Raw genomic sequence first — 144,179 nt, forward strand, 5'->3', positions numbered from 1 at the left:
TAGGGATGTTAGACTGGTAAAGGATAGTTTCTGGGGTGCAATTATGCCATTAAAAAGGCCAAGAGACATGTTGGATACATATGATTTGATGTTTTCTAGTGTGGGCAACCTTTTTTGAAACTCATTCTTGCTCCTTTATTCAAACCATTCCCACCAAGTGGAAGAACTGTCTTCTACAGTTAAAAAGACAAAAAAAAGATTTGTGATGTTAGTCCATTTGTACACATTTAGACTAAACACAATGATTTAATATTTCACTGTTTAATCCACATAAGAAATGTATACAGGCCAAAAAACTGGACTTTAGTTAAAAAAAAAAAAAAAAAAGTCTGAGTGATGTAATACAGCAGCATTCAGTGATCCTTCGTCACTTACAGGGCCTAGTAAACAATAATATACCCCATCCCCTCCCACAAGATGTTAACATTGGTTGGTTGGCTGGTCTTGAAAAGCATTTCGCTGCTCAATAAGCGAAAATAAATGACATCTTGATAGCATCCAGGTCATACGTCACCAGTGGCAGAGCTGAAAGAGCTTTCTTTATTAAAAAAGAACAAAAAAAAAAAAAAAAAAAAATGAAAAACCAGCAAAAACAGGGTAAAGAAAACCAAAACAGTCGTCTTTCTGTCTTCATTCACAAAGTGGCAATTTGTAACAAAGTTCTTCATTAAAATACACAAAACACAAATAAAATTAAAGGATGGACTCTTCATGCCTTCCAATGAAATACAGCTACAGTTGGCAAGTGGGCCTCTTCCCGCACGATGAATACCATTCCCGTTTCTTTCACAAGATGGAAACGCTTGTAAATTAGGAATGGTAAATGATGAAATTATCAGCCGATTACATTGTGCCCCTGTTAGATGTACTTAAGGGAACATCGAGAAGGAAAACATCAGCTAGTGAGGGTGCTATAAAGGAACATGGCTGAACAGGTACGAGACCGACTCTCCATTGTGTGTCCGGCGAATTGCTTCAGCCAAGATCATAGAGATGTCTATGACCTGTTGAGAAGGTGGTAAACAAGGAGAATAGTCAGGTATACAGATATTTCATAGTACTGAACAACACAGATGAGAAAAAAAAACAAGGTCTGGACCACAAATTACTGCAATATAAAGCAAACAATTTTTTGCACTTGTTTACTTCTGTTTCTGCACTAAGACCAGCTCATGTGAATCAGCAGCTCATGTACCTTCAAACAAAAAAATGCTGCATGACAGTTAAAAAAATTAACAAAAAGCCATGTGACAAATGAATGTGACTTCACTGGCCTATTTGCAGCAAAGACCCATTCAAGTGAATGGATCAGAGCTGCAATACAATATAAGGCACTGTGCTTGGTATTCTGTGAGGAGGCTACTACGCTGACCGGAGCACCACTGCTTATCGGTGGGGGTGCTGGGAGTCAGACCACCACTAATCTTATATTGATGACCTATTCTAAAGAGAATTTTGTGGTACAATAGCCAACGGTATATAAGAACACACTGAGCCACAAAGAGAGACATGCACTATGAAATAAAAAAGCACCAATGTTATTAACAGCATCAACCCTATTAAACCAGGCAAACTGCCTTTTACAGTTGATCATGCTGATTAAAACGTTACCTGGATGGCAAAAATCATTGCATAAGGAATTAAATGCCGTTTTCTCTGGAACAGCACAATGGATTCTCACCATCTAGCTATAATTTGAATTGGAAGGATTCAACCCTAACAAACAGTATGTCTGGTTTAATAGTGTTGATCCTGCTGATAAGTCGTTTTAATATTGGGTTCCCTTTGATATAAGTAGTGGGAGGTAAGGTGACAGCTATGTTTCGATTCAGAAACATGCAAATGGTTACCAATGACTTTATATTGAGGCTGCTGACCTGAATAGTGCAGACTATTAGTATTCTGCCCATTAGGGGGCAACAAAAACCTGCTGAAAAGTGGTATTTACTCTTTATAAAAACCTGCTCCACCACCTAGTTAAAAAGGTAAATAGTAAAGGGCATCTGTCAGTAGGTTTGACCATGTTAAACTGCTGGACTCACAGTTCAGACAGAAACCCGTCTGTGGGTATAATATTATGACAGGTGGTATATATAATTATCAGCAGTCACAGACTACCACCCCTAAAACATGGCCTTTATTATAGATTAAAATAAAAAAAAAATAACCCTAGTGATAACAAAGGAAAAAAAAAAAAAAAAGATTTAAAATGAGTCAATCCTCTGCACATGGGGACACTGATAGGCAGATGCGGCCAAATATCCTATCCTATGGGCTCTGACCCTCAAACTGGCCACGACTCTATAATGCCCTGCCTAAGAACGGAATGGCTGCCCCGATAGGGGCGATCCTGTATCAAGAACCTCCTGAGCGCCCTAGGATGGTCCTGAATGGGGGAAAAGCTAACAGCTAGTATATGCTAACTGAAAAATATCACTACCACGATCAGTAGCTCAATATACAAAAAAATTAAAATAAAAATAAAGAAAATAATGGCGGCACTGGAAAAACACAAGGAGGGTGCTAAGTCCAGGGATGTAGCAGCTTACCCCGTCTGATAGAGATGAAAAACGGACAGCACTCCAAGTAAAAGATAGTGGTGTTTATTCACCCATGTGGATGGCAACGTTTCAGCTCATACAAGAGCCTTTTTCAACTATGTATGGGTGAAACGCGTCGGGATGATAACATGATAAAACAGCATGTTTTTGCTATAATATCAACTTTACAGCTATCTATAATCAGGATCAGTATATATATATATATATATATATATATATATATATATATATATATATATATATACATACACACACACACACACACAGTACAGACCAAAAGTTTGGACACACCTTCTAATTCAAAGAATTTTCTTTATTTCCATGACTATGAAAATTGTAGATTCACACTGAAGGCATCAAAACTATGAATTAACACATGTGGAATTATATACATAACAAACAAGTGTGAAACAACTGAAAATATGTCATATTCTAGGTTCTTCAAAGTAGCCACCTTTTGCTTTGATTACTGCTTTGCACACTCTTGGCATTCTCTTGATGAGCTTCAAGAGGTAGTCCCCTGAAATGGTTTTCACTTCACAGGTGTGCCCTGTCAGGTTTAATAAGTGGGATTTCTTGCCTTATAAATGGGGTTGGGACCATCAGTTGCGTTGAGGAGAAGTCAGGTAGATACACAGCTGATAGTCCTACTGAATAGACTGTTAGAATTTGTATTATGGCAAGAAAAAAGCAGCTAAGTAAAGAAAAACGAGTGGCCATCATTACTTTAAGAAATTAAGGTCAGTCAGTCAGCCGAAAAATTGGGAAAACTTTGCAAGTAAGGGCTATTTGACCATGAAGGAGAGTGATGGGGTGCTGCGCCAGATGACCTGGCCTCCACAGTCACCGGACCTGAACCCAATCGAGATGGTTTGGGGTGAGCTGGACCGCAGAGTGAAGGCAAAAGGGCCAACAAGTGCTAAGCATCTCTGGGAACTCCTTCAAGACTGTTGGAAGACCATTTCAGGTGACTACCTCTTGAAGCTCATCAAGAGAATGCCAAGACTGTGCAAAGCAGTAATCAAAGCAAAAGGTGGCTACTTTGAAGAACCTAGAATATGACATATTTTCAGTTGTTTCACACTTGTTTGTTATGTATATAATTCCACATGTGTTAATTCATAGTTTTGATGCCTTCATAGTCATGAAAATAAAGAAAACTCTTTGAACGAGAAGGTGTGTCCAAACTTTTGGTCTGTACTGTGTGTGTGTGTGTGTATATATATATATATATATATATATATATATAAATAATGCTGAAACATTGCCTGGAATAAACGGGTCATCACGACATTTGGAGTGCTGCCTATTCTTTGGATATACTAAATTGGAGGAAAGGTTGTCCATCTTTTCAGAGGACTTGCACCCTGACTACTCTTTTTTTCACTGTGCTGCTGTTGCTTTTTTGAGATAGATAGAGAGATAGATAGATAGAGATATATATACTATCTCTATCTCAAAAAAGGGATTACTAGGTGGTCACCATCCCTCTTCCTTAGCTTTTGAGGCCTAGATTGTTGTCTATTCGTTGTGATGTGTATTTGATGTTTTCCCTTCCCCTTAACCTGTGACAATTCCCCATGCAACAGAATTCTGGATAATCTATTCTTATATTGCACCATTCCTTTACAATTCCAACTAATGAATTTCCACCAATCTGCAATAAATGTCCAACCAAGGAAAAAAGTATGGGGTTAATAGGATGGCTTTTTTATAATGACATTTTACTGCTAGATATAAATACCTGAATTTTTGGACAATGTCTCATTTTTTCCTCTTGAGGTATAGTATTAGTCACCACCACAGCTTCAAAACACGCATTATTAATCCGAGAAATAGCAGGGCCAGAAAATATACCATGAGTTAAGATTGCATACACTTTGGTGGCTCCAGCAGATAAAAGTCTACAAGATAAGCAAGACAGTAAATTCTCACATTACTACAAACGCTCTGTGTAAAAGCATAATATTAACAAAAATAATCTTTTGTTTGTAGTGTGGATAGTTTTAATCCCAGAGACAAAGCAATCTCAGTGAAAGTATAAATAATAATTTTAAGCACAGTATGTATGCTGCAATGTAATATTAACAGGGGTGATCAGATATATATTTTTGAATTCCCCAAAACTAATCATTAAAGAGGTTCTCTGGGATTTTGATATTTATGGCCTCTCTCCATGAAAGGTTATTAAGATCAGATCAGCGGGGGTCCGAGTCTAGGCCCCCCTGCCATTCAGCTGTCTGAAGAGGCCGTACAGTTCTGTGACGATGCCATACATCGGTGACGCTGGCTAGGCACAGCTCAGCCACATACATATGGTCTGTTTTTCACTTGAATCTGTGGCTATATTAGCCAGGCTTTTGCCATTAGTATACTGTACATACACTTGAGGTTTTTGTATATATTTTTTTACCCTACACCTTTCCTTATGAACTGTTCTAGTATCTCCCCCCATTCCTCCCCCCGTTTCATTAGCTTGTCCCAGCTTACCATCTGCATTATCGTCACCTCCTATAATGCAAGTACCCTAATCCCCAATTCTAGTTTAAACACTATTCACTTCAATGGGCCTGCTCCTTCCTATTCAAGCAAAGTCCTACGTGCGCTGCTTTCTCTTCAAACAGCTGATTGGCGGGGTTGTCCGCAGTCTGCCCTTCGCTAATCTAATATTTATGATCTATCCTGAAGATGGCTCATCAATAAAAAAAAGTGGACAATCAATATTTTGTTGCACAAACTTGCACAAGATTTATGTAACTCTCAAAAAGACATACACTTCAAAATGGTATCAATAAAAACTAGATCATCCCACAAAAAAAATAAAAATTTTTTTTTATAAAAAGCCACCACCCATCTCAGTAGACAACTATAAAAATCATGGGGGCAGAATATGGTGATGTAGAATTTTTAAATTTTTATTTTTTCAAAGTTCATTTATATTTTCAGCATTCAACATCTAAAACCTAAACATTTAGTTTCTTTGTAATCATACTGACCCAAAGAATGAAGGGAACAGGTCAGTTTTGCCGAATTGGGAACGCTGCAAGGACAAAACCTGTAAAACTATGGCGGAATTGTGTTTTTTCCCCCCTCGCTTCCCACTACATTGTATGCCATATTATTTGGCATTAGAAATTACAACTTGTCCCGCAAAAAACAAGCCCTGATATGTCTATGTGAACGGAAAAAAAAAAAAAAAATTGTTATGGCTCCAGGAAGACTGGGAAGAAAAATGAAAAAGAAAAAACAAAAAACCTCTGGTATCCCAAGGCCCCCTTCACACTGTCGGGTATATAAAGCAAATTATATATATTTAAAGGATCAAAAAAAAAATAATTAAAAAAATAGTTCAAACCATATTGACCCGTGAGATGGACATAAACATCTTAAAAAGATTTCAATCAAAAACCTGATTATTTTGTGCAATCAGTAAAACAGGGTACAAGCGTCTATGCAAAAATATAAATGGTTTATTATACAATAGTTTAAAATACAATCAATTAATAAACGTAAATGTCAATATACAATGATATGCAGTACCCAGAATTCACCACTATATGGTGCCAACAAAACACTACTCAACCAACACAAGAATATTATGCAATACGGCTTTAAAATTGTGAGAGATATACAATCAATGGATTAGGCGAAAAACTCAATCAAAAAAATTACAGATACGAGCCCTTGCTCTGCCCAAAATAATGATGACCAATTTCAGATAATGGTAGTATTGCAACAAAACTTATAAATTATTGGCTTGATATCAAACAAGGGAATATAAAGATTCCCAACAGAGAGTTTCTCCAATATTATCCCCTTTATTCAGTTATATGCATCGTAACTGAAATCAGAGAAAATACTGATGTAGCAACTAACGTTACATGTCCGCAAATGAGCGGGTATCTGGCTAAGTATCAAGCCAATTAATTTAGATCAATACTACATAAAAAAATATAAATTACCCAAGGGTCAAGTGATGTGCAGAGTCCTGGGGCAGTCAGCTCTAAAGAGTTTTTCCCGATAATCCAAATGTTTCTCCAGATATCTCCCTTTCTTTGTTTTTTTTCTTCTTTCTGTCTTTTTTTTCTTCTTTTTAGCATCTGGTTTCTTAACCCAAAACTTATCAGATGAACACACCCTCCTAGTTTGGAACTTTCCAATCATTGTTGGATGGGTGTGTGCATTGATAAGGAGCGTGACGTCATAATACTACCCAGAATGCACTTTTGCTACTGATGTAGTATTAACTGCTCATATCTAGGTGGCACTGTTTTATAAGCAATAAGCATCATACCATTAAGGGTTAACGCATACATGCCTGATATTTTCAATACTACACACCTCTGACATCTGGAGGCCTTGTCTTAGAGCCGAGTGACAAGCTTTGATACATGAATGTATACTTTGAGGAACATCTAAACAATTCTCACACTGTGGAATTCATGTTCAGATAAGAAATACAATGAGGCCTCTAAATCTGCAGGTGTGGTGTATCTTCTAACTGTCTAAATGTATAATATAGTTACAATAACACTAGCTTTATGAACGGCACAGTGATCTTCCCATGGACTTACTTCGGCATATATGAAATTTCATACAAAACAGCGAATATAAATCAACATTGCTCTTAAAGGCAATGAATACCCATTATAACTAAAATAAGTAGATATAACTGTTTACACTTCTGAAAAAGCACAACACAGGCGTCGCGGGTGAGGGCCGGATGCGTTCAGGGTGCATTGTGGGAAACGCCCGCGAGTAGGCACGCAATTGCAGTCAGTTTTGTCTGCGATTGCGTTCCGATGTTCAGTTTTTTCTGCGCAAGTGAAATGCGTTTTGCACGCGCGTGAGAAAACTGAATGTGGCAGCCAGACTTCTTCACTGAAGTTCGGGTTTGGTGTTGGGTAGATTTTATTACTTTCCATTATAACATGGTTATAAATGGAAAATAATCGCTGTGGCGAAACCAACCTCGCCACTAGGTTTTGGAGAGGCCTGTTTATCAGCCTCTTGCCTCAGGATTATGGCCCATACTAACTTTAAAGGAGCAGACAGACCGGCCGCACAGCTTAAATCTGTCTTTGCAATTATATTTTGTTATGTGAGGGTACCCAGATAGCTAATTGTATTGTATTTGTGTATTCTGAGTGCCATTCACCTAATGATATGCACTAAGAATATGTTAAATGTCTGTGTTTGCTGTGGGGGTGTGACATTGTGTGTTTGGGTGGTGATTTCTGTCCGGTTGTCCCCACATGTGTATTGGCGATTTCCCTTTGTCTTGAGAGATAATTGGATTGCTCCTCGGGTGTCTCCAGGGCAGAGGGGAGGAAACCATGATGCATTGTGGGGATGTGTTGTGTCTGTGTATCCTGAGTTGCTGCATATCTGTCCTGTGTCGCAGTCTTCCTTCTGGTCCATTAGGGGCGTGTCCACCAGATGGGGACCTGCATAAATACGGGCGGGTAGCCCTCAATAAAGTGGTTCCTGTTTTATACCTTCATGAAGTCTTGGCTCATGTTTGGGGGGGATGGAATAACTACACTCTTGGGGATTGCTATATCACAATACTCCCCTGAGTATAAGCTCTTGTAAGAGCTTGCTCCTGGTTCCTGTCTCTGGATTTAGGAGAGGTTCACCCACTGGAGCCTTGTCGTAGGTCCAGGGTGGGTAGGAGACGGCGAGACCTCCACCAAGCTTCGGCGGTTCGTGGGGTCTGCAGTGCTGACGGTGTCAAGTGGAGTGCTTGGAGTCCTCTGGAAGCACTAGGAGCAACTATCGACGGAGGTACCCGGTCGGGATGCTAGGCGTTCCGTTACAATCGCATTCTTTAATACAGAATGCAAAGTGAAATGTCACTTGTGGGTTAAAAAAAACATTACTCACCTCATCCACTTGATCGCGCAGCCAGGATCCTCTTCTTTGTTCTTCTTGAAAGACCTACAAAAGGACCTTTGCTAACATCGGTGACGTCAGCGCAAGTTATGCTGAATGAAGAAGGACCTTCTATCTTCATTCAGCAGGACCTGTGCTGACGTCACCGCTCTCACGTCAGTGAAGGTCCTTTTGCAGGTCCTTCAAGAAGAACAAAGAAGAGGATCCCGGCTGCGCGATCAAGTGGATGAGATGAGTAATGTTTTTATTATTTTTTTAACCCACAAGTGACATTTCACTTTGCATTCTGTATTAAAGAAGGCTATTATTTTCCATTATAACTATGTTATAATGGAAAATAATACAGTAAATGGGAACCCGGATCGCTCATCCATCGTCTCCTTAGCAACCATGGGTGAAAATCCCCATTCATTTCTATGGGGCCTGCGTTGCGTGAAAAACGCTGAATATAGAACAGACTGCGATTTTCACTCAACGCACAAGTGATGAGTGAAAAACATCGCTCATGTACACAGCCCCGTTGAAATGAATGTGTCAGGATTCAGTGCGGGTGCAATGCGTTCACCTTACGCATTGCACCAGTGCGGAAAACTGGAAAGGGGCCTAAACGTTAAACACTGGTGTTCTGCATAGCAGAAATTAAATTACAATGTTTGTTGATGCAGTAACTGCGTCAGAACTGCATCCTAACTGAGCTGTTTGCAGCATTGTAAGTAGGCATTGAGGCTGGAGCTGCACAGCAACATTTGTTCCATACTAATATACTATGCCACTCACTTATCTGCCGCATGACAGATGGTTCCACAGGTGTCTGCCATGTCATCAACAAGAATTGCCACTTTATCTTTAACATCACCCACAAGAACCATGCGGTCAACTTCATTGGCTTTTTTCCTTTCCTTGTGAATTAAAGCAAAGTCAACATTCAGTCGGTCAGCAATTGATGTAACTCTAGATGGAAAAGGGAAAAAAAAAAAAAAATTGAATACAGTAACAGATTACCCACAAGTGAATTCGAGCACAGAAGAGACAAATGTGTAATTTTTACAATTTTAAGATATACCACACCAAATCAGACATATACACAGTACCACAATTCATTACAAGTATATCCTTTATTAATCTTTACAAATAACATTAAAATATCAATAGTGACAGTAATCATGTAATACTAGAACTACACAAGACGTGTAACACTTATAATCACAATTAGGGATGAGCGATTAGACTTTGGATGAAACATCCGAAGTCGATTAGCATAAAACTTCGTTCTAATACTGTACGGAGCAGGAGCTTCGCAAAGTCGCAATAACTTCATAAATTAATTTCTACTGTAATAAACCATTTCCCGAACTCTGGTTCGGTTCCAAGTGGCACCTTGCAATAACTTTGGCTCATTGGAGCCAATACATTCTAATACTGTACGGCACTCCTGCACCGTACAGTATTAGAACAAAGTTTTATGCGAATCAACTTCGGATGTTTCATCCGAAGTTGATTCGCTCATCCCTAACAATGTATAGGTTCCCTTCATCAGTAGCATGGCGTAGGCCAAAATCCCACACCTCAAGTAATATGGCTATATTAACGTACAGAATAAAGTGCCTAGTGCAGAAAACATGAAAGCAAAAACACATAAGGGAATATAGTGTAAATATCTTAATCCAGACCAGTGTAGTTCAGGCCCCGACACGTGTTTTAATGTTATTTCTAAAGATTAATATACTTGCAATGAATTGTGGTACTGTGTATGTGTCTTATTTGGTGTGGCAGATTTATTCGGATATACAGTTTGGACTCTTATGGAGCCATTTAGATTTTTTTTCCCGCTTCCCACTACATCTTATGCAATATTAAATGGTGGCATTAGAAAGTACAACTTGCCTTGCAAAAAACAAACAAAAAACACACTGAAAACATACAAACTCCATACAAATGTTGCCCTTGGTCAGATGCAAAATAACAGTACTAAGCCAATATGATATTTGTCTTATTATTGAAAAAATTCTTTATCTCACCTCTTGGCACCACCAGCATCTGGTGACACTATGGTACAGGTTTTCCATTCAGCGATGTTTTCACGAATCCATTTCAAGACAGCGGGTTCAGCATATAAATTATCCACAGGAATATCAAAGAAACCCTGTGACAGATAAGTATTTAATGAACACCTTCTGAGCAGGGCCAAAGTCTATTTTTAATGGAATTCTCCTGGAAAAACCCTTTTCGCCCCATAAGACGCACTTCCCCTCCAAAGTGAGTAATGAGAACTGCGCTTCCATTATGGAAGCGCTCATTAGTACCGGATGACCAAGTAGCGGTGAAGGCTCTGTACTCACCACTTCCTGGTCCTCGGCTGTGCGCGCCGGTTCACAGCACAGCCGAATGAGGAGATGGATGAAGAGCGTGGGCGGTGCGGGGGCACCCGGAGCAGGAGATGTAAGTGATTTTTTTTTTTTTTTTTGTCACCTGAGGCACTGGGCGCTGATATGAGACTGGGGTTAGCCAAAAGAGGCATGTGGGCTAATATGAGACTGATCAAATCAGCCCCCCGTGCCTCATTTGAGACTCGGGGTCTGATCTGAGGTCTAATTGGGGTCTTATTTAGATTGGGGCTCATATCTGAGGTCTGATTGGGGGTCATTCACTTTTGGGTGTGATCTGAGGACTTATTGTGGTCTAATTAACATTGGGGATCTGATTGGAGCTGTGATATGATTGCTGGTCCAACATTAGGTCTAATGAAAAATATGTTTTTCTTATTTTCCTCCTCTAAAAACTAGGGGCGTCTTATGGGCTGGTACGTCTTCTAGTGCGAAAAATACGGTACATTTCTCATTACACAAACAATATTAGATTTCTACCATTAGAGGGAATTTTTCACCACATACCTCCATACGGATTCAAGTGGAGTGTCAGATGTGCCCAGGCTGGCTAAGATAGGGAGCACCAAGCAAGATTGGGGAAACAATGTTCAAGTCAAGAGGCCTGCAAATATCTGACACTGCGCTTGGATTACAATGAAGGTATGCGGCAATAGATTCCCTTTAGGGATCATGCACACAAATGTATTTTGTTTCAGTGTCCGTTCTGTTTTTTGCGGCCTGTATGCGGAACCATTTACTTAAATGGGGACACAAAAAATAAAAAATAACTCTGCATTCCATTTCCAAATGTCTGCTCTGCTAAAAAACAATACGTCCTTTTCTTGGCCGTTTTGCGAACAAGCACAGTCAATGTTTTAATAGATGCAAAAAAAAACATCCGTGTGGCATCAGTTTTTTTTGCAGATCAGTGTTTTGCGAACAGCACGAGCCCTTAAAAGGGGTTATCCAGTATCTACAACAGAACCCCCAGTGGAATTATACTTACCCCCCCTCCCGGTCGCCGCTGCTACTTCTCCCTGTACACGGATGAAAACATTTGATGTCTTTGGAAGCAGCCAATGGCAGGCGGGGGCGAGCCTCCCTAGCACCGCAGGTGACGCTGGTGAGGCTCATCCTCGCCTGCCATTGACTGTTCTCCCCTAAAACCGGATGTTTTCATCAGTGTACAGGGACAAGCAACAGCGATTGTGGGGGGGGATGGGGGGGGGACCAGGAGCGGCGTAAGTAGATAGTGGATAACCCTTTTAAAGAGGTTTTTGAAGACCCCCAAAAAATGTATGTACAGTAAGGGCCTTTTCACATGATGCCTTTTGCTGCGACTTTAAAATATTTCTACTTAGCATGCTTTCTGGACAGATGATGCCGGGAGGCACGGCAGCTGTCCATTCGCATTTTAGCTCCACTCAATAAAATAGAGGGCGAACACTTTTTCCCGATAATAGGACTATGTAAATGTGCTGCCAATCCCCCGATGAATAAGAAAAATGCTCGTTCATTGAGTTAAATCCTGTTTCATGCAGCACATTAAAACATTCTTTCTGGAAAAACAACAAATCTGTAAGGGGACAAAAGATGGCCGTAGCGATCGCTTATTCCCATACAGAAGAGGCGATTGCTGCATGTAAATGCAGCTCTTTCCTCCACTGAGAAGGAACAGCCCCTTACCAATAATTGCCCCGCTTGGTTGGCTAACCACTTGATTACTGTAGGATATATATATACGCACTCCAAGCGTAAGGTGAAAAAATATAGTGGATCTTTTTATTCCCCTCTGCAACGTCTCAACCGCTCAATGCGGTCTTTATCAAGCATAAAACATGGTGTCATACACGGGTATATATACCCAGAATACATAGCAACATATCAAGTGATAATCATTCAATTAATGAAATATAAAAACATAAAAGCCAGTATACAAATATTCACATTATGGAGATCTTGTTTGTAACATATCCATAGTGGTTTACATAGTGTGTTCCATTGTGCAAATCAATAATATCCATAATAATCACATAACTATACCCTACAATGTGTAAATAGAGCTCATTATGGCAGTGTAACACCACCTGTGTATAAGTGTCAATAGTAATCATGATTAAGAAGATTAAAAACTCACTCGGCGGTGACGGGATTATGGCGCCTAAGTCCGCGTCCTCAGAATCCGAAACCCAGCAACGCCGCCCAAACAGACGAAGCCAAGCGACGTCACACAGGTCACGCGACCCGTCGCTTGGCTTCGTCTGTTATTATATAGGTTTTTTTCCTTTTGAAAGAGACTCTCCAGACCTAACACACACATCTGCACTTTAAAGAAGCTATTTAAAAACGACACACTGTAATTAATGTTCAATATTACAGACTTCAAAACAGTATGGCTACAAAGACTAAAACGTGTTGGTCACTTCGCAAAACCATAACCCTGGGGGTTAGGGCTAGCCTAGTAAGCTCCTGCATGCCTTTCCTGAAAACTCTGGTTCAGTGTCCTGCCCAATGGATCCAGTCTGGAAACGGACACTGGAGGCCAAGGAAGATAGTAGGGGCCCCATTATTTACCCCTGTGACCAGTGCCCCGCACACAATCTGTTCCTCAGAATCTGCTGCACGTTATCTATGCATGAACTGTCTGCTTTCAACATAGGTACAAGGAGGAAGTAGTCAACCGCTTTAAATGGCAAAATAGGTAACATACCTGAATCTGGGAGGCGTGAAGGTCCATAGTAATGATATGGTCAGCTCCAGCCACAGACAGCATATTAGCAACAAGCTTAGCAGAAATTGGAGCCCGTGACTGAGGAAAGAAAAAAACAACAACACACAATCAAAGGGTGGGGGAAACATGAGCCAGCCATGAATTACAATCTTGGTATTAAAGGGATTGTCAGCCCCAAAACAACAAAATGTATGCAACGACCGGGAAAGTGCAAATGAAAGAAAAAACAACACTCAGTCTATCACACTAGCATCACTAGATTTCGGCAGCAATCTGTATGCAAACGGTTACCATTTGTAGACTGATCCGGATGCGGATCCGTCTCACAAATGTATATCAATGCCAAATCACAAAAATCAGTCTCAGGTTGTCATCCGGAAAAACAGATCCGGTATTTATCTTTTTCACATTTTTAAAAGGTCTGAGCATGCACAGACCGAAAAACCGGATCCGTTTTTTCAAGAACACTTAATGCATTTCAATAAAAACATTTCGGCAAGTGTTCTGGAATTTTGGACTGAGAAAATACCGCAGCATGCTGCGGTATTTTCTCAGTCCAAAAACCATACAGTGACTAAACTGAAGACATCCTGATGCATACTGAACGGATTGCGCTCCATTCAGAATGCATTAGGATAAAACTGATCAGCTCTTTTCCGGTATTGAGCCCCTAGGACGGAACTCGATGCCGGAAAAGAAAAAACGCTAGCGAGTGTGAAAGTACCCTTAGGCTACTTTCACACCTGCGTTCGGGTGTCCGCTTGTGAGCTCCGTTTGAAGGGGCTCACAAGCGGCCCCGAACGCATCTGTACTGCCCTAATGCATTCTGAGTGGACGCGGATCCGCTCAGAATGCATCAGTCTGGCAGCGTTCAGCCTCCGCCCCACTCAGCAAGCGGACACCTGAACGCTGCTTGCAGCGTTCGGGTGTCCGCCTGGCCGTGCGGAGGCAAGCGGATCCCTCCAGACTTACAATGTAAGTCAATGGGGACGGATCCATTTGAAGATGACACTATATGGCTCAATCTTCAAACGGATCAGTCCCCCATTGACTTTCAATGTAAAGTCTGGACGGATCCGTCTGAACTACTTTCACACTTAGAATTTTTTTTTAAACTATAATGCAGACGGATCCGTTCTGAACGGATCCAAACGTCTGCATTATAGGAGCGGATCCGTCTGAGCAGACATCAGACGGACCCGCTCTGAACGGTATTGTGAAAGTAGCCTTATTTAATACAACTCTAGTCCAGTGCAGAGGCTCCCGTTCCTTCTGGTCTCTAGAGGACTGGAAGTGCAACACCCTACCCAAGGTCACATGCAACTGTACAGACATTCACTGGCCTTGGTGTTCCCCAGCGGTATACAGAGTCCAGTGGATGGCAGCAGTGGTGCATGTGACCATGGATGGGACATCCCAGCTGTGGCCCGCAAGCAACCAGAAGCACGAATGGGAGCATCGTTCTTAAAGGGGTTGTCTCATCATGGACAATGGGGGCATATCGCTAGGATATGCCCCCATTGTCTTATAGGTGTGGGTCCCCCGCTGGGACCCACACCTATATCAAGAACGGAGCCCCGCAAGTGAAGGAGGGCGCACTGCGCATGCGGCCTCCATTCACTTTATATAGGGCCGGCGAAAATAGCTGGCTCGGCTTTTTCCATCGGCCCCATAGAAATGAATGGGAGCGGGGCCGATGGAATCAGGCTTGGTGGTGGCCAGACCGGAGTCCTCTAGCCACCACCTTGCAGGGCTCCGTTCTCTATATAGGTGGGGGTCCCAGCGGTGGGACCCGCACCTATAAGACAATAGGGGCATATCCTAGCAATATGCCCCCATTGTCCATGATGAGACAACCCCTTTAAGTGCATTATTTCCTTTCAGTTAAACATTTTCCCTACCATCACTAAAATTTGTTTTGGGTTGGACAACCCCTTTAGACTACTCCTAAAGGTGCGAGAATACAGTGAATGAAGACTCATGAATTTACAGTCACACATTGGCCCAGACAGTCACAGACTACACCAAAATTGGGCAAATTTTTGGAGCAATTTGGTGCATCCAGTTCTTAAGAAATCCTCTACACTTTGCTTCACAGGGGACATGGCTTACCAGAAAAAGGGGCATGGTCTAAAAAGTGCCATTTGACACCTAAAATTTTGCTACAATTCTGGTCTAAAATTCTGTCTCAAATTAAAATGCCTATTATGCTGCCCGATGTTTGGCCAGTGCAAGCGCTGATGGATAATAAAACATTCATCGCTGTTTGCACAGGCCATGCAAGCGTAATGGGGAGGAACTATCACTACCAGTCGTTCCTCCCCCGTTGTTTTCTATCAGTTATTGGCATTACTTCCCTGATTACATAGGGAGATGTGCTGCTGATAATCGGGCATCCATCATCCCGATGAAAGATGCCAATAGGCCAACAAACACGTTTTTGCTCGTTCATCAGCTGCTCGATTATATTGGCCAATTATCGGAAACAAGCAAGCAGTCAGATGAACACTTGTTCCCAATAATTGGAATTATCCAGTCTAATAGGGCCCTAAGTAAACTAATAGTTGGTATTGAGTTAGGTGCAGGGCTAGACCCCGATTTATCATCCAGCCCGAGCCACTGATAAATCTGATGCAGATCTGGACAGTCTCACTTTACTCCGTCTATAGGATTAGTAAATCTGGGCCATTGACTGTCTAAATTAGGCGCACATTGGTGCACTTTTCAAACTTTTAGCATTTATCTGATGGTGTAACAGTGTCGGAGATTATCCAATGAATAAGCAAAACGCTTGTTCATCGGGTAATAGATCATTCATGCGGACACAAAAGTCGTCGTGTGCCAGCAGCAGATCGTGCTGTGTAAACACGTTCTGCTGCTGGCAAACTACGAGTCAGTATGGGGACGAGCAATGACATTAAGGGATCCCTCCTCCCCATATTGTGGAGGAGATTGCTGCATGTAAATACAGCGGCTTCCCCCACTGACGAGCAGGCGCTTGTCGGGAAGGAAAGCTTCATTCCCGACAATCATCTGCTGTATCATCCTGTGTAAAGGGATATTCCCATCACAGACAATGGGGGCATATCGCTAGGATATTCCCCCATTGTCTGATAGTTGCAGGTCCCAGACCTGAAACCTACAAGGAGAACGGAGTGGGGAGAGCTGTGGCTGGGGGACCCTGGGGTCCGTCCGCCACCAAGCGCTGCTCCCATTCATTTCTATGGGGCAGACGGAAACAGCCGAGCCATCGCTTGCCGATTTTCAGTGGCCCCATTGAAATGAATGGAAAGCGGCTGCGCATGCACAGTGCACCCTCCATTCATTTCCCCGCTCAGTTCTCATTGTAGGTGCAGGTCCCAGAGGTGGGACCCGCAGCTATCAGACAATGGGGGCATATCCTAGCGATATGCCCCATTGTATCTGATGGTAAAACTCCTTTAAAAACTACAGGGTTAGTGATTTCTTAGTTGTGTTAAAACATAACTTTTACTATAGAATTTAAGAATTGAGGATATTGTGTCAGTATAACCAATATTGTGTAGTGATATTTGGCTGTACCCACACTTTGGCTCGATCCTTCCAGGACCTGAGTTCTGAACCCAAGTTCTTTAATCCTTGTGTCACTTACTATTGATCAAAATGCCGTAAATGCCTTTTCTCCTGTTAAGGTCTATATCACTAGACCTATCAGCGATTGGTTGCTAGGGACGCGCCCGGCCTCTTGGCAACTAATTCCAGCTGACCGCCCTGTGAATACAGGACGAAAGGACGCGCTCATGTCATCCAGTTTGAGCTGTGTCCCACGTGATCACTGCCAAGCGGGACCAGAGCGCATGCGCGGCCGGGATGACGCGCGAGATCGAGTACCTAGCCTTTGCGCATGCGCACAAGCCCCAGCCACGTCATACGCATCGGACTGATGATGTGGCACGCCGGACAGGTGAGAGCTGTACCTGGCACTTAAATACTGGCGGGAAACAGAGTGCGATCTACTGCCCGTGGCTTATCTAAGGATGCCCGAATTAAGGTGGAGCATTATCTAGTACTCCATACAATAGTCCACTTACGATCAGCTGGTGGTATTACATTTGCCATCACCGGATCGTTAGAAGTTTTTAGAGTCCTATACATCTCCCCTGATGTTATTTTGCTGAAACGTGCATGTAGAGAGCGGGACTAGAATAGGGCCATTCAGGGCCAGGTTCCGGACGGGGTCGCCCTTCTAAGGACGAGTGCCCTGTGGTTAGGCTGCTACCCCCCAATAGTATCAGGGCAAGCCGCAGACCACTTTATAGGGCCAACCAGGGCCTAAGCTGCACCCCGCCGTCCCTATAGCAGGTGAACGTCTACTTAGGAGTCCATTATCGTGGCATCATTTGGACGCGTTCTGCACCCTGGACGCAGACGACAGAGCGGTAGGAGTGCGGGTTCTTTATGGGTGCTGCCGAGTACCCTCTTTAATAGATCATCGGGTGCCGCCGTGCACAATTACCTGTCATACCGTCGCTCTGATTATAAATTTGTTTGTATGTATATATGTATTTTGGGACTATTTTTCTTAAATTTTATAGTAAAAGTAATGTTTTAACACAACTAAGAAATCACTAACCCTGTAGTTTTTGATATTTGATACAGTGATCTTTACCTTTAGGACCTAGTCCACAAACCCGTCTAAAACTCCTTTAACCCACAATCATTGACTGCCATGGTTTTCAAGGATGAACTAACCCAAAGGCTACAGTGCACACATATCCTTACCTTATCTTTCTTATCTTGCCGTGCATATGGAAAGCAAGGTATAACAGCAGTGACACGACAGGCGGACGCTATCTTGCATGCGTTTATCATTATCAGAAGTTCCATTAAATTGTCATTTATCTCCCCGCATCCACTCTGAACGATATAAACATCTTCTCCTCGTACGCTTTCTCCAATCTCAACACTGGAAATTAGGTAGATTACAGTATTAGTTGAACTGCTAGCGGCTCTTCCAGGTCTTGGTCTCACTTCAACAAAATGGCATTCATCATGGAGAAGTACAGTAAAAAGTACAGCATTGGGCTAACACAGTGCTTCTCAATTATTTTCTGTCATGCCCCCCCCCCCCCCTAGGAAGAAGAAAACATTTCGCACCCCCCGCGCGACTGTAAATAGTATCATTTGTCTATAAAATTGTTATAAGTACACCTCTGCATAACACTGTATCCTTATTAACGTATAAGAGAATAAAAAAGAAAGAAATGTGGATCGGACACACACTTATGGGGGGATCTGTGGATGACGGACACTTATGGGGGGGATCTGTGGATGACGGACACTTATGGGGGGGGGGATCTGTGGATGACGGACACTTATGAAGGGGGGGCGATCTGTGAATGACGGACACTTATGGGGGGGGGATCTGTGGATGACGGACACTTATGGGGGGGTCTGTGGATGACGGACACTTATGGGGGGGTCTGTGGATGACGGACACTTATGGGGGGGGGATCTGTAGATGACGGACACTTATGGGGGGGATCTGTGGATGACGGACACTTATGGGGGGGGGATCTGTGGATGACGGACACTTATGGGGGGGGGATCTGTGGATGACGGACACTTATGGGGGGGGGGGGGATCTGTGGCTGGCACTGTTACAGGGGGATCTGTGGCTGGCACTGTTATATATGTGCCATCCACAGACCCCCCACCCCATAACAGTGCCATCCACAGTGCCCCCCCCAGCCCATAACAGTGCCATCCATAGACCCCCACCCCTTAACTGTGCCATCCACAGATTCCGTGTGCCCGCCGCCGTTTAAAGTTATTAAACATGCCCCCCTCACTCCTAATAGTACCGTATATCCGAATTTCTTCTGTATAATGCCGGCAGGCGCGTCCCTCAGTGACGTCACTTGTCTGCACCGCCTGCTTCATTCATAAAGCAGGCGGCCCAGGCACGTGACATCACTGAGGGACGCGCTGGCCGCCCGGCCTGCCTGCCGGCATTATACAGAAGAAATTCACACACCCCAAAGGCCGGCCCTGAACGAGCCCCCTTTACGGAGCCCCACTATTTGGGAAGCACTGGGCTGACATTAGATCATTTGTCATTTTTGGATTTCTCTAATGATAGTCCAGAACAGTCAGTCTACAGTGTATATAGTATTTGTTTGGTCTGTTGACCACAATTTGCATGAGTGATGAGAATAGTGTATAATAATATCCAATAGACACCTCACTTATGGTCACAAGTTTAATACAATGTATAGATTTCTATAGACTCAGTTTCAGAGATAGATTAGTGATGCCTAGATACAGCTTGGCATGAAGCCTATGAACGGGCACATGTGCACTGGATCCTGATGGCAGACGGGGCTGCCTGCTGGCACACTAGCAGCTAATGAACGCCAGGCTTACCACGCTCCTTTACACGATCGCAATGGAATTAGACATCCACAGTGATCTTCTTACAACATATGCCCCCATGGATCCTCACCCCATTTATACAGTAAGCACATAAATTACATTTATTCATTTCTTCAGCATATGTAATTATGCAGAGAGCTATATGCGATTTACATATTAATTATAGAGGGTCATGTGTTTTCTTAGGCTGGTATATACACTTGTATTTGCACACCTCACTTATTGCTTGAAAAAGACCATGTAAGGTCGAAACGTCGCATTATTTGGTGAATGATCTACACACAGTTTTTTCTGAAGACTTGAGTGCTGCGGTTTATAATGGAGAAAGCTAATACAAGGTACTTACTAATGTATTGTTATTGTCCATATTGCTTCCTTTGCTGGCTAGACTGATTTTTTTTTTATCACATTATACACTGCTTGTTTCCATGGTTACCCTGCATTCCAGCAGCGGTGGTTAGGATTTCAGACCATAGGAAAAAGCGTGAGCCTCGCTGGTGGCCGGGATCATTGCAGCCCACATCGGCTGATGCTTTTTCCTATAGTGCGTAAGCATGGATGCTGGGTGGTTGTAGCCATGGAAACGAGCGGTGTATAATGGAATGGAAAAATGAATCCAGCCAATAAAGGAGGCAATATGGGCCATCACATTACATTAGTAACTGCCTTGTGTTAACTTACTCTAAAAACATGCCGATTCAGTATGGCTAACATTTATCTAAAAATTGAAGGTTGTAGGTCAGCCCAAGTAAGTGCCATTTCACTGGCTCATACTCCTAATATTAAAGAGGTTGGTCCATCTCACACACTGGTACCATATCGCTAGGATATGCCACCAACGTCTCACCACTGGGACTCGCACCCATCTCTAGAAAAGAGCCTGCAAAGTGAAGGCGAGAGGACTGTGCATTTGCGACTGGCCTCCATTCATTTCTATGGGACTGCCAAAAATAGCAGCGTGCTGGCTCAGCCATTTCAGTCAGCCTCATACAATAGAGAGTGGTGGCAACGCTGGTAATGCACTCTTCCCATTTATTTTTTAAACCCAAGTGACATTACTTTTTGTAATCACGTTTTTTTTCTGTACATGATTATTGGGTCTGCCATCTTGTTTGAGCGGCTGTTAACATTTAGAGATATTCTTTATAGCAGCCATGTGGAGCAAAGAACAATGGTCAGCACACTACTCTGACTTCTATGGGCAAATTTTATTTTCATTCTGTGTGTCCATCCCCTATTGGGAATGTAGGATCCTGTTGTTATCCAAATATAGATGTTACCGTTTAAGGGCTCATGCACACGACCGTATTGGCTTAGTGCCTGTATTGCGGACCGTAAACTGACAGACCGCCAAGATCAGAGAGAAAATAGGACTTCACCTATTTTTTGGAGGTGCGGAGGCACAGATTGGAAGCACACACCAAATTTACACTGTTCTACAAGCTGTACACCGAGTACTTTACATTGTATCAGTGTCATATCTTCAATGTTGTCCTATTAAAAGATATCATAAAATATTTACTAAAATGTGAGATACTGTACGTGTTCTGTCTGCTAGAGATGAACGTATTTTGGTTTAAAAAAATACAATTCAATCCAGGAACAATAGTAAATGACCTTGTGAAGATGGAGGAAACAGGTACAAAAACCATCTATTGTATTTTTTGGACTACAAGACAAAACGTGTGGGCGTCTTCTAGTCCGCAGTGCCAGACCTCAGGATGCTCACGCAGCGTGTGATCCCCACAGCCCTCTCTATGTCGAAGATCCGTGAGCACTCCAAGTAACTGCAGTTTGAGGAACTTTAATGATGTCACCAGTGGGTGGAGCTGCATCAAGAAGAGTAGACATGCAAGCGTTTATTAGAGGCGTGAGTGTATGCAGCAAAGCTGCCAAAGATAAAACCTGGACTACAGGCGAGGCCGTCACACAGTCGTGAGAGTGTGGCCTTATATTAGTATTTTTTTTCCAGAAGAGAGGGTCAAGTAGAATGCCCAAATACTTAAAAGGGGTTGTCTCACTTCAGGAAATGGCATTTATGATTTTTGCTGGCTTGATTAATTTTTCCATCACAATATGCACTGCTCATTTCCAGGGGTTAAGACCCCCTGCAATTCAGCAATGGTGGCTTGCACACTATAGGAAAGAGTGCTTGCCTATGAGGTCCTGGCCAACAGAGAGGCTGACGACTTTTCCTATAATGTGCAAGCACAGCCATCACTGCTGGATTCTAGGGTCACCGTAACCCCTAGAAATAGGAAGTGTATAATGTGATGGAAAAATACATTAAAGGGGTTGTCTCACTTCAGCAAATAGCATTTATTATGTAGGGAGGGAAATTAGTACAAGGCACTTACTAATGTATTATTATTCATGTTGCTGCCTTTGATGGTTGGATTCATTTTTCCACCACATAATACACCGCTCATTTCCATGGTTACGGCCACCCTGCACTCCTGCAGCAGTGGCCGTGCTTGCACACTATAGGAAAAAGTGTTGGCCTCTCTGGTGGTGATGGAAAAATGAATCCAGCCAGCAAAGGCAGCAACAGGGATAATAACAATACACTATCAACTGGCTTGCATTAACTTTCGCTACATGATAAAAGCCATTTGCCGAAGTGAGACAACCCCTTTAAGGAAGTAGATGGCCATTTAAAAATAAGTTATCTGTTGGATTTGTTCAAGGAAAGATGGTGGGACATTAATACCAAGAGCCTATGACTTATAATTGATATGAAAGTTGGAGACATGCTCAAAGGAATGGAAATCTACATTAGGGTACTTTCACACTTGCGTTGTTTGATTCCGGCAGGCAGTTCCATTGCCTGAACTGACTGCCTGATCAGGCAGACTGTATGCAAACGCATGTAATTTTTTCTGACTGATCAGGCATTTTTCAGACTGAAAAATGCATTGCAATGCCGGATCCGTTTTTCCGGTGTCATCAGGCAAAACGGATCCGGTATTTATTTTTTTCTCATTTTTAAAAGGTCTGCGCATGTGCAGACCGGAAGGACAGATCCGGCATTTTGAATGCTGGATCCGGCGCCAATACATTCCTATGGAAAAAAATGCTGGATCCGGCGTTCAGGCAAGTCTTCAGTTTTTTTCGCCGGAGATAAAACCGTAGCATGCTACGGTTTTCTCTTTTGCCTGATCAGTTCAGTCATTTTGACTGAAGACATCCTGATGCAAACTGAACAGATTACTCTCCATTTAGAATGCATGGGGATATGCCTGATTAGTTATTTTCTGGTATAGAGCCCCTGTGACGGAACTCTATGCCGAAAAAGAAAAACGCTAGTGTGAAAGTAGCCTTAGGGATGGAGGTCTTTGGGTTTGTTATGATTAAAATAAGTCGCCTGCAAACACTGTGGTTGGGAGTGAAGTTCTCCGCCTTGTAGCAATGGACACTTGGGTCTCGTCTTAATTTCAGAATAAGAGCTTTCATAATTAAGATGAATAGGTTTGAGGAATGCAGGCCCTTGCCTGGTACCAATGTCAATCTCAAATGCTTCAGACAAGGTGCTGCTCACTTGTATTCTTGCGGAAGGAGACATACAAAGTAAAGATCGCATGAACAAATAAAAGGTGGAATCCCCATTTTTTTCTAGTACTATCTTCACCCGCACAAAGAAATAAGGCCTGAGCACGAGTCGGCCTTTGAGCCAGATTCTCTCAAGCCCAGTGAAACAGCGTGTTCTCAGCCCGGGAAGAGCACCAGTTTCTTGTTTGACATAAGCCTGGTCCGCTGACGGGATTATATAGGGTAAGAAACCAACCCGCGGTAGCTTATAACTAGGCCGAAACATGGACGTGGGGATTCGTGATCGAGATACAAGAGAGTATAAGATTAAATTATATATTTAATCGCCTTAAGGGCTCAGTAGTAATAACACTATACACACACACAAACAGTGGTCTGAGGTTACAAATACAGATGGCGTGGTACAAACAGGGTTAAGCAGAACAAAAGTCAGTTTACCAGGTAAAGGAGTTCTTTGGGTTGTGATTAGTTCTTAGCTGTGGTCACATTGGAAGGAGTGATGTCAGCTGGTTGCAGGTCCCTCTAAACAAGGGATGCTCAACTTGCGGCCCTCCAGCTGTTGCAAAACTAGAACTCCCAGCATGCCTGGACACCTTACAGCTATCAGACTACAGCAGGGCATGGTGGAGTTGTAGTTTTACAACAGCTGGAGGGCCGCAGGTTGAGCATCACTGCTCTAAACACATGGCATGATGTGACCTCCCTTCAGAGAAAGACATGCCCGCTTGCTGGCACAAGCCTTTTAACCTGTAGCCGGCCCCTCCCCGATGTCTGATGATGTGCATTGAACTGGGGAATGGCCTAGACCCCCTGCAGGAAAGTTTTTCCTGTTCCATTAGGCTACTTTCCCACTTGCGTTCGGGGTTTCGCTTGTGAGTTCCGTTTGAAGGCTCTCACAAGCGGCCCCGAACGGATCCGTACTGCCCCAATGCCTTCTGAGTGGATGCGGATCCGCTCAGAATGCATCGGTTTGGCACCGTTTGGCCTCCGTTCCGCTCAGCAGGCGGACACCCGAACGCAGCTTGCAGCGTTTTCGTGTCCGCCTGGCCGTGCGGAGCCAAACGGATCCGTCCAGACTTACAATGCAAGTCAATGGGGACGGATCAGTTTGACGTTGACACAATATGGTGCAATTTCAAACGGATCCGTCCCCCATTGACTTTCAATGTAAAGTCAGGAGTCCCTATTAATATACCATCGGATCGGAGTTTTCTCCAATCCGATGGTATATTTTAACTTGAAGCGTCCCCATCACCATGGGAACGCCTCTATGTTAGAATATACCATCGGATTTGAGTTAGATCGTGAAACTCAGATCCGACAGTATATTCTAACACAGAGGCGTTCCCATGGTGATGGGGACGCTTCAAGTTAGAATATACTAAAAGAACTGTGTACATGACTGCCCCCTGCTGCCTGGCAGGTGCTGGGAGCCCCCCCCCCCTCCCTGTTTTTAACTCATTGGTGGCCAGTGTCGCCTCACCTCTTCCCCCCCCCCCCCCCCAGTTAAAAATCACGTTCTGAATCCCCCATCATTGGTGGCCAGTGCGGCCTCACATTTCCCCCCCACCCCAGTTAAAACCACGTTCCGAATCCCCCATCATTGGTGGCCAGTGCGGCCTCCCCTCCCCCCCCCCCCCCTAATTAAAATCACGTTCCCCCACCATTGGTGGCAGTGGAGAGTTTTGATTGTTGCTGCAGCTGTCCGGGTGGCTGGTCTCAGACGATCATGGAGGTGAACATGCTGGATGTGGAGGTCCTGGGCAGGTGTGGTTACACGTGGTCTGCGGTTGTCAGGCCGGTTGGATGTACTGAAATTTTTTTGGGAGACTGCTTATGGTAGAGAAATGAACAGGCAACAGCTCTGGTAGACATTCCTGCAGTCAACATGCCAATTGCACGCTCCCTCAAACGTTGCAACATCTGTGGCATTGTGCTGTGTGATCAAACTGCACATTTCAGAGTGGACTTTTATTGTGGGCAGTCTAAGGCACACCTATGCAATATTCATGCTGTCTAATCAGCACCTTAATATGCCACATCTGTGAGGTGGGATGGATTATCTCAGCAAAGGAGAAGTGCTCACTAACACAGATTAAGGACTCGTTCACACGAACGTGTGAAGCCCCTGCCCGTGCTGTGGACTGCAAATTGCGGTCCGCATTGCACGGGTACCGTCCGTGGGGCAGCCGCATGGGGATTGTGGACCCATTCACTTAAATAGGTCGGCAATCCCTCCGTTCCGCCAAAACAGAGCATGTTCTATATTTTTGCGGTGCGCAGGCACGGAACGGAACCCCAGGAAGCACTCCATAATGCTTTCGTAGCGTTCCGTTCTATGCTTCCGTTCCGCATCTCCAGATTTGGAGACCCATTGAAATGAACGGGTTCGCGTCAGTGATGCGGAATGGCCACGGAACGGTGCTCCTGTATTGCGGATATGCAAATACGGACCACAATACGGCAACGGGCAGCACACGTTTGTGTGAATGAGCCCTTAGACAGAATTGTGAACAATATTTGAGTGTAATGGGTCTTTTGTGCATGTAGAAAATGTTTCAGATCTTTGAGTTCAGCTCATGCAAAATGGGAGCAAAACCGAAAGTGTTGCATTTATATTTTTTGGTCAGTGTACAATGGGACATATGACATAACTCATAAAATCACAGAACAATGTATGATACAAGGTTGGCCATCAACTTCATTAAAACGCAATGTGATAAGTGTAAACTTATGACCTCAACTGTATTATGCTCATTCTATTCATATCTACGCCTTATAGAATACTGAATTCAGTATATATCAATAAGTGCTGCCACCTGTAGGCCTGTATTGGAATATACTAGTAATTGGCCTGTAAGCCTAGTACAGGACATCTTCCTCGACCTCAGCAAGGGAGGTTACTCCATGTGCATTCTGTTTCCACATGTCCGTTCTGCAAAAAAATATAGAACATGTCCTATTATTGTCCACACTATGGACAAGGATAGGACTGTTCTATTAGGGGCCAGCTATTCCGTTCCGCAAAATATGGAATGCACACTGATATCATCTGTATTTTTTGTGGACGTTTTTGGCAGACCGCAAAATACATACGGTTATGTGCATGAGCCCTAAGTAAGTGGTGCTGGATCCGTTTGTTTTTTTTGTTAGCAAAAAAAAAATAAAAAAAAATAAATGGATCCAGCACCCATTGACTTAGGGCTCATGCACCTCGTGTAACCTATAATGCTGTGCGCTCCCGTGCACACGATTTATGCCGCTCCGGGACATATGGCCCGCATGTCTCGGAGGGCTTCCTGCGTGTGCATGAGCCCCAAGTCAATGGGTGCTGGATCCATTTTTTTGCTAACAAAACATATCCGGCACCACTGACTCACATTGATTTTAAGGCTGGATCCGGTTTGTTCCGTTTCACAGACCGGACACAAAACCGCAGCTTGCAGCAGTCTTGTGTCCGGTCAAAAAAAACTCAACAAAACGGATCGCATCCTGATCAGTTTTATCCCTATTGACAATGAACGGGGACAAAACTGATCCAATCTGGCCCTGTTCTGAAATCCTCTGCCGGATCTCAAAACCGGAATGCCACAACGCAAGTGTGAAACAGGCCTTATGCCTGGGCGTCTGCTGTGTACGGCGGAAGTCCAGAAGAGGTTAATGTAATTTTCTGGAAGAAAATGCACCATGAAGACAGGTACGCTGTTGCAACCGTCATACATTTTGGTGCATTTTTTGGCGCACTAAAAATGCAGAACAGAAACAACATGTGGCAGCAACAACAGCACAATAGAGCTAAAAAAAAATAAAAAATTTACCTCCTCCCGACCGCCTAACGCAGGGATGCGTCCTGCGGGCGGTCGGTTTGTTCCTCCTAGATGCATATACGCGTCATCTCGCGAGACGCAAGATTTCCTGTTAACGCGCGCACACAGGATCGGAAGGTAAACTAGCTGATCTACAGCCTGCCAGCGGCGATCATTCGCTAGCAGGCTGTAGATCCGATTTTTTTAACCCCTGAAAGGTATATCAGATGAGGTTTTGTTAACAGCGTCTGATATACCTGCTACCTGGTCCTCTGGTGGTCCCTTTTGCTTGGATCGACCACCAGAGGACACAGGCAGCTCTGTAAGTAGCACCAATAACCACACTACACCCCCCCGTCACTTATTAACCCCTGATCACCCTATATAGACTCCCTGATCACCCCCCTGTCATTGATCACCCCCCTGTATGGCTCCATTCAGACGTCCGTATGTGCTTTGCGGATCCGCTGATCCACAAAACAGACACCGCAGATCCGCAAAACACGGACACCGGCAATGTGCTTTCCGCATTTTGCAGATACGCACTTTGCGGACAAGAATAGGACATGTTCTATAGGCTCTACAAAAAACGCAGTGTTCGCCTGATCAGGCCTGATCTTGTGCGCACACTTGCGTTCAGTCCGCCCCACCGCAGTGACAGAATTTTTTTTTTTCTGATCACTGCAAAAACACCGTAAAATCGGTGCGGCGCTATAAAGATCACTTTTAAGGGGCATGGAGAGTTCATAAAATATATATTTTTTTTGGCACAAGTTAGCGGAAATAGATTTTTTTTTTCCTTACAAAGTGTCATATTCCACTAACTTGTGCCAAAAAATAAAATCTCACATGAACTCACCATACCCTTCACGGAATCCAAATGCGTACATTTTTTTAGACATTTATATTCCAGACTTCTTCTCACGCTTTAGGGCCCCTAAAATGCCAGGGCAGTATAAATACCCCACATGTGACCCCATTTTGGAAAGAAGACACCCCCAGGTATTTCATGAGGGGCATGGCGAGTTCATGTAAAATTTTATTTTTTGTCACAAGTTAGTGGAATATGAGAATTTGTAAAAGAGAAAGAAAAAAAAAAGAAAAAAAGAAAAATATATATATAATTTTCCGCTAACTTGTGCCAAAAAAAAAAATATTCTAGGAACTCGCCATGCCCCTCACGGAATACCTTGGGGTGTCTTTCCAAAATGGGGTCACTTGTGCGGTATTTATACTGCCCTGGTATTTTAGGGTTCCCTAAAGCGTGAGAAGTAGTTTGGAATCCAAATGCGTAAAAAATGCCCTGTGAAATCCTAAAAGTACTCATTGGAATTTGGGCCCCTTTGAGCACCTAGGCTGCAAAAAAGTGTCTCAGGAGAAGTAGGGCAATGTGTTTTGGGGTGTATTTTTACATATACCCATACTGTGTGTGAGAAATATCTCTGTAAAATAACAACTTTTTAATTTTTTAATTAATCAAACAGCTGATCGTCGGGGGGTCCCGGGTGTTGGACCCCCGCCGATCAGAAGCTAATGATCTATCAAGAGGATAGATCATCAGTTAAATGAAAGTGCAGAACCCCTTTAACTAACTTTCTCTACATAATAAATTCAGCTTAATGAGACAACCGCTTTAACCTCTTGGGGACATAGGGCGTATCGCCCTGATGTCCTGGTACTTAAAAACACAGGGCGTACCTCTATGCCCTGTGTATTTCCGATCGCTGCCACATGTTGGGCGGTGATCGGAACTGGGTGCCTGCTGAAATCAATCAGCAGGCACCCTGGGACAATGCAGAGGGGGGGGGGGGGTCTTGTGACTTATCGGCCATCGCTGCGGATTAACCCCTTCTGTGCCGCTGACCACGGCTAGAAGGGCTTTGTGTTTGAGTGAGCCCATCAAGGACTCTATGTCTCAGAAGGCAGCCCAATGCCGTGCAGAGGCTGCCCAATGCCTTGCACGGCATCCGGACCTGCCTTCTATGGGAGCCGAGGAGATCCAGCATCAGGGTGGGTCCCCTAGGCAACCTTTTGTGTACTACTCACTGTAGTACACGAACAGGCAATGTATTGTAATGCATTGCAGAAGGGATCAGACCCCCAAAAGTGATCAGAAATCAAAGTAAAGAAAAAAAAAAAGTGTTTTTAATAAAATTAATAAAGTAATAAGAGTAAAAACACACCCCTTTCCCCTTATTTTATCATTTTAAAAAAACAAAAACAAAACACACATATTTGGTATCGCCGCATCTGTAATGACCGGCTCTATAAATATATAACATGATCCTATATATATATATATATATATATATATATATATATATATATATATATATATATATATATATATATATATATATATATATATATATATATATATATATATATATAATTTTTTTATTATAAAAAAAAAATATATATATATATATATATAAAAAAAAAAAGGCATATGATCAAAAAGGCATATGCCCCCAAAATAGTACCAATCTAACAGTCACCTGATCCCGCAAAAAATGAGCCCCTACCTAAGACAATCGGCAAAAAATAAAAAAAACTATGGCTCAGAATATTGAGACACTAAAACATCACTTTTTGGTATAAAAAAAAATGTTGGTATTGTGTAAAACTTAACCACCGCCGAACGCAGCGACGCGTCCTGGAGGTGATTGATTGATTCCTCCTGGACGCATATACGCGTCTTCTCGCGATAGCCGAGATTTCCTGTGAACGCGCGCACACAGGATCGGAAGGTAAGCGAGTGGATCTCCAGCCTGCCAGCAGCAATCGTTCGCTGGCAGGCTGGAGATGCGATTTTTTTAACCACTAACAGGTATATTAGACGCTGTTTTGATAACAGCGTCTAATATACCTGCTACCTGGTCCTCTGGTGGTCCCTTTTGCTTGGATCGACCACCAAAGGACACAGGCAGCTCTGTAATAAGTAGCACCAAACACCACTACACTACACCCCCCCCTGTCACTTATTAACCCCTGATCACCCCATATAGACTCCCTGATCACCCCCCTGTAAGGCTCCATTCAGACGTCCGTATGATTTTTACGGATCCACTGATACATGGATCGGATCCGCAAAACACATACGGACATCTGAATGCAGCCTTACAGGGGGGTGATCACCCCATATAGACTCCCTGATCACCCCCCTGTCATTGATCACCCCCCTTAAGGCTCCATTCAGACATTTTTTTGGCCCAAGTTAGCGGAAATATATTTTTTTTTTCTTACAAAGTCTCATATTTCACTAACTTGTGTCAAAAAATAAAATCTCACATGAACTCACCATACCCCTCACGGAATCCAAATGCGTAAAATTTTTTAGACATTTATATTCCCCTTTTCTGAAAGAAGACACCCCAAGGTATTCTGTTAGGGGCATATTGAGTCCATGAAAGATTGAAATTTTTGTCCCAAGTTAGCGGAAAGGGAGACTGACTGAGAAAAAAAAAAAAAAAATTTCTATGAACTCACCATGCCCCTCATTGAATACCTTGGGGTGTCTTCTTTCCAAAATGGGGTCACATGCGGGGTATTTATACTGCCCTGGCTTTTTAGGGGCCCTAAAGCGTGAGAAGAAGTCTGGGATCCAAATGTCTAAAAATGCCCTCATAAAAAGGAATGTGGGCCCCTTTGCGCATCTAGGCTGCAAAAAAGTGTCACACATCTGGTATCGCCGTACTCAGGAGAAGTTGGGCAATGTGTTTTGGGGTGTCATTACATATACCCATGCTGGGTGAGATAAATATCTCGGTCAAATGCCAACTTTGTATAAAAAAATGGGAAAAGTTGTCTTTGCCGAGATATTTCTCTCACCCAGCATGAGTATATGTAAAAAGACACCCCAAAACACATTGCCCAACTTCTCCTGAATACGGCGATACCACATGTGTGACACTTTTTTGCAGCCTAGGTGGGCAAAGGGGCCCACATTCCAAAGAGCACCTTTAGGATTTCACAGGTCATTTACCTACTTACCACACATTAGGGCCCCTAGAATGCCAGGGCAGTATAACTACCCCACAAGTGACCCCATTTTGGAAAGAAGACACCCCAAGGTATTCTGTGAGGGGCATGGAGAGTTCCTAGAATTTTTTATTTTTTGTCACAAGTTAGCGGAAAATGATGATTTATTTATTTATTTTTTCTTACAAAGTCTCATATTCCACTAACTTGTGACAAAAAATAAAAACTTCCATGAACTCACTATGCCCATCACGAAATACCTTGGGGTGTCTTCTTTCCAAAATGGGGTCACTTGTGGGGTAGTTATACTGCCCTGGCATTTTAGGGGCCCGAATGCGTGAGAAGTGGTTTGAAATCAAAATCTGTAAAAAATGGCCGGTGAAATCCGAAAGGTGCTCTTTGGAATGTGGGCCCCTTTGCCCACCTAGGCTGCAAAAAAGTGTCACACATCTGGTATCACCGTACTCAGGAGAAGTTGGGCAATGTGTTTTGGGGTGTCTTTTTACATATACCCATGCTGGGTGAGAGAAATATCTTGGCAAAAGACAACTTTTCCCATTTTTTTATACAAAGTTGGCATTTGACCGAGATATTTATCTCACCCAGCATGAGTACGGAGATACCAGATGTGACACTTTTTTGCAGCCTAGGTGGGCAAAGGGGCCCACATTCCAAAGAGCACCTTTCGGATTTCACCGGCCATTTTTTACAGATTTTGATTTCAAACTACTTTGCACGCATTTGGGCCCCTAAAATGCCAGGGCAGTATAACTACCCCACAAGTGACCCCATTTTGGAAAGAAGACACCCCAAGGTATTTCGTGATGGGCATAGTGAGTTCATGGAAGTTTTTATTTTTTGTCACAAGTTAGTGGAATATGAGACTTTGTAAGAAAAAATAAATAAATAAATAATCATCATTTTCCGCTAACTTGTGACAAAAAATAAAAACTTCTATGAACTCACTATGCCTATCAGCGAATACCTTAGGGTGTCTACTTTCCGAAATGGGGTCATTTGTGGGGGTTTTCTACTGTCTGGGCATTGTAGAACCTCAGGAAACATGACAGGTGCTCAGAAAGTCAGAGCTGCTTCAAAAAGCGGAAATTCACATTTTTGTACCATAGTTTGTAAACGCTATAACTTTTACCCAAACCATTTTTTTTTTTACCCAAACATTTTTTTTTTTATCAAAGACATGTAGAACAATAAATTTAGAGAAAAATTTATATATGGATGTCGTTTTTTTTGCAGAATTTTACAACTGAAAAATTTAATTTTTTTGCAAAAAAATCGTTAAATTTCGATTAATAACAAAAAAAGTAAAAAATGTCAGCAGCAATGAAATACCACCAAATGAAAGCTCTATTAGTGAGAAGAAAAGGAGGTAAAATTCCTTTGGGTGGTAAGTTGCATGACCGAGCAATAAATGATGAAAGTAGTGTAGGTCAGAAGTGTAAAAAGTGGCCTGGTCATTAAGGGTGTTTAAGCTAGGGGGGCTGAGGTGGTTAAAGGGTTTCTACCACTTCGTTTTCACATAATTAGCTTTCAGACACTAGCGATCCGCTAGTGTCTGCTCTACCAATCAATCCTAATATAATAGCTTTTGGTGCAGCCGTTTCACAAAAAAAAAGAACTTATATTGATATGCTAATGAGCCTCTAGGTGCTATGGGGGAGTCATTAGCACCTAGAGGCTCGGTCTACCTTCACAAAATGCCACCGCCTATCTCCTACGGAATGCGATCCTCCCTGTGAGCCATGTCATCGGCGCAGGCGCAGTGGAGATGTCTGAGCAGGGAAGCAGTCAGACATTCACTGCGCATGCGCCGAATACAGACACGCACGGCGCATGCGCGAGAATTCGTCCGCTGGCTCACAGGGAGGATCGCATTCCGTAGGAGATGGGCGGGCTAGAGGGACGCGCTGGGCGGCGGCATTTTGTGAAGGTAGACCGAGCCTCTAGGTGCTAATGACGCCCCCATAGCACCTAGAGGCTCATTAGCATATCAATATAAGTTATTTTTTTTAGCGAAACGGCTGCACCAAAAGCAATTATATTAGGATTGATTGGTAGAGCAGAGTCTGAAAGCTAATTATGCGAAAACAAAGTGGTAGAAACCCATTTTTAAGAGTAGAGTTGTCATGGACACAATACCAAATATGACAACTTTTTTTGTTTCAGTATTACATAATAAAGCTTTTTTTTTATTTTTTATTATGTAATACTGAAACAAAAACAAATAAAATTGTCATATTTGGTATGGTCGTGTCCATGACAACTTGCTCTATTCTTAAAAAACAAACAAAAAAAAAACACAACAACAACACATGATCTAACCCGTTAGGCTACGTTCACATCACCGTTCAGCCTTTCCGTTCTCCTTCTCCGTTTAGGAGCAGGAGAACGGAAAGGACGGAAAAGGCACATAACTGACGCCAAACGGAGCCCTTAGGACCCCATAGATTATAATGGGGTCCGTTATGTTTCCGCTCAGAAGATGATTTTTAAGCGGAGACAAAAGTCCTGCATGCACAACTTTTGTCTCCGCTTAAAAATCATCTTCTGAGCGGAAACATAACGGACCCCATTATAGTCTATGGGGTCCTTAGGCTCCGTTTGACTCAGTTTGGCGTCAGTTATGTGCCTTTTCCGTCCTTTCCGTTCTCCTGCTCCTAGACGGAGCAGGAAAGCCAGAACAGAACGGTGATGTGAACGAAGCCTTAGATAAATGTTGTAAATAAAAATAAAAGAAATAAATAAAAAAAAGGTGCCAAAACAGCTATTTTTTGTTACCTTGCCTCACAAAAAGTGTAATCTAGAGCAACCAAAAATCATATGCACCCTAAAATAGTACCAACAAAACTGCCACCTTATGCCGTAGTTTCCAAAATGGGGTCACTTTTATGGAGTTTCTACTCTAGGAGTGCATCAGGGGGGCTTCAAATGGGACAAGGTGTCAAAAAACCAGTCCAGCAAAATCTGCCATCCAAAAACCATATGGCGTTCCATTTCTTCTGTGCCCTGCCGTGTGCCCGTACAGCAGTTTACGACCACATATGGGGTGTTTCTGTAAACTACAGAATCAGGGCCATAAATATTGAGTTTTGTTTGGCTGTTAACCCTTGCTTTGTAACCGGAAGAAATTGATTCAAATGGAAAACCCGCCAAAAAAAGTGAAATTTGATCTTTGTTTTCCCTTAATTCTTGTGGAACACCTAAAGCGTTATAATTTGTAAAATCAGTTTTGAATACCTTGAGGGGTGTAGTTTCTAAAATAGGGTCATTTTTGGGTGGTTTCTATTATGTAGGCCTCACAAAGTGACTTCAGACCTGAACTGGTCCTTAAAAAGTGGGTTTTAGAAATTTTCTGAAAAATTTCAAGATTTGCTTCTAAACCTTGTAACATTCCCCCCAAAAAATATTGCATTCCCAAAATGATCCAAACATGAAGTAGACATATGGCAGTGCTCCAGACAAAAAAAAAATATGAAGGCGCCATTGGCTCCTAACCTGAAAAATTTAGGAGCCAAATGAAATTTTTAGTCGCCAAATTTAAAATATATATAATATAGCTGGGATGCTTAGGAGCATATAAGCCGTCTAAGGCCTCATGCACACGAACGTGTATATTCTTTCTAGGGGTGCACCGAAATTCCGGCAGCCGAAAATATCGGCCGAAAATGCACCTAATCCACTTCGGCCGATATTGTTACATATCAGCCGAAAATATGGGGTGTGGGATTTGTCACCCACCATCTGCGGGCGGGCGGTTTACTTTGTCACTGCATCTTTATTTTACCTTACAATCGTGACGCTCCAGTAACTAACAACTCTGCAGGCAGAGCGGAGGGCGGCGTAACGTCACTTACTCACGTGACGCGCCTGCTCCGCCTCCTTCATTCATAAAGTGGGCGGAGCAGGTGCGTCACGTGAGTAAGTGACATTACGCCGCCCTCCGCTCTGCCTGCAGAGTGGTTACTGGAGCGTCACGATTGTAAGGTAAAATAAAGATGCAGTGAGTAGTCTGCTATGAGCAGCAGGGCCGGGGCTGTTATGGGTAGGGGGATCGGTCTATGGCACTGCTATGGGGAGGGGGGATCTGTGCACTGTTATGGGGAAAGGGATCTGTGCACTGTTATGGGGAAAGGGATCTGTGCACTGTTATGGGGAAAGGGATCTGTGCACTGTTATGGGGAAAGGGATCTGTGCACTGTTATGGGGAAAGGGATCTGTGCACTGTTATGGGGAAAGGGATCTGTGCACTGTTATGCCCATAACAGTGCACATATCCCCTTTCCATAACAGTGCACAGATCCCCCTCTCCATAACAGCGCCACCCACAGATCCCCCTCTCCATAACAGCGCCACCCACAGATCCCTCTCCATAACAGCACCACCCACAGATCCCCCTCTCCATAACAGCGCCACCCACAGATCCCCCTCTCCATAACAGCGCCACCCACAGATCCCCCTCTCCATAACAGCGCCACCCACAGATCCCCCTCTCCATAACAGCGCCACCCACAGATCCCCCTCTCCATAACAGCGCCACCCACAGATCCCCCTCTCCATAACAGCGCCACCCACAGATCCCCCTCTCCATAACAGCGCCACCCACAGAACCCCCTCTCCATAACAGCGCCACCCACAGATCCCCCTCTCCATAACAGCGCCACCCACAGATCCCCCTCTCCATAACAGCGCCACCCACAGATGAATTTCATTAATGAAAAAGAATTATTAATAAAATCATTAAAAAAAAAGTATTTTAAAAGTATTTGGGCAAAAAGGCGGTTTCGGTTTTCGGTCAAGGGCATCCTGAATTTTCGGTTTCGGACCAGAATTTTCATTTCGGTGCACCCCTAATTCTTTCCATGTCCATTCCGCTTGTTTTTTTTTTTTGCGGATCGTATACGGAACCATTCATTTCAATGGGTCCGCAAAATAAACGTAAGTTACTCCGTGTGCATTCTGTTTCCGTATGTCCGTACTTCTGTTCCACAAAAAAAAATAGAACATGTCCTATTATTGTCCGCATTACGGACAAGGATAGGACTGTTCTATTAGGGGCCAGCTGTTCCGTTCCGCAAAAAACAGAATGCACACGGACGTCATCCGTATTTTATGCAGAACCATTTTTTGCAGACAGCAAAATGCATACGGTCGTGTGCAAGAGGCCTAAGTCGGAGAGGACACAATAACCCCTTTAAGCAGTGCATGTTGATGAAGTCAGCTGGTACATGCCCAATCAGGCAGGTCTGTGAACAGTACCGTACCATGAGCTTTTAATTGACTTTACTAGGCCATCAGCACCTGCAATGACTGAAAATAATCTAACACAGCAATCTAACTCCTGTTATAGGTGCCAGAAAAAAAAAAAAAAAAAAAAAAAAAAGGTGTCAAGGCTGTCAATAATTAGTGCATGGACAGCTTAAACCAGGAACACACTAGAAATCAGACAGTAACTGTACATATGTCATTTAGTGCTGATTTGGAAAAATATTAAAAGGAGTTGACAGGGGAGGCAAAATTTTTAGTACAGTGCTCAGGGTGGTTTAAAAAGAATCAATACTCACCACCACTGATCCCCTGCCACTCCTATTTCAATGCTTAATGGATCTCCACTGGTCTCGGCAGCTCAGTCAATCACTGGCCGAGAAAAGTATAGCGCCATGGCTAGTGATTGGCTGAGCAGGCGTCTCCTGGCATTTCCTGCTTGTGGAGACTGGACCATTAAGTAGAGACCAGTGACCAGTGGGAACCCAAGGTCTGCTGGGAGCTTGACGGGATTTGCGATGCAGGAGTGCTGAATTCACAAGTCTGTGAGATCCCGGCCCGGAGTCCTGCTGAGTGCAGGAGCGCACGGCGTCATTGGTTGCTATGACGTCGTGCGCTTCCTGCTGCCGCCGCAGTACTGTAGTGCACTGGTATGATCTATACCAGTGTATTACTGTACTGCGGCGGCAGCAGGAAGCGCACAGCGTCATAGCAACCAATGACGCCGTGCGCTCCTGCACTCAGCAGGACTCCGGGCCGGGATCTCACAGACTTGTGAATTCAGAAGCAGACTGCTGGAAGAGGAAGCACAAGATGCGGGAACCCAAGCCACGCCCACCCTCTATGCCGAGTAGTGTGAGCGAGCGGATCTTCATCCAGCAGACGGCTGCAGCATGTCTCTGCTCGATGAAAGCCTTTTTTTCTTAGAGGCAGAGCAGCGGAGGGTTTAGGCGCAAATGGCGACAAGACTACAAAGTCTTGTCGCCATTTTGCAATTCCAAGTCGCATTGGCGACCATTTTGGTCGCCATCTGGAACCCTGTATGGGGAATGTAAAGTAATAACTATTTTTGAAGGTATTAACCGCCTAACGCAGGATCGCGTTCCGGAGGCGGCAGCTCTGCGCACAGTCACGCATATATGCGTCATCTCGCGAGACGCGAGATTTCCTGTGAACGCGCGCACACAGGCGTGCGCGTTCACAGGATCGGAGGGTAAGCGAGTGGATCTCCAGCCTGCCAGCGGCGATCGTTCGCTGGCAGGCTGGAGATGCAATTTTTTTAACCCCTAACAGGTATATTAGACGCTGTTTTGATAACAGCGTCTAATATACCTGCTACCTGGTCCTCTGGTGGTCCCTTTTGTTTGGATCGACCACCAGAGGACACAGACAGCTCAGTAATAAGTAGCACCAAACACCACTACACCCCCCCCATCACTTATTAACCCCTGATCACCCCATATAGACTCCCTGATCACCCCCCTGTCATTGATCACCCCCCATGTCATGCTCCATTCAGACGTCCGTATGTGTTTTGCGGATCCGATCCATGTATCTGTAAAAAACATACGGACGTCTGAATGGAGCCTTACAGGGGGGTGATCAATGACGGGGGGTGATCACCCCCCCCCCCCCCCCCCCCGGTCATGCTCCATTCAGACATTTTTTTGGCCCAAGTTAGCGGAATTTTTTTTTTTTTTCTTACAAAGTCTCATATTCCATTAACTTGTGACAAAAAATTAAATCTCACATGAACTCACCATACCCCTGACGGAAACCAAATGCGTAAAAATTTTTTGACATTTATATTCCAGACTTCTTCTCACGCTTTAGGGCCCCTAAAATGCCAGGGCAGTATAATGACCCCACATGTGACCCCATTTCGAAAAGAAGACACCCCAAGGTATTCCGTGAGGGGCATATTGAGTCCATGAAAGATTGAAATTTTTGTCCCAAGTTAGCGGAAAGGGAGACTTTGTGTGAAAAAAAAAAAAAATATCAATTTCCGCTAACTTGTGCCAAAAAAAAAATAAAAAAATTCTATGAACTCGCCATGCCCCTCATTGAATACCTTGGGGTGTCTTCTTTCCAAAATGGGGTCACATGTGGGGTATTTATACTGCCCTGGCATTTTAGGGGCCTTAAAGCGTGAGAAGAAGTCTGGGATCCAAATGTCTAAAAATGCCCTCATAAAAGGAATGTGGGCCCCTTTGCCCACCTAGGCTGCAAAAAAGTGTCACACATGTGGTATTGCCATACTCAGGAGAAGTTGGGCAATGTGTTTTGGGGTGTCATTTTACATATACCCATGCTGGGTGAGATAAATATCTTGGTCAAATGCCAACTTTGTATAAAAAAAAAAAAAAAAAAAAAAAAAAAAAAAAAAAAGGAAAAGTTGTCATTTGCCAAGATATTTCTCTCACCCAGCATGGGTATATGTAAAAAGACACCCCAAAAAACATTGCCCAACTTCTCCTGAGTATGGCAATACCACATGTGTGACACTTTTTTGCAGCCTAGGTGGGCAAAGGGGCCCACATTCCAAAGAGCACCTTTCGAATTTCACCGGCCATTTTTTACACATTTTGATTTCAAACTACTTTGCACGCATTTGGGCCCCTAAAATGCCAGGGCAGTATAACTACCCCACAAGTGACCCCATTTTGGAAAGAAGACACCCCAAGGTATTTTGTGATGGGCATAGTGAGTTCATGGAAGTTTTTATTTTTTGTCACAAGTTAGTGGAATATGAGACTTTGTAAGAAAAAAAATATTTAAAAAAAATCATCATTTTCCGCTAACTTGTGACAAAAAAAATTAAAAGTTCTATGAACTCACTATACCCATCAGCGAATACCTTAGGGTGTCTACTTTCCGAAATGGGGTCATTTGTGGGGTGTTTGTACTGTCTGGCCATTGTAGAACCTCAGGAAACATGACAGGTGCTCAGAAAGTCAGAGCTGCTTCAAAATGCGGAAATTCACATTTTTGTACCATAGTTTGTAAACGCTATAACCTTTACCCAAACCATTTTTTTTTATCAGACATGTAGAACAATAAATTTAGAGAAAAATTTATATATGGATGTCGTTTTGTTTGCAAAATTTTACAACTGAAAGTGAAAAATGTCTTTTTTTTTGCAAAAAAAAATTTAAAATCTGTAAATTTCGATTAATAACAAAAAAAGTAAAAATGTCAGCAGCAATGAAATACCACCAAATGAAAGCTCTATTAGTGAGAAGAAAAGGAGGTAAAATTAATTGGGGTGGTAAGTTGCATGACCGAGCAATAAACCGTGAAAGTAGTGTAGGTCAGAAGTGTAAAAAGTGGTCTGGTCATTAAGGGTGTTTAAGCTAGGGGGGCTGAGGTGGTTAATATGCATCATAAAAGTAGAGAAATTAAAATTTGCTAATTCTTCCAAACTTTTGGTAAATTTTGATTTTTTTTTATTAAAGTAGAAGGGGTTTGTGTTTGAGTGAGCCCATCGAGGACTCGATGTCTCAGATCAGAAGGCAGCCCAATGCCGCGCAGAGGCTGCCCAATCGAAGTACAATACGAGACGAGAAAACAAACAAACAATCTCAGAATGGCCTGGATAAGTAAAAGCGTTTTAAAGTTACCACAAAGTGACACTGGCCAGATTTGCAAAAAATGGCCTGGTCCTTAACCAGCTCAGGACCGCCGTACGCAGGATTGCGTCCTGGCGGCGGCCCTGTCATTCATCCTGGACGCGCTGGCGCGTCCTCTCGCAAGAGGCGAGATTTCCTGTGAACGCGCGCACACAGGAGCGCGCGTTCACAGGAACCGGAGGTAAACGAGTACATCTACAGCCTGCCAGCAGCGATCATTCGCTGGCAGGCTGTAGATGCAAATTTATTTTTTTACCCCAAAAAGGTATATTAGACGCCATTTTGATAACAGCATCTAATATACCTGCTACCTGGTCCTCTGGTGGTCCCTTTTGCTTGGATCGACCACCAGAGGACACAGGCAGCTCTGTAAAGTGGCACCAAACACCACTACACTACACTACACCCCCCCCCCCCCCGTCACTTATTAACCCCTGATCACCCCATATAGACTCCCTGATCACCCCCCTGTCATTGATCACCCCCCTGTAAGGCTCCATTCAGACGTCCGTATGTGTTTTGTGGATCCACGGATCCGCAAAACACGGACACCGGCAATGTGCTTTCCGCATTTCCGGACAAGAATAGGACATGTTCTATAGGCTCTACAAAAAACGCAGTGTTCGCCTGATCAGGCCTGATTTTGTGCGCACACTTGCGTTCAGTCCGCCCCACCGCGGTGACAGAATTTTTTTTTTCCTGATCACTGCAAAAACACCGTAAAATCGCTGCGGCGCTATAAAGATCACTTTTGATGGGCATGGCGAGTTTTTTTTTCTTACAAAGTCTCATATTCCACTAACTTGTGACAAAAAATAAAATCTCACATGAACTCACCATACCCCTCACGGAATCCAAATGCGTAAATTTTTTTTGACATTTATATTCCAGACTTCTTCTCACGCTTTAGGGCCCCTAAAATGCCAGGGCAGTATAAATACCCCACATGTGACCCCATTTTGGAAAGAAGACACCCCAAGGTATTCCATGAGGGGCATGGCGAGTTCATGTAAAATCTTATTTTTTGTCACAAGTTAGTGGAATATGAGACTTTGTAAGGGAAAAAAATAAAATAATAAAATAATTTTCCGCTAACTTGTGCCAAAAAAAAATAAAAAAATTCTAGGAACTCGCCATGCCCCTCACGGAATACCTTGGGGGTGTCTTCTTTCCAAAATGGGGTCACTTGTGGGGTAGTTATACTGCCCTGGCACTTTACGGGACTTAAAGCGTGAGAAGTAGTTTGGAATATAAATGCGTAAAAAATGCCCTGTGAAATCGTAAAGATTCTCATTGGAATTTGGGCCCCTTTGCGCACCTAGGCTGCAAAAAAGTGTCACATGCGGTATCGCCGTACTCAGGAGAAGTAGGGCAATGTGTTTTGGGGTGTCTTTTTACATATACCCATACTGTGTGTGTGAGAAATATCTCTGTAAACTGACAACTTTGTATAAAAAAAAATTGAAAAGTTGACTTTTAGAGAGATATCTCTCACCCAGCATGGGTATATGTAAAAATACACCCCAAAACACATTGCCCTACTTCTTCCGAGTACGGCGATACCACATGTGTGATACTTTTTTGCAGCCTAGGTGCCCAAATTCTAAAGAGCACCTTTAGGATTTCACAGGGCATTTTTTAGGCATTTTGATTCCAGACTTCTTCTCACGCTTTAGGTCCCCTAAAATGCCAGGGCAGTATAAATACCCCACGTGACCCCATTTTGGAAAGAAGACACCCCAAGGTATTCCGTGAGGGGCATGGCGAGTTCATATTAGTTTTATTTTTTTGGCACAAGCTAGCGGGAATTGATATTTTTTGGTTTTTTCTCACAAAGTCTCCCTTTCCGCTAACTTGTGACAAAGTTAAATCTTTCATGGACTCAATATGCCCCTCCGCGAATACCTTGGGGTGTCTTCTTTCCAAAATGGGGTCATTTGTGGGGTGTTTCTACTGTCTGGGCATTGTAGAACCTCAGGAAACATGACAGGTGCTCAGAAAATCAAAGTGCGTAAATTCACATTTTTGCACCATAGTTTGTAAACGCTATAACTTTTACCCAAACCAATAAATATACACTTATTGCATTTTTTTTAGCAAAGATATGTAGAACAATAAATTGAGAAATTTATATAGAAATGTAGTTTTATTTGAAAAATTTTACAACAGAAAGTGAAAAATGTCTTTTTTGCAAAAATTTCGGTCAATTTCGATTAATATCAAAAAAAGTTAAAATGTCAGCAGCAATGAAATACCACCAAATGAAAGCTCTATTAGTGAGAAGAAAAGGAGGTAAAATTTATTTGGGTGGTAAGTTGCATGACCGGGCAATAAACCGTGAAAGTAGTGTAGGTCAGAATTGTAAAAAGTGGTCTGGTCATTAAGGGGGTCTAAGCTAGGGGGGCTGAGGTGGTTAAGGTGAAAATGAGCCCGATCCTCAAAGAGGACCTTTCACCTGGCAAAAAATTGTGAACTAAGTGTCATGATCTGTACAGCGGCGCCCGGGGATCTCACTGCACTTACTATTATCCCTGGGCGCCGCTCCGTTCTCCTGCTGTGCCCTCCGGTATGTTGGGTCACTTGGTTATAGTAGGAGGAGACTGCCCTTGTTCTCCTGGGCATCTTCTTCTCCTAGGCTGTAGCGCTGGCCAATCGCAGAGCTCACAGCCTGGGGGAGAAGAAGATGCCCAGCAGAACAAGGGCAGTCTCCTCCTACTATAACCAAGTGACCCAACATACCGGAGGGCACAGCAGGAGAACGGAGCGGCGCCCAGGGATAATAGTAAGTGCAGTGAGATCCCCGGGCGCCGCTGTACAGATCATGACACTTAGGCCTCTTTCACACTTGCGTTGTCCGGACCCGGCGTGTACTCCACTTGCCGAAATTACACTCCGGATCCGGAAAAACGCAAGTGTACTGAAAGCATTTGAAGACGGAACTGTCTTCAAAATGCTTTCAGTGTTACTATGGCACCCAGGACGCTATTAAAGTCCTGGTTGCCATAGTAGTAGTGGGGAGCGGTATACTTACAGTCCGTGCGGCTCCCGGGGCGCTCCAGAATGACGTCAGAGCGCCCCATGCGCATGGATGACGTGTACAATGCGATCACATGATCCATGCGCTTGGGGCGCCCTGACGTCACTCTGGAGCGCCCGGGGAGCCGCACGGACGGTAAGTACACTGCTCCCCCGCTCCACTTTACCATGGCAACCAGGACTTTAGTGTCCTGGCAGCCATGGTAACCATTCAGAAAATGCTAAATGTCGGCTCCAGCAATGCGCCAAAATGACGTTTAGCTTAAGGCCGGATCCGGATCAATGCCTTTCAATGGGCATTAATTCCGGATCCGGCCTTGCGGCAAGTGTTTTGGATTTTTGGCCGGAGCAAAAAGCGCAGCATGCTGCGGTATTTTCTCCGGCCAAAAAACGTTCCGCTCCGGAACTTAAGACATCCTGATGCATCCTGAACGGATTTCTCTCCATTCAGAATGCATTAGGATAATCCTGATCAGGATTCTTCCGGCATAGAGCCCCGACGACGGAACTCTATGCCGGAAGACAAGAACGCAGGTGTGAAAGAGCCCTTAGTTCACAATGTATTGCTAGATAAAAGGTCCTCTTTGAGGTGAAATATGGCCGTGTCCTTAAGGGGTTAAATCATGTAGCTCATTTCTGCCATGCAGAACATCGGTGTGCTGCTAAACTGGCACCCCAAGCGCACTGTGCGCCAGCACCCTTAGGGCATGTTCACACTGTGTTGGACCCACAGCATTCAAACTACAAACCCATAGCCGAAATCCAAGGGTCAACCTCGGATTTCCGCAAACACACCTCACGTTTTTCCACAGTGTGAACATGCCCTTAGGGTAGGGATTTTCAGCGCCCATTTCACCCTCTGCATTGCAATGTGGAAATCCGCGGCATATATCGATATGTTGCACTGGGGTTTTCCCGCGGATGGATCTGTACAAAGCTGCAGAACTGACACACATCCACAGCGGCCGTGCCTGCGCTTGGGACACTGCTCCGTCCGTCACCACATCATTATCTAGTCCCCACGTGCTTCCAGCTTATTCTCAGCCGCCTGCACTGATGCATGGCGGGACTAGTAGTCCTCGTCATCCTCAGATACGCTTACACGCACGTACCATAAACTACAACTCCCAGCAACGTTTTCGCCCGGCTTTTCCATTTCCTAATGTCACGTTCAACAATCAGTAAAGTGCATCTCCCCGCACTGAGGCCTTCACGACGAAGTGGTGGGCGCCCTCGCCCACAGGTTTTAGCAGTCTCGGCTTCCTTACCACGTCTCCTGGTTGCTGAACTTTTTCGTCACCACTCGCCCAAGTTCTAGTCCAAGCCGGTCAGCGATTTTCTGGGACAAGTCCTGGTGGGAGCTCCCGCTGAATATCTTGATGTTCGGCATGTTCTCTCCGGTGCTCCTCGGGAGATACGTCACTGGCGGCAAGAGGGAGGGCAGTGACTAGAATGGAGTTGCTCCTGGCAAGTATGATGTTATAGGAAGAGGCGGAGTCTCGTCCTCCAGGGGGCGGGGTCTCAGGGTTTGCTGGAGATTCTACAGAGCAGGTTGTTGGAGAGAGGAGCAGAGGTCGCGGTGTGGAGGGCAATAGTGACTGGGATTTTTACTTGGGGGCTTTTTTTTTGCAGAATGGAGGAGGAAAAATCCTTGTACTGGAGACTGTATGTTAGAGGGGTCGGGTGATTAAATTACATGGGACTGCGTGCTGGAGGGGCTGAAGGCAGGGGAGAATGATGTATTTTACATGGGACTGTGCTGGAAGTGCTGAAGGCAGGGGAGAATGATGTATTTTACATGGGACTGTATGCTGGAAGTGCTGAAGGCAGGGGAGAATGATGTATTTTACATGGGACTGTATGCTGGAGGGGCTGAAGGCAGGGGAGAATGATGTATTTTACATGGGACTGTATGCTGGAAGTGCTGAAGGCAGGGGAGAATGATGTATTTTACATGGGACTGTATGCTGGAGGGGCTGAAGGCAGGGGAGAATGATGTATTTTACATGGGACTGTATGCTGGAAGTGCTGAAGGCAGGGGAGAATTATGTATTTTACATGGGACTGTATGCTGGAGGGGCTGAAGGCATGGGAGAATGATGTATTTTACATGGGACTGTATGCTGGAAGTGCTGAAGGCATGGGAGAATGATGTATTTTACATGGGACTGTATGCTGGAGGGGCTGAAGAAGGCAGGGGAGAATGATGTGATTTACATGGGACTGTATGCTGGAAGTGCTGAAGGCAGGGGAGAATTATGTATTTTACATGGGACTGTATGCTGGAGGGGCTGAAGGCAGGGGAGAATGATGTATTTTACATGGGACTGTATGCTGGAAGTGCTGAAGGCAGGGGAGAATTATGTATTTTACATGGGACTGTATGCTGGAGGGGCTGAAGGCATGGGAGAATGATGTATTTTACATGGGACTGTATGCTGGAAGTGCTGAAGGCAGGGGAGAATGATGTATTTTACATGGGACTGTATGCTGGAGGGGCTGAAGGCAGGGGAGAATGATGTATTTTACATGGGACTGTATGCTGGAAGTGCTGAAGGCAAGGGAGAATGATGTATTTGACATGGGACTGTATGCTGGAGGGGCTGAAGGCAGGGGAGAATGATGTATTTTACATGGGACTGTATGCTGGAAGTGCTGAAGGCAGGGGAGAATGATGTATTTGACATGGGACTGTATGCTGGAGGGGCTAAAGGCATGGGAGAATTATGTATTTTACATGGGACTGTATGCTGGAGGGGCTGAAGGCAGGGGAGAATGATCTATTTTACATGGGACTGTATGCTGGAGGGGCTGAAGGCAGGGGAGAATGATGTATTTTACATGGGACTGTATGCTGGAGGGGCTGAAGAAGGCAGGGGAGAATGATGTGATTTACATGGGACTGTATGCTGGAAGTGCTGAAGGCATGGGAGAATGATGTATTTTACATGGGACTGTATGCTGGAAGTGCTGAAGGCATGGGAGAATGATGTATTTTACATGGGACTGTATGCTGGAGGGGCTGAAGAAGGCAGGGGAGAATGATGTGATTTACATGGGACTGTATGCTGGAAGTGCTGAAGGCAGGGGAGAATTATGTATTTTACATGGGACTGTATGCTGGAGGGGCTGAAGGCAGGGGAGAATGATGTATTTTACATGGGACTGTATGCTGGAAGTGCTGAAGGCAGGGGAGAATTATGTATTTTACATGGGACTGTATGCTGGAGGGGCTGAAGGCATGGGAGAATGATGTATTTTACATGGGACTGTATGCTGGAAGTGCTGAAGGCAGGGGAGAATGATGTATTTTACATGGGACTGTATGCTGGAGGGGCTGAAGGCAGGGGAGAATGATGTATTTTACATGGGACTGTATGCTGGAAGTGCTGAAGGCAAGGGAGAATGATGTATTTGACATGGGACTGTATGCTGGAGGGGCTGAAGGCAGGGGAGAATTATGTATTTTACATGGGACTGTATGCTGGAGGGGCTGAAGGCAGGGGAGAATGATGTATTTTACATGGGACTGTATGCTGGAAGTGCTGAAGGCAGGGGAGAATTATGTATTTTACATGGGACTGTATGCTGGAGGGGCTGAAGGCATGGGAGAATGATGTATTTTACATGGGACTGTATGCTGGAAGTGCTGAAGGCAGGGGAGAATGATGTATTTTACATGGGACTGTATGCTGGAGGGGCTGAAGAAGGCAGGGGAGAATGATGTGATTTACATGGGACTGTATGCTGGAAGTGCTGAAGGCAGGGGAGAATTATGTATTTTACATGGGACTGTATGCTGGAGTGGCTGAAGGCAGGGGAGAATGATGTATTTTACATGGGACTGTATGCTGGAAGTGCTGAAGGCAGGGGAGAATTATGTATTTTACATGGGACTGTATGCTGGAGGGGCTGAAGGCATGGGAGAATGATCTATTTTACATGGGACTGTATGCTGGAAGTGCTGAAGGCAGGGGAGAATGATGTATTTTACATGGGACTGTATGCTGGAGGGGCTGAAGGCAGGGGAGAATGATGTATTTTACATGGGACTGTATGCTGGAAGTGCTGAAGGCAAGGGAGAATGATGTATTTGACATGGGACTGTATGCTGGAGGGGCTGAAGGCAGGGGAGAATGATGTATTTTACATGGGACTGTATGCTGGAAGTGCTGAAGGCAGGGGAGAATGATGTATTTGACATGGGACTGTATGCTGGAGGGGCTGAAGGCATGGGAGAATTATGTATTTTAGATGGGACTGTATGCTGGAGGGGCTGAAGGCAGGGGAGAATGATCTATTTTACATGGGACTGTATGCTGGAAGTGCTGAAGGCAGGGGAGAATGATGTATTTGACATGGGACTGTATGCTGGAGGGGCTGAAGAAGGCAGGGGAGAATGATGTGATTTACATGGGACTGTATGCTGGAAGTGCTGAAGGCAGGGGAGAATGATGTATTTTACATAAGACTGTATGCTGGAGGGGCTGAAGGCATGGGAGAATGATGTATTTTACATGGGACTGTATGCTGGAGGGGCTGAAGGCAGGGGAGAATGATGTATTTTACATGGGACTGTATGCTGGAGGGGCTGAAGGCAGGGGAGAATGATGTATTTTACATGGGACTGTATGCTGGAAGTGCTGAAGGCAGGGGAGAATGATCTATTTTACATGGGACTGTATGCTGGAAGTGCTGAAGGCAGGGGAGAATGATGTATTTGACATGGGACTGTATGCTGGAGGGGCTGAAGGCAGGGGAGAATGATGTATTTTACATGGGACTGTATGCTGGAGGGGCTGAAGGCAGGGGAGAATGATGTATTTTACATGGGACTGTATGCTGGAGGGGCTGAAGGCAGGGGAGAATGATGTATTTTACATGGGACTGTATGCTGGAAGTGCTGAAGGCAGGGGAGAATGATGTATTTGACATGGGACTGTATGCTGGAGGGGCTGAAGTCAGGAGATATGTGGTAAGGCTGAACTGCTCCGGCTGTTGTGTCAGGGGTAGGGAGATCTGATAGAACATTTTGCACTGAAAAGTCTTCCTACCCCTGAGTGCGCACGCGTGGTGTACGGTTTTACGCATGCAAATGAAGTAGGTGCTTCTCCTGCGGCTGTGCAATTATTTCTACGAATCCAGTGGATCTGCGCTTGTGCAGATCTACACACACCCTCCTCCAGCTGATTCCGGTGCGACCGCGTCACTTCCGGGTACAGCATTCTGCCAGGTATAGGAATCTGGCAGAACACCGAATCCATTCTTAGAATGGGACAAAATTCATTAAAAATGTTTATCATCTCTTTATTGGCTGTATCGAAGGTGGATATAATAATATAATACTGTCATCTTGGCCTTCCGCCCTGTTCTTAGGGTTATGGAGTTCATTTCTGTCCTGGTCCCTGGCATTTTTAAAGGCCTCTCTCAATACTATATCCGGATATCCTCTTTCTCTAAATCTCTCACGGAGTTTAGATGACTCCTGGTAGTATCCCTCCATGTCTGAGCAATTCCTTCTTATTCTTAGAAATTGACCCTTTGGTATTCCTTTTTTTAAGGCATATGGATGATAACTGGACCAATGCAACAAACTATTTGTGGCCGTAGGTTTCCTATAGACAATGGTGGACAGTTTGTCCACACGTTTGGTCACTTCGACATCCAAGAAGGTGATTTTATCATAGTGATTTTATCATAGTTTTATTCATGAGTAAAGGAAAGACCAATGTTATCATTCCGATGTTGCATGGGTCCAGTTATCATCCATATACCTTAAAAAAAGGAAATGGTCAATTCCTAATTTAGAGAAAGAGGATATCCGGATATAGTATTGAGAGAGGCCTTTAAAAATGCCAGGGGCCAGGACAGAAATGAACTCCTTAACCCTAAGAACAGGACGGAAGGCCAAGATGACAGTATCATTCGTATTATATCCACCTTCGATACAGCTAATAAAGAGATGAGAAACCTCTTGAATGAATTTTGGCCCATTCTAAGAATGGATCCGGACCTCTCCGATGTGGTCCCTCCATGTCCGAGCGTCACTTTCCGAAGGGGTAGGAGCCTACGCGGTCGCCTTGTGCGTAGCCATTATTCTGGCTTGAGGTGAGAAGGCACATGGCTGGATCGAAAACCCCTCGGTATCTTCAAATGTGGCAGGTGTAAGGCATGTAGATATATTAATAATACCAAGATGAACACGTGTTCTGCCACTGGTTTGAAATATACTATCAGAGACTTCATAAACTATAGGACTAAAGGGGTTGTTTATTTATGCCAATGCCCATGTCTGAGGGACTATATCGGAAAAACATATAGAGAACTACGACGTCGGATATGTGAACATGTCAATGACATAGAAAAAAGGAAGGATACCCCGGTTGCAAATTATGTAATGGAGGCACACGTAGGTAGACCGGAAGCCCTCAGGTTCTTGGCATTAGAGGTGATACACGAGTCCGAGAAAAGGGGGTACTGGGATCGACGGATTCTCCAAAGGGAATCTGAATGGATTTATCGTTTTCGATCCCAGTCCCCCATTGGACTCAATGAGAGATTGACGTTCTCATGTTTTCTATAGATTACTTATTTTTGCTTGGTGTCTCTGGTGTAGTGAGGAATGGACAGATTGTTCCATTTTTCTCTTTTTCAGTTTTACTTTTGAGGCTTTCTAACATAAGCATTGAGTAGGGACTGAATCTGGCCATATACATCGACACGTGAAGTGTCAGTAGATAATTATATCTTATATTTCTGATTGTGGTAGCCCTTAGTAACTAGGGGTTTCCTAGTATATTAATTATCCACTTCAGGTAATCTTAACTGGATGCGGAATAATACCATGGTTGTGCAGCCGTAACGGAGCATGAGTTTATTCTATTTTATAAAGTTTTTCACTTATAATGGCCCCCCTTAGCTATAGATTACCTCTTTATCTCTGTGTTTGCCATTTTAATTGGACCGTCCTCCATAAGCCCAAGAGGGTCCCTCTATATTATATGATTGAAGCAGTACGGTTTCGCTCTTCCATATCTATTCGGGAAGTGGAGGGACTAGATGGAACTCCACTTCCCGACTAGATATGGAAGAGCGAATCCGTACTGCTTCAATCATATAATATAGAGGGACCCTCTTGGGCTTATGGAAGTCCAGTGTATTACTGTACTGCAGCGGCGGCACGAAGCGCACGGCGTCATAGCAAACAATGACGCCGTGCGCTCCTGCTCTCAGCAGGATGCCAGGCCGGGATACCACGGACCACTCACGTCCGTGTTCCACAGCCGTGTGCATTCGGTCTAACCCATAGCTTGGAAGTCCCAGAGATGCTCTGGAGAGTTATGCGGCACATTCCTGCTGGGGTTTATCGCCCATATGTTGGACTAGGCAGGAGCCGCTGGTGGTCCAGGCTGCCTCCTAGCTCTTGCGGCATGTGCGTGTGTGCTCCTCAATGGGAGTGATGCCACGCTGGAACAAATATGGAAGGAAACACCCTCATGTGAGGTGATGGATTCCGCCGCATGTGGCCGGCATTCAACAGGAGTTGTATCATCCGAGCGCCACAGAGTTACCCGGCATGCGATCCACAGGAGGAAATGGTAGAGAAGTAGACGCCACTTCCGATAAGGCGTGCGTTCCACGTGATGCGCTTCTAATCATGTGACCGGATTTGCATTCCAAACGCTGGGGGAAGGGGCAGGATCATATAAAAGTAAGTGAGAAGCCAGGGAATGCCGGCGTGGTTGCTGCAGACTGTGTTTCATCATCTGGATATCGATATTTTCCTTCCTGTCCTCTTTTCTCGTGGGTATATAGACCTAATATACACTCACCTAAAGAATTATTAGGAACACCATACTAATACGGTGTTGGACCCCCTTTTGCCTTCAGAACTGCCTTAATTCTACGTGGCATTGATTCAGCAAGGTGCTGATAGCATTCTTTAGAAATGTTGGCCCATAATGATAGGATAGCATCTTGCAGTTGATGGAGATTTGAGGGATGCACTTCCAGGGCACGAAATTCCCGTTCCACCACATCCTAAAGATGCTCTATTGGGTTGAGATCTGGTGACTGTGGGGGCCATTTTAGTACAGTGAACTCATTGTCATGTTCAAGAAACCAATTTGAAATGATTCGAGCTTTGTGACATGGTGCATTATCCTGCTGGAAGTAGCCATCAGAGGATGGGTACATGGTGGTCATGAAGGGATGGACATGGTCAGAAACAATGCTAAGGTAGCCCGTGGCATTTAAACGATGCCCAATTGGCACTAAGGAGCCTAAAGTGTGCCCAGAAAACATCCCCCACACCACCACCACCAGCCTGCACAGTGGTAACAAGGCATGATGGATACATGTTCTCATTCTGTTTACGCCAAATTCGGACTCTACCATTTGAATGTCTCAGCAGAAATCGAGACTCATCAGACCAGGCAACATTTTTCCAGTCTTCAACAGTCCAATTTTGGTGAGTTCGTGCAAATTGTAGCCTCTTTTTCCTATTTGTAGTGGAGATGAGTGGTACCCGGTGGGGTCTTCTGCTGTTGTAGCCCATCCGCCTCAAGGTTGTGCGTGTTGTGGCTTCACAAATGCTTTGCTGCATACCTCGGTTGTAACAAATGGTTATTTCAGTCAACGTTGCTCTTCTATCAGCTTGAATCAGTCGGCCCATTCTCCTCTGACCTCTAGCATCCACAAGGCATTTTTGCCCACAGGACTGCCGCATACTGGATGTTTTTCCCTTTTCACACAATTCTTTGTAAACCCTAGAAATGGTTGTGCGTGAAAATCCCAGTAACTGAGCAGATTGTGAAATATTTAGACCGGCCCGTCTGGCACCAACAAAATTGCTTAAATCACCTTTCTTTCCCATTCTGACATTCAGTTTGGAGTTCAGGAGATTGTCTTGACCAGGACCACTCCCCTAAATGCATTGAAGCAACTGCCATGTGATTGGTTGACTAGATAATTGCATTAATGAGAGATAGAACAGGTGTTCCTAATAATTCTTTAGGTGAGTGTATATTATATATGGTAAAAGCCTGATCTTTGCTATTCCTCCCCTTACATCATTATAATCCTCTAGGTGAGGATTTTCTGTCCTCCATTTGGTGCTACACTTGGGTGACTGCCCAGGATTCTGGCCAGGCAAGGTCCGGCTATGAGAACATGGAAGAAGAAAAAAGACCTGATCTGGCAGAAGGAGAGATACCGGCGCCGGTACTAGATGGTTTTTGAATGGGTAAGTGCAAAGTAGGGATCGACCGATTATCGGTTTTACCGATATTATCGGCCGATATTCAGGATTTTGAACGTTATCGGCATCTATTTTGCCGATATACCGATAACGTATGGGGAACACAGATCGCGCTGCTCTCAGCGCTCTCTGTGTTCCCTCAGCAGCACAGGGGAGAAGGAAGCAGTGTCTCTCTCCCCCTGTGATGCCGCTGCAGCCAGTGGGAGGAAGAAGTACAAGAGGAGGGGAGGGGCTGTGGCCACTGCGCCACCAATGAAGATAAGTCTTTCATCCTCCTCTGACGGCTATACCCCCTCCAGCCTGGAGAGAGCATACCAGTTTGTGCCCAAGCAGTAGGAGTAGGAGAAAAACATACATGAAACAAACCATAACACGACTAATGCCAGTAGGACCGAACTGAGGACCCTACCGGCAAACCAACCACCATCACCTGCGGCAATAATAGAAAACAATGGGTGGGAGCTGTGTCCCCCAATGAACTAAGAGAGAAAGAGATTTTACAGGTGAGTCCACAAAAATCTTGTTTTCTCGCTCGTATCATTGGGGGACACAGGACTGTCGGACACTCCAAAGCAGTCCACGGGGAGGGAAAAACCACACGCCCATGGAAAACATCCTTGCAGAAGCTTAAGACACTGCTGCCTGCAAGACCTTGCTGCCCAGAGCAGCGTCTGCTGATGCAAAAGTATGCACCTGGTAAAACTTGGTGAACGTGTGCAAGGAAGACCAAGTCGCTGCCTTAGGGTACTTTCACACTAGCGTTTTTCTTTTCCGGCACTGAGTTCCGTCAGAAGGGCTGAATGCCGGAAAATAACTGATCAGGTATATCCCCATGCATGCTGAATGGAGAGTAATCAGTTCAAGATGCATAAGGATGTCTTCAGTTCAGTCATTTTGACTGAGGCAAAAGAGAAAACCGTAGCATGCTACGGTTTTATCTCCGGTGAAAAAAACTGAAGACTTGCCTGAATGCCGGATGTGGCTTTTTTTTCCATAGGAATGTATTTGTGCCGGATCAGGCATTCAAAATACCGAAATGCCGGATCCGTCCTTCCGGTCGACCGAAAAAAATAAATGCCGGATCCGTTTTGCCGGATGACACCGGAAAGACGGATCCGGCGTTTCAATGCATTTTTTTGACTGATCAGGCATTTTTAAGACTGATCAGGATCCTGATCAGTCTTACTAATGCCATCAGTTTGCATAAGTTTTGCCGGCGACGGAACTGCTTGCCGGATTACTCTGCGGCAAGTGTGAAAGTAGCCTTACACAGCTGTGAATCGGAAGCATGGTGGAAACGAGCCCAATAAGCGCCCACCTGCCCCGGGAGCGGTATGTGTCAGCAATTGACAAACAAATCCACCTGGCAATCGTCACCTTGGAGGCTGCCAAGCCTTTACGAGGACCTTCAGAAATAACGAACAGAGAGTCCGTACGGCGGAACGATCTAGAAATGGATAAGTAAATCCTCAGAGCCTGAACCACATCCAGCTGATAGAGAGCTTGCTCCCTAGGATGTGAGTGGCAGAATGAAGGAAGAACAATGTCTTCGTTGACATGGAAGGCAGTGACAACCTTCGGCTGAAAAGAAGGTATCGGGCGGAGCACTGCCTTGTCTTGGTGCAGAATAAGAAAGGGCTTCTTACAAGAAAGCGCTGCTAATTCCGAAACGCGCCTGATAGATGTTATTGCCACCAGGAATGCAACCTTCCAGGAAAGAATACGGAGGGAAACTGCATCTAGAGGCTCAAACGGAGCAGATTGGAGGGAACCAAGGACAAGGTACAAGGTCTTAACTGGGGCCTGTTTTGCTAGAGGACGCTGGAAAAAAATTTACAGCGCAGACACCTATCCCTTTAAGGAACTAAGAGCAAGACCCAAATTCAGACCCGATTGCAGAAAGGAAAGGATAGTGGGAAGAGAGAAGCGTAGTGGAGGAAGGTTACGTTCCGCGCAGAAAAGACAACCAAGTTCTATAATACATTTTGGACGACGCTGGTTTCCTGGCCTTAATCATGGTGTGGATGACCTTGTCAGGGAAACCTTGCTGCTTCTGAATGGCGGTTTCAACAGCCACGCTGTCGAACGTAGTGACTAAATGCTGGTGGAAGACAGGCCCCTGAGAGAGAAGATTGACTCTGAGCAGAAGAGGCAACGGCGTGTCTCCTAGAAGAAGGATGACATCGGTGTACCACGCGTGATGGGACCAATCCGGAGCGATGATAATCGTCTGGATGCCCTCCATCCTGATTCTGCGCAGGACTCGGGGCAGGAGAGGAAGAGAAGGGAATACGTACAATTGAGAGAACCTATCCCATGGTGCCACCAGTGCGTCTACGGCGCACGCCCGGGGATCTCTTGTTCGAGAGAAGAAGGTGGGGAGTTTGTGGTTGAGTCTGGATGCCATCACAGGGCTCCAGATGGCGACCAAAATGGTCACAAATGCGACCTAGAATTGCAAAATGGCGACAAGACTTTGTAGTCTTGTCGCCATTTGCGCCTAGACCCTCCGCTGCTCTGCCACTTTAAGAAGAACGGGATTTCATACAGCAGGCAGACGGCAATCCAATAACAGAGCTCCGCACAGTACAGAGCTCTGTTATTAGTGAGGAGGCTGCTGATTGGTCATAGTATCCCCGGGCTGCCCTGCCATTGGCTGCTCCTCTCACACCCCCATTCTCCCGCGCTGAACACAGTAGCAGCTTGCTCTTCAGTCATGAGAACAGGGAGCCGCTCCATGCCGACTGCTCCATAGAACAGGTTAGCTTGAGAAACGAATACTTAACATTCCACAAACGGTCACAGTCACCCCTGCGCTGCCACTGCTAAAGGCTAATCCTTACGTCTTTACGACCCTGATAACACTCAGGGGGGCGCTGCTGGTGCTCCGTGTGAGCTCCCTGCCTGGGCTCACAAAAATTATCTTAATAAGGGAAGAAAAGGGTTAATAGGAGCCCCGCGCTGGTCAAGACACTAAAAAGCCAGTGAACCATATCTCTTTCAATAGTCTGTGCTTAGTAGGAGGAGATAACCTCCCCTCCTACTGAGCACGGACTATTGAAAGAGATATATGGTTCACTGTCTTTTTAGTGTCTTGACCAGCGCGGGGCTCCTATTAACCCTTTACATACTTAACAGCATGACTGATGATCACCTCGCCACTTGCTAATGGCTGCCGCTGCCCAGTATCCCCGCGCCTACCTAACTCTCTGCACGTTTCCTATTTTATGCTGAAGTGTGGGGGGGGAAGGGGGGCTTTTCTGGTGTGAGCCCGATAAGTGCGATTGTGACCAGTTCCATCGGTTGGCGCACGTGCAGCGGTATGAGGGAGCACTCCGCCATTTGTACAGCCTACGATGCGGAGATGCCACCATGCTAAGGAGTCTCAAGTGTGGCTGGCAGTGAAGGTGTTAAGGCCGCAGGGCTGCCGGTCGTTAAAGTAACGAGCCTGGTATAACAGGCTGATATAAGGAGCAGCCGCGCAGCCCACCTACTCCTTGCAGGACTCTGATCATGCACCCTCCCTATCCGCCCTTCCCAAACTATGGGCCCACTTACCGGCTACAGCCCCCCTACTACAAACTCAAGGGGCCCTACTGGAAGCCTCCCTACAAGGGGGCCACAGGGCCCATGAAGTCTGCCCTTCCCTTTGACTGCCTGGATAACTACCGGTGGGCTCAGCTGTAGGCCTTTCTCAGCCAGCTGGGGCCGGAGTTGGGGTTGACTGAGCCGCTCTTACACCAAAGAAGTAGGGGTTCAGGTGAACCCCAGAGTGGACGCGTCTGTTCAGTGTTCACTGAGGCCCCGTACGCTGAGCCGCAAGGGATGGCCCCTATTGTGCCGTGTGCACAAAGCACAGAGCTGCAGGGAGAGTGTAAAGTCCTATTCACCCTGATAGAGCTCTATCATGGTGAATAGGACAAGGGATGAAAGATCCCAGGTTCTAGCCCCTAAGGGGGGAAATAGTTATTAAATAAAAAGTAAAAAAAAACAAACACCAAAATATTAAGTTTAAATCACCCCCTTGCCCAATTTTACATATAAAATATATAAACAATACAAAAAATTACATATCGCCACGCCCGAAAAAATTGCGAACTAATAAAATATTAAAAAATATCTCCTATGCGGTGAACGCCGTAACAGAAAAAAAAACAAAAAACTTGCAATTTGACTTTTTTTTTGTCACCTTGTCCCGACAAAAATTTGGTTAGGACTGTTCTATTATGGTCCAGACGTTCCATAAAATCTGGAATGCACTCGTGGTATCAAGTATCGCAATACATTTTTATGGTATCAAAATAGAGTCAAAATTTTGGTATTGTGAAAACCCTAGGCAAGACCTGTTTGTTTTTTTTTTGTTTTTTTATTATTATACTGTAATTATATGTATATTAAATTTGGCACCTTCATTTTTCAGGTTAGGAGCCTTGATATTTTTTTTTAGTCTGGAGCCCTGCATCAAGTCCACCTCCGGTTGGCCCCAACGGAGACAGATAGAGTCGAACACCTCCGGGTGCAGAGACCACTCTCCCGAGTCCACGATCGTCCGACTGAGGAAATCTGACGTCCAATTCTCCACTCCCGGAATGTATACCGCCGATAGAGCTGGTACATGTGTCTCCGCCCACTGCAGGATTTTGGCCGACTCCTCCATCATCGCTTGACTGCGGGTTCCCCCTCGGCGATCGATGTAAGCCACCGCCGTGCCGTTGTCTGACTGGATCTGAATCGGCCGGCCCCTCAGGAGAGGGGCCCAATGGAGAAGGGATAGATGAATGGCCCGGAGTTTTTAGGATGTTGATGGGTAGACCATACGCCTTGGACTGTCTGGGACGGGAAGACTCCGCCCCAACCCTGAAGACTGGCATTGGTGGTAATGACCGTCCATGAGACCGGGAGAAAGGATTTCCCCAACTTCAAAGTTGGGGCTGAGTGCCGAACGCACCCTTGGGGACAGGACCATGTGACGGTCCAAGGATTCCGGCGACTTGTCCCAAGATGACAAAATTGCCCGTTGAAGGGAACGGGTGTGAAATTGTGCAAAAGGAACCACCTTGAAGGAAGCGACCATTGCACCCAAGACCTGCATGCAAAATCGGATTGATGGGTACCTGCGCCAGACGAGAAGACGAACCGACCGCAGAAGGGCTAACTGCTTGTCCAGAGGGAGGCGAACTAACGCTGCATCCGTGTCAAGGATCATGCCAAGGAAACTGATCCGCCTGGTGGGACGTACGGAAGACTTCTGGAAGTTTTCCAGCCAGCCAAAGCGTGCCAGGGTATCCAGAGTGATACGTAGACTGTCCTCGTTCTGACCGAAGGTCGCTGCTTTGACCAGGATGTCAAGGAATTCGCCTCGCTCCAGTGAAGCAAAAACATAGCGAAGGGACTCCATTCTGAAGTGTTGAATCCGGAGGGGGGGGGGATGCCCATGCTGTCGGTCGTGTACCAGAGAAGCGTAGAAAGGAATGGGCCCAGACATTTGAAGGCTTAGCGTGAAACGTGCACTTGGATCTGCCCTGTGGGAGGTGAGTACTTTTACCGCCCATAGCCTCGGAGATAATTTCATCTAACCTGGCCCCGAATAATCGGGAGCCGGAAAAGGGAAGGCCTGTTAGGGAACGCTTTGACGATGAATCCGCTGCCCAAACTAAGCCACAGTTCGCGCCGTAAGGTTACTGCGAGAGCCGATGAGCGGGCAACAAGTGCACCCGCGTCCAAGGAAGCCTCACAGAGATACTTCCCCGCCTGTGAGATTTGCAGGGCCAACAACTGAAGCTCAGCTAGAGGGAGGCCCACCGCCAAGTCCTGATTTAACCGGAGCGCCCATTCCAAGACCGCCTTAGCCACCCAGGTGGAGGCAAAAATTGGACGAATTGCTGAGCCACTTGCCGCAAAAACTGACTTAGATAAAGACTCCATATGGCGATCTACTGGTTCCTGGAGGGATGAGCCATCGGCCACAGGAATGGCGGTATGTTTGGCGAGACGTGCGACCGGAGGATCCACCTTAGGAGGAGAGGACCATTTAGCTATCCAATCCGCTGGAAAGGGATAAAGTAGATCAAGTCGCTTGGACGGTCCCATGCCTTTGCAATGACAACCGAAAAGTCGTCATGTAAGGGAAAGGCCTTCGGAGTTTGCCTGGAGCGGAGAAAAGACACTTCCTGGTGGCTCATGGAGGGGGAGCCATCCTGCACCTGGAAGGTGTCATGGACAGCAATAAGTAAGCTGTCCACCATGGAAGCAATTTTGGAAGATTGTTCCAGATCCATATCAGAGTCTAAGTCACCAATCCTCCCGTCGGACAGGGAGGGAGGATGCGTCCGAGCGTGACCGGGGGGGGGGGGGGGGGGGGGGAGAGGAGGAATAATGTCCTGCTCTGGGCCGCTTGTGCGAAGGTCTGCCCCTAAGTTGCTCGACCGAGGAAGATGCGGACTGCGTAGGTGGGGGTTTATCAACCAAATCCACCCATGAGGGAGATGGTGGATTGGGATATTCTGGATAGGTCATTCACTGACCGGGATAGGGCACGGGCCCAGTCCGGTTCCACACGGTCAGGGTGGTCATGCGGCTGCGTAGGCTGGGGGGGGGCAGAACCTGTCTGGGCGCACAGCATGCGGAGCATACAGAGTCCGGCTGGCTGCGAGGGGCGCCCGCTTGCAAGGATCGGAGTGGGAAGGGGGAGAGGGTAAAAGAATATTCGCCTATTCCCGATTACTCACCCCATCTTCATCCTCTTCACCCTCCCTCAGTGGACTAGCAGGGTCACCTCTTCAGCAGCTGGCACCCAAAGTGGCAGGAGTCTGGTATGGCTGGAGGTTCTTGTTGGATCCAGTTGACCCTTTGGCTGGCGGGAAGCAGGGGAGCTAGGCTGCCCTGGTCCACCTTTACTTCTTGGGGGAGGTCGGGCGGTGAGGGGAACCAACACCGGTCTTGCTTCCCAGGTAGACAGAGAGGCTAGGCGACTCTGTTTCCCATACCTAAAAGGGGAAAAAAAGAAGCCGCCCTGCAATCAGGGAGGTCTGCCTCCTACGACACTAAGCTAAAAACTGGTATGCTCTCTCCAGGCTGGAGGGGGTATAGCCAGCAGAGGAGAAGCTAACAGTTTTCAGCCTAGTTTTACCTCCTAGTGGCAGCAGCAGCTATACCCACGGTCCTGTGTCTCCCAATGATACGAGCGAGAAAGTAGATTAGGCCTCATTGATAGAGAATGCAAGAGACCGGATAAAAAACCCTTTATTACTAAAGGATTTAAAAGAAAATATCCCTTTGAAGCTGGGACCTCTTCCTCTTGGGGGAAGGCCCCAAACATTTATGTTGCCATCTCTAAAATCTCAAAGAAGTCCTCTCTCCCTTTTGAGGATAAGGGATTCCTGAGGGACCCATTAGATAAGAAGATTGATTCTTGTTGGAAAAACACCTGGGAGGCTGCGGCTTCTGCATTCAGACCAAGTATTGCTGCCACTGTTACAGCCAGAGCCATCGAAAAGGCTTTCGTCTTGCCACTCTACCCCACAGCCCAGACATATGAAGAATACGGGAAATTGTTGTCACGTGTACCACACAGCCAGTACTTGCCAGATATTCCTGCAGTTCCTTTAATCTGTCTTTTCATCAATTTTGGAGGGACATCCAGTTCTTGGTAATGTCACTGTTGTGCCATATTTTCTCCACTTGATTTTCACTGTCTTCACTGTGTTCCATGGTATATCTAATGCCTTGAAAATTCTTTTGTACCCTTCTCCTGACTGATACCTTTTAACAATGAGATCCCTCTGATGCTTTGGAAGCTCTCTGTGGACCATGGCTTTTGCTGTGGGACGCGACAATGAAAATTTCAGGAAAGACCAACTAGAGCCGCTGAACTTTATTTGGGGTTAATCAGAGGCACTTTAAATAATGGCAGGTGTATGCTGACTCCTATTTAACATGATTTTGAATGTGGTTGCTTAATTCTGAACACAGCTACATCCCCAGTTATAAGAGGGTGTGCACACTTATGCAACCACATTATTTATTTATTTTATTTTTTTCTCCACCTAAAACTAAAAGATTTCAGTTTGTTTTTCAATTGAGTGGTACAGTTTATAGGTCACATTAAAGGTGGAAAAAGTTCTGAAATGATTTATCTTTGTCCCATTTTTTTACATCACAGAAACCTGACAGTAGTAAGAGGGTATATGTTTCGTCAAAGTGACAGGTACCACGCCCCTTTTACACGCCCCCTTTTCATATTGCTTGATATTAAGTTTATATCGCATGATATTAGTTTTATATAGCTTGATATTAGGTTTATATTGGCACTTCTCAGATGCCTGCTAAATTGCAGATCACCAATATCAAGTTTTCCCAGACCTGTCACAGACTGTGGGCATGTAATCAAGCCGTTGCTAATGCAAGGGTCATGGCCTCTTGCTCGAACATTGCTTAAATCACAATTTTCCCAGACCCATGTCCCCGGAGCTGCCCCTACAAGGTCGTGACACCTGTCAAGGACGTCAAAGCACTGCTTTTAGGTCCGGTCACAGTATTCATTCTTGTAATCGAGACTTTTCTAAGGCCCGGGTCATGTAGCTTTTAGGGTCGGTCACAGTATTTATTCTTGTAATCGTGACTTTTCTACAGACATGCTCATTAAAGCATCTGGACATTGCCATGGCTTTGATATGATTTTATATCAATTTTATACAATTCACAACTTCCATTTAAATAAAATCTTATTGATAAGCCCATTCATGGCAGTTGATACGCTTTTGATATAAAATTAAGATTCATGCATAAAAAGACCTATAATGAACATATCAATTCTTATAAATTATGATTTAACTAGTCATTATAAATAAATTTTGTAATTTTATAACATTTCATAACCAATTTACAACATTTAAGTTTTGTTATAAAAGATACACAGTTGATATGAATTTGCTATGATTTTATAAGAAAGCTACCCATTTGATATGGCTTTGATATGAGTTTATATCAATTTTATACAATTCATAACTTTCATTTAAGTAAAAGCTTATTGATAAGCCCATTCAGGGACTGTTGATACGCTTTTGATATAAAATATACACACTATCAACATATAAAAGCTTATAAAACATAATCTAACTAAGGGGGGCTACAGCAAATAATGAATATGCTAATCGCAACCACAGGGTATCGTTTTACAACATCAACCGCCTATATAAACAGGGCCCAGTCTCTGCATTGCTATCACAGAGAGACTTGGGCACATAGAAGCATTGACCAACAAGGCCTAAGACACTTAAAAGGTAAGCACCATTTGTCTGTTATGCTTTTAAATCTTTCACTATTCTTGAATATAACTTATGTTAGCTGTATCTGATTATTTATAATTCGTAATGCATCACTAAATGTCTTTTTCTTTTACCACATACAAATGTTGCAATATTTTAACTAGCAATATCTTTCACTATTTATTGAATATGACATGTTATCTGAATCTGAATCTATGTAACGTCTATCTATCTATCTATCTATCTATCTGTCTATCTATTTTATCTATCATCTATCTATCTATCTATTAACATAGCTATTTATTAATCTATCTATCTAACATATCTATCTATTAATCTATCTATCTATCTGTCTATTAATCTATCTATCTATCAATCATCTATCTATTTATCTATCTATCTATCATCTATCTATTAATCTCTTCTATCTATCTATCTATCTATCTATCTATCTATCTCTTCTATCTATCTTATCTACCTATCTTTCTATGTATCTATCTGTCTATCTATCTATCTATATATCTATCTATCCATTTAGCTATCTATGTATCCATACATCCAAATACCCCAACTATCTAAATTCTATCAATTTATCTACCTATCTATTAATCTACCTATCTATTAATCTACCTATCTATCTATCTATCTATCTATCTATCTATTAACATATCTATCTATTAATCTATCTGTCTATCTATCTCTTCTATCTATCTCTTCTATCTATCTTATCTATCTATCTTTCTATCTATCTATCTATCTATCTATCTATCTATCTATCTATCTCATATCTTTCTATCTATCTATCTATCTATCTATCTATCTATCTAGCTATCCAGATATCTATCTTTCCTATTTATAGGGGTTAAAGCGGCCCTACAAATGATGTTCTATTTTAACTAGCAATATACATTTCGTTTAGATGGATTCTTACCAAAATTTATGGGGCGATGACAATATACCCGATGCGCAGATGCTTATCGCGGCCGATGATTTCTATGAGTCATACATTAGCGGTGGTGGGGCGCAATTGTTTTCAGACGCGTCGCCCAGTATGGCGCTATCTCATACTGATATTTCAAGCGAACCCGATTACAATCCGACGTCTCCTTGCCTGGTCGGTAAGTATAACCATCTTAGGCTTTTATTACATATATAGTTTTAAATCTAGTTATATTTCATGCACGTTTATTACAGACGAGCAAATCCGAGACATTTTAAGAATTGCGAACAGAGCCGTCGATACTGAAAATACAGAACATTCAAGCATTGAAGTTACTAACAACAGCAATTATGATGCGCTAAAGGAGAACGATCCATCGCGAGTTATCGACCTCACAACCCCAGGGGGCGAAATGAAATAAAACAGCCGACCAGGCTAGCCAGAACACGTAAGGATCGCTCGACTTCTTTGATGTTGTCTGTTTTAAACATTATCTATATTTCTAATACACTTTTTAAAACACAGCGCTTGAAAGAAAAGTGTATACAATTGATGACATCGCGACACTCTCCGATGATGCCCTACAAAAGCGTCGCAAGCGGGGGAAAGCGCGTAAGGACCAAAACGCATTGCTGCTGTAATATATTTTAAACAATGTCTATAAGTCTAATACTTAATTTTTTAATGCAGCGCTGAAAAGAAAAATAGCCCCGACCGGTGTCTCCAAAGAGGTATCAAAGAAATCTAACACAACGGGTAAGGCTCCCTATACAGCAGCTCAAAAAACAATGTCTATAACTTTTAAGCGGGTATAAACAATAGTGTTTAATCAAACCTTGTAATTTAAAGTTTTTCAGCTGCCGGGTAGTAGCGCAAGGGGCAACAGAAATGTTTCATTCCCCGAACCACCAGAGTCGGTCACCAACGCCCGCGACAGTTGGCTGTCTGAAAATCCCGCAATGCCGATTATCCGCTGTCCTGATGCCCGTAAGTTAATATTACACGGCGCGCTGTTTTAATTAGAACCGCTTGATGTTCTTAATACTTACGGCGGGATGCTTGTCTTTAAATTTTTAATAAAAGACATAATGACATATCTATCAATTTAGATACCTAGATATCCAGCTATCTATCAATTTATCTATCTATCTATCCACTTATATATGTATCCATAGCCATATCTTAATGTTTGTCTTTAAATTGCAGCCAAAAGAAAAGAAAGCAACAAAGCCAGAACCGTTAAAGAGAGACGACGCTCGACCACAAAACAGCAGCAGGAACAGTTCACACCGATAGCTGGAGTTCTAACAACGCCGCGACCGGTTCTGCAGAGTGGTGAGCCAACTAGCGTAATAAATGAGATTACAGCTTTATGCGACATAACACCGGTACCCAATACACAGGATGTAATACCTTGTAAAAAGCGCATCACATTTGATACGCCAGACACATGCAGCAACGTACAACAGATAAGCGAACCCCAACAGCGATACGCACCTCTTGTCCACTCCTGTTATTGTCGGGGTGGAGAGACGTACGACGCGTTGAGGGATATCGCGAAATGTAATGACAAAATGGCCCGCGTGGCGTTGCATTTAAAATGTTACGTTAAAGACTCAACGTCTCTAGCGTTTAACAGTCCCAACAAAAATACTGAGGGACAAATACACGCTACGCGTAACAAATGCATACGCCTGATTACGCATCTTGACGCTCTTGAAAAAGAGCTGCTATGCAGAGACTGACTAGTGATGACTGGTGGAGGTGGACAACCTTTTAAAAGCGCAAAAACAACTGTAAGTGCTAGGGTTAGAAAGTTAAAAAAGGCTATAAAAATCTGTTTTTCAGTTAAACGTTCTAAAATAGCTAGAGAAAAAAGGCGTCGCCGGCGTAACAATGGGCCGCCAGCACGTCCAAACAAAATAGTTAGCAAAAAAAGACAGGATTGTCGTAACAAGCCTGGGGCGTCGGCTCGGCTGAACGCTGGACAAACACATCAGCAACCGCAGCCCGCGCAAGCGGGGCACAGTCGTCCAAACAGCTCGCACACTAGTAGACCTTCAGATACGCAATCAAAGCGGACTCATTCAGGCGACCCACAAAATGGCGACCGGCCCTACAACACGGCTATTACAGACGAACCCCCTGAACCACAAAATGTTAGATCCGTTTATCTAGAACGTGTATATCATCAACAGCGTGACTTAGCGAATTTTAACAGTACCATGTACACGGAACACTTCAGATTCGCTAACCTCGAAGCCATTCGCTCATTTGTTGACGCTCTTGATGCAATACACGCTTCTATACAGACATTGTTAGATAGGGTTTTACGGGACGCCGATCCGGGTGATTTCATACAATTACGTTTAGACGGCGGCGAAACGTTTGATTCGATTTTTTCTAATAGGTATTCTAGAGATGGATTTAGAGCCGAAACATTTTTGGACAATATAGCTAACGCTTTACAGAGTAACGCGGAGTGCATAGCCGGTAATACACTTAAACTAGTTGTCATCATTGTTAGGGGCCGCCGTGGAGGGGCCAGAAGACGTTTGGGTGGTGTCGCGTATAGTCGGATTATTGATCGTAAAAAACAACATTTATACGATTTTAATAATTACGATAATAACGTCTGTCTGGCCGCTAGTGTTTACGCTATTTTGGAGGGTTCTGCTTTGAGTGACGTTGCCTTGTTAGAGAAAGCTCAACAACTGCATAGAGACTTACAAATACCCGAGGGGTATTTGGTGTCTTTTACTGACATTGCTGAATTTGAAAAAAAATTAAACATCACAATTAAAATTTTGTACCACAATAGGGGACAGTGGCGTTATTATCACACAGCCCGCACAGCTAAAGAAAAGACCGTCTATATATTGCACCATGAAAAGCATTATTATGGCATAAAAAATCTAAAAGCCTTTATCGGTTTCGATTATTTTTGCGACGTTTGTTGCACTGTATACAAACATAAATACAGACACGGGTGTATGCAGTTTTGTAAAGCGTGCCAGACCCCGAATTGTGTTGAGCAGTCTAATAATACACGTTGCCCGATATGTAGGACTTATTGCCGTTCAGCGGCATGTTTTGAAACACATAGAAACCTGTCACTTAGTGATAAAGCTCTTTGTAAGAAAAAACTTTTTGCGGATTTTGTTACAAATATATAGACTGCGGCGATAAGCACAAATGTAACGGTTTAAAATGCACCATCTGCGGCGGGCAGGTTGACAAATTTGACGACCATGTTTGCTACATGCAGCCATACACCCCCAAAAAAATGACTGACAAGTATATCTTTTACGATTTTGAATGCATGCAAGAAACAGGCTTGCATATACCCAATTTCATTTACGCAACCACACTATACGGCCCCAACTCCTGGCATTTTAGCGGAAAATCCTGTACGCTTGACTTTGTGCGATTTTTTGCCGACGGTAAGTTTTCGGGTTACACGTTTATAGCTCACAATGCCGGACGCTACGACGCTTATTTTGTTTTACAGAAGTTGATTAATGAAAAATTTAAAATTGATATTATAAATCAAGGCGGTCGGTTAATGTGCGTTACCCTGAAGGACTTAAAAATTAGGTTCATAGACTCGCTGAATTTCATGCCTATGAAGCTCAGCAAGATGCCCGAGGCTATGGGTTTTTCAGGCGCCAAGGGTCACTTCCCGCATTTTTTCAACACGGCAGAAAATCAAAACTACATAGGCGCCCTACCGGCCGTTAGGTATTACGGCGTCGATTACATGATGCCCGGTGAGAAAAAAGAATTCACAGATTGGTACGAGAAACATAAAAATGACACCTTTAATTTTCAGAAAGAGTTAAAAGCTTACTGTAAGCAGGATGTTGAAGTTTTGAGAAGGGCTTGTGAGTGTTACAGGGACACGATTATGGCCATGACGGAACAAAAAGTGCTGCAATACATTAAACGTGAAAAGAAATACAGAACGGTCACTAAATGTATTGATCCACTCCAACTTATCACATTGGCATCCGTGTGCATGGCCATGTATCGGTTTAAATTTCTACCCAAAAACACCATAGATATTGTCCCTGCAGATAATTACCACAAGACCCAGAAACGTTTTTCAACACCCGCTATACAGTGGCTCATGTACCTTGAACATGCTGAAGGCATTTCTATACAACATGCGTTAAAGGGCGGTGAAAAAAAGATTGGTAAATATTTTTTGGACGGTTATTCTTTTGTTAACGGTAAACACATCGCTTTTGAATTTCAGGGCTGTTTTTATCACGGGTGTCCTGTGTGCTATAACGAGCAGGACAGCAACGAGCTTACTAAATCGTCCTACGGGCAGCTATACCAATCTTTCCTAGTCAGGAAAAGCCGACTACAGAGACAAGGCTTTACGGTCCGCGTCCTATGGGAACACGAGTGGCGGGAAATGATTCCAAACGATTCGGGGGTCAAAGACTTTCTGATTAAAATGAAATTCCCGACTCCTTTGGATCCTCGTGACGCGCTTTACGGTGGGCGCACTAACGCCATTAAACTTTATCACAAGGTGCAGGCCGATGAAACAGTGCATTATTACGATTTCACCAGTCTGTACCCTTTTGTTAATAAAACTAAGACTTACCCTGTAGGACACCCAAAAATCATTTATGATCATTTTGGCTACATCAAAAAATACTTTAGCATTGCCCGAGTTAAAGTGTACCCGCCCAGAGATTTATTTTTTCCGGTCCTGCCTGTAAAGCTAAATAAAAAACTAATGTTTCCGCTATGTTACACATGCGCCTTGAGCTGTCATAAAGACATTTGCAGCCACACAGACGATGAGCGGTCCCTAACCGGTACATGGTGCACCATAGAGATAGTTTTAGCTGTTGAAAAAGGTTACAGGATTGCCGAGATCTACGAGATCTGGCATTTTCCGAATACAACAGACGATTTGTTCGCCCCGTACATCAAATTACACCTCAGAGATAAACAGGAGGCTTCCGGTTATCCCAATTGGTGTAAAACGGATTCTGAAAAAACGGCTTACATAGCGGCATTTTTAAAAAAAGATGTCTGCTTGCGATCTGATAAGATATCTGTAAACCCAGCAAAAAGACAAATTTCAAAACTGTTCCTAAACTCTGTGTGGGGTAAGTTTGGCCAGCGTTCTAACTTGTCACGTACCAGCATAGTCACGGACCCTGACGAGCTTTTCAAATTAGCTTTTGTGCCGTATTACGACCTCTCTGAGGTTAATTTCATCGATGACGATACGGCAGTAGTCAATTGGCGCTATGTAAAAGAGCGCTACACCCACAACAAAAACACAAACATTTTTATAGCCTGTTTTACAACCGCCTATGCCAGACTCGAATTATACAAGCTCCTAGACAGGTTACAGGAACGTTGCCTTTATCACGACACAGACTCCGTCATATTCGTGAGTAAGGGGTCTGAATGGACGCCACCCTTGGGTGATTTTCTCGGTGAACTAACTAGTGAAATACCCGACGACGCCCACATTACCGAGTTTGTATTCGCTGGTCCAAAGACTTACGGCTACAAACTTAACAACGGGAAAACCGTATTGAAGGTTAAGGGCATAACACTCAATGTCGCTAACACACGACTTGTTAATTTTGACAGTTTAAAAGACCTTGTGCTGGACTACTCCCACAACAACGACCCCGAGACGCAGAAGACAATAGGTATCGAGCAAGACGGCATTTACAGAAATAGGAAGCGCTTGACCATAGAGACAAGACCATTACGTAAAACGCAAAAGTGCGTCTATACAAAGAGACAGCTGACGGCTGACTTTACAACGGTGCCTTTTGGCTATTAAACATGACTGCGCATTTTCAACACCCTTTTTCATGTATCCTAGCAGGGCCCTCAAATTCTGGAAAGAGTTTTTTTGTTAAAAATGTATTAATGCACAAGGATGCTTTAATGTCGCACAAACCTGATAATGTCATTTGGTTTTACGCAAAATTGAAATACAAAACGCATTCACCAAATACGTACACCACAGAAATTTGAGCATTATGTATCTCGTTCAAAACGTTTTTTGTCAGGGTATGAAAAGCCGAACCATAAATTTAAACACTAAATACATGGTCCTTTTTAAGAACCCTCGTGATAAATTATAGGTTATTACGTTGGCTCGGCAGATGTACCCCGGTAAAACACGTTTCTTTTTAGAAGCTTTTGAAGATGCTACACACAAGCCTTACGGCTATTTACTTGTAGATTTAAGATCTGACACGCCTGAGGACCTACGACTAAGAACCGGTCTGTTCCCGCCAGATCTGCCGGTTGCTTATGTGTGCAAAAAGAAGCTCTAAAATGAGGTATCTCACATCTTTATGGTTATTTTTGATAGCGGCGCTGGTGCTGTAAGGATGTCGAACAGGATCCGGCGTAATTGGGATCTTTTAAAAGCATTAGTCAAAACAAATCTGAAGGCCCGAAAATCAATATTATGTAACGCCAGTAATGATTTGATATCGGCTATTGGCGAGATAGCGCTCAATATCATTAAAGGAAAGATCCCTCTTAAAGAGCGCCAAAAAAATATATTGAAAAAATGGCGTCGGGCTATAAAGAAATTAAGTGATAAAAAGTACTCCATTAAAGGCAAGAAGCGCATTGTGAACCAGAGCGACGGTTTTATAGGAGCTTTGCTCGGTTTTGCTATACCTTTAATCACTAGCCTGATAGCTAATACAGCCGGTGGTTCATAATGCAGTATGCCGAGAAAATGTTCCTGGTTTCCAAAAATGAAATGGACAGGCTTAAAAATACCTCCGTAGATGCAACAGATATACGCCAAACAGCCCTACGGCGCTTAGATGATGAGATTAGCGAAATACTACACAGAAATTACCTTTCAGATGATGAAAAAATTAAGAGCTACACAGTCGTGTTACAGAGGTACTTAATGCTCAACAAACACACCGGTAAAGAAATGCCTGGTATAACCCTGATTACACAGCCACAAACCGATCAACAACAATTGTCAAATGCAACCTCAATCAGCCCAGATACTAACGAGATACTTGACAGTATTAATACACGTTATAGAAAAAATGCCAAACTATTGTTAAGTAAACTGTACCGCGCTGGTAATAAGCCGTCCTGGAACGCTATGGGTGAGTTCATTTACAAAGAACAAACTGTACCCGGATCCAACATTATTGACCTGATTCGAACAGCTACCCAGAGTCACGGCTTGCCTAATATTAAACCTCGCGGTTGGGACTATTTTATGGAGACTATCGCACAGCTGAACGCCCCGTCAACGGTTATCGGTAATACAAGAACAAGAGAACTTTTCGATAATTTGAAAAAGCTGTCGCTGAGTGAGCCCTATGATGTGGCTCGAAGCCCTTTTACACCCCCGGTGTTATTAAGATCGCCTACTGTGTCGCCGCGTGGCTCATTATTACCTAAAAAGAGGCTCCCGCCCTTGTTGCAAGCTGCTTGGTTAACGTTGTAAATTTTCCTACTTTGGCGATTGTATATAAACTTTGTATTAAACATCTTAGAATGTTTTTTATTTGTTTTACATACATTTTTACTTTGCATGTATATAAATTGCTTTGTGTATAATGTCTTATAATGTTTTATTTACTATACATAAACTGTTTTAAATAAAAATGTATTCTGTTTTTTCTTTTTACAATAAATATAATAGCTTGATTATTTAAAATTGTATAAACAGTTAGGACGTGTTGTTGAATAGACGCTGTTTAAAACACAGCTAAAATGACTGAAAAAAGCAAAATATTGCGAAAACAGTACTACACGCCAAAAGCCGTCGGCTCTTACGGGGGCATTGAATCCTTATTCAGAGAAGTACGTAATTTGGAATAAGAAAAGACTCTGTAAAAAACTGGTTGAGCAACGAGGATACTTACACATTGTACAAACCTGTTAAAAAATCCTTTACAAGAAACAAGGTTATGGTGTCTGATATCGATGCTCAATGGCAGGCAGATCTTGTGTCGATGATGGATTTTTCTAAAGAAAATAATGGTGTAAAATACCTGCTGACGGTCGTTGATATTCTATCTAAATATGCCTGGGTGTCGTGCCTTTCAAATAAGTCCGGCGCTACCGTGGCTACCACTTTTGAGCAGATATTTAAGTTAAGCGGCCGAACCCCCCGAAAGCTCCAGACTGATCGGGGCCGTGAGTTTATAAACAAACCTATGAGGCGTCTTTGTGAAACCTATAAAATACATCATTTTTTAACTACAAACGCTGTTAAGGCAGCGTTGGTCTAGCGTTTTAATAGAACGCTGAAAACTAAGATGTGGCGCTATCTTAGAGAACAAAACACGTACAGGTACATCGACAAGTTACAAGACTTGGTGTATAGTTATAACCACACATACCACAGAACTATAAGGCGGCGCCCCGTCGATGTGACAAAAGAGAACTCTTTAACCGTTTGGAAAAATATCTACGGGTGTTACGAGACTATTAAAAAAGTTAAACCGTTATTAAAAATAGGTGATCACGTCAGAATTGTTCGTTATAAGGGTGTTTTTACAAAGGGTTATGAATAAACCTATACGGACGAGATATTTAAAATTCACTCTGTAAGCACTAGGGGCCTCAGACCCCTTTATAAGCTGAAAGACCTGTCCGATGAGTTCATTGAAGGCTCGTTCTACCCGGAAGAAGTCCAAAAAGTAACTCTCGACAAGCTACGAGTTTACAGGATAGAAAAAATACTGAAAAAGAAGAAAGTTCGGGGTAAAACGTTGTGTTTTGTAAAGTGGATAGGTTACCCTAACAAGTTTAACTCTTGGGTGCCTGAAAAACAGTTAATGCGTCTGTAAACTATGGAGGACGGATCGTTTTTTATCACGTTACCCTGCAACGCCTCCGCCAAACTTTATCCCGAAAACAGCATCGCCGATTACACCACTAAGTTAGCAAAAGCGGTGCATCTTCGCGGCCCTTACGAAGTGGCTTTAGTGGAGATTCAGTATCCACATACGTGGGAAACCTTTGGCCCCGGAGATGGTGCATTCTACGTCGCACAGCGCGACGAGCCGTTCAGCGAGCTTTTTGTTAAATCGGGTTATTACTCCAATATGCAAGATCTCATCAAAGCCATTAATAGCAAACTTGAATCTATAAAAATACCTCCCGATCAATTGCGTCTAAGATACGACGATATTGACAGAACCGTTTATGTACTGAATTCACCAACATACAAGTTCATGCCTTGTGTGAAGTTGGGGAATATTTTGGGGCTGACGGGGTATTCGAAAGCTCCGTCGCTCAAGAATGTCGACACCGAGCACATCACTATCCGCTACAAAGGACCCGGCTTACCTGTTTTAGAACATCATGTTGGCGGTATAAAGGGGCTTGCTCTAGTTTCATCCAAAGAGAAAAAAATTAATGCCGATATTAAAGCCGGTTTTTATACATTGTTTGTATGTACCGATATCGTCCAACATCAACTTGTTGGCGATAGTTACGTACAACTTTTAAGAACTGTCGAGCTAGGCGGTAAAAATGGTGATATAGTCACGCAAAAGTATCACCGTCCGGACTATATACCTGTTTGTAAGCATCATTTTGACACGGTTACAATATCGATACTGACGGATCAGGCTAAACCTGTTAAATTCAAATACGGTAAGACTATTGTGCGATTACACTTTAGACCGCGCGCGGTGACGACGCACTAAAATGTTGTCCCAGAGAGTGTACGGTGACCCTGACGCATATACGCATTATTACATAACGCAAGCCGGTCATGGCTTGGACGGCTTTCACGGTACTGAATTCATGCATGGTTCTGGACTCGCCGAGTTATTTCGGGGTCTGTTCCGCCGTGTCGTTCCCCTATTTAAGAAAGGTTTGGAGCTTGCAAAACCGCACGTGAAAACAGCCGCCCGTAACATCGCTAAAGACGTTGTCACTACGGCTTCGACCGCCTTTATGGATCGTATAAATAGGTCGGCGCAGAGCCAGGATGGCTCCGGTGTCATACAAATACGTAAAAAAACGCGTAAAAGGAAACGTGAACGCGCGGCCATTGTCTTACCAACTTTTATGAATAAAGTATCACAACCTAAGAGACGTCGCCGCCAGAAAACAAGAAGTCGCTCACCGAGTGACATCTTCTAGACAGACGCTATGGCTTTCATGCATGACACATCCGCCGAGTACGCCAAATCAGAGTTGGATATCTTTCAAATACCGCCTACCCAAACAAGCATTGAAAAATCGCTTTATGTAGAGGTGCAGCCAATCGCAGCAATCACTGACAATGCCCCTTTGGAATTCTACATCACGGGCAGCGGTGAATATTATTACGACCTTAATAACACATTGTTACACGTCGTTTGCAAAATCGTTAGTCCTGATAACACACCCATACCAGAAGGATCCCGCGTTGCACTTATTAACTACCCTATAGCGAGTCTTTTTAATCAACTGGATATAACGCTCGGCGGCACGTTGATTTCAAGAAGCGACAACCTTTATACGTATAGAGCGTATATAGAGTCCCTAATAAATTATAATTCACAAACTTTAGCGTCCCAATTTACAGCCGGTTTATTCTATAAAGACACAGCGGGACATCATGATGACCGGGTTCTCGACGGGCGTAATGAAGGCTTCAGCAAGAGAGCAAAGTATTCAGCCCTATCTAGGAGTGTTGAATTAATGGGCCCCATTTACGCCGATATATTTAATCAACCAAAGTTAATACTGAACGGTTTAGATCTAAAGATAAAATTGACAAGAAACAAAGACACTTTCTGCCTTATGTCGGCCGAGGCGGCCCATTTTAAAGTACAAATACAGCACGCTTCCCTGTTTGTCAAAAGAGTACAAGTATCGCCCGCTGTAAGAATCGGTCACAGTCGCGCTCTGTTAACAGCTAACGCAAAGTACTCGATCGATCGGGCGTCGCTTAAAGTGTATAGCGTGCCCGCCGGTACTCGCATATGTAACCACGAGAATCTTTTCCTCGGAAACCTACCAAAAACAGTAATACTAGCGTTTGTGGATAACGAATCATTTTCCGGGAGTTACCAAAGAAATCCTTTGTGCTTCAACCACTATAATGTGAATTATGCAGCCTTATATTTGGATGGTCAACAGATACCGGCAAAACCTTTTCAACCTAACTTCCAAGACGAATCAGCTGTTCGTGAATATATGTCCCTAGTACATATTTCGGGGAAACACAAGGCCGACAACGCTTTATCCGTCGATCGACACGAGTTTTTGAACGGTTACACTTTGTTCGCTTTTGATTTATCGCCGGATCAAGAGCCCGGCGGTCATTTCTCTCTAGTAAAAACTGGCAATCTGCGAGCTGAAATTAGATTTGCCGAACCGATTGCGAACACAATTAATATGATTGTATATTCAGTTCATGAAAATATTATTGAAATAAATAATCGTCGGGAGGTATTATATGATTTTCAATAGACATGAATAATTATGAAATTGCCTGTGTTATTAAAGCTGATATTAACGCCAGGCGCATATTTAAAGGTGTATTCCCGTGTGATTTATTACCGGGGGGTAAAATCATCGACAGGCCAGCGGCCTACATTGTAAATACGGATAATTCGCATCAGCGGGGGAAGCATTGGATTTTAATTATATTATACCCGAATGATATATCTATTTTTTTTGATAGTTATGGTTTATCCCCCGCAAATGAAATATTTCCTGGCGACTTTATGCAGTTTTTATATAAAAATTCTAAGACTATAAGATATCAAAACAGACAAATACAAGACGCCGTTAGTTCCGTCTGCGGCCATTACTGTATCTATATCTGATGGACCATGTGATGAGCGCAGTGACGTCACCAAAGGTCCTTTTCCTCCCAGGTCCTCAAAGAAGAAGAATGAAGACGAGCCGGGCTTCGCAAACAAGTGGATGAGGTGAGTTTAATTATATATATTTTTTTTAACCCCTCCATCCCTAATTTACTTAGCATTCTGTATTAAGAATGCTATTATTTTCCCTTATAGCCATGTTATAAGGGCAAATAAAAAAATGTACACAACACCGATCCCAAACCCGAACTTCTGTGAAGAAGATCAGATTCGTGTCTGGGTACCAAACATGCCGATTTTTCTCACGCGCATGCAAAACGCATTAAAACACTTTGCACTCGCAGGAAAAAATCATGCATTTTCCCGCAACGCACCCGCATCTTTTCCCGCACGTCACCTGCAACGCCCGTGTGAAAGAGGCCTTATACTTACTTCCATCAGACTGGCAGCGATGGGATGCAGGCCTCTTCCGGCCTGTGTCCCGCACTGTACGGCTCAAGCAGCACAATGACGTCATCACGCCACCCAGGGCTGTGGAGTTGGAGTCGAGGAGTCAGAGGCAATTTTGGGTACCTGGAGTCGGAGTCGGCAAAAATGAACCGACTCCGATTCCTACTAAATTTAAATTGGAATAAAAAAATAAATAAAAAAAAGCAAGTTTCAATGTCCCAATTCACAAAAAGTTCTAATTAATTACTTCTCTACTGTAAGAATAAAGGCCAATGCATGCAGTGTGTCACATTACCGCAAAACGAACACGTTAAGTGACCATGAAGAAGCATGCTTTTCATATGCTTCACTATATGGCACGCAACGCACAGTTAAGGAATGGCAATACTTATACTTTCCATTGTGTCGTGTTCTGCTGTGAAAGGGAACGCAACGCCCATGGTTAACCTAGCTTCTCACTGGTTAAGTAAATATGTTTTTTTGCAGGACTAGAGACACTTGTATAAGTGAAGGGAATGGATAGTCAATAGTTCAAGACTGAAGCTGTAAACCATTTCAAAAACTGCTGTCATTCAGCTAAGGCTATAAAAACTTGTAAACTCAGATTGTTAGCTTAAACTTTGAACATGACTATAGGATTCTGCTAGGGAAATAATGTTTTAAAATAAATGCCCCTTCCCCTGCCCCGTCCTGGAACCTCCCACTGCCCTATCTTCAGCAGAAGATCAGAACACAAAGGAGAAGGCAGCGGCTTCTGCCCAACTACCTCTCTCTGCTATAAGAGCTTAGAAAAACTTGGTGGAACAGCTGTATGTTGCCTTTCCTTCCTTCAAGGAATGTATAAAATACATTCGCATATTAAATACAGAGGAGTCGGAAGTACCAAAAACTGAGGAGTCGGAGTAAGAGCATTTATCTACCTAGTCCACAGCCCTGGCGCCACCTGCACTGGCTGCAGAGGAACGGGGAAGGGAGACGCCTCTCCCTGCCCCGCCGCAGCACATCTATCTGTATTGCTGTCCTGAGGACGGCGATACAAATGACTATGGAGATGAGCGCTTCCACAATGGAAGCACTCATCTCCCTGTGCCCTGCCGCCGCCCCCCACTTGTCACCAGGGCCGCGCCGCCTGGGGCCATCGCCTCACTTTGCCTAATTGGCGGTGTGGCCCTGCTAGCGCCCCCTGGAATTTTGCACCTGGGGCAATGGCCCCCCCCACACTATGCCACTGGCCAGCGGGGCTCAAGAGGTAGCTGCCTTGTGCCCCCCAGGAGCAACTGGGCCTGGGGCTGCTTCCCCTTTTTACCCCACGTTAAAGACGGCCCTGCCTCCGGATCAGGGACGGTTGGGAGGTATGCAATGAACGTGGATGACAGGTTTGTGGCCTGTCCACTGCACTCCATAACCACAGTGCATGAGTGACAAAGACTCTCTCACTAGTGGTGTATAACATCCATTTCTATCCCGCCCTCTCACCAGGTCTGCAGTGCCTGCTGTCATCCTGCAGGTTTGGGTATTGATGCAAGGGGGAATTTGAAATAAAAATAAATCTTGGAGTACCACTTTAAAATAGTATTTTGTGGAATTAGCTTCCTTGGCAGGGTCAGGGTCTTCCTCCTGCCTCAGGTTATTAGTGGTGCAGGATAAGGCCTCATGCACACGACAGTATTTTTTCACGGTCCGCAAAACGGGGTTCCGTTGGTCCGTGATCCGTGACCGTTTTTTTCGTCCGTGGGTCTTCCTTGATTTTTGGATGATCCACGGACATGCACTTACAATGCAAGTCAATGGGGACGGATCCGTTTGACGTTGACACAATATGGTGCAAAATTGCAAACAGATCTGTCCCCCATTGACTTTGAATGTAAAGTCAGGAGTTAATATACCATCGGATCAGAGTTTTCTCCAATCCGATGGTATATTTTAACTTGAAGCGTCCCCATCACCATGGGAACCCCTCTATGTTAGAATATACCATCAGATTTGAGTTACATCATGAAAACTCATATCCGACAGTATATTCTAACACAGAGGCTTTCCCATGGTGATGGGACGCTTCAAGTTAGAATATACTAATAACTGTGTACATGACTTCCCCCCTGCTGCCTGGCAGCACCCGATCTCTTACAGCGGGCTGTAATCAGCACAATTAACCCCTCAGGTGCCACACCTGAAGGGGTTAATTGTGCGTATCATAGCCCCCTGTAAGAGATCAGGGGCTGCCAGGCAGCAGGGGGCAGAACCCCCTCCCTCCCCAGTTTGAATATCATTGGTGGCCAGTGTGCGGCCCCCCCGGCCCCCCCTCCCTCCCTCTATTGTATTATCATTGGTGGCCAGTGTGCGGCCCCCCCGCCCCCCTCCCTCTATTGTATTATCATTGGTGGCCAGTGTGCGGCCCCCCTCCCTCCCTCTATTGTATTATCATTGGTGGCCAGTGTGCGCCCCCCCCGGCCCTCCCTCCCTCTATTGTATTATCATTGGTGGCCAGTGTGCGCCCCCCCCTCCCTTCCTCTATTGTATTATCATTGGTGGCCAGTGTCCGGCCCCCCCTCTATTGTATTAATATCATTGGTGGCCAGTGTGTGGCCTCCCCTCCCCCCCCCGATCATTGGGGGCAGCAGAGATTTCCGATCGGAGTCCCAGTTTAATCGCTGGGGCTCCGATCGGTAACCATGGCAACCAGGAAGCTGCTGCAGTCCTGGTTGCCATGGTTACTTAGCAATATTAGAAGCATCATACTTACCTGCTGCGCTGTCTGTGACCGGCCGGGAGCTCCTCCTACTGGTAAGTGACAGGTCTGTGCGGCGTATTGCTTAATGATCTGTCACTTACCAGTAGGAGGAGCTCCCGGCCGGTCACAGACAGCGCAGCAGGTAAGTATGATGCTTCTAATATTGCTAAGTAACCATGGCAACCAGGACTGCAGTAGCGTCCTGGTTGCCATGGTTACCGATCGGAGCCCCAGCGATTAAACTGGGACTCCGATCGGAACTCTCCGCTGCCACCAATGATCGGGGGGGGGAGAGGGGAGGCTGCACACTGGCCACCAATGATTTTAATACAATAGAGGGGGGGCCGGGGGGCGCACACTGGCCACCAATGATAATACAATAGAGGCAGGGGGGGCCGCACACTGGCCACCAATGATAATACAATAGAGGGAGGGAGGGGGGCCGGGGGGGCGCACACTGGCCACCAATGATAATACAATAGAGGGAGGGGGGGGCCGCACACTGGCTACCAATGATAATACAATGGAGGGAGGGGGGCCACTCTGGCCACCAATGATATTAATACAATAGAGGGAGGGGGGCCGGGGGGGCACACTGGCCACCAATGAAATTAAAACTGGGGAGGGAGGGGGGTCTGCCCCCTGCTGCCTGGCAGCCCCTGATCTCTTATAGGGGGCTATGATATGCACAATTAACCCTTTAGGTGCAGCACCTGAGGGGTTAATTGTGCGGATCACAGCCCCCTGTAAGAGATCGGGTGCTGCCAGGCAGCAGGGGGCAGTCATGTACACAGTTCGTAGTATATTCTAACTAGAAGCGTCCCCATCACTATGGGAACGCCTCTGTGTTAGAATATACTGTCGGATTTGAGTTTTCACGAAGTGAAAACTCAGCTCTGAAAAAGCTTTTATGCAGACGGATCTTCGGATCCGTCTGTATGAAAGTAGCCTACGGATCACGGACACGGATGCCAATCTTGTGTGCATCCGTGTTTTTTCACGGACCCATTGACTTGAATGGGTCCGTGAACCGTTGTCCGTCAAAAAAATAGGACAGGTCCTATTTTTTTGACGGACAGGATACACGGATCACGGAGGCGGATGACAAACGGTGCATTTTCCGAGTTTTCAACGGACCCATTGAAAGTCAATGGGTCCGCAGAAAATCACGGAAAACGGAACAACGGCCACGGGTGCACACAACGGTCGTGTGCATGAGGCCTAAGGGTGACCGTATGTAGTTTGCAGTCTGCAAAATGCAAATCTGAAAAAATACAGATAATCCTTGTGCCGTCCATGTTGCATCCGTTTTATTTGCGGACCCATTGTAACTGCCCATTATTGTCTGCAAAACAGACAAAAATAGCACGTTCTATCTTTTTTGCAGAACTGACATACGGATGCAGACAGCACACATTGGGGGACATTTACTAAACATGTTGCACCAGAATTATGGCGTAAAATGCACCAAAAAAATGGCGTTTTGATTTGCGCCAAATATATCAACTGTTTTATCCAGAATTTTCACTATAAAGAAAGCCTCAAGCCAGAAATTAGTTATGAACGTCAGAGTGGGCAGGGCTATCAAATTGGTGCATATTACACCTCATTTACCATCCATTTATCAGCAGAAATGGCTCAAATTGCTGCGGACAATTAAGCCAGCTTATGTAGTGGTGATTTGATTAAAAAGTCACATTTATGGCAGAAAGATGCAACTTTCTGTCAAAAAGCCACATTTATGAAAATAAAAACCAACTTGTGGGAACAAGGTAAGTATTAACCCCTTCCCAACATATGATGTAATAGTACGTCATACCGGGAAGTGATTTCCCGCAATTTGACGTACTATTACGTCATGCTAATCGGGTGGTCACCGAAGCAGTGCGCGCCAGATCGGTGCGGGGGCCTAGGGGCCCACGTCACACCAGGTGTTTGCGGCAGGTGAGGTACGGCAGTGATGGGGACCCGATGGGTGAGAAGGCAGCCCGATTGCCATCGGGACCTGCCTTCTACTGTCTCCTAGGCAACTGTTAGTGTATTACTGTGTAATACACTAACAGGTAATGCATTACAATACAGATTTATTGTAATGCGTTGTAGAGGGGATCAGACCCCCAAAAATTGAAGTCTCAGACTGGGACAAAAATAAAATAAAAATAAAAAGTGTTTACAATAATAAAAAATAGCGTTTTAAGCTTAAAAAAATGCCCGTTTCCCCTAATTTTATAAAAAAAAAAGAAAAAACACATAAGGTATCGCCACGTCTGTAATGACTGGCTCTATAAATATATCTCATAATCTACCCCTTCAGATAAACACCGTAAAAATAAAAACTGTGCTAAAACAGTTATTTGTTGTCACCTTACGTCACAAAAAGTGCAATAACAAGTGATCAAAAAGTTATTGTACCCCAAAATAGTACCAATCAAACCGTCACCTCATCTAAAAAAATTAGCCCCTATATAAGACAATCTGCCAAAAAATATGGCTTTCAGAAACTAGAGACGCTAAAACATGATGCTGTTATTATGTCAAAGTGAAATAAAAAAAAAATTATTACATATTAGGTATTGACGTGTCCGTAACAACCAGCTCTATAAATATATCACATGACCTACCTTCTCAGGTGAATGCTATAAAAAATTAAAACTGTGCCACAAAAAGACATTTTTTGGCACTTTACATCACAAAAAGTGTAATACCAAACTATCAAAAGTGTACCAATAAAACCGTCATCTCATCTTCCAAAAAATGAGACCCTAAGACAATCGTTGTAAATATGTTTCAAAAGTCGCAAGTGCGGTCTGGCAGGGGCTGGCTGAAATGGCACATTTCAGTTTAAAAAAGTCGCATATTAGTGCTATTGGCATTAAAATGTCACAAATCGAGAGAAATAGTTGGATAATCAAGCTTATATTTTAAAAAGTCACATTTTAAAAGTGGCATGTGCCTTTTGATATACAGTCCCTGACAAAAGTCTTGTCGCTTGTGTACATATTGACCTGAAGTGTCGCTAAAATATATTTCTAATCAAGATTTAGTTACAAGAAATGGGTCATTTTAATCCCAACAGCTTTTGTAATAATGTTTCAGTGCAAAACGAAACTGACAAAAAGTATTCTAATATTCACAGCTTGGTAAAGCCCATTGAGTCCATTTTTGCCAAGACATAAGTGTTGTCGCCTTGTCATATGAGCTTCACCTGAAACTAATAATGGATCAATTAGGTCTCAGGTGTGTATAAAAAGAACCCCAGTACACTAGACCTTCACATCAACTGCAACTAGACCTCTGAAAACATGCCTAAGATTCACCCGAAGACTAAAGTGTTGATTATCAAGAGGCTGAAGACCAGATCCACTGCTGATGTGGCAGACACCTTCAATGTGTCTCAGCGTCAAGTTCAGAGGATAAAAAAAAGATTTGAAGAGACTGGAGACGTTTTGGACAAGGCCAGGTCAGGCCGACCCCGCAAGACAACTGCTCGAGAGGACCGTTTGTTGGCTCGAAAATCCAAGGCCAGCCCATTTTCCACTGCAGCAGAGCTCCACGAGACCTGGTCACCTGAAGTCCCTGTGTCAACCAGAACAGTTTGTCGGATTCTGTCTCGAAATGGCCTCCATGGTCGAATCAGTGCCCATAAGCCAGCACTAAATAAAAGACAATTGAAAAAACGTGTAGCATTTGCCAAGGGCCACAGCCTGCTAAAAGGATGGACGCTGGAAAAGTGGCAGAAGGTGGATTTTTGCAGATGAATCTTCTGTTGAATTACACCACAGTCGCCGCAAATATTGCAGGAGACCTACTGGAACCCGCATGGAGCCGAGATTTACCCAGAAAACAGTGAAGTTTGGTGGAGGCAAAATCATGGTCTGGGGTTACATCCAGTATGGGGGTGTGCGAGGGATCTGCAGGGTGGAAGGCAACATCAATAGTCTAAAATACCAAGAAATCTTAGCTACCTCTTATATTCCCAACCATAAAAAAGGCCAAGTTCTGCAGCAGGATGGTGCTCCATCGCATACTTCCATCTCCACATCAAAGTTCCTTAAGGCGAAGAAGATCAAGATGCTCCAGGATTGGCCAGCCCAGTCACCAGACATGAACATCATTGAGCATATGTGGTGTAGGATAAAGGAGGAAGCATGGAAGACGAAACCAAAGAATATTGATGAACTCTGGGAGGCATGCAAGACAGTTTTCTTTGCTATTCCTGATGACTTCATCAATAAATTGTATGAATCCATGCCAAACCGCATGGATGCTGTCCTTCAAGCTCATGGAAGTCATACAAGATATTAAATTTGGATCTCACAGCACCACTACTTAATTTGCTGACATATTTTTGGATTTGCAGTAAAGTTGTTCAATTTCTGTATAGGCGACAAAACTTTTGTCTTGCCAAAATTTGACCTTTCTGTCTTGATTAAATGATAAATCTTTTTTCAGTGAAACTAATTTATTTCAGTGCATTAAACATCATTTGGGAGGGCTTTAGCTTTTCATATGAGCTATTTCTAACACCAATTGATTAATTAAGTCAGGTTAATAGCAGGAGTTTCTACAAAATAGAGAAGCGACAAGACTTTTGTCAGGGACTGTATGAGGTGAAACAAATAATCACTTTTGATTTGTAATGTTAGTATCTTTTTGGCACAAATGACACCATTATTGATAAATGTCATCTTGGTTATGTCTTATTGAAATGAATGTGTCTGCATCCAATCTGCATTTTTTACAGACTGAATGCCAGTCTGTAAAAAATGCAGATTGGATGCAGACCAAAAATACAGTCATGTGAATGTGGCCTTAAAGGGCAATGATAAATATCTTGGTCAAATGCCAACTTTGTATAAAAAAATGGGAAAAGTTGTCTTTTGCCAAGATATTTCTCTCACCCAGCATGGGTATATGTAAAATGACACCCCAAAACACATTCCCCAACTTCTACTGAATACGGAGATACCAGATGTGTGACACTTTTTTGCAGCCTAGGTGGGCAAAGGGGCTCATATTCCAAAGAGCACCTTTCGGATTTCACTGGTCATTTTTTACAGAATTTGATTTCAAACTCCTTACCACACATTTGGGCCCCTAGAATGCCAGGGCAGTATAACTACCCCACAAGTGACCCCATTTTGGAAAGAAGACACCCCAAGGTATTCTGTGAGGGGCATGGCGAGTTCCTAGAATTTTTTATTTTTTGTCACAAGTTAGTGGAAAATGATGATTTTTTTTTTTTTTTTTTCATACAAAGTCTCATATTCCACTAACTTGTGACAAAAAATAAAAACTTCCATGAACTCACTATGCCCATCAGCGAATACCTTGGGGTCTCTTATTTCCAAAATGGGGTCACTTGTGGGGTAGTTATACTGCCCTGGCATTCTAGGGGCCCAAATGTGTGGTAAGGAGTTTGAAATCAAATTCTGTAAAAAATGACCAGTGAAATCCGAAAGGTGCTCTTTGGAATATGGGCCCCTTTGCCCACCTAGGCTGCAAAAAAGTGTCACACATCTGGTATCTCCGTATTCAGTAGAAGTTGGGGAATGTGTTTTGGGGTGTCATTTTACATATACCCATGCTGGGTGAGAGAAATATCTTGGCAAAAGACAACTTTTCCCATTTTTTTATACAAAGTTGGCATTTGACCAAGATATTTATCTCACCCAGCATGGGTATATGTAAAAAGACACCCCAAAACACATTCCCCAACTTCTACTGAATACGGAGATACCAGATGTGTGACACTTTTTTGCAGCCTAGGTGGGCAAAGGGGCCCATATTCCAAAGAGCACCTTTCGGATTTCACTGGTCATTTTTTACAGAATTTGATTTCAAACTCCTTACCACACATTTGGGCCCCTAGAATGCCAGGGCAGTATAACTACCCCACAAGTGACCCCATTTTGGAAAGAAGAGACCCCAAGGTATTCGCTGATGGGCATAGTGAGTTCATGGAAGTTTTTATTTTTTGTCACAAGTTAGTGGAATATGAGACTTTGTATGAAAAAAAAAATAAAAAAAAAATCATTTTCCACTAACTTGAGACAAAAAATAAAAAATTCTAGGAACTTGCCATGCCCCTCACGGAATACCTTGGGGTGTCTTCTTTCCAAAATGGGGTCACTTGTGGGGTAGTTATACTGCCCTGGCATTTTCCAGGGGCCCAAATGTGTGGTAAGTAGGTAAATGACCTGTGAAATCCGAAAGGTGCTCTTTGGAATATGGGCCCCTTTGCCCACCTAGGCTGCAAAAAAGTGTCACACATCTGGTATCTCCGTATTCAGGAAAAGTTGGGGAATGTGTTTTGGGGTGTCATTTTACATATACCCATGCTGGGTGAGAGAAATATCTTGGCAAAAGACAACTTTTCCCATTTTTTTATACAAAGTTGGCATTTGACCAAGATATTTATCTCGCCCAGCATGGGTATATGTAAAATGACACCCCAAAACACATTCCCCAACTTCTCCTGAATACGGAGATACCACATGTGTGACACTTTTTTGCAGCCTAGGTGGGCAAAGGGGCCCAAATTCCTTTTAGGAGGGCATTTTTAGACATTTGGATACCAGACTTCTTCTCACGCTTTGGGGCCCCTAAAATGCCAGGGCAGTATAAATACCCCACAAGTGACCCCATTTTGGAAAGAAGACACCCCAAGGTATTCAATGAGGGGCATGGCGAGTTCATAGAAAAAAAAAAATCTTGGCACAAGTTAGCGGAAATTTTAATTATTTTTTTTTTCTCACAAAGTCTCCCTTTCTGCTAACTTGGGACAAAAATTTCAATCTTTCATGGACTCAATAAGCCCCTAAGCAAATACCTTGGGGTGTCTTCTTTCCAAATTGGGGTCATTTGTGGGGTGTTTGTACTGCCCTGGCATTTGAGGGTCTCCGCAATCATTACATGCATGCCCAGCATTAGGAGTTTCTGCTATTCTCCTTATATTGAGTATACGGGTAATGAGATTTTTTTTTTTCCGTTCAGCCTCTGGGCTGAAAGAAAAAAAATGAACGGCACAGATTTTTTCATTCGCATCGATCAATGTGGATGAAAAAATCTCTGCCAAAAAAAGAAAAAGGAGGGGAAAGGCGTCTGCCAGGACATAGGAGCTCCGCCCAACATCCATACCCACTTAGCTCGTATGCCCTGGCAAACCCGATTTCTCCATTCACATCAATCGATGTGGATGAATAAATCATTGCCAGGATTTTTTTTTTTTTTATATATATACAAAGTGTTTGCCAAAGTATATGAACACCGCCACCTCCTCAGCTCATATGCCTCGGCAAACGTATCTTTTACTGCAGAGGAGAAATCACGTCTTGCAGCGCCGCATACACCGACTTGCGTGTAATCTGACAGCAGCGCAATGCTTCTGTCAGAATGCACATCAGTGCTGCAGCTAGTCGATCGGTTGGTCCACCTGGAAGGTAAAAAAAACAAAACAAAAAAGAAAAAACCAGGCCGCAACGCAATAAATTTATTAACTGTTGAACAGAACATATTAACTTTTTTTAACTTTTTTACTTACCGGTAATTTTTTTTTTGTTTCTTTTTTTTTACCTTTATAGAACAAACCTCTCCTTCCCCATGGGACAATGTGCAAAGCGCAAATCGCCCAAAGATGTTATGCACTTTATCCCAGGTGAAAGGAGAGGTTTTCAGCAGCTGTGAGTAAAAGGGCCCTAATTGCCCTGTGTGCCTGTCCTGTGAGATGCAATCCCTATGCTAGGTGTACCTGTGTGTGGTACTTCCGGAAACACTCTCCTAAGCATAGGGCAGGGTGGTCAGGGCAGTCAGGACAGAAATAGCGGGTGTCACGCCTTATTCCACTCCTGCTACAGACACGACATTTGTTTCGGGGTGGCGGTTGGGTTGAGGTACCAGCAACGACACTGGGGAAATGTCGCTCGTGTAGACGGCTAACTACACTGGTGGATGGGGCCACGGAACCTTTTGGATACAGGAGGTTCTCGATGATCTCTTCCTGGAATTTGAGGAAGGATCGTGTTCTCCCAGACTTACTGTAGAGAACAAGACTATTATACAGCGCCAATTGAATTAAATATACAGACACCTTCTTATACCAGCGTCTGGTTCTGCGGGAAACTAAATAGGGAGCCAACATCTGGTCATTGAAGTCCACCCCTCCCATGAGCGCATTATAGTCGTGGACTGAGAGGGGCTTTTCAATGACACGGGTTGCCCTTTCAATTTGGATTGTCGTTTGTCGTGTCTGCGTGAATGGAGGAGAGCATGTAAACGTCACGCTTGTCTCTCCATTTCACCGCGAGCAGTTCTTCGTTACACAAGGCAGCCCTCTCCCCCCTTGCAAGACGGGTGGTTACAAGCCGTTGGGGGAAGCCCACGCGACTAGTTCGCACGGTGCCACAGGCGCAAATCCGTTCTAGAAACAAATGCCTAAAGAGGGCGTGTAAAAATTGTCCACATAAAGATGGTACCCCTTGCCGGATAAGGGTGACACCAAGTCCCAGACTGTCTTCCCACTGCTCCCCAGGTAGTCAGGGCAACCGACCGGCTCCAGGGTCTGATCTTTTCCCTCATAGATCCGAAATTTGTGGGTACAGCCTGTGGCCCTTTCACAGAGCTTATACAATTTGACCCCATACCGGGCACGCTTGCTTGGGATGTATTGTTTAAAGCCAAGGCGCCCGGTAAAATGTATTAGGGACTCGTCTACGCAGATGTTTTGCTCAGGGGTATACAAATCTGCAAATTTCTGGTTGAAATGGTCTATGAGGGGCCGAATTTTGTGGAGCCGGTCAAAAGCTGGGTGGCCTCTGGGACGGGAGGTGGTGTTGTCGCTAAAATGCAGAAAACGCAGGATGGTCTCAAATCGTGTCCTGGACATAGCAGCAGAGAACATGGGCATGTGATGAATTGGGTTCGTGGACCAATATGACCGCAATTCATGCTTTTTTGTCAGGCCCATGTTGAGGAGAAGGCCCAGAAAAATTTTAAGTTCGGAAACTTGGACTGGTTTCCACCGGAAAGGCTGGGCATAATAGCTTCCCGGGTTTGCGGTTATAAATTGTGTGGCATACCGGTTTGTCTCTGCCACGACTAAGTCCAAGAGCTCCGCAGTCAAGAACAGCTCAAAAAATCCCAGGGCCGAACCGATTTGAGCCGTCTCAACCCGAACTCCAGACTGGGCGGTGAAAGGGGGAACTACATGTGCGGCTGAAGTTGGTGACTGCCAATCAGGGTTTGCCAGCACCTCAGGGATTCTAGGGGCTCTACGGGCCTGTCTGCGCGGTGGCTGCGACGGGGTAACTAGTGCACGTGCCACCGTACCAGCTTCAACTGCCCTTCTGGTGCTCGCCACTTCACCATGTTGTACGGCAGTGCTGGTACTAGGTCCAGGATGGGCTGCGCTGCTGGTGTATGCCTCACCACGTAATCCGACAGCGACAGCCCCACTCTGCTGCTCTTGAAGCGGATCCTGCGTAACCTGTGGTCTAGCAACACGGGGCCTGGTACGCCTGGTGCTATCAGGGACCTCCACCTCCTCGTCCGAACTTTGGGTCAGAGAGCCACTGCTTTCCACAGGTTCATATTCTGACCCGCTAGATTCGTCAGATGAGGGTTCCCATTCCTCATCCGACTGGGTCAGAATCCTGTAGGCCTCTTCAGAAGAATACCCCCTGTTTGACATTTTGGACTACTAAATTTAGGGGTATTCCCTGAGACTACCCAAGAAAAAAAGCAAACCTGTCTTACAAAGGGGAGGCTAGCGAAGTACTGGAGGCCGCTGCGGTTGATAAAAAATATCAAAACTGATTTTTTTATCACCGCAGTGCGTGTAAAGTGAATGTGCAGTGATCAAAAAATAATAATTTTTTGTCACTGCGGTGGGGCGGGCGTGGGTGAACACACGTGTGGGCGACCGATCAGGCCTGATCGGGCAAACACTGCGTTTTGGGTGGAGGGCGAGCTAAGGTGACACTAATACAATTATAGATCTGACCGTGATCAGTTTTGATCACTTACAGATACTATAAAAGTACAAATGCTGATTAGCGATACGCTATTCAGCGAATAAAAGTGACTGCGGTGGGGTGGGCGCTAACTGACGCTAACTACCTAACCAAGGGGCCTAAACTATCCCTAAAACCTAACAGCCAATACCAGTGAAAAAAAAAAAGTGACAGTTTACACTGATCACTTTTTGTCTTTCACTAGTGATTGACAGGGGCGATCAAAGGGGTGATCAAAGGGTTAATTGGGGTGCAGGGGGGTGATCTGGGGCTAAGGTGTAGTGTTTGGTGTACTCACAGTTCAGTCTGCTCCTCTGCTGGATCCAACCGACGAAAAGGACCAGCAGAGGAGCAGAGAAGCCATATAACAGATCATATTTACTAATATGATCTGTTATATGGCTTGTGATTCGATTTTTTTAAAATCAGCAACCTGCCAGCGACGATCATTGGCTGGCAGGTTGCTGATGCAATTGTCCTCGAACTTTTGCCGGCCCGCGATGCGCATGCGCGGGCCGGCTGTGACCGAAATCTCGCGTCTTGCGAGAGGACGCGCCGGCGCGTCCACTCGGAATGAAACAACCACCTCCAGGACGCGTCTGTGCGTACAGCGGTCCGGAGGTGGTTAATTGTCATCTCATTTATTATCTTTAGGGAGGGCAAAATGCCCATATCATAATAACTCAAAGCTTAATTCAAACACAATAAAATTGAATAAGCCTACTTTCACACTCGCATTTGGTGCGGATCCGTCATGGATCTGCACAAACGCATACGTTCAGTTAATACAACCGCATGCATCCGTTCAGAACTGATCCGTTTGTATTATCTTTAACATAGCCAAAATGGATCCGTCTTGAACACCATTGAAAGTCAATGGGGGACGGATCCGTTTTCTATTGCGCCATATTGTGTCAGTGAAAACGGATCCGTCCCCATTGACTTACATTGTGTGTCAGGACGGATCCGTTTGGCTCAGTTTCGTCAGACGGACACCAAAACGCTGCAAGCAAAGTGGAATGGAGGAGGAACAGAGCCAAACTGATGCATTCTGAGCGGATTCTTATCCATTCAGAATGCATTAATCCCTTAAGGATTCAGCCCTATTTCACCTTAAGGACTTGGCCATTTTTTGCAAATCTGACCAGTATCACTTTATGTACTGATAACTTTAAAACGCTTTGACTTACCCAGGCCGTCACATATTGTACTTCATGACACTGCTAAAATTGGGTCAAAAAGATTCATTTTTATTTATAAAAAAATACCAAATTTACCAAAAAATTTTAAAAAATTGAAAATTTCCAAGTTTCAATTTCTCTACTTCTATAATACATAGTAATAACTCCAAAAATAGTTATTACTTTACATTCCCCATATGTCTACTTCATGTTTGGATCATTTTGGGAATGATATTGAATTTTTGGGGGATGTTACAAGGCTTAGAAGTTTAGAAGCAAATCTTGAAATTTTTCAGAAATTTTCAAAAACCCAATTTCTAGGGACCAGTTCAGGTCTGAAGTCACTTTGCGAGGCTTACATAATACAAACCACTAACCATTCTAGAAACTACACCCCTCAATGTATTCAAAACTTATTTTACAAACGTCGTTAACCCTTTAGGTGTTCCACAAGAATTAATGGAAAATAATTTAAAAATTTCACTTTTTTGGCAGATTTTCCATTTTAATATTTTTTTTCCAGTTACAAAGCAAGGGTTAACAGCCAAACCAAACTCAAGATTTATGGCCCTGATTCTGTAGTTTACAGAAACACCCCATATGTGGTCGTAAACTACTGTACGGGCACACGGCAGGGCGCAGAAGGAAAGGAATGCCATACGGTTTTTGGAAGGCAGATTTTGCTGGACTGTTTTTTTTGACACCATGTCCCATTTGAAGCCCCCCTGATGCACCCCTAGAGTAGAAACTCCAAAAAAGTGGCCCCATTTTATAAACTACGGGATAGGGTGGCAGTATTGTTGGTACTACCCTGTTTCCCCGAAAATAAGACAGTGTCTTATATAAATTTTTGCTCCAAAAGATGCGCTAGGTCTTATTTTCAGGGGATGTCTTATTTTTCCATGAAGAAAAATACGGTACACATTTATTGTTGAACAAAAAAAAAGGAAATCAGGGTGGGGAGGGGGATCACTTAAAATGACACAGGGGGATCAGAGAAGGGAAGCAAAATGACACGGGGATCAGAAGGGGGAATCAAAATGGTACAGGAGAATCAGAGGGGTGGGATTACTATAGCATTTTAGTACCCCCTTCTGATCCTCCTGTGTCATTTTGATTCCCCCCTCTGATCCCCCTGTGTCATTTTAAATGATCCCCCTCCCCACCCTAATCACCCTGTGTCATTTTGATTCCCCCCTCTGATCACCCTGTGTCATTTTAATTACCGTTTTAGTCCCCCCCCATCTTCACCAGACATCCCCCACCTTCCATCAGATATTCCCCCCCCCCTACCTGTCACCCCGTCCCCTGTGTGTCCGTGCCAGCCAAGTTGTGAGACTCCATCAGGGCAGAGCGAGCAGCGGGCGGAAGAAGGCGGCAGCTTGTCCTGGCGGCGGCTGCGGCTAATCAGTGAGCTCCTTACATTCTGGGGTGGCTTGCTTTATAATCGGGGAGGCATTATGTCCGGCCGATGCTTATAATCGGGGAGTTATTATGTTCGGCAGATGCTTTATAATCGGGGAGGCATTACGATATGTTCGGCGGATGCTTTATAATCGGGGAGGCATTGCGGTATGTTCGGCCGATGCTTTATAATCGGGGAGGCCTTATTTTCGGGGGATGCTTTATTATTGGGGAGGCCTTATTTTCGGGGGGATGCCTTATATTACAGCGATAGGCAAAACTAGAGGTAGGTCTTATTTTCGGGGGATGTCTTATTTTCGGGGAAACACGGTAGTTTAGGGTACATATGATTTTTGGTTGCTCTATATTACACTTTTTGTGAGGCAAGATAACAAGAAATAGCTGTTTTGGCACCGTTTTTATTTTTTGCTATTTACAACATTCATCTGACAGGTTAGATCATGTGATATTTTTATAGACCAGGTTGTCACGGATGCGGCGGTACCTAATAGGTATACTTTTTTTTATTTATGTAAATTTTACACAATGATTTCATTTTTGAAGCAAAAAAAATCATGTTTTAGTGTTTCCATAGTCTGAGAGCCCAAATTTTTTCAGTTTTTGGGCGATTACCTTGGGTAGGGTATGATTTTTGCGGGATGAGGTGACGGTTTTATTGGCACTATTTTGGGGTGCGTGTGACTTTTTGATCGCTTGCTATTACTCTTTTTGTGATGTAAGGTGACAAAAAATTGTTTATTTAGCACAGTTTTTATTTTTTACGGTGTTCATCTGAGGGGTTAGGTCATGTGATATTTTTATAGAGCAGGTCGATACGGACGCGGCGATACCTAATATGTATACTTTTATGTAAGTTTTACACAATAATATCATTTTTGAAACAAACAAAAATCATGTTTTAGTGTCTCCATACTCTGAGAGAAATACAAAGAAATCCGCAGCACTCGTCATGTGTAGAAAATATGGTGTTGGTTTTCTCCATAAGAACAGCAAGGTGATGCAAAGTTTCGACCGTCCTCAGTCTTTTTCAAGCAATGCAGTGAATATACAACAGGTGTCTTATATAGTGCCTAGTAGGTGGGATTAACTCTCCCCCAGGTGAATCAATACCTCCTCATTAATACATAATCGTACGTCACCATACATAATCATTAATAAATTGCTTTCTGGTGCAGTGTGCAATCCTATAAGTTACCTTCTATATAGGGATGGCGTCCACGGGGTGTTGTTCCTTGTCCGCAAAGCCTCCCAGAACATGCCACGCTCGGCGTCCCGGAAGCTATAGTACGCATGCGTCCTCTTCCGTCATCAGCCAATGGGGAAAATTCCCCTAGTGACGTCATCTGTTGTCAATAGCGTGGAAGCAGATTCTGTTCCACGGCACTGCAATGCGTCTAGCTTGTCCCTCATCAGTGACGTAGGGGTTGTCATGAAGACGCTGTCGTCTACACAATAAATCATGGAACGTACGCGTCACCCGACTCCTCCGCCCGTCACTGCTCAACTGGTTCCAGGATAGATCCTAATGGGTGAAGGTCCCTCTCATTTAGTCAAAATGCCTCCAAAATTATATTTGGGGTAATTTATAGACGTAATAAGTTCAAAATCCCCATATGTTCTAGATATTTAATATGGTTCCTCCAGAGTGATCGCTGTTCTCATTCAGCCATACACCCCTATGAGGATACCATATACTCAAACATGCTACCCCTTAAGGATGGTGACCCCATCCCATCTGTACCATCAGATGGGGCAGATGTCTCCTATCGGGGTTCACGGTCGTTCAGGGTGCCACAAGGGACAATCATGTTTAGTGACAATAGCCCCCGTGACATACCTCGTCCGTCCATACATACACTATATTTTCTTTTTAGAGGTAAAAGACCAAAGGATAGGACTCACCCCCCACTGGCCAGGCCTGGGCACCATAGACACTGGACATTAGGCTGTATGACATTGGGGACATCAGAATCAATAATTGCCAAGGACCAAGGAGAAACCCCGGTGAGGACATCCCTAGAAAGAGATAATTAAATATTAGTGTTTGGTGAACATCTCTAAATATTAAAATCATCACAACAAAGTTGGGCACAATCTTAAATTACACAAAATAACAAATAAAAATCCCGTCTGCACTTAAGAGGAAGAGACATACTGGACCCCCTATAGAAAGACCCCTAGATTGAAGTCTCTGTTGAGTCCCCTAGGTTCACGCGTATCGAGCCTATAAATCCATTTTAGCTCTAGTTGTTTAAGGAGGGTCTCCCGGTCTCCCCCCTCCGTAATGGTGGTATCCCATCTATGATCTGAAATCGGAGTTGGGACAAATTATGCCCCAATTTATCAAAATGATCTGGTACTGGGAGATCCAAAGCTTTTTTTCGAATCTTGGACTTATGCTGTGTGATCCTCTTTTTTATCTCCTGTGTGGTTTCCCCCACATAGAGGAGCCCACACGGACATTGAAGGGTGTAAATGACATGGTAGGATGAATTACAGGTATAAAACTGTCTAATTTTTTATTTTTTTCCGATATGGGGGTGTGCAAATGTTTTTCCTTTTATCATGTTATTACAATGGCAACACCCTAAACAAGGGTAACATCCTATCTGTTTCTGTGGTTGCATGTTTGGAGGTTTATCAGCATGTACCAACCTGTCTCTAACATTAGGACCTCTTATGTATGAGAATAGGGGGGATTTTTAAACTCAGGGGTATCTGGAAATGCTTGTGTGAGAAGTGTCCAGTTCTTTCTAATCACCGTAGCTACCTGTCTGCTCAACATTGTGTATCTGGAAACAAAGGGAATCCTATTTTGAACACTCGATTTATCTGTGTTCTTCTCAAGCAATTTATCCCTTTCCATCTTATGGGCCCTATCCTGATGTTTATTCGTCAGTTGTGTAGGGTATCCCCTATTGACAATTTTTTTATTCATTTCCCACAATCTTGTCTCCACTTTTTCCTCATCACTAACAATTCTACGTACCCGTAAGAATTGACTGTACGGCAATGATTTTATCATATCTCGTGGGTGTGAACTATCATATTGTAGGATGTTGTTTTTGTCAGTGTTCTTCACATGTATATCTGTGCCCAATTTCCCACCCTGAACACATACCAAGGTGTCCAGGAATTGCAGCTCGGTCATAGAACTGACTCTCGTAAATTTTAGAGCTGGATGGATATTGTTCAGGTACATTAAATGTATGTAATTCCAGTTCTGTGCCTGTCCATATACAGAAGATATCGTCAATGTATCTCATCCAGCCCCTCACAAAATTGAAGGAGCTGGATGGATACACAAACTGACTCTCTATATAGGACATGTAGATGTTATTGTAAACTGGTGCGGCATTAGACCCATTGCGGTCCCCCTGGTTTGTAAAAAAAATTGTTCCTTAAACTTAAAATAATTGCAGGTCAGTATAATCTCTAATAACGTCAGAATAAAATTCACCATTTCTGGTGTATATTCTGAGTCATTCAAGACATACCTGACCGCCTCCAAACCTTTGTCATGGTCAATGCTAGTATAAAGACTAACCACGTCAAACGAGACTAGCCTTTCTCCAGGTTCAACTTTTAGTTCTTTCAGTTTAAGCAATAAATGGGTGGTGTCCTTCATGTAGGACAAAGCTCTTTTTGCATATCTTTGAAGCACTCCATCCAAGAAAATGGCTGGTCGTGAAAGAACAGAGTTGATGCCGGACACTATAGGGCGCCCTGGCGGATCAACCCTGTTCTTATGTATCTTGGGTAGGGTATACAGTACCGGAGTGACAGGATGTGTGACTATCAGGTAATCGTGTAGTGAGCTATCTATGATATCCTCAGCGTACGCGTCATCGACCAAAAGCTTGATCTTACGGGAGATCTCAAACTTTGGATCGTGATCTATTTGACGGTAAACCGAGGTATCATTAAGCTGTCCCTTTATCTCATATTCATATTTTACAGTGTCCATAATGACAATAGCTCTGCCTTTGTCGGCTGGCTTGATGGTGATTTCATCTCTATTGCTCAGTTTAGTTAATATATCTTTCTCTGTTTTAGTGAGGTTAGATCTGAACCTGATCTGAGACCGTTCTTTTAACTTCTGCATATCTTTCTGTACCAATGTGATATATGCCTCAATGACATTAATGTTTGGCAGTGGTTGAAACTTACTTTTGAGTGAAAGGTTATATTTTTTGAGGGTCATGGTATTATATCCACCCTCCTCCTCCCTTCTGGTGGTATCACCCCCCTTCCCTGAAAAAAAACCTTTAAGTCTCAAACGTCTAAAGAAAAGGTACAAATCAACTTCATATTCAAACCAATCAATAAACATGGTGGGGCAATAAGATAAGCCTTTGTTCAATAATGTCAATTCAGACTCTGAAAAAGAAAATGATGAGATATTTACCACTAAATTATCTACTTCAGTCTGTTCATGACTTGATCTTTCGTTTTGTCCAAATGTCCCATCCGGTTCTGGCCCATCGGAGGTTTCTTTGACCTGGTTGTCACAGTGCTTCCTCCATCGCCTATTTTTAGATCCTCCCCTCCTTTGTTGTCTCGTTTTCTCTGGTAGAGCCCTTGACCTAAAAAAAGTGGGTCGTCGCTATAGTCCTCAGATGATTCCGGGGTGGTCATGTCTTTATCCGTTCTTCCATCATAGGGTTTGCGGCCGCTTCTCCATGACAACCCCTACGTCACTGATGAGGGACAAGCTAGACGCACTGCAGTGCCGTGGAACGGAATCTGCTTCCACGCCATTGACAACAGGTGACGTCACTAGGGGAATTTTCCCCATTGGCTGATGACGGAAGAGGACGCATGCGTACTATAGCTTCCGGGACGCCGAGCGTGGCATGTTCTGGGAGGCTTTGCGGACAAGGAACAACACCCCGTGGACGCCATCCCTATATAGAAGGTAACTTATAGGATTGCACACTGCACCAGAAAGCTATTTATTAAAGATTATGTATGGTGACGTACGATTATGTATTAATGAGGAGGTATTGATTCACCTGGAGGAGAGTTAATCCCACCTACTAGGCACTATATAAGACACATGTTGTATATTCACTGCATTGCTTGAAAAAGACCGAGGACGGTCGAAACGTTGCATCACCTTGCTGTTCTTATGGAATAAACCAACACTATATTTTCTACACATGACGAGTGCTGCGGATTTCTTTGTATTTCTCTGACGTTGGGATCATTAGCCAGGATCCCGATCTGCTTGCACCACCACTACCACAGTCAAAAGTATTTTTGTACGGTTTTCCCAATTGTCAGTTGGGTTTAGTAGTGCTGCCGGATCTCTACATATACTTAATATGGCTATCATCTGCACACTCAAAAACTGACTTTTTTTTACAAAAAGATATATATTTTTAAGAAAAAAGAAAAAACTTTTTTCATTATTTTCACTGTCTTGAAAAATGGCAACAGCAGGAAGTTCAGTCTACACTGAGGAGGAGGTGACCAGGATCCCGGGAGAGAGCTCCGGAGAGGATTCTTTTTTGAATAAACCCACAGCTGATCTAATTAAACGTAAATTAGAACAGGAGAAAAAGGTACGGGTTTCCCATGAACTCCATCAATCTACCCTCCGAGAATACTATAAAGCTAGGAGGATTCCGAGGGGTCTCCGCTCTCACCTTAGACCAATTTTACTTCCGAACAATAGGGAATGTTGCGCAAAATTCGAAATGATATCGAACCGTTATTCCATGGACATTATGCTTTTAAATATGGAGTATTTGCAACTTGAATTAGAAATTAACCAGATACATATCAATGCATTAGATAATCAGCTGAGTACTCTATTATCAGCGACTGAAATATCAGCAATTAAAACCAAATTGGATACGGACTTAACCAAATATCGGAATAATATTGAGATCACCAAAAGGCAAAAATGGCACCGAGACCTTGATGACTATACTCGAGGTGAAGTGTATAGAAAGCAGACCATGGGACGACAAAGGAACCAAAAATTACAATTTAAAGCGAAACCACGCCGCAAACCCTATGATGGAAGAACGGATAAAGACATGACCACCCCGGAATCATCTGAGGACTATAGCGACGACCCTCTTTTTTTAGGTCAAGGGCTCTACCAGAGAAAACGAGACAACAAAGGAGGGGAGGATCTAAACATAGGCGATGGAGGAAGCACTGTGACAACCAGGTCAAAGAAACCTCCGATGGGCCAGAACCGGATGGGACATTTGGACAAAACGAAAGATCAAGTCATGAACAGACTGAAGTAGATAATTTAGTGGTAAATATCTCATCATTTTCTTTTTCAGAGTCTGAATTGACATTATTGAACAAAGGCTTATCTTATTGCCCCACCATGTTTATTGATTGGTTTGAATATGAAGTTGATTTGTACCTTTTCTTTAGACGTTTTAGACTTAAAGGTTTTTTTTCAGGAAAGGGGGATGATACCACCAGAAGGGAGGAGGAGGCTGGATATAATACCATGACCCTCAAAAAATATAACCTTTCACTCAAAAGTAAGTTTCAACCACCGCCAAACATTAATGTCATTGAGGCATATATCACATTGGTACAGAAAGATATGCAGAAGTTAAAAGAACGGTCTCAGATCAGGTTCAGATCTAACCTCACTAAAACAGAGAAAGATATATTAACTAAACTGAGCAATAGAGATGAAATCACCATCAAGCCAGCCGACAAAGGCGGAGCTATTGTCATTATGGACACTGTAAAATATGAATATGAGATAAAGGAACAGCTTAATGATACCTCGGTTTATCGTCAAATAGATCACGATCCAAAGTTTAAGATCTCCCGTAAGATCAAGCTTTTGGTCGATGACGTGTACGCTGAGGATATCATAGATAGCTCATTACCTGATAGTCACACATCCTGTCACTCCGGTACTGTATACCCTACCCAAGATACATCAGAACAGGGTTGATCCGCCAGGGCGCCCTATAGTGTCCGGCATCAACTCTGTTCTTTCACGACCAGCCATTTTCTTGGATGGAGTGCTTCAAAGATATGCAACAAGAGCTTTGTCCTACGTGAAGGATACCACCCATTTCTTGCTTAAACTGAAAGAACTAAAAGTTGAACCTGGAGATAGGCTAGTCTCGTTTGACGTGGTTAGTACTAGCATTGACCATGACAAAGGTTTGGAGGCGGTCAGGTATGTCTTGAATGACTCAGAATATACACCAGAAATGGTGAATTTTATTCTGACGTTATTAGAGATTATACTGACCTGCAATTATTTTAAGTTTAAGGACCAATTTTTTTTACAAACCAGGGGGACCGCAATGGGGTCTAACGCCGCACCAGTTTACAATAACATCTATATGTCCTATATAGAGAGTCAGTTTGTGTATCCATCCAGCTCCTTCAATTTTGTGAGGGGCTGGATGAGATACATTGATGATATCTTCTGTATATGGACAGGCACAGAACTGGAATTACATACATTTAATGAGTACCTGAACAATATCCATCCAGCTCTAAAATTTACGAGAGTCAGTTCTATGACCGAGCTGCAATTCCTGGACACATTGGTATGTGTTCAGGGTGGGAAATTGGGCACAGATATACATGTGAAGAACACTGACAAAAACAACATCCTACAATATGATAGTTCACATCCACGAGATATGATAAAATCATTACCGTACAGTCAATTCTTACGGGTACGTAGAATTGTTAGTGATGAGGAAAAAGTGGAGACAAGATTGTGGGAAATGAATAAAAAATTTGTCAATAGGGGATACCCTACACAACTGACGAATAAACATCAGGATAGGGCCCATAAGATGGAAAGGGATAAATTGCTTGAGAAGAACACAGATAAATCGAGTGTTCAAAATAGGATTCCCTTTGTTTCCAGATACACAATGTTGAGCAGACAGGTAGCTACGGTGATTAGAAAGAACTGGACACTTCTCACACAAGCATTTCCAGATACCCCTGAGTTTAAAAATCCCCCCCTTTCTCATACATAAGAGGTCCTAATGTTAGAGACAGGTTGGTACATGCTGATAAACCTCCAAACATGCAACCACAGAAACAAATAGGATGTTACCCTTGTTTATGGTGTTGCCATTGTAATAACATGATAAAAGGAAAAACATTTGCACACCCCCATATCGGAAAAAAATAAAAAATTAGACAGTTTTATACCTGTAATTCATCCTATGTCATTTACACCCTTCAATGTCCGTGTGGGCTCCTCTATGTGGGGGAAACCACACAGGAGATAAAAAAGAGGATCACACAGCATAAGTCCAAGATTCGAAAAAAAGCTTTGGATCTCCCAGTACCAGATCATTTTGATAAATTGAGGCATAATTTGTCCCAACTCTGATTCCAGATCATAGATGGGATACCACCATTACGGAGGGGGGGAGACCGGGAGACCCTCCTTAAACAACTAGAGCTAAAATGGATTTATAGGCTCGATACGCGTGAACCTAGGGGATTCAACAGAGACTTCAATCTGGGGGTCTTTCTATAGGGGGTCCAGTATGTCTCTTCCTCTTAAGTGCAGACAGGATTTTTATTTGTTATTTTGTGTAACTTAAGATTGTGCCCAACTTTGTTGTGATGATTTTAATATTTAGAGATGTTCACCAAACACTAATATTTAATTGTCTCTTTCTAGGGATGTCCTCACCAGGGTTTCTCCTTGGTCCGCAATTATTGATTCTGATGTCCCCAATGTCATACAGCCTAATGTCCAGTGTCTATGGTGCCCAGGCCTGGCCAGTGGGGGGTGAGTCCTATCCTTTGGTCTTTTACCTCTAAAAAGAAAATATAGTGTATGTATGGACGGACGAGGTATGTCACGGGGGCTATTGTCACTAAACATGATTGTCCCTTGTGGCACCCTGAACGACCGTGAACCCCGATAGGAGACATCTGCCCCATCTGATGGTACAGATGGGATGGGGTCACCATCCTTAAGGGGTAGCATGTTTGAGTATATGGTATCCTCATAGGGGTGTATGGCTGAATGAGAACAGCGATCACTCTGGAGGAACCATATTAAATATCTAGAACATATGGGGATTTTGAACTTATTACGTCTATAAATTACCCCAAATATAATGTTGGAGGCATTTTGACTCAATGAGAGGGACACCTGTTGTATATTCACTGCATTGCTTGAAAAAGACAGAGGACGGTTGAAACGTTGCATCACCTTGCTGTTCTTATGGAATAAACAAACACCATATTTTCTACACATGACGAGTGCTGCGGATTTCTTTGTATTTCTCTGACGTTGGGATCATCAGCCAGGATCCCCATCTGCTTGCACCACCACTACCACAGTCAAAGGTATTTTTTGTACGGTTTTCCCAATTGTCAGTTGGGTTTAGTAGTGCTGCCGAATCTCTACATATCCATACTCTGAGAGCCATAGTTTTTTCATTTTTTGCGGGATGAGACGACGGTTTGAATGGTACTATTTTGGCGTACATATGACTTTTTTTATCACTTTTATTACCTTTTTTTGGAAGTAAGGTGAGCAAAATTTTAATTTCATTATAGTTTTTATTTTTTATGGCGTTCACCGTGCGGGAAATGTAACATGACCGTTTTATAGATCGGGTCGTTACGGACGCAGTGATATATAACATGTGTAGGGAATTTTATTTTTTTCATTTTTAATCAGGGATAAATGTTTTTTGTTTTTTTTTTGAACGGATCTCACAAACGGAAACTAAAACGCCAATATGAAAGTAGCCTAATCGGCCATATACATATATGTTAGAACACCCCTCAAAGACAGATCATACATTGTGGGTCCATGAAAACAAATATTGCAGATAGGGGGGAAAAGGAAAGAAAAGAGGGGGTAATAAAGAAGATACTACATTTGGATCATATAGATAACTAATTAGTTTGTGCCATTTCATAATACAGTTACAAGAAAAAGTATGTGAACCCTTTGGAATGATATTGATTTCTGCACAAATTGGTCATAAAATGTTATCTGATCTTCATCTAAGTCACAACAATAGACAATCACAGTCTGCTTAAACTAATAACACACAAAGAATTAAATGTTACCATATTTTTATTGAACACACCATGTAAACATTCACAGTGCAGGTGGAAAAAGTATGTGAACCCTTGGATTTAATAACTGGTTGAACCTCCTTTGGCAGCAATGACTTCAACCAAACGTTTCCTGTAGTTGCAAATCAGACGTTCACAACGGTCAGGAGTAATTCTTGACCATTCCTCTTTACAGAACAGTTTCAGTTCAGCAATATTCTTGGATCCGCGGCTGGTGCGGGGCTGCTGCAACTCCCTACAACAAGGACGGACCGTTGAGTGCTGCTCCTGCACTTTTGTTTCTGTTAAATGAGCGGTCACTGTGAAAGTCACTGTTAAAGGGGCGGCCACTATAAAAGTCACTGTTAAAGGGGCGGCCACTGTGAAAGTCACTGTTAAAGGGGCGACCACTGTGAAAGTCACTGTTAAAGGGGCAGTCACTGTTAAAGGGCTGGCCACTGTAAAAAGTCACTGTTAAAGGGCCGGCCACTGTAAAAGTCACTGTTAACTCCTTTCGGACCGCCTAACGCACGGATGCGTCCTGGCGGCTGTCGATTCATTCCTCCCGCGAGACACGAGATTTCGGTCAGAGCCGGCCCGCGCATGCGCATCGAGGGCCGGCAAAAGTTAGAGGAGTATTTCGTCACCAGCCTGCCAGCCAATGATCGTTGCTGGTAGGCTGGCGATTTTCAAAAAATCTAATCAGAAGCCATCTAACACCTTATATTTAGAAATATAAGGTGTTAAATGGCTTCTGTGCTCTTCTGCTGGTCCTTTTCGTCGGTTGGTCCCAGCAGAGGAGCACACATCACAGTGAGTAGCCACCAAACACCACACTTAGCCCCAGATCACCCCCCATCACCCCAATTAACCCCTCGATCACCCCTTGATCGCCCCTGTCAATCACCTAGTGAATGGGAAAAAAGTGATCATCAGTGCTAATCAGCTTTTGTACTTTTATAGTATCTGTGAGTGATCAAAACTGATCACAGTCAGATCTATAATAGTATTAGTGTCACCTTAGCTCACCCTCCACCCAAAACTCAGTGTTTGCCCGATCAGGCCTGATCGGTCGCCCAGACGTGCGTTCACTCACGCCCGCCCCGCCGCAGTGACAAAAAATTATAATTTTTTTGATCACTGCACAATCACTTTACAAGCGCTGCGGCGATAAAAAAAAATCAGTTTTGATATTTTTTATCAATCGCAGCGGCCTCCGGTACTTCGCTAGCCTCCCATTTGAAAGACAGGCTTGCTTTTTTTCTTGGTTAGTCTCAGGGAATACCCCTAAATTTAGTAGTCCAAATGTCAAACAGGGGGTATTCTTCTGAAGAGGCCTACAGGCTTCTGACCCAGTCGGATGAGGAATGCGAACCCTCATCTGACGAATCTAGCGGGTCAGAATATGAACCTGTGGAAAGCAGTGGCTCTCTGACCCAAAGTTCGGACGAGGAGATTGAGGTCCCTGATAGCACCAGGCGTACCCGGCCCCGTGTCGCTAGACCACAGGTTGCGCAGGATCCGCTTCAAGGGCAGCAGAGTGGGGCTGGCGCTGTCGGATTACGTGGTGAGGCATACACCAGCAGCGCAGCCCATCCTGGACCTAGTACCAGCACTGCCGTACAACATGGTGAAGTGGCGAGCACCAGAAGGGCAGTTGAAGCTGGTACGGTGGCACGTGCAATAGTTACCCCGTCGCAGCCACTGCACAGACAGGCCCGTAGAGTCCCTGAGGTGCTGGCAAACCCTGATTGGCAGTCACCAACTTCAGCCGCACCTGTAGTTCCCCCTTTCACCGCCCAGTCTGGAGTTCGGGTTGAGACAGCTCAGATCGGTTTGGCACTGGGATTTTTTGAGCTGTTCTTGACTGTGGAGCTCTTGGACTTAGTCGTGGCAGAAACAAATCGGTATGCCACTCAATTTATAGCCGCCAACCCGGGAATCTTTTATGCCCAGCCTTTCCGGTGGAAACCAGTCCAAGTTTCCAAAATTAAAATTTTTCTGGGCCTTCTCCTCAACATGGGTCTAACCAAAAAGCATGAATTGCGGTCATATTGGTCCACGAACCCAATTCATCACATGCCCATGTTCTCTGCTGCTATGTCCAGGACACGATTTGAGACCATCCTGCGTTTCCTGCACTTTAGCGACAACACCACCTCCCGTCCCAGAGGCCACACAGCTTTTGATCGGCTCCACAAAATTCGGCCCCTCATAGACCACTTCAACAAGAAATTTGCAGATTTGTATACCCCTTAGCAAAACATCTGCGTAGACGAGTCCCTTATACATTTTACCGGGCGCCTTGGCTTCAAACAATACATCCCAAGCAAGCGCGCCCGGTATGGGGTCAAATTGTATGAGCTCTGTGAAAGGGCCACAGGCTGTACCCACAAATTTCCGATCTATGAGGGAAAAGATCAGACCCTGGAGCCGGTCGGTTGCCCTGACTACCTGGGGAGCAGTGGGAAGACAGTCTGGGACTTAGTGTCATCCTTATTTGGCAAGGGGTACCATCTTTATGTGGACAATTTTTACACAAGTGTGCCCCTCTTCAGGCATTTGTTCCTAGAACAGATTGGCTGCTGTAGCACCGCGTGACCTCGTCGCCGGGGCTTCCCCCAACGGCTCGTTACCACCCGTCTTGCAAGGGGGGAGAGGGCTGCCTTGTGTAACGAAGAACTGCTTGCGGTGAAATGGAGAGACAAGCGTGACGTTTACATGCTCTCCTCCATTCACGCAGACACGACAATACAAATTGAACGGGCAACCAGTGTCATTGAAAAGCCCCTCTCAGTCCACGACTATAACCTTCACATGGGAGGGGTGGACTTCAATGACCAGATGTTGGCTCCCTATTTAGTTTCCCGCAGAACCAGACGCTGGTATAAGAAGGTGTCTGTATATTTGATTCAATTGGCTGCATATAATAGTTTTGTTCTCTACAGTAAGGCTGGGAGAACAGGATCCTTCCTCAAATTTCAGGAAGAGATCATCGAGAACCTCCTGTATCCAGGAGGTTCCGTGGCCCCATCCACCAGTGTAGTGAGCCGTCTACACGAGCGACATTTCCCCAATGTCGTTGCTGGTACCTCAACCCAACCGTCACCCCGAAAAAGATGTCGTATCTGTAGCAGGAGTGGAATAAAGTGTGACACCCGCTATTTCTGTCCTAACTGCCCTGACCACCCTGCCCTATACATAGGGGAGTGTTTCCGGAAGTACCACACATAGGTACACTTAGCATAGGGATTGCATCTCACAGGACAGGCACACAGGGCTATTAGGGCCCTTACACTCACAGCTGCTGCAAACCTCTCCTTTCACCTGGGACAAAGTGCATAATGTACTTCGCCACATCTTTGGGCAATTTGCGCTTTGCACATTGTCCCATGGGGAAGAAGAGGTTTGTCCTATAAAAGGTAAAAAAAAATAAAAAAAATCACTGGTAAGCAAAAAAGTTAACGTTTTGTTCAAAAAGTTAAATAAAGTTTATATGTTCCGTTCAAATTTTATTATAAAGTTAATAAATTTATTGCGTTGCGTCCTGGTTTTTTCTTTTTTTTTTTTTACCTTCCAGGTGGACCAACCGATCGACTAGCTGCAGCACTGATGTGCATTCTGACAGAAGCATTGCGCTGCTGTCAGATTACACAAAAGTCGGTGTATGCGGCGCTGCAAGATCTCCTCTGCAGTAAAAGATACGTTTGCTGAGGAGGCGGCGGTGTTCATATACTTTGGCAAACACTTTGTATATAAAAAATAAAATAAAAATCCCGGCAATGATTTATTCATTCACATCGATTGATGTGAATGGAGACATCTGGTTTGCCAGGGCATACGGGCTAAGTGGGTATGGATGTTGGGCGGAGCTCCTATGTCCTGGCAGACGCCTTTCCCCTCCTTTTTTTTTTTTGGCAGAGATTTTTTCATCCACATTGATCGATGCGAATGAAGAAATCTGTGCCGTTCATTTTTTCTTTCAGCCCAGAGGGCTGAAAAAAATCTCATTACCCGTATGCTCAATATAAGGAGAATAGCAGAAACTACTAATGCTGTCCATACATGTAATGATTGCGGAGACCCTCAAATGCCAGGGCAGTACAAACACCCCACAAATGACCCCATTTTGGAAAGAAGACACCCCAAGGTATTAGCTGAGGGGCATATTGAGTCCATGAAAGATTGAAATTTTTTTCCCAAGTTAGCCGAAAGGGAGACTTTGTGAGAAAAAAAAAAATATCAATTTCCGTTAACTTGTGGCAAAAAAAAAATAAAAAATTCTATGAACTCGCCATGCCCCTCATTGAATACCTGTCACGACTGCTATCCCAGCAGCAGTCGTGTCGCACCAGACGGAGGGGAAGGGGGACCCTTATCTACGGATGGGAATAGTATGGCCACCCCTGACTAACCCTAAGCTGGCACCTGTCTGCCCTGATACCCTAGACGGGGTGTGAACCCGTGCGGCGAGCTGGAAGCCTAAACCCTCAGTAGCCCTAACAAGCCTAGAGTGGGGAAAGGCCGATGGGAGCACTAGTCACCATCACTCATGTCTAGGAGAACAGCAGAGGAAGACAGCAACAAACAAACTATAGCAGAGATAGACTTATCCAGTCACGAGCAGAGAAGGCGATCCCAATCACGACAGTCCACGCCGGACAAGAGCTCCACAGCAACACCATCAAACGATCTCCTTCAAAGGTCAGAATAGAACTGGAAGTAAGGACTATATCTGGCAATGACTGCAAGTGAAACTGAAACTGATATAGTAGCTGGGAGTGGCAGACAGGACTCACCTGAGAAGGATGCCTACAAACTCCCAGTCAGGACAAAAAGGTTCACAAGGCAAAACCCAGATGACATACCCTGAACCACGGAGCAAACTCACAAGCTATCGCGAGTAGCAAGTCGCTGCGACCTTCTCCTCCCAGACCTGTCTGGATCAGTCACAGTCGTGACAATACCTTGGGGTGTCTTCATTCCAAAATGGGGTCACATGTGGGGTATTTATACTGCCCTGGCATTTTAGGGGCCCTGAAGCGTGAGAAGAAGTCTGGGATCCAAATGTCTAAAAATGCCCTCCTAAAAGGAATTTGGGCCCCTTTGCGCATCTAGGCTGCAAAAAAGTGTCACACATGTGGTATCGCCGTACTCAGGAGAAGTTGGGGAATGTGTTTTGGGGTGTCATTTTACATATACCCATGCTGGGTGAGATAAATATCTTGGTCAAATGCCAACTTTGTATAAAAAAAATGGGAAAAGTTGTCATTTGCCGAGATCTCTCATCCAGCATGGGTATATGTAAAAAGACACCCCAAAACACATTGCCCTACTTCTTCTGAGTACGGCGATACCAGATGTGTGACACTTTTTTGCAGCCTAGGTGGGCAAATGGGCCCACATTCCAAAGAGCACCTTTCAGATTTCACAGGGCATTTTTTACACATTTTGATTTCAAACTACTTCTCACACATTAGGGCCCCTAAAATGCCAGGGCAGTATAACTACCCAACAAGTGACCCCATTTTGGAAAGAAGACACTCCAAGTATTTCGTGATAGGCATAGTGAGTTCATGGAAGTTTTTATTTTTTGTCACAAGTTAGTGGAATATGAGACTTTGTAAAAAAAAAAAAAAAAATCATCATTTTCCGCTAACTTGTGACAAAAAAAAAAAAATTCTAGGAACTTCCCATGCCCCTCACGGAATACCTTGGGGTGTCTTCTTTCCAAAATGGGGTCACTTGTGGGGTAGTTATACTGCCCTGGCATTTTAGGGGCCCTAATGTGTGAGAAGTAGTTTGAGATCAAAATGTGCAAAAAATGCCCTGTGAAATCTGAAAGGTGCTCTTTGGAATGTGGGCCTATTTGCCCACCTAGGCTGCAAAAAAGTGTCACACATCTGGTATCGCCGTACTCAGAAGAAGTAGGGCAATGTGTTTTGGGGTGTCTTTTTACATATACCCATGCTGGTTGAGAGAAATATCTCGGCAAAAGACAACTTTTCCCATTTTTTTTATACGAAGTTGGCATTTGACCAAGATATTTATCTCACCCAGCATGGGTATATGTAAAATGACACCCCAAAACACATTGCCCAACTTCTCCTGAGTACGGCGATATGTGTGACACTTTTTTGCAGCCTAGATGCGCAAAGGGGCCCAAATTCCTTTTAGGAGGGCATTTTTAGACATTTATATTCCAGACTTCTTCTCACTCTTTAGGGCCCCTAAAATGCCAGGGCACAGTGGCGTACCGCCAATAGAGGCAGGGTACGCCACTGCTATGGGGCCCGCGGCACCGGGGGGCCGGGAGCGCTCGGAAGGCCCCGCCCCCTCCGTTTATTTTAGCTAAGTAGTAGTAAGCACTGCAGTACTAGTACAATTATGAAGAACACACTGGGCGGCGCAGGGACCGCGGCACTTGCCTTTGATCGGCGGGCCCCCTCCCCCCTTCCCTATTAACCTGCTCATCATGCTGCCTCGGCCCTCACTTGATTCTCCCGCCCGGCCAGCCTGCAGGTGTGTTCTAATTTTCACACTGGCCAATCAGCGCAAGTCAGCAGCACACAGAGGCATCTGCTGATTGGCCAGTGTTTGTGGGTAGCAGGGATGGGCGCCGGATATACACTGCATCGAACCCAGCCCCAGACTGAAGGACTGCCTGCCCGCTCCTGACCGGACACGGTTGGTGCCGTACTGCCGGTGGTTTATTATATTGGGAAGGGTCCCCAGCCAGGAATGGGATGGATAGATAGGTTAATGCAGGCATCAGCAAGATAACTCATAGGGAGGGGGGGCCCATAGAGAACAGTCTGCTTTCCTTCTACTCTGTCCTGTATGAGCCTCCCCCCCTGAATCCTCTATGAGCCCCCTTAATGCCCCCATTACCCCAAAATGTCCAGGGGGGGAGGAGTAGGAGGAAAGCACACTGTCCTCTATGAGCCCCCCCCCCTGAGTCCTCTATGAGCCCCCAACCCCTAATGCCTCCCAAAATGCCAGGGGGAGAGGAGTAGAAGGAAAGCACACTGTCCTGAGCATTTTGGGGGGCATTAAGGGTTTGGGGGGCTCATAGAGGACAGTCTGCTTCTCTCCTACTCTGTCCTATATGAGCCCTCCCCCCTGAATCCTCTATGAGCCCCCCAATTACCCCAAGATGCCCAGGGGGAAGGAGGAGTAGGAGACAAGCGCACTGTTCTGAGTCTCTCCGCCCCCCCTGAGTCCTCTATGAGCCTCCTGCCTCCCAACCCCTAATGCCCCCATTACGCCAAAATGCCCAGGGGGAGAGGAGTAGAAGGAAAGCACACTGTCCTGAGCATTTTGGTGGGCATTAAGGGTTTGGGGGGCTCATAGTGGACAGTGTGCTCTCCTACTCCTCCGCCCCGGGCATTTTGGGGGGCATTAGGGATTCTTTAATGGGGGTGTGGCATGGGAGGAGCCAGGACAGGAGGTGGGATGGGCCAGGGGTGGGTAGTGGGCGGGGTTATGGGGCCCAATTCAGATGCTTGCTATGGGGCCCAGTGATTTCTATGTACGCCCCTGCCAGGGCAGTATAAATACCCCACATGTGACCCCATTTTGGAAAGAAGACACCCCAAGGTATTCAATGAGGGGCATGGCGAGTTCATATAAAAAAAAAAATTTGCCACAAGTTAGCGGAAATTTTTATTTTTTGTTTTTTCTCACAAAGTCTTTCTTTCTGCTAACTTGGGACAAAAGTTTCAATCTTTCATGGACTCAATATGCGCCTCAGCGAATACCTTGGGGTGTCTTCTTTCCGAAATGGGGTCACATGTGGGGTATTTATACTGCCCTGGCATTTTAGGGGCCCTAAAGCGTTAGAAGAAGTCTGGAATATAAATGTCAAAAACTTTTTATGCATTTGGATTCCGTGAGGGGTATGGTGAGTTAATGTGAGATTTTATTTTTTGTCACAAGTTAGTGGAATATGAGACTTTGTAAGAAAAAAAAAATAAAGAATAATAAAATCAATTTCCGCTAACTTGTGCTAAAAAAATGTCTGAATGGAGCCTTACAGGGGGGTGATCAGGGAGTCTATATGGAGTGATCACCCTCTCGTCATTGATCACCCCCCTGTAAGGCTCCATTCAGACGTCCGTATGTGTTTTGTGGATCCGATCCGTGGATCCGTAAAACACATACGGACGTCTGAATGGAGCCTTACAGGGTGGTGATCAATGACAGGGGGTGATCAATGACAGTTGTGTGATCAGGGAGTCTATTTGGGGTGATCACCCCCCTGTCATTGATCACCCCCCTGTCAGGCTCCATTCAGACGTCCGTATGTGCTTTGCGGATCCGATCCATGGAGCCGTTGATCCGTAAAACACATACGGACGTCTGAATGGAGCCTTACAGGGGGGTGATCAATGATAGTGGGCTAATCAATGACAGGGGGGTGATCAGAAAGTCTATATGGGGTGATCACCCCCCTGTCATTGATCACCCCCCTGTAAGGTCCATTCAGACGTGCGTATGTGTTTTGCGGATCCGATCCGTGGATCCGTAAAACACATACGGACGTCTGAATGGAGCCTTACAGGGGGGTGATCAATGATAGTGGGCTGATCAATGACAGGGGGGTGATCATGGAGTCTATATGGGGTGATCACCCCCCTGTCATTGATCACCCCCCTGTAAGGTCCATTCAGACATCCGTATGTGTTTTGCGCATCCGATCCATGGATCCGTAAAACACATACGGACGTCTGAATGGAGCCTTACAGGGGGGTGATCAATGACAGGGGGGTGATCAATGACAGGCGAGTGATCAGGGAGTCTATATGGGGTGATCACCCCCCTGTCATTAATCACCCCCCTGTCAGGCTCCTGTCAGACGTCCGTATGTGTTTTGCGGATCCGATCTGTGGATCCGTAAAACACATACGGACGTCTGAATGGAGCCTTACAGGGGGGTGATCAATGACAGGGGGGTGATCAGGGAGTCTATATGGGGTGATCACCCCCCTGTCATTGATCACGCCCCTGTAAGGCTCCATTCAGACGTCCGTATGTGTTTTGCGGATCCGATCCGTGGATCCGTAAAACACATACGGACTTCTGAATGGAGCCTTACAGGGTGGTGATCAATTACAGGGGGGTGATCAATGACAGGGGGATGATCAGGGAGTCTATATGGGGTGTATAGGGGTTAATAAGGGGTTAATAAGTGACGGGGGGAGGGGGTGTAGTGTAGTGTGGTGCTTGGTGCTACTTATTACAGAGCTGCCTGTGTCCTCTGGCGGTCGATCCAAGCAAAAGGGACCACCAGAGGACCAGGTAGCAGGTATATTAGACGCTGTTATCAAAACAGCGTCTAATATACCTATTAGGGGTTAAAAAAAATCGCATCTACAGCCTGCCAGCGAACGATCGCCGCTGGCAGGCTGTAGATCCACTCGCTTACCTGCAGTTCCTGTGAACGCGCGCGCCTGTGTGCGCGCGTTCACAGGAAATCTTGCGTCTCGCGAGATGACGCGTATATGCGTCTAGGAGGAATGAATCCCTGCGTTAGGCGGTCGGGAAGCAGTTAAAGGGGCGGTCACTGTGAAAGTCACTGTTAAAGGGGAGGTCACTGTGAAAGTTGATGTTAAAGGGGAGGTCACTGTGAAAGTCACTGTTAAAGGGGCGGTCACTGTAAAAGTCACTTTTAAAGGGGTGGTCACTGTGAAAGTCACTGTTAAAGGGGCGGTCACTGTGAAAGTCACTGTTAAAGGGGCGGTCACTGTGAAAGTCACTTTTAAAGGGGTGGTCACTGTGAAAGTCACTGTTAAAGGGGCGGTCACTGTGAAAGTCACTGTTAAGGGGCGGTCACTGTGAAAGTCACTGTTAAAGGGGTAGGCACTGTGAAAGTCACTGTTTAAAGGGCGGTCACTGTAAAAGTCACTGTTAAAGGGTCGGGCGGTCACTGTAAAAGTCACTATTAAATGGGCGGTCACTGTGAAAGTCACTGTTAAAGGGGCGGTCACTATGAAAGTCACTGTTAAAGGGGCGTTCACTGTTAAAGGGCTGGCCACTGTAAAAGTCACTGTTAAATGTGCAGTCACTGTTAACCACCTCAGCCCCCAGTGCTTAAACACCCTGAAAGACCAGGCCACTTTTTACACTTATGACCTACACTACTTTCACCGTTTATTGCTCGGTCATGCAACTTACCACCCAAATGAATTTTACCTCCTTTTCTTCTCACTAATAGAGCTTTCATTTGGTGGTATTTCATTGCTGCTGACATTTTTACTTTTTTTGTTATTAATCGAAATTTAACGATTTTTTTGCAAAAAAATGACATTTTTCACTTTCAGTTGTAAAATTTTGCAAAAAAAACGAGATCCATATATAAATTTTGCTCTAAATGTATTGTTCTACATGTCTTTGATAAAAAAAAAAATGTTTGGGTAAAAAAAAATGGTTTGGGTAAAAGTTATAGCGTTTACAAACTATGGTACAAAAATGTGAATTTCCGCTTTTTGAAGCAGCTCTGACTTTCTGAGCACCTGTCATGTTTCCTGAGGTTCTACAATGCCCAGACAGTACAAACACCCCACAAATGACCCCATTTCGGAAAGTACACACCCTAAGGTATTCGCTGATGGGCATAGTGAGTTCATAGAACTTTTTATTTTTTGTCACAAGTTAGCGGAAAATTATGATTTTTATTTTTATTTTTTTTTCCTTACAAAGTCTCATATTCCACTAACTTGTGACAAAAAATAAAAAGTTCTATGAACTCACTATGCCCATCACGAAATACCTTGGGGTCTCTTCTTTCCAAAATGGGGTCACTTGTGGGGTAGTTATACTGCCCTGGCATTCTAGGGGCCCAAATGTGTGGTAAGGAGTTTGAAATCAAATTCTGTAAAAAATGCCCTGTGAAATCCGAAAGGTGCTCTTTGGAATATGGGCCCCTTTGCCCACCTAGGCTGCAAAAAAGTGTCACACATCTGGTATCTCTGTATTCAGGAGAAGTTGAGGAATGTGTTTTGGGGTGTCTTTTTACATATACCCATGCTGGGTGAGATAAATATCTTGGTCAAATGCCAACTTTGTATAAAAAAATGGGAAAAGTTGTCTTTTGCCAAGATATTTCTCTCACCCAGCATGGGTATATGTAAAATGACACCCCAAAACACATTCCCCAACTTCTACTGAGTACGGAGATACCAGATGTGTGACACTTTTTTGCAGCCTAGGTGGGCAAAGGGGCCCATATTCCAAAGAGCACCTTTCGGATTTCACAGGTCATTTACCTACTTACCACACATTAGGGCCCCTGGAAAATGCCAGGGCAGTATAACTACCCCACAAGTGACCCCATTTTGGAAAGAAGACACCCCAAGGTATTCCGTGAGGGGCATGGCGAGTTCCTAGAATTTTTTATTTTTTGTCACAAGTTAGTGGAAAATGATGATTTTTTTTTTTTTTTTTTTTTTTCATACAAAGTCTCATATTCCACTAACTTGTGACAAAAAATAAAAACTTCTATGAACTCACTATGCCCATCAGCAAATACCTTGGGGTCTCTTCTTTCCAAAATGGGGTCACTTGTGGGGTAGTTATACTGCCCTGGCATTCTAGGGGCCCAAATGTGTGGTAAGGAGTTTGAAATCAAATTCTGTAAAAAATGCCCTGTGAAATCCGAAAGGTGCTCTTTGGAATATGGGCCCCTTTGCCCACCTAGGCTGCAAAAAAGTGTCACACATCTGGTATCTCTGTATTCAGTAGAAGTTGGGGAATGTGTTTTGGGGTGTCTTTTTACATATACCCATGCTGGGTGAGAGAAATATCTTGGCAAAAGACAACTTTTCCCATTTTTTTATACAAAGTTGGCCTTTGACCAAGATATTTATCTCACCCAGCATGGGTATATGTAAAAAGACACCCCAAAACACATTGCTCAACTTCTACTGAATACGGAGATACCAGATGTGTGACACTTTTTTGCAGCCTAGGTGGGCAAAGGGGCCCATATTCCAAAGAGCACCTTTCGGATTTCACAGGGCATTTTTTACAGAATTTGATTTCAAACTCCTTACCACACATTTGGGCCCCTAGAATCCCAGGGCAGTATAACTACCCCACAAGTGACCCCATTTTGGAAAGAAGAGACCCCAAGGTATTCGCTGATGGGCATGGCGAGTTCATGGAAGTTTTTATTTTTTGTCACAAGTTAGTGGAATATGAGACTTTGTATGAAAAAAAAAATAAAAAAAAAAATCATCATTTTCCACTAACTTGTGACAAAAAATAAAAAATTCTAGGAACTCGCCATGTCCCTCACGGAATACCTTGGGGTGTCTTCTTTTCAAAATGGGGTCACTTGTGGGGTAGTTATACTGCCCTGGCATTTTCCAGGGGCCCTAATGTGTGGTAAGTAGGTAAATGACCTGTGAAATCCGAAAGGTGCTCTTTGGAATGTGGGCCCCTTTGCCCACCTAGGCTGCAAAAAAGTGCCACACATGTGGTATCTCCGTACTCGGGAGAAGTTGGGGAATGTGTTTTGGGGTGTCATTTTACATATACCCATGCTGGGTGAGATAAATATCTTGGTCAAATGCCAACTTTGTATAAAAAAATGGGAAAAGTTGTCTTTTGCCAAGATATTTCTCTCACCCAGCATGGGTATATGTAAAATGACACCCCAAAACACATTCCCCAACTTCTCCTGAGTACGGCGATACCACATGTGTGACACTTTTTTGCAGCCTAAATGCGCAAAGGGGCCCACATTCCTTTTATGAGGGCATTTTTAGACATTTGGATCCCAGACTTCTTCTCACGCTTTAGGACCCCTAGAATGCCAGGGCAGTATAAATACCCCACATGTGACCCCATTTTGGAAAGAAGACACCCCAAGGTATTCAATGAGGGGCATGGCGAGTTCATAGAAATTTTTTTTTTTTGGCACAAGTTATCGGAAATTGATTTTATTTATTTTTTTCTCACAAAGTCTCCCTTTCCGCTAACTTGGGACAAAAATTTCAATCTTTCATGGACTCAATATGCCCCTCACGGAATACCTGGGGGTGTCTTCTTTCCGAAATAGGGTCATATGTGGGGTATTTATACTGCCCTGGCATTCTAGGGGCCCTAAAGCGTGAGAAGAAGTCTGGAATATAAATGTCTAAAAAATTTGACGCATTTGGATTCCGTGAGGGGTATGGTGAGTTCATGTGAGATTTTATTTTTTGACACAAGTTAGTGGAATATGAGACTTTGTAAGAAAAAAAAATAATAATTCCGCTAACTTGGGCCAAAAAAATGTCTGAATGGAGCCTTACAGAGGGGTGATCAATGACAGGGGGGTGATCAATGACAGGGGTGGTGATCAATGACAGGGGGGTGATCAGGGAGTCTATATGGGGTGATCACCCCCCTGTCATTGATCACCCCCCTGTAAGGCTCCATTCAGATGTCCGTATGTGTTTTGCGGATCCGATCCATGTATCCGTGGATCCGTAAAAATCATACGGACATCTGAATGCAGCATGACAGGGGGGGGGTGATCAATGACAGGGGGGGTGATCAGGGAGTCTATATGGGGTGATCACCACAGTCATTGATCACGCCCCTGTAAGGCTTCATTCAGACGTCCGTATGCGTTTTGCGGATCCGATCCATCTATCAGTGGATCCGTAAAAATCATGCGGACATCTGAATGGAGCTTTACAGGGGGGTTGATCAATGACAGGGGTGTAATCAATGACAGGGGGGTGATCAGGGAGTCTATATGGGGTGATCACCACAGTCATTGATCACGCCCCTGTAAGGCTTCATTCAGACGTCCGTATGCGTTTTGCGGATCCGATCCATCTATCAGTGGATCCGTAAAAATCATGCGGACATCTGAATGGAGCTTTACAGGGGGTTGATCAATGACAGGGGTGTAATCAATGACAGGGGGGTGATCAGGGAGTCTATATGGGGTGATCAGGGGTGATCAAGGGTGAATAAGGGGTTAATAAGTGACGGGGGGGGGGTGTAGTGTAGTGTAGTGGTGCTTGGTGGGACTTTACTGAGCTACCTGTGTCCTCTGGTGGTCGATCCAAACAAAGGGGACCACCAGAGGACCAGGTAGCAGGTATATTAGACGCTGTTATCAAAACAGCGTCTAATATACCTGTTAGGGGTTAAAAAAAACACATCTCCAGCCTGCCAGCGAACGATCGCCGCTGGCAGGCTGGAGATCAACTCTCTTACCTTCCGTTCCTGTGAGCGCGCGCGCCTGTGTGCGCGCGTTCACAGGAAATCCCGGCTCACGCGAGATGACGCGTATATGCGTCGCTGAGCGCAGGGCTGCCACCTCCGGAACGCGAATCTGCGTACAGCGGTCCGGAGGTGGTTAAAGGACCGGCCACTGTAAAAGTCACTGTTAAAGGGGTGGTCACTGTTAAAGGGGCAGTCACTGTGAAAGTCACTGTTAACCTCCTCAGGACCGCCGTACGCAGGATTGCGTCTTTGCGGTGGCCCTGCTCTTCTGGGTGGACGCGCCGGCGCGTCCTCTCGCGAGACGCGAGATTTCCTGTGAACGCGCGCACACAGGCGCGCGCGTTCACAGGATCGGAAGGTAAGAGAGTGGACCTCCAGCCTGCCAGCGGCGATCATTCGCTGGCAGTCTGGAGATGTGATTTTTTTTAACCCCTAACAGGTATATTAGACGCTGTTTTGATAACAGCGTCTAATATACCTGCTACCTGGTCCTCTGGTGGTCCCCTTTGTTTGGATCGACCACCAGAGGACACAGGTAGCTCAGTAAAGTAGCACCAAACACCACTACACTACACTACACCCCCACGTCACTTATTAACCCCTTATCAACCACTGATCACCCCATATAGACTCCCTGATCACCCCCCTGTCATTGATTACCCCCCTGTCATTGATCACCCCCCTGTAAAGCTCCATTCAGAAGTCCGTATGTGTTTTACGGATCCACGGATCGGATCCGCAAAACACATATGGACGTCTAAATGGAGCCTTACAGGGGCGTGATCAATGACTGTGGTGATCACCCCATATAGACTCCCTGATCACCCCCCTGTCATTGATCACCCCCCTGTAAAGCTCCATTCAGATGTCCGCATGAATTTTACGGATCCACTGATAGATGGATCGGATCCGCAAAACGCATACGGACGTCTGAATGGAGCCTTAGAGGGGCTTCACTTATTAACCCCTTATTAACCCCTATACACCCCATATAGACTCCCTGATCATCCCCCTGTCATTGATCACCCCCCTGTAATTGATTACCACCCTGTAAGGCTCCATTCAGAAGTCCGTATGTGTTTTACGGATCCACGGATCGGATCCGCAAAACGCATACGGACGTCTGAATGGAGCCTTACAGGGGCGTGATCAATGACTGTGGTGATCACCCCATATAGACTCCCTGATCACCCCCCTGTCATTGATTACACCCCTGTCATTGATCAACCCCCTGTAAAGCTCCATTCAGACGTCCGCATGATTTTTACGGATCCACTGATAGATGGATCGGATCCGCAAAATGCATACGGACGTCTGAATGGAGCCTTACAGGGGCGTGATCAATGACTGTGGTGATCACCCCATATAGACTCCCTAATCACCCCCCTGTCATTGATCACCCCCCCTGTCATTGATCACCCCCCCTGTCAGGCTGCATTCAGATGTCCGTATGATTTTTACGGATACATGGATCGGATCCGCAAAACACATACGGACGTCTGAATGGAGACTTATAGGGGGGTGATCAATGACAGGGGGGTGATCACCCCATATAGATTCCTTGATCACCCCCCTGTCATTGATCACCCCCCTGTCATTGATCACTCCTCTGTAAGGCTCCATTCAGACATTTTTTTGGCCCATGTTAGCGGAAATTATTATTTTTTTTCTTACAAAGTCTCATATTCCACTAACTTGTGTCAAAAAATAAAATCTCACATGAACTCACCATACCCCTCACGGAATCCAAATGCGTAAAAATTTTTAGACATTTATATTCCAGACTTCTTCTCACGCTTTAGGGCCCCTAGAATGCCAGGGCAGTATAAATACCCCACAAGTGACCCCATTTCGGAAAAAGACACCCCCAGGTATTCCGTGAGGAGCATATTGAGTCCATGAAAGATTGAAATTTTTGTCCCAAGTTAGCGGAAAGGGAGACTTTGTGAGAAAAAAATAAATAAAATCAATTTCCGCTAACTTGTGCCAAAAAAATAAAATTTCTATGAACTCGCCATGCCCCTCATTGAATACCTTGGGGTGTCTTCTTTCCAAAATGGGGTCACATGTGGGGTCACATACTGCCCTGGCATTTTAGGGGCCTTAAAGCGTGAGAAGAAGTCTGGGATCCAAATGTCTAAAAATGCCCTCATAAAAGGAATGTGGGCCCCTTTACGCATCTATGCTGCAAAAAAGTGTCACACATCTGGTATCGCCGTACTCAGGAGAAGTTGGGCGATGTGTTTTGGGGTGTCATTTTACATATACCCATGCTGGGTGAGATAAATATCTTGGTCAAATGCCAACTTTGTATAAAAAAATGGGAAAAGTTGTCTTTTGCCGAGATATTTCTCTCACCCAGCATGAGTATATGTAAAAAGACACCCCAAAACACATTGCCCAACTTCTCCTGAATACGGCGATACCACATGTGTGACACTTTTTTGCAGCCTAGGTGGGCAAAGGGGCCCACATTCCAAAGAGCACCTTTAGGATTTCACAGGTCATTTACCTACTTACCACACATTAGGGCCCCTGGAAAATGCCAGGGAAGTATAACTATCCCACAAGTGACCCCATTTTGGAAAGAAGACACCCCAAGGTATTCCGTGAGGGGCATGGCGAGTTCCTAGAATTTTATATTTTTTGTCACAAGTTAGCGGAAAATGATGATTTATAATTTTTTATTTTTTTCCTTACAAAGTCTCATATTCCACTAACTTGTGACAAAAAATAAAAACTTCCATGAACTCACTATGCCCATCAGCGAATACCTTGGGGTGTCTTCTTTCCAAAATGGGGTCACTTGTGGGGTAGTTATACTGCCCTGGCATTCTAGGGGCCCAAATGTGTGGTAAGGATTTTGAAATCAAATTCTGTAAAAAATGACCAGTGAAATCCGAAAGGTGCTCTTTGGAATATGGGCCCCTTTGCCCACCTAGGCTGCAAAAAAGTGTCACACATCTGGTATCTCCGTATTTAGGAGAAGTTGGAGAATGTGTTTTGGGGTGTCATTTTACATATACCCATGCTGGGTGAGAGAAATATCTTGGCAAAAGACAACTTTTACCATTTTTTTATACAAAGTTGTCTTTTGCCAAGATATTTCTCTCACCCAGCATGGGTATATGTAAAATGACACCCCAAAACACATTCCCCAACTTCTCCTAAATACGGAGATACCACATGTGTGACACTTTTTTGCAGCCTAGGTGGGCAAAGGGGCCCACATTCCAAAAAGCACCTTTCGGATTTCACCAGCCATTTTTTACAGAATTTGATTTCAAACTCCTTACCACACATTTGGGCCCCTAGAATGCCAGGACAGTATAACTACCCCACAAGTGACCCCATTTTGGAAAGAAGACATCCCAAGGTATTCGCTGATGGGCATAGTGAGTTCATGGAAGTTTTTATTTTTTGTCACAAGTTAGTGGAATATGAGACTTTGTAAGAAAAAAAAATAAAAAAATAAAAATCATCATTTTCCGCTAACTTGTGACAAAAAATAAAAAGTTCTATGAACTCACTATGCCCATCAGCGAATACCTTAGGGTGTCTACTTTCCGAAATGGGGTCATTTGTGGGGTGTTTGTACTGTCTGGCCATTGTAGAACCTCAGGAAACATGACAGGTGCTCAGAAAGTCAGAGCTGCTTCCAAAAGCGGAAATTCACATTTTTGTACCATAGTTTGTAAACGCTATAACTTTTACCCAAACCATTTTTTTTTTTACCCAAAAATTTTTTTTTTTATCAAAGACATGTAGAACAATAAATTTAGAGCAAAATTTATATATGGATCTCGTTTTTTTTGCAAAATTTTACAACTGAAAGTGAAAAATGTCATTTTTTTGCAAAAAAATCATTAAATTTCGATTAATAACAAAAAAAGTAAAAATGTCAGCAGCAATGAAATACCACCAAATGAAAGCTCTATTAGTGAGAAGTAAAGGAGGTAAAATTCATTTGGGTGGTAAGTTGCATGACCGAGCAATAAACGGTGAAAGTAGTGTAGGTCATAAGTGTAAAAAGTGGCCTGGTCTTTCAGGGTGTTTAAGCTATGGGGGCTGAGGTGGTTAAAGGGGCGGTCACTGTGAAAGTCACTGTTAAAGGGCTGGCCACTGTAAAAGTCACTGTTAAAGGGGCGGTCACTGTTAAAGGGGTGGTCACTGTGAAAGTCACTGTTAAAGGGGCGGTCACTGTGAAAGTCACTGTTAAAGGGGCGTTCACTGTTAAAGGGCTGGCCACTGTAAAAGTCACTGTTAAAGGGGCAGTCACTGTTAAAGGGCCGGCCACTGTAAAAGTCACTGTTAAAGGGGCGGTCACTGTTAAAGGGGCAGTCACTGTGAAATTCATTGTAAAAGGGGGCGGTCACTGTGAAAGTCACTGTTAAAGGGGCGGTCACTGTGAAAGTCACTGTTAAAGGGGCAGTCACTGTGAAAGTCACTGTTAAAGGGGCGGTCACTGAAAAAGGGGCGGTCAATGTGAAAGTCATTGTTAAAGGGGCGGTCACTGTGAAAGTCACTGTTAAAGAGGCGGTCTCTGTGAAAGTCATTGTTAAAAGGGCGGTCACTGTGAAAGTCACTTTTAAAGGGTCGGTCACTGTGAAAGTCACTGTTAAAGGGGTCGTCACTGTGAAAGTCACTGTTAAAGGGGTGGTCACTGTCAAAGTCACTCTTAAAGGGGCAGTCACTGTGAAAGTCACTGTTAAAGGTGCAGTAACTGTGAAAGTCACTATTAAAGGGGCAGTAACTGTGAAAGTCACTGTTAAATGGGTTGGCACTGTGAAAGTCACTGTTTAATGGGCAGTCACTGTAAAAGTCACTGTTAAAGGGGCGGTCACTGTGAAAGTCACTGTTAAAGGGGTGGGCACTGTGAAAGTCACTGTTTAAGCGGCGATCACTGTGAAAGTCACTGTTAAAGGGGTGGTCACTGTGAGAGTCACTGTTAAAGGGGCGGTCACTGTGAAAGTCACTGTTAAAGGGGTGTTTACTGTTAAAGAGCTGGCCACTGTAAAAGTCACTGTTAAAGGGGCAGTCACTGTTAAAGGGTCGGCCACTGTAAAAGTCACTGTTAACCACCTCAGCCCCCAGTGCTTAAACACCCTGAAAGACCAGGCCACTTTTTACACTTCTGACCTACACTACTTTCACCGTTTATTGCTCGGTCATGCAACTTACCACCCAAATGAATTTTACCTCCTTTTCTTCTCACTAATAGAGCTTTCATTTGGTGGTATTTCATTGCTGCTGACATTTTTACTTTTTTTGTTATTAATCGAAATTTAACGATTTTTTTGCAAAAAAATGACATTTTTCACTTTCAGTAGAATTTTTTTTAAAAAAAACGAGATCCATATAGAAATTTTGCTCTAAATTTATAGTTCTACATGTCTTTGATAAAAAAAAAATGTTTGGGTAAAAAAAAAATGGTTTGGGTAAAAGTTATAGCGTTTACAAACTATGGTACAAAAATGTGAATTTCCGCTTTTTGAAGCAGCTCTGACTTTCTGAGCACCTGTCATGTTTCCTGAGGTTCTACAATGGCCAGACAGTACAAACACCCCACAAATGACCCCATTTCGGAAAGTACACACCCTAAGGTATTCGCTGATGGGCATAGTGAGTTCATAGAACTTTTTATTTTTTGTCACAAGTTAGCGGAAAATGATGATTTTTTTTTTTTTTTCTTACAAAGTCTCATATTCCACTAACTTGTGACAAAAAATAAAAACTTCTATGAACTCACTATGCCCATCACGAAATACCTTGGGGTCTCTTCTTTCCAAAATGGGGTCACTTGTGGGGTAGTTATACTGCCCTGGCATTCTAGGGGCCCAAATGTGTGGTAAGGAGTTTGAAATCAAATTCTGTAAAAAATGACGAGTGAAATCCGAAAGGTGCTCTTTGGAATGTGGGCCCCTTTGCCCACCTAGGCTGCAAAAAAGTGTCACACATCTGGTATCTCTGTATTCAGGAGAAGTTGAGGAATGTGTTTTGGGGTGTCTTTTTACATATACCCATGCTGGGTGAGATAAATATCTTGGTCAAATGCCAACTTTGTATAACAAAATGGGAAAAGTTGTCTTTTGCCAAGATATTTCTCTCACCCAGCATGGGTATATGTAAAAAGACACCCCAAAACACATTGCCCTACTTCTCCTGAGTACGGAGATACCAGATGTGTGACACTTTTTTGCAGCCTAGGTGGGCAAAGGGGCCCATATTCCAAAGAGCACCTTTCGGATTTCACAGGTCATTTTTTACAGAATTTGATTTCAAACTCCTTACCACACATTTGGGCCCCTAGAATGCCAGGGCAGTATAACTACCCCACAAGTGACCCCATTTTGGAAAGAAGACACCCCAAGGTATTTCGTGAAGGGCATGGCAAGTTCCTAGAATTTTTTATTTTTTGTCACAAGTTAGTGGAAAATGATGATTTTTTTAAATTTTTTTTTTTTTCATACAAAGTCTCATATTCCACTAACTTGTGACAAAAAATAAAAACTTCCATGAACTCACTATGCCCATCAGCGAATACCTTGGGGTCTCTTCTTTCCAAAATGGGGTCACTTGTGGGGTAGTTATACTGCCCTGGCATTCTAGGGGCCCAAATGTGTGGTAAGGAGTTTGAAATCAAATTCTGTAAAAAATGACCTGTGAAATCCGAAAGGTGCTCTTTGGAATATGGGCCCCTTTGCCCACCTAGGCTGCAAAAAAGTGTCACACATCTGGTATTGCCGTACTCAGGAGAAGGTGGGGAATGTGTTTTGGGGTGTCATTTTACATATACCCATGCTGGGTGAGATAAATATCTTGGTCAAATGCCAACTTTGTATAAAAAAATGGGAAAAGTTGTCTTTTGCCAAGATATTTCTCTCACCCAGCAGGGGTATATGTAAAATGACACCCCAAAACACATTCCCCACCTTCTCCTGAGTACGGAGATACCAGATGTGTGACACTTTTTTGCAGCCTAGGTGGGCAAAGGGGCCCATATTCCAAAGAGCACCTTTCGGATCTCACAGGTCATTTTTTACAGAATTTGATTTCAAACTCCTTACCACACATTTGGGCCCCTAGAATGCCAGGGCAGTATAACTACCCCACAAGTGACCCCATTTTGGAAAGAAGACACCCCAAGGTATTCGCTGATGGGCATAGTGAGTTCATGGAAGTTTTTATTTTTTGTCACAAGTTAGTGGAATATGAGACTTTGTATGAAAAAAAAATATAAAAAAAAATCAGCATTTTCCACTAACTTGTGACAAAAAATAAAAAATTCGAGGAACTCGCCATGCCCCTCACGGAATACCTTGGGGTGTCTTCTTTCCAAAATGGGGTCACTTGTGGGGTAGTTATACTGCCCTGGCATTTTCCAGGGGCCCTAATGTGTGGTAAGTAGGTAAATGACCTGTGAAATCCTAAAGGTGCTCTTTGGAATATGGGCCCCTTTGCCCACCTAGGCTGCAAAAAAGTGTCACACATCTGGTATCGCCGTATTCAGGAGAAGTTGGGGAATGTGTTTTGGGGTGTCATTTTACATATACCCTTGCTGGGTGAGAGAAATATCTTGGCAAAAGACAACTTTTCCCATTTTTTTATACAAAGTTGGCATTTGACCAAGATATTTCTCTCACCCAGCATGGGTATATGTAAAATGACACCCCAAAACACATTCCCCAACTTCTCCTGAGTACGGCGATACCAGATGTGTGACACTTTTTTGCAGCCTAGATGCGCAAAGGTGCCCAAATTCCTTTTAGGAGGGCATTTTTAGACATTTGGATACCAGACTTCTTCTCACGCTTTGGGGCCCCTAGAATGCCAGGGCAGTATAAATACCCCACATGTGACCCCATTTTGGAAAGAAGACACCCCAAGGTATTCAATGAGGGGCATGGCGAGTTCATAGAAAAAAAATTTTTTGGGCACAAGTTAGCGGAAATTGATATTTTTAATTTTTTTCTCACAAAGTCTCCCGTTCCGCTAACTTGGGACAAAAATTTCAATCTTTCATGGACTCAATATGCCCCTCACGGAATACCTGGGGGTGTCTTCTTTCCGAAATGGGGTCACATGTGGGGTATTTATACTGCCCTGGCATTCTAGGGGCCCTAAAGCGTGAGAAGAAGTCTGGAATATAAATGTCTAAAAAATTTGACGCATTTGGATTCCGTGAGGGGTATGGTGAGTTCATGTGAGATTTTATTTTTTGACACAAGTTAGTGGAATATGAGACTTTGTAAGAAAAAATAATAATAATTCCGCTAACTTGGGCCAAAAAAATGTCTGAATGGAGCCTTACAGAGGGGTGATCAATGACAGGGGGGTGATCAATGACAGGGTGGTGATCAATGACAGGGGGGTGATCAGGGAGTCTATATGGGGTGATCACCACAGTCATTGATCACGCCCCTGTAAGGCTTCATTCAGACGTCCGGATGCGTTTTGCGGATCCGATCCATCTATCAGTGCATCCGTAAAAATCATGCGGACATCTGAATGGAGCTTTACAGGGGGTTGATCAATGACAGGGGTGTAATCAATGACAGGGGGGTGATCAGGGAGTCTATATGGGGTGATAACCACAGTCAATGATCACGCCCCTGTAAGGCTTCATTCAGACGTCCGTATGCGTTTTGCGGATCCGATCCATCTATCAGTGCATCCGTAAAAATCATGCGGACATCTGAATGGAGCTTTACAGGGGGGTAATCAATGACAGGGGGGTGATCACCACAGTCATTGATCATGCCCCTGTAAGGCTTCATTCAGACGTCCGGATGCGTTTTGCGGATCGGATCCATCTATCAGTGCATCCGTAAAAATCATGCGGACATCTGAATGGAGCTTTACAGGGGGGTGATCAGGGAGTCTATATGGGGTGATCACCACAGTCATTGATCATGCCCCTGTAAGGCTTCATTCAGACGTCCGGATGCGTTTTGCGGATCCGATCCATCTATCAGTGCATCCGTAAAAATCATGCGGACATCTGAATGGAGCTTTACAGGGGGGTGATCAGGGAGTCTATATGGGGTGATCACCACAGTCATTGATCATGCCCCTGTAAGGCTTCATTCAGACGTCCGGATGCGTTTTGCGGATCGGATCCATCTATCAGTGCATCCGTAAAAATCATGCGGACATCTGAATGGAGCTTTACAGGGGGGTGATCAGGGAGTCTATATGGGGTGATCACCACAGTCATTGATCATGCCCCTGTAAGGCTTCATTCAGACGTCCGGATGCGTTTTGCGGATCCGATCCATCTATCAGTGCATCCGTAAAAATCATGCGGACATCTGAATGGAGCTTTACAGGGGGGTGATCAGGGAGTCTATATGGGGTGATCACCACAGTCATTGATCATGCCCCTGTAAGGCTTCATTCAGACGTCCGGATGCGTTTTGCGGATCCGATCCATCTATCAGTGGATCCGTAAAAATCATGCGGACGTCTGAATGGAGCTTTACAGGGGGGTAATCAATGACAGGGGTGTAATCAATGACAGGGGGGTGATCAGGGAGTCTATATGGGGTGATAACCACAGTCATTGATCACGCCCCTGTAAGGCTTCATTCAGACGTCCGGATGCGTTTTGCGGATCCGATCCATCTATCAGTGGATCCGTAAAAATCATGCGGACGTCTGAATGGAGCTTTACAGGGGGTTGATCAATGACATGGGGGTAATCAATGACAGGGGGGTGATCAGGGAGTCTATATGGGGTGATCAGGGGTGATCAGGGGCTAATAAGGGGTTAATAAGTGACGGGGGGGGGTGTAGTGTAGTGTAGTGGTGCTTGGTGGGACTTTACTGAGCTACCTGTGTCCTCTGGTGGTCGATCCAAACAAAGGGGACCACCAGAGGACCAGGTAGCAGGTATATTAGACGCTGTTATCAAAACAGCGTCTAATATACCTGTTAGGGGTTAAAAAAAAACACATCTCCAGCCTGCCAGCGAACGATCGCCGCTGGCAGGCTGGAGATCAACTCTCTTACCTTCCGTTCCTGTGAGCGCGCGCGCCTGTGTGCGCGCGTTCACAGGAAGTCTCGGCTCGCGCGAGATGACGCGTATATGCGTGACTCTGCGCAGGGCTGCCACCTCCGGAACGCGATCCTGCGTTAGGCGGTCCGGAGGTGGTTAACAGTGACTTTCACATTGACCGCCCCTTTTTCAGTGACCGCCCCTTTAACAGTGACTTTCACAGTGACTGCCCCTTTAACAGTGACTTTCACAGTGACCGCCCCTTTAACAGTGACTTTCACAGTGACCGCCCCCTTTTACAATGACTTTCACAGTGACTGCCCCTTTAACAGTGACCGCCTTTAATTAACCACCTCCGGACCGCCTAACGCAGGATCGCGTTCCGGAGGTGGCAGCCCTGCGCAGAGTCACGCATATACGCGTCATCTCGCGCGAGCCGAGACTTCCTGTGAACGCGCGCACACAGGCGCGTGCGCTCACAGGAACGGAAGGTAAGAGAGTTGATCTCCAGCCTGCCAGCGGCGATCGTTCGCTGGCAGGCTGGAGATGTGTTTTTTTTTAACCCCTAACAGGTATATTAGACGCTGTTTTGACAAAAAAAGTAAAAATGTCAGCAGCAATGAAATACCACCAAATGAAAGCTCTATTAGTGAGAAGAAAAGGAGGTAAAATTCATTTGGGTGGTAAGTTGCATGACCGAGCAATAAACGGTGAAAGTAGTGTAGGTCAGAAGTGTAAAAAGTGGCCTGGTCTTTCAGGGTGTTTAAGCACTGGGGGCTGAGGTGGTTAAAGGGGCGGTCACTGTGAAAGTCACTGTTAAAGAGGCGGTCTCTGTGAAAGTCATTGTTAAAAGGGCGGTCACTGTGAAAGTCACTTTTAAAGGGTCGGTCACTGTGAAAGTCACTGTTAAAGGGGTCGTCACTGTCAAAGTCACTCTTAAAGGGGCAGTCACTGTGAAAGTCACTGTTAAAGGGGCAGTAACTGTGAAAATCACTGTTAAAGGGGCAGTAACTGTGAAAGTCACTGTTAAAGGGGTGGGCACTGTGAAAGTCACTGTTTAATGGGCAGTCACTGTAAAAGTCACTGTTAAAGGGGCGGTCACTGTGAAAGTCACTGTTAAAGGGATGGGCACTGTGAAAGTCACTGTTTAAGCGGCGATCACTGTGAAAGTCACTGTTAAATGGGTGGTCACTGTGAAAGTCACTGTTAATGGGGCGGTCACTGTGAAAGACACTGTTAAAGGGGCGATCACTGTGAAAGTCACTGTTAAATGGGCATTCACTATGAAAGTCACTGTTAAATGGGCGTTCACTGTTAAAGGACTGGCCACTGTAAAAGTCACTGTTAAAGGGGGAGTCACTGTGAAAGTCACTGTTAAAGGGGTGGTCACTGTTAAAGGGGCGGCCACTGTGAAAGTCACTGTTAAAGGACTGGCCACTGTAAAAGTCACTGTTAAAGGGGGAGTCACTGTGAAAGTCACTGTTAAAGGGGTGGTCACTGTTAAAGGGGCGGCCACTGTGAAAGTCACTGTTAAAGGGCTGGCCACTGTAAAAGTCACTGTTAAAGGGGCGGTCCCTGTTAAATGGGCGATCACTGTAAAAATCACTGTTAAATTGGCGGTCACTGTGAAAGTCACTGTTACAGGGGCGGTCACTGTAAAAGTCACTGTTAAAGGGGTGGGCACTGTAAAAGTCACTGTTAAAGGGGAGGTCACTGTAAAAGTCACTGTTAAAGGGGTGGTCACTGTGAAAGTCACTGTTAAAGGGGCTGTCACTGTGAAAGTCACTGTTAAAGGGGCAGTCACTGTGAAAGTCCATGTTAAAGGGGTGGTCACTATGAAAGTCACTGTTAAAGGGGTGTTCACTGTTAAAGGGGCGGTCACTGTGAAAGTCACTGTTAAAGGGGCGGTCACTGTGAAAGTCACTTTTAAAGGGGCGGGCACTGTGGAGGTCTCTGCTAAAGGGGCTGGCACTATGTAAGTCACTGTTAAAGAGGAAGGCACTGTGAAGGTCACTGTTAAAGGGATGGCCACTATGAAGGTCACTGTTAAAGGGGTGTTCAATGCTAAAGGGGCGGTCACTGTTAAAGGGGCCGGTTCTGTATAGGTCACTGTTAAAGGGACAGGCACTGTTAAAGGGGCGGGCACTCTGAAGGTCATTGTTAAAGGGTCAGGGACTGTGGAGGTCAATGTTAAAGGGGCGGGCACTGTGGAGGTAATTGTTAAAGGGGTGGGTACTGTAGAGGTCACTGTCATGGGGGAAACTGTCGATATCTTTTTACGACACATGGAAACATAAAATGAAATAGATGAAATATACCCGTGTGAAGCCGGGTCCTTCTGCTAGTATATAATATAGCTTACAGTGAATGACTGTAAATACTTACAGTTCTGAAGACTCTAGCAGGCTCAGGATCAGTGCTCTGGGCAGCTGAGCTCAAGGCTGGAAGTGGGCACCGCTCTGCAGTTCAAAAAGGAGACCGGGGCTTGGCTCACCCTAGCGTTACAGTGCATCCCACAGTATGCAGTATAGCACCCTATAGTATATAGCACCCCACAGTATGCAGTATAGCATCCTATAGCATACAGTATAGCACTTCACAGTATACAGTAGAGCAGTATAGCACTTCACAATATACAGCACCCACAATATACGGTAGAGCAGTATAGCACCCAGTATACAGCACCCCACAGTATACAGTAGAGCAGTATAGCACCCAGTACACAGCACCCCACAGTATACAGTAGAGCAGTATAGCACCTAGTATACAGCACTCCACAATATACAGCACCCCACAGTATACAGTAGAGCAGTATAGCACCCAGTATACAGCACCCCACAGTATACAGTAGAGCATTATAGCACCCAGTATACAGCACCCCACAACATACAGCACCCCACAGTATACAGTAGAGCAGTATTGCACCCAGTATACAGCCCCCCACAGTATACAGTAGAGCAGTATATCACCCCACAGTATACAGCACCCCACAGTATACAGCACCCCCAGTATATAATCTCATATACCAGCCCCCAGTATATAATCTCACACAGCAGCCCCCCATAATTTAATCTCATACAGCAGCACCCCCAGTATATAATCTCATACAGCAGCCCCCACAGTATGTAATCCCACACATCAGCCCCCAGTATATAATCCCACACAGCAGCCCCTAGTATATAATCCCACACAGCAGCCCCCCAGTATATAATCCCACACAGCAGCCCCCCAGTATATAATCTCATACAGCTGCCCCCCCAGTATATAATCCCACACAGCAGCCCCCCTCAGTATATAATCTCATACAGCAGCCCCCCAGTATATAAACCAACACAGCAGCCCCCAGTATATAATCCCACACAGCAGGGCCCCCAGTATATAATCTCATACAGCAACCCCCTGAGTATATAATCCCACACAGCAACCCCCAGTATATAATCCCACACAGCAGCCCCCCAGTATATAATCCCACATAGCAGCCCCCCAGTATATAATCTCATACAGCAGCCCCCCCAGTATATAATCCCACACAGCAGCCCCCCTCAGTATTTAATCTCATACAGCAGCCCCCAGTATATAAACCAACACAGCAGCCCCCAGTATATAATCCCACACAGCAGGCCCCCCAGTATATAATCTCATACAGCAACCCCCTGAGTATATAATCCCACACAGCAACCCCCCGTATATAATCCCACACAGCAGCCCCCCAGTATATAATCCCAGACAGCAGCCCCCGGTATATAATCCCATACAGCACCCCCCAGTATATAATCCCATACAGCAGCCCCCCCGACCCCAGTATAGAATCTCATACAGCAGCCCCCCAGTGTATAATCCCACACAGCAGCCCCCCCAGTATATAATCCCACACAGCCTCCCCAGCATACAATCCTCAGACCCTCCCCAGTAGTCACATCCACCTCTCCAGCGCTGACAGACTCTCTCCCCTCTACAGAGGCTGCTGAGCAGCCATCCCTGATCTTCCTACTCTGCAGACAGTTGGCCAGTGGCTGTGATAGCAGAGCGCTGCTGACCCACGTGACCTACCCTTCTCCTGCAGGCTGCAGCAACACTGAGTCCTGGAAGAAAGAAAGGACCTTTGATTACCTCATAACCATGTGACCAGTAATATCGCTATGTTACTGGTCACATGGTGATGATGTCATGTAAGGTCCTTTCTCCCACAGCTCTCACTCTCTCACAGTTCGCTCTGGAGTGTCGGTGTACTATATCTTACCGGCACACAGGCAGGCATGACAGCACCCCCCTGTAGCTGACAGCCTGACACCTGGGGCGGATGGCCCCCTCCCCCAGGAACAACTCCCCCCAAGGAACAACTGGGCCCGGGGCAGCTGCCCTTTTTGCCCCATGTTAAAGATGGCCCTGGGCTTGGGACAACATAAAAAAAAAAAGAAGGGCATTAAAGGGGCAGGGGCAGGTGGCCTTGTCACACCCAGACAAAAGTTGTCCTCCACAAATGTACAAAACAACACATTTGTCAAAATGAATGAGGCATGAATCAATGAGGGTTTTCACACACCTCCAGCTGAGGCCAATGACATTGTTTATTTAGTGATAGTCAATCATGCCATTGCTGCTGTTTGCCTTCCGTCGTGTTCCATACTGTATGGCTGCTGCAGCTGCTACTCCCTCTACTGCTACTACCATTACCTCTACAGGGCTGCTCATCTACTGCCTTGTCTGTTAGGTTCCATGCTGTGCTGCCGCCACTACTACTGCTGCTACTATTACACCTAAACACCTGCACATCTCCAGCCTTGTCTGTGTGTTTATACTTACACACTGTTCTTCTGCTGCTCCCCCAAAAAAGGGATAATTTGGGACACTTGTTCAGAACAAGCATCTGTTTTGTCTGACACTACCATTTGTGGGTATAAAGACAGGCTGGTGTCTGCCCCAGTAAGGCATAATTTTTGGTTCGCTTGTTCATAACAAGCCGATGCTTATTTTGATATTTCTGTGTGTGTATAGACATGGACAGGCATTACAGTGTTTTTAATCAGGCTGTCTAACATGGTTAAGCATTCATTTACTCATAGCTGTATATGTCATTGTTACTCAGATTATTTAATATTGTTGCCATTGTGCTAGAGTCTAAAGAAGGGGGTAAGTGAAAGGGAGAAAAAAAGAAAGAAAGAAAGACAAAAGAGTAAAATATAGAAGAGTCTAGGAGACTCCTGAATGTCATATATCAATTTTCATGCCAATTAGAGCACTTTTGATCTGGCTAGTATGCATTTAGACCCAAATAAGTTTTTTTGTGATTTTTTTTTAACAATTTCATGAAATTAGGTCATCTCTACCTGCATGAATCTCTTGCTGTTACGCAGCCTGATATCCAGCCTTCAGTAGCAAGGACCTATAAGGTATGTCCTTGGCTACTGAATTGCCACCCTGCAAGAACAAATTAGATACATCCATTAATGTATCAACACCTATACTTTATGCCTAGTGTGCTCATTAACTTTTTATGAGAATGGCCAGGATTGCCAATGATACATCTGTAACTTTAAACCTTTACAGGTTTGCCCATTTCGATGGCCTATCCTCAAGATAGACCATCAATATTTGATTGATGTAGGCCTGCAAACCGCATCCCCACCTTGCTGTTCAGGGGTATTGAATGGGAACAGTGTTGCTGTAACCAGCTTGTCCACTACACAATAGATGGATATGAGTAGTTCCAGTGCCTAGTTCCAGTACCAAAACTACTCCCAAATAGCTGATTAGCAGGAGTGTGTGATGTCAGTCCCCTTCCTATCAGCCATTGATGGCTTATCCTGGGGATAGGACATCAGTATATAAGTGGAAAAGCAATTTATGCACGTACAGTGGATGGGCTCTTCCCCTGCCTGCTATAGTAAAGTTCGTATTAACGGGGTTGCGCCAAGTTTATACATTATCTCTTATCCAAAGTGTGACGAGACCAATCTCGCCACATTGCATTGGAGAAGCCTGGTTGCCCGCCTGCTCCCTTTAGACTATGGCCCCATGTTGAAACGCTTGATTTTCCCCTGCAAAGACATGAAAGCTGGGTCATTTGGTACTTGCCCTATTTGAACAGTGATACCCCAGATAGCTATGCCATGGAGCCCATTCGGATAACAAAAGACTATGTGAAAGAATTTGGCTCCATGGCGATTCTACTGTATTCGTGTAGTCTGAGTGCCATTCACCTAATAAAATGCACTCAGACCTGAGCTATCTGGGGATATGTTAAATGTCTGTGTTTACTGTAATGGTTGTGACATTGTATATTTGAATAGTGATTTCTGTCCTGTTGTCCCCACGTGTACAATGGCGATTTCCCTTTGTCCTGAGAGATAATTGAATTACTCCTAATAATTTGCACTCAGACCTGAGCTATCTGGGGATATGTTAAATGTCTATGTTTACTGTAATGGTTGTGACATTGTATATTTGAATAGTGATTTCTGTCCTGTTGTCCCCACATGTACAATGGCGATGTCCCTTTGTCCTGAGAGATAATTGAATTACTCCTCGGTTCTCTCAAGGGTAGAGAGGAGGAAACCAGGATGCATTGTGGGGATGTATTGTGTCTGTGTATCCTGAATTGCTGCCTATCTGTCCTGTGTCACAGTCCTCCATCTGGTCCCCCTAGGGGAGTGTCCACGAGATGGGGACCTGCATAAATATGGGTGGGTAGCCCTCAGTAAAGAGAGATTCTGATTTACCCTCAACACAGAGCTTGGTCTCGTTCTTGGGGGGATTTATTGTATGCTGTTCCAGTTCGACTGCTAGGAGTGTAAACCTTTCATATGGTTTTTCCTATTTGGCTGTATGCAGCATTCATATGGTTTCCAGTTCGGGAGATTGGTGTCTTTAGTAGCTGCCTTTGCATCTGGAAAGGGAATATCTCTTAAATGGCTTTTTCCCCCTTTTATGCCCGGGGTGCCGTTACACAAAGGATAGAGGATCACTAGCTGTTTGCTGGGGGTCCAACTGCTGGGACTCCTACCAGTTATGAGAACAGGAGTCCTATTCCTCCATTCTGATGGAGTGGCATGTCAACCATGCACCCTGCCACTTAGTACAATGCTTGGCTATTTCCGAGAGTCCCATAGAGAATAAATGAAGTGATAGGGCGCATGCTGGACCTGCGGCTCCATTAGAACAGGGCAACAGGACCCCCTGTTAATGGGATAGGTGGGGGTCAGCAAAGATTGATCAGAACACTGATACAATTCAGGCTTTGAATACACTCCGAAGTGACAAGCAGGCAATGGGCCCCTATACAGAGGAAGGGGGGAGTATACTTATTTAAAATATAGCTTTTAATATATTATAGAATTGACAAAGTAAAAAGGACTCACTAAACAATAGAGACATACATACACGGATAGGACCAACTTAATGGTGCCTAGCTGGTACAGATAAAAAAAATTCTGCTCCGTCGGTGAAGACGCAAACAGTCTTACCAGACCCTTAGTAGATAGTAGGTGAGGTTCCTTGATGACAGGAGGCAGGAGACACTGGGTGTATGCCGGGCGGGATAAAGGTACTTCTGCTGTGTAGTCGGGTAGATCAGACAGTAGGAGGGGTCCTATATATCCCTATCAAGGTGAAAGGGGCTATTATGCTACTACCTGTCTACACAGAACACTCGCCTTGGAAAAGGCGACCCCGTCCGGTAGCCTGTGCCTATAGTGGACCTGTACCCTAAAACTACAGAATTTTTTTACCAGTGATGGATGGATGATGATACTTCCAGTGGTCTGGGAGACCACTGCAAGAATCATCATCCATCCATCACTGGTAAAAAATTTCTGTAGTTTGCCAACATGGAGGTACATAGCAGACATTGAAAGTAATACATCAGGCTGAACTGCAATCACTGAAAGCAAGTCCAGACTTTCTGGACACACGAAATACAGTTAAAACAGTTAAAGGGGTTGTCCAAGTTATTCTAATTGATGTCCTACCCTCAGGATAGATTATCTATATCATATCGGCGGGGGTCTAACACCCAGTATTCCCGCGATCTGCTGTTTGAAGAGAAGGCATGTGCCGTGCCCACGCTGCCTCCTCTTCGTTGTTTACCTGCTGGCTGAAGCAACAGCAGCAAGTGTATAAGAACGAGCTGTCACATTGAAATTAATAGGATGGCTTAGGTGTAATTGCACCTGCTCACTGCTGTGGATATTGTCGGACCCCAGTGTCACAACCAGACAGCTGAGAAGCTCTGACAGGAGCCGTCCAGATCCTCCTCCTTGAGTTTCTTTGTTTTGGTTTCTGTTTCTCACCTCGTTAGTCTATCTCAGCTGTCATGCAGTCAGACTGATTACCTCCCTTTAAATTCCTCCCCATATGGCAGTAGTGTGCGGCTGATACTTCTTCCTGGAGTGTGTGTGCATGCTGTCCCAGTTCCCAGTTCCCAGCTCCCAGCTCCCAGCTCCCAGTTCCCAGTTCCCTGTCCACAGTCGTCTGCAAGATAAGTTCTGTTTATGCATTTATGATTTTCTGTTTTCTGGATCCAGGTGACCCTGACTCCCTCCGTGTCTGTGTAGGGAGCCGGTGGTCGTGTCCCCTCACTATTGTAGGGCCTTCAGGTCTAAGATAGCCGAGGTACGTGGATATGCGCCCATCCACCTTTGGGGTGGTCGCATAGGCTGAGCAACAAGGGAGAGCGGCAGGTCGATTGCAGGGGTCTCCCTTTTGTTCCTTAGTTGTGGGTCCAGTGAGTCATTGTTTGTATTGTTTTATCTTGTTTCCTGTACACCATCCGTGACATTATCAGCCGCCAAAACCGTCTCAAGCATGGATCCGGTTACACTTTTGGCTGAACGCTTTCAGGGTCTTGCTTTGGAGGTAGCTGATCTCTGTAAGACTTTTTCTCAGTTTCAAGTGACCGGTTCAGCTTGCGTTCATGGAGTTTGTGATGAGCCTAAGATTTCACTCCCGGATACGTTTTCCGGGGGCAGTGAGAATTTTGTACGTTTTAGAGAGGCTTGCAAACTCCATTTTCGCCTTCTTCCCCATTCTTCTGGTGATGAAGAACGAAGAGTGGGTATCATTATATCGCTGCTCAGGGGTAACGCTCAGTCCTGGGCCTTTTCGCTGCCGGAGGGGGCACGGCCCCTCCGTTCAGTGGATGAATTCTTTTTAGCCCTGGGTCAGATATATGATGATCCGGATCGTATTGCTCTGGCTGAGTCTAAACTTCGTCTGTTATGCCAGGGTAAACAATCCGCAGAGATTTACTGCTCAGAATTTTGGAGATGGGCAGCAGATACGGGTTGGAATGATGCTGCACTCCGAAGTCAATTTTGCTATGGTCTTTCAGAGGGATTGAGAGATGCATTTGCCTTTCATGAAAGACCTACCTCCTTGAATTCTGCTATGTCTCAGGCTGTTCGTATTGACAGGCGTCTTAGAGAGAGAGGAGAGATTTCTCCTTCCTGTCATACTCAGTCCCGGGACAGTGCAGCGGTCTCATTCTGTGCACAGGGGTCTCAGTCGTTGTCAGCCCCTTCTGAGCAGGAGCCCATGCAGCTGGGGTTGATTGCCTCGGACAATAGAAGATTCAGCCCGCAGGGGAGGGTTTGCTTTTGTTGTGGAGGTATAAATCATCTGGCAAATGTTTGTCCCTCTAGGAGATTCAGGCAGTTTTCTGGGAGTAATAAAGAGACAAAAAGGAAGAAATCTTTTAAGAATGTTCCGTCGGTTACTATTGGCAGGGTTGAGGCGGAAATTGAAGGTTTTCCTTTTGCTTGTAGTTCCCGTTTTGTCCTGCCTGCTAGGGTGGCGCTAGAGAGCAAGAGCATTTTTTGTGAGATTTTTGTGGATAGTGGAGCAGCTGTCAACCTCATTGATAATCAATTTGCAATAACTCATGGTTTCCAGGTATGCACTTTGGGAAAGGATATTCCTGTTTTTGCTATTGATTCAGCTCCACTTTCTCAGAAATCATTAAAGGGCATAGTTCACAATATCCGTTTAATTGTGAATGATGCTCATGTTGAGGATGTGTCATGTTTCGTCCTTAGCGGTTTGCCTACTCCTCTAGTGTTGGGGCTACCCTGGCTCACTAAACATAACCCCACCATTGATTGGCAAGCGAGGCAAATAAATGGTTGGAGTAACTTTTGCAGAGAGAATTGCCTCATAACATCTATTTCTGAGGTTTCTACTAAAACTGTACCACCTTTCCTCTCTGAATTTTTGGATGTCTTCTCTGAGAGTGGAGTTCAGGGTTTACCTCCGCACAGGGAGTATGATTGCCCTATTGATCTCATCCCAGGCGCCAAGCTGCCTAAATCTCGTTTATACAATCTTTCTCAACCTGAGAGGGTCGCTATGCGTGCTTATATCTCTGAGAGTCTGAGAAAAGGACACATACGACCCTCGAAGTCACCTGTTGCCGCTGGTTTTTTCTTTGTTAAGAAAAAAGAGGGTTCTTTAAGACCTTGTCTGGATTTCAGGGAGCTGAACAGTATCACTATTCGTGATCCTTATCCGCTTCCTCTGATCCCGGACTTGTTTAACCAGGTTGTTGGGGCGAAAGTCTTTTCCAAATTAGACCTAAGAGGGGCATACAACCTGGTTAGGGTCAGAGAAGGAGACGAATGGAAGACGGCTTTCAATACCCCTGAGGGCCATTTTGAGAATTTAGTTATGCCTTTTGGTTTGATGAATGCCCCAGCCGTTTTTCAGCATTTCGTCAACAGCATTTTTTATCATTTAATGGGAAAATTTGTATTAGTGTATTTGGATGACATTTTGATTTTTTCTCCTGATTTCAAGACTCATAAGGAACACTTATGTCAGGTCTTACTCATCCTGCGGGAGAATAAATTATACGCGAAACTGGAAAAATGTGTGTTTGCGGTTCCAGAGATCCAATTTTTGGGGTTTCTTGTCTCCGCTTCTGGTTTTCGCATGGACCCCGAGAAGGTTCGCGCTGTGCTTGAGTGGGAGCTTCCTGAGAATCAGAAGGCGCTGATGCGTTTTTTGGGCTTTGCCAATTATTACAGGAAATTTATTTTGAATTATTCCTCTGTTGTTAAACCACTCACTGATATGACCAGAAAGGGGGTAGATTTTTCTTCCTGGTCGGTAGAGGCGCGTAAGGCCTTTTCTAATATCAAGGAGAGTTTTGCTTCCGCTCCCATCCTAGTACAACCTGATGTTTCGTTACCCTTCATAGTTGAGGTTGATGCTTCTGAGGTAGGGGTGGGTGCGGTCTTGTCTCAGGGTTCCTCTCCTGCCAAATGGCAACCGTGTGCCTTTTTCTCAAAGAAGCTCTCCTCCGCAGAGAGAAATTATGATGTGGGAGATAGGGAATTGTTGGCCATCAAGTTGGCTTTTGAGGAATGGCGCCATTGGCTAGAGGGAGCCAGACACCCTATTACCGTGTTTACTGACCATAAAAATCTGGCCTACTTGGAGTCAGCCAAGCGTCTGAACCCGAGACAGGCCAGATGGTCTTTGTTCTTTTCAAGGTTTAATTTTGTTGTTACGTTCCGCCCTGGGGTTAAGAATGTGAAGGCAGATGCCCTATCACGTTGTTTCCCGGGAGGTGGGAATTTTGTAGACCCGGGTCCCATTTTGGCTGAAGGTGTGGTGGTCTCTGCTCTTTTTCCTGAATTGGAGGCAGAGGTGCAGGCAGCCCAGTCAGAAGCTCCTGATCTTTGTCCTCCTGGGAGGTTGTTTGTGCCTCTCGCTTTGAGACACAAGATTTTTAAAGAACACCACGATACGGTCCTTGCTGGGCACCCGGGGACAAGAGCCACACTGGATCTCATTGCCCGGAGATTCTGGTGGCCTGCGCTTCGTAAGTCGGTTGAGGGTTTTGTGGCAGCTTGCGAGACTTGCGCTCGTGCCAAGGTCCCTCATTCACGGCCATCAGGTCCTCTCCTTCCTTTGCCCATTCCTTCCCGTCCTTGGACACATCTGTCCATGGACTTCATAACGGACTTGCCTCGTTCCTCGGGGAAGTCTGTGATTCTGGTGGTGGTGGACCGTTTTAGCAAAATGGTGCATTTTATCCCTTTTCCTGGTTTGCCCAATGCTAAGACGCTGGCGCAGGCATTTGTTGACCACATTGTCAAATTGCATGGGATTCCTTCAGACATAGTCTCTGATAGGGGCACGCAGTTTGTTTCCAGATTCTGGAAGGCCTTCTGTTCTCGCTTGGGGGTTCGCTTGTCATTCTCTTCTGCTTTCCATCCGCAGTCGAATGGCCAGACAGAGCGTGTCAATCAGAATCTGGAGACATATCTGCGCTGTTTTGTGGCGGAGAATCAGGAGGATTGGTGTTCTTTTTTGTCCCTTGCTGAGTTTGCTTTAAATAACCGTCGTCAGGAGTCCTCTGATAAGTCACCATTTTTTGGTGCATATGGGTTTCATCCGCAGTTTGGGACTTTCTCTGGAGAGGGCTCTTCTGGTTTGCCTGATGAGGAAAGATTCTCCTCGTCTTTGTCATCTATTTGGCAAAAGATTCAGGATAATCTAAAGAACATGAGTGAGAGATATAAGCGTGTGGCGGATAGGAGACGTGTGCCTGGTCCGGACCTGAATGTACCTCGTTCATTGGGAGGGTTATGGTCCTGAGGAGAGGATGTGGGTCCCAGTGACAGACATTAAGGCCTCTCGTCTCATCAGGGCTTTCCATAGGTCCCATCCTGAGAAGGTGGGCCCTGAGTGTCCGGAGTCCACTCCTAGAGGGAGGGGTACTGTCACAACCAGACAGCTGAGAAGCTCTGACAGGAGCCGTCCAGATCCTCCTCCTTGAGTTTCTTTGTTTTGGTTTCTGTTTCTCACCTCGTTAGTCTATCTCAGCTGTCATGCAGTCAGACTGATTACCTCCCTTTAAATTCCTCCCCATATGGCAGTAGTGTGCGGCTGATACTTCTTCCTGGAGTGTGTGTGCATGCTGTCCCAGTTCCCAGTTCCCAGTTCCCAGCTCCCAGTTCCCAGTTCCCTGTCCACAGTCGTCTGCAAGATAAGTTCTGTTTATGCATTTATGATTTTCTGTTTTCTGGATCCAGGTGACCCTGACTCCCTCCGTGTCTGTGTAGGGAGCCGGTGGTCGTGTCCCCTCACTATTGTAGGGCCTTCAGGTCTAAGATAGCCGAGGTACGTGGATATGCGCCCATCCACCTTTGGGGTGGTCGCATAGGCTGAGCAACAAGGGAGAGCGGCAGGTCGATTGCAGGGGTCTCCCTTTTGTTCCTTAGTTGTGGGTCCAGTGAGTCATTGTTTGTATTGTTTTATCTTGTTTCCTGTACACCATCCGTGACACCCAGCTGATTAGATATTGATGACCTATACTGAGGATAGGTCATCAATAAAAATAACTTGGACAACTCCTGTAATACGATATTTATTGATATTTAGTTGCTGAGGCTTCAGTGTAATTTTTGGTTTAATATGCTCTGACGTAGAACTTTGTGGCACTCTGCCAATGAGCGCATGGAGTCGGGTTCCCAACTCGTGTATAAAAATGAAGAAAACTCCAGCAGTAATGATGCAAAATGGTGAACTTTTATTGAAGTGTGGCTTTTACATACTGTATGTAAAAGCCGCACTTCAATAAAAGTTCACCATTCTGCATCATTACTGCGGGTTTAATATGCTGTCAGCTTTTTATTATGTTCTTCCTGACTCTGACGAATGAATAGCTCAGTGAACTATAAATCAAATAAACAGATCAAAATAAGAAATTACTAATTAGTATGCCTGACTAAGAGACTGAAGTTGTCTCAAAAGTTTGCTATGTAATACGGTAGCTTCTAATTTTTTTTAGCCATTAAAAGATATCATACCTGCAAGATTTGTATTTTGTTTCTCTTAATAAGAGCACTAAACTAGTGTTCTATTGGCTAACACGGTACCACACTTTTTACTTTTTCTGTATACTATACTGGATATCTTACTACTATGTTAGTTGAGCTTTCTGGTATATTCTATTCAACTAAAGAAATTTATGAAAATTATAGTTGTAATTGAAAATGTAACATTGCATATTGTGTGCAAATTTAGGATATAGGATTCGGAAAGTTATGTAAATAAGCAGACACAGAAATCTAAATACCAACAGGTTGACAGTTTTTATTTTTATTTTTAAGCAGAGCAAGAAATAAAATCTTCATATACTGTATAGTGAAATTTTTTTTATATATTTATGGTATATATATATATATATATATGTATATATATATATTTATATGTATATGGTATTTATATATTTATTTATACATACATTGTACACAAGAAAGTTTCCTTCTAGAAAAGTCTCTAAATTGGAGGATCACACAATTTGCATTTACATACACAAAAATGTCATATGTAGGATTCCACTCAGCTGCCAGATCTTGGTTATAAGAAAATACTTGCTTTCACGATATATATTATATATTTTTTATATTCTAGTTTTGTGATTTTTGCCATCTTTTTCCACATGCATTCTACCACAAATACTGCAATGATGCTTCGTCATTCAGTCTTTACACACTACATATTTTAAAAAATTCACATGGCACCATTTTGGGATGCATTTGTATTTATTGTAGATTATTGTGTAATCTTTATTAATTTAATTTTAAGTAGAAAAGAAAACATGTTTTTTTTTAGTGTCATGTTTCACTGACCTAAAATAAGTATACGTCACTTATGATGCACAGGAATGTGACAAAAGGCACACAACTATCTCCATAGCAATTCCAGTGATGGAAATGCTGCAATTAAAGAGCCTCTGCCAGCATGATCAGCCCTATTAAATCAGTCATATTGCCGGTACAGTTGATCATGCTTAATAAAACAATATCTATCTTTTCTATAAAGGGTTAATAATAACCAAGATATATTATCTTTTATATTTATGTAAGTTACCTAGTTGGAGCACCAAGAGTCTGGCCATAGCCCTGGGGGCACTGCTAGTAGAACATCACTGCTGTTTGTAAACAAATATAGCTGGGAGTACTGACCAATGTACAGAGAATGAGCTCGAGAAATGGGTGAGTATATCGTGTTTTTTATTTATTTATTTTCATTTTAAGACATTGTAGGGGGTTATCCAAGATTTTTAACTATCCTTTAACTAGTTTTGTTATTACAAATTCCCTTGTAACAGCATAGCATGCCTAACCAGGATGTTATATTCTCCTATTCTAGTTATAGTTATACCTACAGTTGCAAGAAAGAAGAAAAAGCTTGTGAACCTTTTGGAATTACTTGGATTTCTACATTGATTAGAAGTATAATGTGGTCTGCGTTATCCTAAAATTACAATCCTTGACACAATCACAAATTAATCTTTTAATACATAACGTTTGTATTATACATATATTTAATTAAGCACATTGAGTAAATATCCACAGTGCACTAGTAAAAAGTAATTGAACCTCTGTTTTAATGAATTTTCCAAGAACTTATTGTTGGAAAACATGTTTCAGTTAATGAAATGAGATTAGAATAATGTGTTTCATGGGTGATTTGCCCTATAAAATGAAGCAAAGTCTGGATACTGAAAAATATGCTCTTCTCAAGAAATACTGGTTAATGTGAACTGTGCCTTCATGCAAAGAACTTCATTAGACAGAGATGCCAGAATCTGGAAAAGTCTACAAAATGATTGCTAAAGACCTGGGTGTGCATCAGTCCTTGGTTAAACAACTTATCTGAATACTGAGAAAATTCAGAACTGTCATTTATACCTTCCCTCTCTCAAAAGAAGTGGACATCCTGTTCAGATGGTTGTCCCATTCATCTTTCACCTTCCTTAGTGTCATCGGGCCACTTGGCTGTGCATTCCCGATACTGCAAATGAAGTATTTTTATTAGCAGCATCAACACTAGCTCAGTAGAACAGCTCTAGGGACACTGTGCATGAACTGGAGGTCTACTACAGAAACTTCAGATGCTAGTGAAAAGTGGCCAGAACAAGAAGTAGCTCGCATGTGTGACTATGCGTGCTCCAACAAGTGGTCACCTCAGAACAAGCTGAACTTTCTAATGCCACCATTTCATATTGAATATGATGTATTGGGAAGCTGGAAATTATTTTAGAAATGTAGTGAAATTAGAAAAAATATGCAATTCCTCGACAGTTTTATGGGTTTTGTTTTTTGTTTTATGGCATTCACTGTACAGTAAAAACAGACCCATGCCTTCATTCTCTGCGTCAGTATGATTACAACAATACCACATTTATATAGTTATATAGAAAATTTTCTATTTATCTCCATATTCTGAACGTCATAACTTTTTTAGAGTTATATCTAGAGTGCTGCATGAGGGCTCATTTTTTGCTGGACGATCTGTTGTTTTTACTGATACCATTTTTTTGGGTGTGCATGACTTTTTAATCATTTTTTATTCAAAATTTTTTGGGAGAGGTGAAGCGATGAAAAAAACAACAGGGTTCAGAAGGTAAGGAATGCCAGATGATTTTTGGGTGCCATGTCACATTTAAAGAGACCTTGAGGCCCTCCTACAGTTGAAACACCTGAAAAGTGACCCCATTTTGAAACTACATTTTTCAAGTGGTTTAGTGAGCACTTTGACCCAACAGGCATTCCATAGAAATTGTTTTAAATTGGGACATGAAATGAAAAATTACCTTTTTATTTCAATTGTTTGTACTTTTAGCTTCAAATGTTTCATTTTCACAAGTGGTAATAAGAGAAAATACACCCCAAAGTTTGTTAGATAATTTTACTGAGTATGGCAATACTGCCTATTTCAGGGGTGGCCAACCTTACAGACACAAAAAACCAGAAGAAAAAAACATATGACTGCCAGGAGCCACAAGCTATACATTTACACAAATATGTGTGCACACGACAGTATTGCTGCAACTGAATTTTTAAACATTTTATGGAACATTAAACAGTCCTATCCAACTTTTTTGGGGGGACAAGGTGACTAAAAAATGTTGAATTGCTTGGTTTTTATTTTATTTTTTTCTGTTACGACGTTCACCACAGATTTTTTTAGATTTTAATAGTTTAGACTTTTTCAGGCATGGCGATACTTAATGTTTTTTTTATTGTTTATATATTTTATGTGTAAAGTTGGGAAAGGGGGTGATTTAAACTTTTAATATTTTGGTGTTTTGTCTTAAGTTTTTTTTCCCCCTTTTTATTTAATAACTATTAGCTCCCTTAGGGCTCTTTTAGGGTGAATAGGACTTCACACTCTCCCTGCGCTTACCGTGGCAGCCAGGGCTTCAGTAGCGTATCAATGTGATACATGATGGGGTTAATGTGAGGCACAGGTCCAACCGTTCCTAGTGATAACCCCCATGTGCCTCATAATAACCCTATCAAGTATCCAAATCCTTGTATAATGGGCAACATGGGGTTAATGCATGAGCTACAAACATGAACAGTCACTTGCTATTGGCAGTCAATTCATGTGCCTTATATTAATAAGTGGCCTGTATTCTGTAACTCACATTAACCCCATGTTGCCCATTATGTGAGATGGTAGTTTGGGGGTCACTTACCATTAATGTGAGGCACATGGGGTCCAGTCCAAAAGCATGTGCCCAGCCTGACATTAAAAATAAATGACCCCCATCATGTTTAAAACATGTCAGCGGCAAGATTGGGGTTAATTAGTCACATTAACCCCAATCTTACTGGCTGCCTGATACATCTTTTTTGCTTGCCTTTTTTTTTGAGGCAGACTAATCACTCTTGCACTGTGTGGGTGTGGGGTACCTGCTATGCTGGCTGATCAGTTAACCTCCATTCATAAAAACCACACTCCCCGTTGCCCAATCAACCGCTGGGTCAACATCCCCCAGCCAATCTAAAATTACAACCATCCCAATTACTAGGTCTTTTACAGCGGCTTTTTTTACACCCTTAAACATATTGTACTATTGATATTAGATCACCTTCTTATCCCTTATACCTCTCAACTGCCTGGTGGCACACAGTCTCCCGCCTGATCGTCCAGTGTGCAGAACCGCCAAACAAACAGAGAACAAAGGAACCGTTAAGTATAGTTGCAACCTAACTGTTGCTGCACATTCACACAGTGAGTACTAAGGATCACATCACCTAAAATTTCCAGAAAATCAACAATATAGTTCAACCTTTCTAGTAACAATTCACATCCCCCCCAAAGACAATTTGCATCATACAAAACCTATTGTTATAGTGGGAGTAAAGCTCAAAAATATAAACACAAGCTGTTGCTTGTGATAAGGAGAGCTCCAAATTAAAGAGGAACACCTCCAGTGGATTCTGAGCAGTGCGGTCCGATATTTATAAAGATTGAGGAAAATAAACTTTCAGATGAAATGCAGAATGTAAATGTAAATTCCCCATTAAAAGTGGCCGGTCTGACACAGAAAGAAGTGCAGCAGCATCTTAAAAAGATTAAAATAGACAAATCGCCAGGACCAGATGGCATACACCCCCGTATCCTAGAGAATTAAGTAATGTCATAGCCAGACCCTTATTTTTGACATTTAAGGACTCTATATTGCCAGGGAGCGTTCTACAGTTCTACCTCGCTCCATACCTCCCTCCTTCTCCACTGTCTGGATGGAGAGAACATAGCGTGCGCCGAGCGCGGCACATGCCATGTTCTCTTATAAGAGGATATACTAGGCTGCATAGCAGCACAGCCTAGTATCGCAAAAACACAAATCCCGACCGGACCGGTCCACTGCGAGCCACAAATGAAGTTGCAAGGAGCCTCATGCTCGCGAGCCGCGGGTTGGTGTTGCCATAAACTGCAGTTTGGGGACACTACAGAGTTCAGAAGAGAAAGAGCACCATTTGTATTTGAGGCCTAGTTTGATGATTTATACAATACTGACCAACAATTATGGATGCTCTGAGGTGAAGTAAAAAATAAAATAAAAAAGGAAGTGAGCCCACACCTTTCACAGAATTTACAAAGGGGTGTAGTGATCATTTTAACCCCACAGGTGTTTTGCAAAAATGAATTCACAGAAACACACTACATGTTGCCCTAATCTTTGCCAGGATAAACTACAGGGCTCAGAAGTAAAAGAGTGCATTTGAGACCCAAATGTGGTGATTTATGTAGCTTGTGCTGACAACTGTAGAGGATCTGGTGTGAAATAACAAATAGAACCTTCGAGAAGTTACCTCATTTTAAAGGGTGGAGTCCAGGTCAAGAAGGGGTTAAACTCAAGGGTTATATTTTCTCCCTCACAACGGTTGTTGACTAAGGATGAGAGAATCGATTTGTAATGAACCGAATTTAAGACAAATTTCACAAAAGCTTTTCTAATCCGCTTTGGACGTTGCCCACCGTCATTTTACTGCGAGAATTAACTGAGAAGGAGGATAGTCACATGACAATTTGCTTACACTGATTGGTAAGGGTAAAAAACAATGTGGACAAATAGAAATGTAAAGGGAGCAATAAGTGACAAAACAAAAGCATTTAAATCACTAAAACACGAGGGTAGCGAGGAAGCATTGAAAAATTATATGGAAAAAAAATAGAATATGTAAAATACAAATGAAAGCAGCCAAACTGAGACAGAGATTCATTGCCAAGGAGAGTAAAACTAACCCTAAAATGTTCTTCAATTATAT

At 44.2% G+C, this 144,179-nt stretch overlaps 1 protein-coding gene across 1 annotated transcript; it reads right to left on the reverse strand.

Annotated features, from left to right (window-relative positions):
* Positions 1–260: 260 nt before the first annotated feature.
* Positions 261–44,726, reverse strand: PRPS1 (phosphoribosyl pyrophosphate synthetase 1). The gene is made up of 7 exons (XM_040405699.1): positions 44,517–44,726; positions 18,315–18,498; positions 13,533–13,631; positions 10,475–10,599; positions 9,234–9,407; positions 4,306–4,465; positions 261–1,004 (listed from the first exon to the last, which is right to left on the reverse strand). Exons 1-7 carry the CDS (start codon positions 44,636–44,638, stop codon positions 912–914), a joined length of 957 nt encoding a protein of 318 aa, XP_040261633.1. The 5' UTR covers positions 44,639–44,726; the 3' UTR covers positions 261–911.
* Positions 44,727–144,179: the final 99,453 nt, after the last annotated feature.

Source organism: Bufo bufo, chromosome 8 (genome assembly GCF_905171765.1).
Source record: "Bufo bufo chromosome 8, aBufBuf1.1, whole genome shotgun sequence".
In the NCBI taxonomy this organism is placed as follows: Eukaryota; Metazoa; Chordata; class Amphibia; order Anura; family Bufonidae; genus Bufo; species Bufo bufo.

What these genes read in the sequence shown, in the direction of transcription:
- PRPS1 (XM_040405699.1), bottom strand. Translation starts at nt 44,638, where the DNA reads ATGCCGAACATCAAGATATTCAGCGGGAGCTCCCACCAGGACTTGTCC. An exon ending in GGCAAGATAAGAAAGATAAG is followed by an intron (nt 13,632 to 18,314) that starts GTAAGGATATGT and finishes TTCTTTCCTCAG; the next exon opens with TCACGGGCTCCAATTTCTGC. An exon ending in ATCTGTCATGCGGCAGATAA is followed by an intron (nt 4,466 to 9,233) that starts GTGAGTGGCATA and finishes CTTATCTTGTAG; the next exon opens with ACTTTTATCTGCTGGAGCCA.